General features: G+C 47.6%; 2 protein-coding genes and 1 pseudogene across 4 annotated transcripts; 2 read left to right on the top strand and 1 right to left on the bottom strand.

The window, feature by feature from the left end:
• The window catches only part of LOC142564827 (uncharacterized), a 2499-nt pseudogene extending 2483 nt beyond the window's left edge, over positions 1–16 (top strand).
• A 4045-nt stretch (positions 17–4061) lies between these two features.
• On the top strand, positions 4062–23351 carry LOC142563879 (uncharacterized). Of its 2 annotated transcripts, XM_075674557.1 has the most exons (4): positions 4066–4422; positions 8922–9089; positions 15697–15807; positions 23075–23351. In XM_075674557.1, exons 1-4 carry the CDS (start codon positions 4270–4272, stop codon positions 23201–23203), a joined length of 561 nt encoding a protein of 186 aa, XP_075530672.1. In that variant the 5' UTR covers positions 4066–4269; the 3' UTR covers positions 23204–23351. The 2 variants fall into 2 exon arrangements, with proteins under 2 accessions (XP_075530673.1, XP_075530672.1); XM_075674558.1 differs by lacking the exon at positions 15697–15807 and having other exon boundaries at positions 4062–4422.
• A 15897-nt stretch (positions 23352–39248) lies between these two features.
• Positions 39249–134718, bottom strand: LOC142563878 (uncharacterized). 2 transcript variants are annotated; one of them, XM_075674555.1, is made up of 8 exons: positions 134377–134718; positions 80064–80236; positions 75749–76999; positions 71933–73450; positions 68526–68660; positions 50480–50614; positions 46144–46326; positions 39249–41955 (listed from the first exon to the last, which is right to left on the bottom strand). In XM_075674555.1, the coding sequence occupies exons 2-8, from the start codon at positions 80218–80220 to the stop codon at positions 41927–41929; spliced, it is 3408 nt and encodes a 1135-aa protein (XP_075530670.1). In that variant the 5' UTR covers positions 80221–80236; positions 134377–134718; the 3' UTR covers positions 39249–41926. The 2 variants fall into 2 exon arrangements, with proteins under 2 accessions (XP_075530670.1, XP_075530671.1); XM_075674556.1 differs by lacking the exon at positions 75749–76999 and having other exon boundaries at positions 134377–134699.
• Positions 134719–144179: the final 9461 nt, after the last annotated feature.

Below are 144179 nucleotides of genomic sequence, written 5' to 3'. Positions count from 1 at the left end.
TACACTTCCTCTTGCGAGGTCTCGCAGTCTTCAGCAGTTTCTAGCAGATTTCCACTGCACCTGCCAGTCCAGTAATGGAAGCAAAGTTCAGGCAGAAGGATCAACTTGAAATATTCTTCACAGCGCTTCACCATCTTGGCACAAAACTGTGCATCCTTGTACACTCTGATTGCAATAAAATCTTTCAAAGTCCACAATACAAAGTCGCAGTACTTCACCTTACACACAAACATCTGCATTTGTATTTGGTAATAATAGGGATGGTGCTGCTTGAGCTTCACAGCCCCATCCACAACGGTTATACAGGAGCTCTCTTGTGTAGCAAGCACCCGTGCATGGTCGTCTCTGCCATTAAATGGACATTTTATTTCTAAGACTCCTCTTTTGCAGCAGGTGCAACTTATAATGCCATCAGGAGAGGCAGCCAGAAATGGCAGCTCGGTGGAGATTTGAAGACCAGAATCCTTGCAGACAAAATTCATATGTATGTCCTGTGACATAGCCTTGTAGGCATCTCTCGCCTTTCCTTCATGTTCTTTTCCCCAAGCAGTCTGTGGTGACCAAAACTATGTACTTTCAGGATAACAAATTTTTCTGAGGAGTGACATTGCAGGATCACTCAACGATGTTCGGCATACTGTCTTTGCAATAGATGCAGTGATGCGGCCTGTCCTGAATGCAAACCATTTTGTGCATTTTGCCTGCTCCCTTGTGCTTTCCTCGATGAGCTCTGCAACCTGCAACATACAACAAATTATTACAGGTTATGCACACTCTTCATTTGCTTTTTTTCTATTATTCTTTATTAACCAAGCATGAAATGCTAGATAGAAAATAGAAGTACTATGAACAGTCATAGTTTACCTGTGGCTCAACTGTGAGACTTTCAGCCAGCTGGGAGCATCGCTCCATTACGGAACTCCATGTGGTGGGTTGATCATCCTGCTGCATGTTGGTCAGGATGGCACTTGGAAATTTTGTCGCGGCAGGGATGAAGTGATGAGCATATTTTGGTTCCAGGGATAACAGTGCTGGTCTGCTCCCACTTTGGTGGCACGCTGATAAAAATTCTGACCACTTTTCATCTGTGGTAGGTTGAACATTCACCCGGCGCAGTTTCCCACGACATGGTGTTTCACCGTCGATTACTCTCTTCTTCATCTTTGAGGATGAAAAGCTCACACCTGACACAGGCTTTGCTTCAAGGGACCGTACAGGTGGCGGCAGCCATGCATTTTCTTTATCGGTGCAGGCTTGTCCATCCCGTCTCTGCACGACAGCCTGTATGTAAAACAGGATAGCGCCAATGTGGGAACAGGCTTCTGCTAAGCCTGCCTTGCATGTGCAGTGCGCAGCTTGCACCAGTCCATCTTCTTTCACAAGGAGCCAGGGGTGCAGTGGTTTCTCACTCAGTGACTGGGAGTGTAGAACCTGCATTAAAGTGAGAATAAGCTGGTGAGAAAACAACAGTTATGAAAGCTTTTCCTTAAGGATTGTTACCTCAGAGCTCGTTCAGAAAAAAAAACATGTTTGCGCGCAAACATCGCAGTTGTGCCGCAGCAGCCAGAACTAGGCTGTTTGCCAATGAGCATTAGCAAACCCACAGTACGCACGCATGCATCAGGAATGCTAAAACGAACATGTTGGCATAATGCATGAATATTAGTGTCTCGGCATTTAGATTTTATGATTAGAGATTGCTCGTTTTGCGATCGAACAATCGACACATTTACGCCGCTGCCTATGCTCAGTCAAAAGTCGCTTGTGTAACGAGAAAATTGGAAAAAAAAAACAAGATCAGTTCTCGACAATGCGCGATCGCTGCGGTAAAAGCGCTTAAATCAGCGAAGAAATGCGAAGAGATTGCACATTTTTGATCGAACAGTGCGCACATTTACGCTGCCGCCGATGACGCTACGCAGAGTAATGAAATCGTTCTGGTAACGCGACGATTTCGAAACAGATCAGCGCTCGACATCACGCCACCGCTTCAATACATAACACTTGACGGTGTTACAAGAAAACAAAGGAGCTTACCCTGCCAACGATGACCACTCGGCTGTCGGCGAGAGCTTTGAGACGCGGTTCCTGCACCCAACCGCTGGTCAGATAATTGTGAGCTTCCAAAGCCTTGTATGATTTCAGCTGCTCTCGAGTTATGAAGCTCGTTGCATGGACGAGGTAATCCTTGATGTCTGTGAAATCCACACGTGACAAAAGGTTAACGTCGCACTTCACTTCTGATTCGTTCAAGTCAAGAGGGTCAACACTGCCGCACAGGCGCACCTTTTCTTCATAGCGCGACTTTTCAGGCTCTTTCAGTCCACGCGCGTACGCGCTTAACCGCATACTGAGCGAACCACGATGGAAGCAAATCTTCCGAACACCTCAATGCGCCGTCCACTGGCAAAAAACGATCAAAACAGTACACACAGCCTAGCACACTGGTGGTAGTCGTACTGCGGCGCCCGCGCTCGCGACCACGAGTATGGCGACCGCCGCGCCGGGCGCTAGTGCCCCTTGCGGATGACGTCACGTGAATACCTCCTATATGTTTACGTTCGTACTCCTTGCGTAACAAGACTGACAGAACTTCCACAATAGGAAGTAATTTACAACACACAAATGCAAACAACACAGACATATGCCTTGTTTTCAACTCGGTCGTCATGCAAATGACATATAGCACAGAAAAACGTGAACATGCTGCGTGTTAGCATCGTAAACTTCCTACTAGGCAAGAAGCACACCACAATCCCGCGACAGCCGCTAATGAGAGCAAAACGGGAGCACATATCTGTGAACGTGCAAATGCCACTCTGCTCCTCCAACCCCCCCCCCCCCTCTGCACGGCTGCACCACTCGTTTCAAGCACAGCACACCTAACACACATTCAGCGCTGAACAGTGCATGGGCGGTCGACGCAGTCGCATTTACATGACTTGTAGCGAGCAGCACATCCCCCGATGTCCGTTAAGCAAAGTCGGACACGGCGACGCCACATCGCGGTTCGCAGAACTTCGCTGCTGAGGCGCTAGGCCAGTTCGACATTTCAATTGTCAAGGAAGCACGGGTCACACAACGCAGATTGTGTACTGCCAGAGCTCACCGAGGCGAAAGTCACACTGCCGCACCACCACTACTCGCGGCTTTCCGCCAAGTAACACAAAACCTACCACCAACACACAAGGAACGCAAGCACAATCACATAAGCAACGTTGAACAACGCGCGGTCCGCGCGAGCCGGAGAACGATCACGCCGAGAACGAACACGCCAAGGCGTCGCTCGGCGCCACCATCATGCCTTCTCAAAAAACCCTAAACGATCCTGTCCCTAGGCACCTAGGATCAGGTCACGGGAGGGATTTTTGTGCGACAATTAGACGCACGCTTGCAGGAGAGCACCGGGAACGAGAGTTATCGCTTGGCGCCGTTGCTAGGAGTGACATCACGGCATCGCGCAGGCTCGTAAGCCAATAGCGTGGTGCTGCGGTTGCCATGCGTTGTACTTTCTGGATATTCCAAATACACCACCGGCCGTCCAGCTCATGACGTCAGTCCAGAGTGCGCGCCCATTCGTGGATGCTCGTGTGCATCCGCCTCGGAGGAGCAAACACCCCGTTTTTTCTAAAGTTGTACCCGACTATAATTTGCTACCGCAACCGATGCTTCGCATTTCATCCGGAACTGCGACTTTTTACGTGTTCATGAATTACCAACGAGCCCGAATTTCCGCTCTAACGAAGTGCCTTGCGCCTCCCCTAAATTTGAAGCAGTCTGACTCAGACTGAGCTAAGACGTGTTTCTAAAGGTGTTGTGTAAACACTAGCGTACGTTGTCCGTCTTGTTCCTTATTTTACCGATTTCGTAAAAATAAAGCACGAAAAGAGATGATTTTTTAACAGGAAGGACTGACCATCGTTGGCAATCCCAAAAGTTAATTTATTTCTAACGTCTTTTAATATTTTCTCACGTTTTCACCTGATTGGCCACAGTGCGGGAACAAATGAATTGGTTTCCCATGGTAACTATGGGAGAAAATGACCCACAGAACGAACGTTTCACCGTACAAACTGGCCCACGGAACAAAATAAGCGCGTTCTGCGAGACAGCACTCCGAAAGTGAAGGCCAATAGCGGTCATCATCATCACCGCAACACTTTTCTTCTTCGTCCGGCCACCGCAGTCCCATCGCCATCAAGAAGGTGGCGCGCCATTTTGTTGGGAGCGAACTGCGTCTGAACATTCACCGCCTAAGTACCACCCGACATGCCCGAGTTCCCCGAAATCCCTCTGCCCGGAAACGAGAGCCTCAACGAAGTTGTTCGTGACCTCCTGAGCGGGAACAAGTCGTTGTCGCAGATCCAGGTCAACAGCGACTACGTCATCACCTGGAACGGCTTCTTCAACGTCATTGAAGTGGTATGTCACAGTCGCGCTGCTTTACAGTTGACGTGCTGTTTTCTTCAATGGAGCATTTTAACCAAGCGTTTGGTTGCCGCCATTTTGAACTGTTAACGCTACCGTCTTTTTTACAACGAAGCTGTTAGCTTCTAGTTGCTTGGGATATTTTTCTGACCGCGTGAGCGGCTCTGCTCACACGAAAGAAAGGACAGCTGGAAGGTTTGTGTTCGGGTTTCCGTGTAACAGAATTATGTTTTCCGTATGTTCGAGTTACAATCCGATGCTATCCTGTCTGCAGCTTGTGCGTAAGTCGCACTTTACGCATTTTCCTGACGCACATTGCTTTCAAATATTCATTTAGTTGAATAATCCACTTTCGCTCTGGCAAGTGCCTAGAAGAATGAGGACACATGCAACACTTGCGGAGACGTGCATGCGGGCGTGGTGTACGTCGCTTGTGGTGGTGGTGTGCGATGTCGGCAACAGCTTAGCTATAATAATAATATTTGAGGTTTTACGTGCCAAAACCACTTTCTGATTATGAGGCACGCCGTAGTGGAGGACTCCGGAAATTTTGACCACCTGGGGTTCTTTAACGTGCACCTAAATCTAAGCACACGGGTGTTTTCGCATTTCGCCCCCATCGAAATGCGGCCGCCGTGGCCGGGATTCGATCCCGCGACCTCGTGCTCAGCAGCCCAACACCATAGCCACTGAGCAACCACGGCGGGTAACAGCTTAGCTGTATAGTCACTTTTACAGAGTGGAGTGGAGGCGGATTTTTTATTGCGATAACAATTATATGGACACTCCAGCCGCATTTCTGCCGTCGCCGTCGTAGTCGCCGTGAGGTTCCTTATAAGTGAAAGCGTGTGATGGTGAGCTGGCGAACGCGGTTCAATCTCACGAGCGCGAGCGAGGAATGCGGCTCGGATGCATGTCCTCTACTGTGGCGCGTGAGGCAGGGGGGTGAGGCGAGGGAGGAGGGGCGTTCTTCTCCGGCGGCTGCTCAACACCACCTAGACAAGAGGGTGTTGGCTGCTAAGGTGCATCGTTGTCCTCGCTCAGCGCTCCCTACAGAGCGGAGACAACCACGGCGTCTACTACGGCGTTGGCCGCGCGAATCGCGGACGCCGAAGTAGATGCTTTGGCGTACGCCGTAGCGCCGGTTGCCGGCGCTCGTTTGTTTTGAAAGCGACCTGCGACGTGGCCAAATTGCGCGCCCGCGCGGGCCTCGTCTTTAAAACGATCTGGGATGTTTGAAGAGTGCGCGTATTGTCGGTAGCTTCGTATGCGCTGTGCTGTCGACGTTTACTTCACGCTGAAGTGAGCCATTCATGAAGGTCAATTGACTTTCTGGTGCCGCATTCCTCAATCCAGAATTTTCACAGGGAGTTTCCGCGCTCATCCAGCGAGATGTGTTCATGTTTACCTGTGCGCGCGTGACACCGTGCTGGTTAATTTAGTTAAAACACGTTGACGGGCTATTTGTTATGAATCCATGATAGAATGTGCAAGCGCGACTGCTCAAGGACGCAGAAACGAGCAGGCACACAAAGATAGCGCTGTCTCTTTGTGTCTGTTTCTTTCTACGTCCTCATTGAGTCACGCCTACGCATTCTATCATTGTTAGTAAGCGAAATTACTAACCTTACTTCGTACAGCTATCTACTAATTTGCTATCGCAATCGGCTCTTCGCTTTTCGGGTGGAACTGCGATATGTTTAATTTGTAGCAAATAAATGTACGCGGTACTACAATCAAATTGTACGCGTGATAATGTTTGTACGGATGCGTTCGGTCTTTCATGACGCCATTATGACTGATAGGTGGGCTAGCTGGTATGAGTGCACCACGTGAAAAACAGCGAAAGAAAAAAACCCATGGATTAGAACAAGGGTTACAACCTTGTAATTGGACTTGTTTTATAAAATAAATTTACACTAGTATTCGATATCTTCTTATTCTTGTCCGTGCTTTCTGCGCTGTTTTTCACATCACGGTTTTGGCGACTGTGGTGTCGGCAGTGAGCGATGCAGCGACAGGCGGGAAAGGAACGACGATTAAAGGCTTGCGAGGCGCAGGAGCACCGAGCGGCACGGAAGAGACAGGCGGACGATAACCGAGAGAAAAAAATGGCTGAAGGCTTAGCTTGGTTAAGCCTGGAAGATTGCGAAAGCAATACCCTTGGCTGCGCCTTGGTTCGGCTGATGGTGTGGACGTGGTTGCCCTTTGTTAAACTTATGGCTATACATCATCCGACATAGCGCAAGGCAGCGCGCCGACCACTGCGAGGAGCCGAGCTGTAGCCCCATTTATCCTCCTAGCGTGACGTCACACCAGCGAGCGCCCTCTCTCGGTAGCGCCGCAGCACCGGCGCGCAAGGCCTTGCCTTCACCATCGATGCTAGAGCTGAGGCCCCGTCTCTCGGTCTGGCGTGACGTCACACCAGCGAGCAACCTCTCTCGGTAGTGCCGCAGCAGCAGCGCGCAAGGCTTCGCCTCCACCATCAATTCCGCGAGCTGGGGCCCCGTCTCTCGGTCTGGCGTGACGTCACACGGTCACGTGACGCGCAGCTGTGTAAGGAGGCGCCACGACCACGGATGGGCCGAAAGTGCGAGCAGTATTGCTTTCGCAATAGAAAAAGAGTACATTTTGATCTTCACTTCATTATATACATGCTAGAAGAAAATAACAACAACGGTAATCTCAGGTAAGGCTCGGCGTCAGGCCGCTATAGCCTCGAGAAGCCAACCTCGATCCTATGAGGCCACGCCTCCTTTTCTACGGCGCCCATCTGCGTGATGACCTTCTGGGAGTAGGCCCTCCTTGGTTGCCGGACCTGTCAAGTATGAAGGAAGAAAAAAAAAACTAGGAGGGAGTGTCACGTGGCATTGCTGAAATATAATCATAAAAAGCATAGAGTAGAAGTAGGCCATCGTCAGGTGACAAGCAAGCGGTAGCATTTGCTAGACGCGGCTGAAGCAAACTTTCGTTATGTATGAACTCCGAGATCTGGGAGCGCATCTGGCTTGTCGCGGAACCGTAATATCTGGGTTAGCATGCCCAGCTAATACATCCACTCTTGTTAAGCCTAAATGGGCCAAGAAACCGAGAACGCGATCTCGAAGCAGCGCCAGGTTGACACTAACACTTTGCACTCGAAGCATCATGACTCAAGTTTAAAGCGAATAGATGTATCTGTTTGGAACAGTAGGACAAACCAGTGGAGGACAGCAACTTGTGACTAGCATAGCCTTACCACAATCGAAGCAGTACTTTTAATGCTCTGGCAACCTTGCGGGGACTATACCTACACGGAATCCACCGCGCACATTGAGGCCTAGACGTCGGGTGAGCTGGGCTTGCCGAGGCTGGCTGAGTGACGTCATGCTACCCTCCTAGTTTTTACATTCCTCCACGCTCTCAAGGCACTGTTTGGCCCGGGGTAGCCTCTATCAACGCTGTCTTCTCGTATCTGTCCTTGCCACCAGCTTTGCGGTGTACCCTTTCTAGCCGCGCTCGGCGGCTAGGCGCCTGTCCTGTCGTTTGTGTTCTTCTTCCTGAGTCCTGGTCTTCTGCGCCTTGCCTTTACTACTTCAGGCTAGATATTGCCGTTGCCTACACGGGCTGAGGGCCGATTTCCCGCGAACCTTTCCTTTATACCGTTTGTCTCAGCTTACGTTTGCCAAGATGTTCAACAAAAAACATGCTTCAAAAACGCGGTGCAAGGTACAATTTTAACACCTCTGGTGCTAAAATTGTAAAATTGTTGTCACAGATATGACGACCAAACAACGTAGGTCGTAAAATTGTATCTTTCGCAGCGGTTTCTAATCTTCTTCTTTGTCAAACAGCTTGGATGACGTTAGCTGGGACACACTGTACTTTGAATGTCCAGGCTTTACTTTATCCCGCTACACTTTTAGGCAAAGTTACACCCTTTGGCTTGCCCCTTCTGCCACACAACAATAATCGTTATCTGCCTTGATGCGTTTCCTTTCTTTAACGCTGCGAGCCCGGTACTTTCCAGTAACGAACGGCACACGCGTTATCAGCATAGAACACTTTACACCCTTTGGAGTGCCCCTTCTGATAACGCGCGTGCCGTTCGTTACTGGAAAGTTCCGGGCTCGCAGCGTTAAAGAAAGGAAGCGCATCAAGGCCGATAACGATTATTGTTGTGTGGCAGAAGGGGCAAGCCAAAGGGTGTAACTTTGCCTAAGAGTGTACGCTTCCTTCCTCTATTTCCTTGCTCCATGTATATATTACAGAAATGACATATCGATGACGATTAATTTTGAGCAGCGAGGAGGACCACAAACTATCTCCCGAAGCCGAAATCCGACAAAGCAGTGACCACGTTAATTCGACGTCGCTTCGCACAAGGCGGTAATAGGCATGCAAGAGCCCGATGTGGGGGGCGGTACCCATGAACGGGCAATGAAATCGTCCGCATACTAGGGACGTACGGACCAGAACGGCCGATCCTGTTCGCCCCCGCTCTGTCTCGGCAGGTGCTGGCCGCCTCGCTGTTCCTGGTGGTGCACGTGATGGCGGGTGGCGACTCAACGCTTCGCTGCCTGGCCACCGTCGCGTTCGCCATGGCCGTGCAGGGCGTCCACTTCCTGCTGTGCGGCCTCTTCTCGCCCGTCGTCACCATCAGCGTCGCAACCTCGTTCTACGTGAGACACACGCCAATTGCACCCGTATTTGTGAGCGGTCGCGATCCCATGATGATGATCACGTTTTATTGGCATTGCCTTTGAAATGGGGTGGTATAACAAATATTCACCTAGCCTGGTTGATTTAAGCAGGGATGCTATACATGCTTTTCATTCTAGCATGCCTGTATACGTCTCGTAAGTCTATGTTTCCCCCCAGGTCTTCTCTGTGTGCCTTTTATCGCTACCTATACCTGTAACAGATACGCTCGTATCAATCTCTTCCTTGCTTTTCTTCCACCAATGCTCTAAACGTCTCTTGCTCATGTCGACTGATGACTGGTTGATGCTGCCGCCCACTTGAAATCCAAGCGCTTTTGGAACGTGTACGTCACCTACGGGTCTCAGCTGGGGAATCGTTTCGCATTCCGTAAGGATGGGCTGAGTGATCTCCAGATTTTTGCTGCAGCATGCGCATGCTTCATCTTGTTGGAAATATTTGCTCCGGTATGTTTTTGTCCTTAGGCAAACAGCTCGAGCCTCAAATAACAAGGCACTTCCCTTTGTGTTACCGTACAGATTGTCCCTTCTAATTTCTTTCTTCTCATTCTCGTAAATCTTCATGGTCTTTTTTGTTTCCATTTTCGCATCCAATTTGCCCTCTGTGACTGGGAAAAAGAGAGAACGCAGATTTCTTTCTGATGACTCCTGGTTGTCTAGTTACACTTTCAATTACCTTGCACTTGGTTGCCAACTTTCTTGACCTCTCCCTCCATTATGTTTCCCGCCATCGAGTAAAGCCTTGCCGTCAACTCGGGCATAGCGCTACCTATCGAATGAACAAGATACTACACTTCAATATACATGGCCTCGGAGATGAGGTGGCGCGCGTATGAAAAACAGCGCGCACCGCCCGGTGTTTGAAGCTTTGTGATAACGCTTACTTATGATACCAAGGACGACTTGCTTGTGAAACACACCTCAAATAAGTGCAGCTCTATTGGAGTGCACGTCGAGAGCACCTGGTTACAAATATTTTCGCTTATCTAACCCTGAAGTGACATTGAAAGGCCGGCGACCAATTCAGTTTAACGGTGGCGATGCCATCCACAACATTTTATTCGGACAAAGCAGGTATCCGAAAGAATATGGCCGCCGAACCAGATGAAATCCCACAGCTAATCAAACACGCTTGCCTAAAGAGCAAGGTAAAACTGACTAGTGCCCTGGGCAAATTATTAAAACGAAGAAATTTTCGCTTGCCTGGCGTGAAAGCCAGATGAACCTTATCCTAGAGCCAAAGATGGTAAGGAGAACACGAGCTCGTACAGGTCAGTTACAGTATCATCGGTGATATATAGAAGTGCCAATGGAAGCCATAAAATTAGAACTGTCGAAATGGGCGGAAACAAATGATGTGCTAGGGCAACTACAGAATGGGTTCAAACCAGGCCGAAACATCAAAGATATGTTTGTAGTGACTAAGTGCATGGAGATTTCAGTAGTTCAGAATAGACCCATATCGGTAGCATTTTTAGATATTAAGGAAGCCTACGACAACCTAGACAGGGACTTGTTATGGATTAATATTAAGTACGAGGGCATAAATGACGATTTCGTGGAACAACTGCAATGAATGTAATGAAGTGGTGGCAATTCACAGAGGACTCAAACCAGGATGTCCTCTGTCTCCCGTGTCGTTCACGTTTAATGTTAAGGAATTAAATCCGGTATTATGATCTTTATTGAACAGGCGAGTAAATACGTGTTATCAATATACGCACCATACCCATAGTCAAGCAATATAAGTACATTGGAGAATTTATATACGAAGGAAATACATACTCAAGCTTCCACCAAAATAACGTGGAAATGAAAGGGAAGCGGAATGCAGCAGTAATTAAGCAGAGCACTTTGGCGCTACAATAAGCACGATGTTGTGCGAGGAATTTAGAAAAGTGTAGCTAACAATCGTAAAGGGAAATGTGTGCTTTAAATAAGAAATATTGTCCAAGTTGGAGATTAATCAGATGGTGGTGGGCAGACTGGCTTTGGGGCTCACAATAAAACCACAAATCTATCAGTGCAGGATGACATGGGTAGTGGCTCAGCTAAGTTAGTTTTGAAGGAACACTAAAGAACGTGGCTGAAAAGAAATAGCCGGCTAGAGTGCACAAATATATGTACCTCAATTCGACACGGAATGGAGGAAGAGTTGAAGAAAGTTGGCAGCCAAGTACACGGTAACTGAAAGTGTAAGTAGGCAACCAGGAGTCATCAAAATAAAAGGGGAACAGAGAGAGTAAATTGGATGCAAAGTATGAAAACAAAAGAGCCGACTGAGATTGACAAGAACGATCGACAGGAAAGGTCAGGAGGGTAAAACTGCATAATAACGAAAATTGCACTACCTTGCTAATTGAGGGCACAGCTGGCTCCCCAAGACACGACACATACCGGGGCAAATATGCGAAATAGGATGAGGCATGTATGTGCTACAAAAAAAAAGTGAGAAAGAAAAACAGCCCAGAAAATATTTGGCACGTGGTAATGGAAAGATATTCGTCCAGCGAGACCGGTAGGGTACCTCCACCTGTCAGAAGTGTTGGGATAGAAAGAGGGTGGAAGGATATACAGCACAGCAGTCTAGATGAGGGATGTTTAGGGTATTGTTGAAAAAAAGATAGCAAGGGAGAGATTTATAGAACCGGAGCCATTGCCAGCGTAGGTAACGGTACAGCATACAGTCGGCATCAACCGAAGAATTACAAGGTTATATGCACACTGTCAAACTAAAACAAAATTTTCCTTTATGTACCAACCAATGAGATTCACTCATGTGTTGGACATCGAGTCCTTTCTCGTATTTGAACCAAATGCTTAGTATGTAAAGATCGGCTTCTGTCTCACTGGTTTCTAGATGAAACCTGAACGTCTAGGCACATTTCATAGGTGATCCTGATGCACTCCTCAGCAATAGGTAATATTTCAGCTTGAAACAAGTTGCTTTTATTTCATAATTTCCCTAGGAGTTTTCTAATTTGTATATCATTTCCATTAGTCAATTAGAGTCATTAAGCTGTGATCAATCTACGATGGACTCAGCTCCCTTTCACAGGTGATGAGCAAGTGCACTGCGTTTTTATAAGTGTAGCTTCTTCGCAATTCTTAGGTTGTCACCGACTATAGTGATAAAAGTTTTAACAACGGAAGTTAACAATGAGGCGAGAAAGACAAAGGGCTAGATGGTGATCTATGTAGTGGAATCTGGATAAATCAGTCAGGCTATGATACTATTAGTCGCCGCCCCCTTCGAAAGGGGATGCGAATAAACATCACTAGCAACATTATAATCATCATCACTGAAGTCAGGAAAAGTAATTTTCTGGATAGTGTGAAATTCTGCCATATTCTAAAATGCTGCAGTGGCGGCATTTTCAGCCAACCAGAGACGCCATACAGCTGACAAGATGGTCAGTTCTGCAATATGGTGGAATTGGAGGATGTCCACATCTCCAGTTGAATGACGGATGGAGGGATCTTTTATAATGCGAGGTTAAGTGTAGGACTTTAGCACCTGCAGACAAGTTGTGGAGCTTGACGTCCGACAGATCTGTTACGACAAAAAACAATAATCACCAAACTATACTACCGCTAATTTTCTCAGAAATTAATGATTAGGACTGGGTGAATATTTGAAATATCGAATATTAATTAAAAAAGAACATGCTATTTGTATTCGTAGTCGAAAAGGAAAAATTCTGTATATTCGATTGTTTGAAGCTAACCAACTATTACGCAGAAACTGACTGTTTAAGTCTGGGCGCTGTTTCTGTCTGCTATAAACAAAGAATCGAAACATTTGAGAATTGAAACAAGGACAAAAAGTTTCGAAGCTATCTGGAAGCAAAATAGTAAAATCAAGTACTCCTTTCAATTTCACGGTGGAGGCCTACATGACAAACGGTAAATTTTGGTTGTAGTCAGTCATTTTGTGCTTTTGGCACTGTAGTCATGTAGCAGTTTATATTGTAGGCTGTAATAAGTCGTGTTCCTCTGCAAAGAGTCATTGAGAATTTTTTGCTGTATACGCGCGCGTAAGCATCTTTTTTTGTTCTTCAACCATTCTGAATTATTTGTGAAGAGCCATTTGTTTAGCGTTTATGGAAAGTTAGTCAAGCTGCTTCCATTCATTCTTGAAAAACGTTTTAGAAACCATGCTGTAAAAATGTTGAAAGTCCATTCGTGTAGTTTTTAAGGACAATTAGTGATCTTGGGTTTAAAACGGTTGCTTTGTCCTTCACAGCCTTCTTTTTTCCAATAATCAGTACAGGCGTGATACCTCATTTTGTTGCAATAAATATTCCTGCTGTAAATATCTGCGTCTGTCGTTAGGCTATTCGATATCCGATTCGATATTCGATATTTCCTATTCGTATTCGATTAGTATTCCATAAAGATCGTATTCGCTCATCTCTAGTGATGATGATAGGTGTGGCTCTGGTTTTCTGAGCTTATGCAAATTGCGGCGCTCAAATAGGTGACCTGAGTAGACATGCCAGCGTATTCGTTTAACTCTTTTACAATAGGTGTATCTGCGTCGCGACATTTCTGCGCGAGTCCATTTTAATAGCCGCGGAACTGTACGAAAGATGTCACTTCGATATAGCCTTAAAAGGGGCTAGTTGGTATTCTAACCAAGCAGCAAAGCGCGCAGAAGCGGGAGAACTAAAAAAAGGTGGGTCAATGACGCAGGCGCCGATTTTCAAGGCAGTTTTCCAACATTGTAAACTGAGAAAATATCTGGGTAGTATAGGACACAAACAAGATGAGGGTGGCAGATGGAACCCAGACGCTTGGTTCTAGGAGGCAGAGCACACTACCCCCACTGTCTGGTAACTGAATAAATAGCACCTTGTCTTCAAGCTTTTACATAATGCTGATTAATACAGACACAGGTTTTTAACGTCTGAAGACTTGACTTAGGCGTGCCACATGCTTCATGGAGGAGGCCGGCTATGAATTAAATTAGGCCACGAGTGGCATCTCCTGGAATTGTGCGAGGTTCGCATGTGCTCGCAGTGGGATCGAGGTTTGGCAACCAAACCTCGCGACGTCGCGCTCGCAAGCGGAACGCTATAGCGGCTAAGTCACTTATAGCCGCGAGTAGAGAGAGAGCTTTGTCTTGTCCGCAAGTGTATTGCAGTTTACTGATCACCCGCAGACGTAAGCGCAAAAAGTCATATTGGTGGCGCCATCTTGTGCCACAGAGGATAACCAGATAAAACGTAGCTTCGTGGCAGCGGCCAGACCTATTATGACAAACTGCTGCTGTAAAATGACCGTCAGCCCCGTAGCTGCAGTCACGCAGTCCCGTTGTGCAGCGATAGCCGTTATGGCTTCACTCGCCTGGCCATGTTCGTGACTTGAACACCAAATCCTTTGCAGAAAAATTACAAAGAAAGCAACGTCAACATTGTGCTGCGAGCATTCGAACTTAATTACGGCCAACAGATTGATCCTGCAGTGTCATTACCTGTCAGGCGCTATGCCAATTTTAGAGCAGTGGAGAACACTGATCCTGAAGAGCGCGAGCGCTCCAGCGGCTGCATGAGTGGCTAATACCCACTCAACACATGTGTACAGGATACAGCTAGCGTTCGCGGCTTCTTCGTGTTCTGGAGCGCCACCTTCACAGTTGCGGAGGTGGTCCTAAGTTAAGATTTCTCCTTCTACATGTAATCACTATAACTCACCACATCATCTTCATTAATCATCTAGCGATCAGGTTCTCATGTTTACTGAGTGGCGCTGACGTTGTCTTGTTTTCTTTTTTTAGGGAAAGCGGGAGGCCGATTAATGTGGTAGCCGAAAAGTAAATTTGAGTCAAGCCTAGCGAATTCAAGAATACTAAGCTAAAGAGATGCTTCTGTAGAGGCCAGTCGCCAAGTCCCGATTGGTTTCAGATGAGGAAAAAAAAGCCGAGTTTTTCCACTTCGCCGAGAGGCGCAACGTTCACAAAAGAACACGACTCACACTTCCTTTGCTTCGCAAAAGGAGACTGCTTATTCGCATCCGCGAATGTTCACTCTTACAAAAACCGCACGAAACAGTCTAAACTTCACTGCTCATTATGTTTTCATAGCTGTCTCCTCACGTCTTCACGTCACAGTTGAGATATTTTTTTTTTCGACGACAAAATCCACGTAACACAACGACGCTTCTAACGCGTTGCAGTTGAACAAATTGTCACAAGATGTCGCTACTAGCCTTGCTGCTGCTGTACAACGTTTCCGGTGAGCCGGTATTCCATACACCGTAATACCGGGGTCATGCTATAGTCTTCTTCTGGGCACGAAACTCCAGCGTACGCTATATGACAGCGCTCCATGTAGCGCCCACCATAGACTTACCGCGGCGCTGGCGCAAGATTGATGCCCTTCTGCCTACGTCAGCGCCTCTGGCGCCGCCTTCCGTCCCAATATGAAACTTTCGAGGGAGTTTCATGACCATGAAGAAAGTATCGAAGGATCCTGGTAATACGTACGGACGAGTTTAAACCCTGTACTGACAAAACGGCGCCGCCGATTCCACAAGAAGTGACGCGAGGCACTCTGCGTCTGCGCAGTACGTCTCCTTCCACTTCATGGCCATGGTGTTCTACTTCGGCCCTGGATTCTGCAGCATCCTCAGCCTGCGCCTGAGCATACTCGAGTGCGCAGGAGGAATCATCGCTGGGGTACGCACTGCATGCGGCCTTCTTAGTCGCTATACGGCATGTGAACAAACCTCAGCGTGGCTGTCTAGAGTGCAGGAAGGCTGGGCTTCGGTGTTCTGCAGCGCACTCTAGCTATCGGAAGGGCCACCAGACAGGGACGTGCAGCCTACCGATAATGAGCGTGCGTTATATCGTGCAGCTTGATACCCGTGCCGCGTCAATGCCTTGCAATGGTTCGAGTATAGATCGAGATTATCAACGATAAGTGAAGGCAGATATAGCGCGAGCTCGGCGGTCACATAGCAAGACGGTACGTTATCCTACATATGGTATATGGTGCCACTAATGTTGCTTTGCCAAAAAGAAGAAGACGTAACGAAGCAGTCGTGATTCTTTGCCAGGTTACATCGTTGGTAAGCGCACTTGCAAAAGCAAAAAAGAAGCACATTTGTGCGACTTTGCGCAATCGGACCTTAACTTCAAGCTAACCTCTTCCATTTGCGCAATTGCATTTAGTATTTCAATTGCAAGTAACTAAACCAAACACTTTAGAGAACTTGCTTAAGTTGTTTTTTTGTTAAGGACGTACTTGAACACACGTTTTCGTTGCATGTACATTAGCCATATTGTTGCCTTTATTTTCCCCAAATTTTATCTCGGCGGCTCTTTAACTATTCATAAACTTTAATTATTCATAGAATCGCGTCACTATCAAACGGCGTCGCCTCACGAATCTCATGCTGCTAGCACCTTTCGAATCCTTCGAGTATAAGTCGAGCTGTCGCACCGATACGCGGCGTTCTCTCTCTTAAAATCTCGCCTCCATTAATGCGCCGGAAGCTACAGAAGGGAGCAGCCAAGTGCGCGAAGCCTCGCCCAAAAGTTGAGTGTCTGGGTGGCGAAGACGGGCTTCACGGCAAAATGCTTGCCGCGGCACCACGTGGCATGCCGCTGCCATCTCGGAGGCCACGAGTAGCAGGCGTAGCTGCGCGTAATTCTCGTGCTCAAGCCGGTAGGGTAAAAATGAAGTGACTTTATGTGTCTTTTTAGATCGCAGACATATATTGCCACGTCCAATATGCGGACCGTAGGGAAAGACGAAGATCTCGCTCATTGCAGAAGAGAAGACGAGGTCCCTGCGCGATCGTTTTTCAGTTTGCCTATGATTAAAGTGTCCTGCCCTGTCTTATCAGTTCCTGCTGCTGGTGAATCGCGACACTGGTGGAGGCACTGGGTAAATGCTTGGGACGCCTGTCAACAGCCCCACATCAAGCCTAGGACGTCTTCCGCGTGTCGAAACACCCGTTCACCGCGCCAGCCGTCGCCTACTAGGCCTAAGCCCAGAATTTGGTCCCCTACCAGGAAGTCTGCCTGTTACCACGAGTGCCCAAGTCACGGCAGACCCAGGCCCTGCACCGGTGACTCTTTTTACTCCTCTAGCTCCCATGAGCTTCCACGACAACGCCTACGAGGATGCAGAAGACTGGATCGAGGAGTACGAGTGCATAGCGAAGTATAATGAGTGGCATCCTGGACCGAAGCTATCCGATGTGTATTTCTCCCTTGAAGATTGAGCGCGCGCGTCGTTGGTAAATCGCAAGGGAATCTGGCCAAGCTGGGATGAGTTCCGCCGCCAGTTCCTCCATACGTTCGGCAGCACCGAAAGCCAAGGCCACGCGCAGCGTCTTCTCGGATCACGGATTCAAAAGCCGAATGAAACTGTTGCCATGTTCGCTAACGACACGGCTATTTTTTGTCGTCGAGCGGACCCCGATATTACAGAGGCATAAAAACTCAGCCACCTCATGAGTGGCGTAAAGAAGCGGCTGTTTGCCGGTTTTGTGCGGAGCCCGCCGACGAGCGTCGATGAATTTATTAAAGAATCGACGGCCATAGAGCGCGCGTTACACCTACGCAGCCGCCAGTATGATCCCCTGACCAGCACTGGACCGGCAAGCGCCAAAGAAGGGACGGTCACAGACGAGGGTTCCTTGCGCCTGCTTGTACGCGAAATTGTTCAAGAAGAAATTAAGAAGCTCACTGCCATGCCAAATGAGTGCACAGCTGCGTCGGTGGCTCAAGTTGTGCGCCAAGAAATAAAGCAAGCTTTTGCGGCTCCCGAGCCAAATTGCCAGGCGTGGCAGCCCAGCTACGCAGATGTCGTCTGTTGACCTCCACCTCCGATGCTGACGCCGCAGTATCACCAGCAGTCAACACCGGCATCACCTTGGTACCATAGGGAACAATCGACGCGACCACCGCTTCGCAGAAACGACATTTGGCACACAGCCGACTACAGGCCCTTGTGCTTGCACTGTGGGGAAGCGGGCCACATCTGCCGTCATCGCCCTTATCGCGTCAAAGGGTACCAAGTATTTCCATCCACTGGTTCTCGTCGGGCTTTTGACGGCAGTCGAGCGAACATCGACGCGAATTCTACGAGCTGGCAAGCCGATTCTCCTTGAAACCCGTCGCGCTCCCTTTTTCCGGGACATAGTTTCCAGCTGCAAAACGCAGTTTCACCGATGAGGCCCGAGGGCGAACTCCCAGCCCAAGCCAGGGAAACTGAAGGCTGCGACCTCAAGGGGGAAGGTTGCCACACGTTGAAGTGCCGAAACTGCCCCATTGCCGTCGAACGAGAAGCCGATACAGCCGGATGATTTGACGACAGACGAGATTGTTAGCGCCGATGTTACTGCATCAATTGACTGCCACGACGTGACGGCGCTACTAGACACTGGCGCCGACTTTTCTATCTAACTGAAAAACTGGCGGACACACAGCATGTGTGGACAGACGGACGAAGTCTGTCCACACATTAGAGGTGCTGGAGGCCAGCTACTGACACCGACTGGCAAGTGCACTGCAAGGGTCAACATAGGGGATTCGTCATTCATCGCAAATTTTGTTGTTCTCCCAGACTGCTGCAAATATGTAATCTTAGTTATGGACTGCTTGCGAGTACGGCACCGTCATCAATATATCAGAAGGTATAACATTTTCTGGGGACAAAAGTTCAGAACTACGAAGCAAGTCTTTGCGCATCATAGACGACGTGACCATATCACCGTTATCTTGCTGTCTTGTTTCCGTCAGGTGCGACACAGAGTACGATGGGGAAGGTATTGCCGAGCAGATAATTGCGCTTTTGCTCGCTCAAGGTGTTGCCACACCCAGAAGTCTCGTCACAGTAATGCACGGGCAAAAAGAAATACTGCTGACAAACTTCAAGCAATGACGACACATTGCAAAAGGTGCAGCAGTTGCTTATCTCGACGAGATGGCGGAATTCGGCGAATGTTTTCTATTAGAACAAGGAGAGCAAGACGCTCCGAAACCCTTACCTGTTCTTGACGTGAGTGCGAGCTTGTCACCAGCGGAAAGGCAGCGCCTTGTGGACCTGCTTCACCGGTTTCGCGATTGCTTCTCGTCGACATCCATAGTTGGTCAGACGCCACTGACGAAACACCGGATTATCACGGAGGAGACAGCGAGACCAATCCAACGAAACCCTTACCTTGTAACCCCAAGAGAAAGCGAAGCGATCCGAGAGCAAGTGAAGAACACGCTCGACGACGACGTTATCCAACCATCAAAAAGCCCGTGGCATCGCTGGTAGTGATAGTCAGAAAGAAAGACGGCAGCTACGTTTTTGTGTCGACTACCGTAAGCTGAACCGGGTTACAAAGAAAGACGTATACCCATTACGGCGTATCGACGATTCTCTCGACAGCCTGAGGCATGCCCGCTACTTCTCCTCGATGGACCTCAAAAGTGGCTATTGGCAAATCGAGGTTGACGAGAGAGACAGGGAAAAGACTGCTTTCGTAACGCCTGATAGGCTTTTCGAATTCAAGGTCCTGCCTTTTAGTTTATGCTCAGCTCCAGCAACTTTTCAGTGACTCATGGATATGGTTCTGTCAGGCGTGAAGTGGCAGACATGCCTAGTATACGATGACGACGTCATAGGTTTTTGGGAAACATTCGAGTACCACCTGAGACGGCTGCTGGTGGTTCTACAAACGATACGGTTCGCCGGCTTAACACTGAAAGCAGAAAAGTGTCACTTTTGATTTCGAGAAACTCCAGTTCCTAGGTCATGTTGTAAGTCATCAAGGCGTCCGCCCTGACCTCGACAAGATCACGGCTGGCGCAAAGTTTCCAAATCCAACGGACAAGAAGGCAGGGAGGCGTTTCCTATCTCTGCTCGTATTACCAAAGATTTATTGCCAATTTTTCACATAGAGCTTCATCGTTAACGCACCTTACAAGAGAAGGCGTTAACGTCGTACGGGGTGAAGGAGAACAAGCAACGTTTAATGATCCCCGATCGCGCCTACAAGCACCTCCTGTACTGGCTCACTTTGACGAGGACGCCCCTACCATGATTCATACTGACGCTAGCAACGTAGGGCTAGGTGCTGTGCTCGTGCAGTGGCAAGACTCAGCCGAGGGAGTCATTGCATACGCAAGCAAAACGTGCTGAGTCTAATTACTCAAGTACAGAAAAGGAATACCTTGTGGTGGCAGGGGCAGTTATGAAGTTTCACCCATAACTCTATGGCCATTGCTTCAGTGTTGTGAGTGATCATCACTCAATTCGCTGGCTGACGAACTTGAAGGATCCGTCCGGTCGACTAGCGCGTTGGAGCATAAGGCTCTAAGGATTCGATATGACAGTGGTTTAGAAGGCCGGACGGAAGCACTACGACGCCGACTGCCTTTCAAGGTCACCTAACGAGCAGGAAGTCACCGAAGATGACGAAGACGCTGCTTTTATAGGTGTCCTAGACACTGCCACCACTGCTCGTCAGCAGCGTGAAGACAGCGAACTGATTCCGCTTATTGATATTTTTGAAGGCCAGGTTCCAAGCGCGTCCAAACAATTTGCAAGAAGCTTGCCATCATTCTGCTTCCGTAATGATGTTCTTTACAAGAAGAACTAGTATGGAAGCGGAAGCAGCCGCCTACTTGTCAGCCCAACGTGCCCCCGTCATTAGGTCTTGCAAGCCTGCCCCGATGAACCGACATCTGGCCACCTCGGCTACATGCGAACACTGGCCCGAGTCGAAGAGAAATATTACTGGCCAAGGATTGCCACCTTTGTGAAACATTACATGCGCACGTGCCTCGATTGTCAACGACGCAAACGACCACGTATGAAAACCGCTGGGCTACTTCAACCAGTCCAAGTGCCCACGACCCCGCTTGCCCAAATCGGGATGAACCTTCTCGGACTATTCCCGACTTCCAATACCGGCAATAAGTGGCTAATATTTGCCACCGCTTATTTGACACGCTATGTAGAAACCAAGGCCCGTCTAAGCGACACCGCAGTTTAAGCAGTGCGACTCTTTATTGAACACGTGGTTCTGAGGCTCGGTACGCCAATGGTTATAATAACGGACAGAGGGACTGCCTGTACGGCTACACACCTAAAGACAGTGCTTAGCTTCAGCGGCACGGCTCACCGAAAGACCACATCATATCACCCGCAAACGAACGGCCTAACAGAATGCTTGAACAAGACTATCGCCTACATGCTGAGTATGTATGTAGACGTGGAACACAAGAATTCGGATGACATTCTACCGTACATCACATTCGCTTACAACACTGCTCATCAGGACACAACGCGAAAGACCCCATTTAGCCTTCTTCATGGCCGTGAAGCGACGACGATGCTCGATGCGATGTTGCCACATGACTGCGGTCATACAGCCACGGACGCTGAAGCTTTCTCTCAACGGGCTCAAGAAGCGAGAAAACTCGCCTGCGTCAGAATCACCCGACAACAGTACTACGATGCTCGACGCTACAATCTGCGGCACCGATACATCACATATCAGCCAGGCGACAAAGTCTGGGTTTGAAGTCCCATCCCATCCGTCGGCAAGGGCTTTCAGCAAAGCTCCTCAGGCGGTACTTTGGTCCGTACAAGGTTGTACGGCGCCTCAGCGACCTGAACTATGAAGTTATCCCTGACAGTCCTGCTTCCTCCTGGGCGAGGCAGCGTCCACCAGAAGTCGTGCACATTGTGCGCATGAAACTCTATTATCCGGAATGAAGCGCCCACACCTCGGCTGACAAATCCTCCCAGGCTAGGTGAGCATGGAGGGAGGCAAATGCCACGTCCAATATGCTGCCCGTAGAGAAAGACGAAGATCACGCGCATTGCCGAAGACGAGTTCCCTGCGGGATCGTTTTTCCGTTTGCCTGTAATTAAAGTGTCCTGCCCTGTTTTATCAGTTCCTGCTGCTCGTGAATCGTGACAGTATGTTTCACTTATCTAACTCAAAATTAGCGATTATGGATTACTGCGAATGTTCTCGGGATAACGAAATAAGCCTATAGCTGTCTCTGGGTCCAGCTCCTTGTGATGACGCTGCAGGACGACATTGCGGGAAGCGAGAGCGAGTGATTTTTAGCTGTTTTCGACACCAGATTGTAAATTCCCCGCTGTATGCAGTGCGATAAAATATTGCTCACGTGTTTATCGGAGCGTATTGTGCAAATCGGCAATGTTTTCTTAGTATGTCCCAAAAGTGATTGAGGGCCCCTTTTATAGTTCTTCCAGTATGGCTAGCTAAGTTGTCGGCTGTTTCTTAAAACGCAGTAATAACCATGTGGAGCGCTTGTATAAGTAATTTATTACAAAAGCAGGAAATAAACACCACACACTTAGAACTTTGGCTACGCATAATCCATAACATACCGCTTATTTCCCTTTGCCCATAAACAGGCAAAGGGAAATAAGCGACTTGTCCTGATCACCGATTACCATCGTGACTTGATTAGTCCAGTTAGGACACCCTGGGCACCTCGTGTAACGCCGCGCGACTAGTGGCGTGAATCTTCGAATCTTGCTTGTCTTGGTGGTCTTGCTTGTGCAGGAGGCTTTCTTCCAGGTTTCGAAAAAAAAAACCTTTGATTTACCGCGTGTTGCGCAACAGAAACCTTAATTGCTAAATTCTCAAGAGTGTGCGATTATATTGTTTGGAAACTTGGTTAGTTAACAGTAACTACATATGTAAGTAGGCGAAACATAAAAAAGTACTTTTACTTTCTACAAACGACAGCAAACAACAGTACATCGATTGCGTCCAGCTGCGTGGCACTTGCGTATTCTTGAATTTCGGCACAAGTCATTGCGACACACTGCGTACAGAAGAAGGGGATTCTGATCGGCTGTCTAGCTTACATACTTTTCGGTCTCGAGAACAGTCTCTCGCACGGTGTTTATTATATACGAAAGCGTTTCGTGACGTCATAGGCTGTCTATTTGCAGATAACAGCCGTGGTGCTGGCCGGCGTCCACCTCGTGCACGCCATCTACTGCCTCACGGGTTCGGTGACCAGACACCACAACATCAAGATGTCCGACCTGGAAGATACCTTCGCGGACCTCGTCCATTGAGATATGTGCGAGCTGTCAGTGCCTTGCGCGGGGCGTCGTCATATACTGGCCGTTCCTTTTAATTTTTTTTTATTTATACATACCGCAACTCTAAGAGGGTTATCGCAGCGCTGATGGAACATAATAAACCTGCAGTGCCTATTTTGCCCCGCTACTTTACCTGTGCATGACTTCAGCTCTCGATGGGCAGCCCATGGGTCAAAATTGCTGTGTAAGCGGCTGCATCAAATATAAGCTCGCAACTATAGCGGCGTACGGGAACTGAAATTTGAGCGAATTCGTAAGCATTCATATTTGGCTTAAAACGAAAAAGGAAAACCAAGGGCGCAAGAAAGGAAGTCCAGTGTTTGAAAGAAGACACAAGAAGGAACACAAGACAGGAAGCGCTTGTCCTGTTTTGTCTTCCTTTCTTGATTGCTTTTTTTTCCACCTTAAGTCAAATATTAGGACGTGCGAGAATGACAATTCGAATACGAATAGAATAATCCTTCATGTTAGCTTAGCAGTAGACTCCAGAATCAATGTATTCAAAATTGTCGAATATTCGTTTCTGTTCATATATATAGGGTAACGACACTTTGAATATCGAGTAGATGAGGTCGACGCAAGCGAGAGCAGTTCCGAATGATTCTGCTGCACGAGATGCATTGTCGTCGCGTAGAGGCGCCAAGCAGTCCCTGAGCTTATGCGCTCGGCGGATAACTTCTGCTCAATAATTTACGGTCATCCATTAAGAACGTCTCGCTTTGAGGCAGCTCATACACGAATTTGTTGCATCCATTTGTGTTTGCGTCCCATTGAAACAACGTGCGTGCTGCAGTATGGCACGTACCTTACTCAACGAACAGAGCACGCTTTTTGCGTCTGATCACGTGCTGTTCGCCTGTTTCGTTGTGTTTGGGATCCGACTGCTGGCGCGATCGGATGGGAACTCGGCGCTGACGCCCGTGGTTGTACCTGGGTCGCAAGCCCCAAGGGTAGCGTTGGCCTGGCGGCCTGGGGTACAACTGGAAGCATCCGAAGGTCCCGGCAAAGCATGAGTCGACTGGTAACAACGAAACAACTTGTTTATTTTAACATCGCAAAGAGTTGGCGGTCAGGTTTGACCGTAGTAGAGAGACGGGAGAGCACTTCACTCAACAGAAGAAATCGGAGCCCTCCTTTTGGCGTCCGGGGGCAGCTGTTTTTATACTCTCGCAGTTGAGGGCAAGAAGGAACCCCTCAAAAGACGAGCACGTGAATGTACAATGGGCTAATGGTGACGCACACTGTCGTGGCGCTGCGCACGATCTCGTAGCACCCTGTCGTGGCGCTGCGCACGATCTCGTAGCACCCCGTCGTGGCGCTGCGCACGATCTCGTAGCACCCTGTCGTGGCGCTGCCGGTCGGACACAATGACTGTAACGAGAAGATGGTCCCTGCTTTGGCATCGCCTGTTTCGGGCACAATGACTGGAACGAGATCCCTGCTTTGGCATCGCCTGTTTCGGGCCCAATAACTGGAATGAGATCCCTGCTTTGGCATCGCCTGTTTCGGGCACAATGACTGGAATGCGAGGATGATCCCTAGGCGGTCGCATCGCCGCAGACGCGCCTGGAAACACCTGGCGATGAGTGTTGCGGCGACGACGATCGGGCCAAAATGTCTGCCGCCCCGCCGCAGTTGGCGCCGGCAAAACCACGTGTCGCAGGCGAAACGCAACAGACCGCCCCGCCGGGGGAAGGAGATCCCGATGGACAGGGGACTGCATCCGCTGTCCGGAGGGATGTCGCTCGATGATGCTCATAACCGAAGTCGGGCGTCCCTCGACGTTTCTTGAGCGCAGCGCACAGAGAAAGCCTCGTTCTCTTGTTCAGGTTCGCACGGGACACTGCAAAGTGACTTCGGGAGAGTTCACATTTTTGTTCTCGTTCCCGGTAAGCGTTAGAACTACGCTGAAAACTCAACCGCTCAGTCAGCAAGCACGGCACAACCCTCACTAAGCCCTGCCAGGCTCTTTCCCCTTTTTATACCACTGCCTAGTTCCTTACAGTAGTCTAGCATCACTCAGAACGCGTCCACAAATTGAAAAATTGCACTAGAAAGCATATCATCACTTTGAAACACTAAACAAAAGCAATATGTTAAAAAAAATCCTGCCTCAGGAAGAAAAACATCAGTAACAAACAATTTTGAGGCTGATTCCTACGTTAGGGGCTTCGACTTAAGCCATCGGCGTTACCGTTGAGACTCCCCTTTTTGTAACGTACCTCAAAGGAATATTGTTGTAAAGCGAGGCTCCAGCGCAGGAGGCGGCCATTTTTGGGAGAGATGGTCTGCAGCCATTGGAGAGGGCAGTGATCCGTTTCAATGATAAACCTCGAGCCGGCTAGATAGCATGACAATTTCTGAACGGCCCACACGAGACACGCACACTCTTTCTCGGTGGCGCTATACGCCTGCTCACGACTGGTCAGCTTACGACTAGCATACAGGACGGGGTGTTCTACTTCTCCATTTTCCCGTTGGCACAGTACAACGCCCATGCCTCGCTCACTAGCATCGCACTGAACAATGAACCCTTTTGTATAGTCTGGCGATCGTAGCACAGGCTGGCTTGTTAGGGCACTCTTTAGGGCGCTAAAAGCTCTTTCCTTTGTCTCGTCCCAGACGACTGTTTGAGGCTCTGTCTTTCTTAGAGCATCCGTCAGGGGAGCCGCGATATCAGAGTACCTAGGGATGTACCTCTGATAGTAGCCGGCGACACCCAAGAACGACCGAATATCGGTCTTTGTGCGCGGTTGCGGAAAGTCTCGCACAGCGGCCACTTTTATTTCAGAGGGGCGGCGACGACCCTGACCAATCACGTGACCGAGGTAGACAACCTCGGCCTGTGCTAACTGGCACTTAGGAGCCTTGACTGTCAAGCCCGCTTCGCGCAGGCGGGTTAGCGCTGCCCGCAAGTGTGTCATATGCTCAGACCAGGATGCGGAGAATATCGCTACGTCGTCTAGATACGGTAAAGCGAATTCTTGCTGTCCCCGCAACACTTTATCCATGAGACTTGAAAAACAGTATGGCGCGTTCTTCAAACCAAAACTCAACACTTTAGGACGGAATGTTCCCATTGGTGAAATGAACGCCGCATACCTACTAGCCTCTTCTGTAAGTGGAACCTGCCAATAACCCCTGACAAGATCTAGGGTGGAAATAAACTGAGCGCTACTAACTTTCTCAAGGCGCTCCTCGATGTTAGGGATCGGATAAATTTGATCCTTAGTGATGGAATTAAGCCTGCGGTAGTCGACGCAAGGACGAGGTTCCTTGCCCGGTACCTCAACTAAAATCAAAGGGGAGGTATAATCACTCTCACCTGCCTCAATAACACCGAGCTGTAGCATTTTCTTTACCTCAGCCTCCATAATATCGCTCTGGCGGGGTGACACCCGATACGCCTTGGATCGTACTGGCTCTGTGGAGGTAAGTTCTATATCATGAGTAAGTACAGAAGTCCTACCAGGCCTCTCAGAGAACAGACCTTGAAACTCTTGTAATAGCTGGTGTAGTTCGGTTTTCTGCTCGGGCGACAGCGGTGCTTTACTGATAAGGTCACTAATGACTTGACCGGTGTCTTCCCTGTTCGTCACTGAGCCTAGTCCCGGAAGCTCGATCGGAAGCTCTTCAGGAACGTTTACCATCATGCACACCACTGCTTCCCTTTGTCTATAAGGTTTGAGCAGATTACAGTGGTAAACTTGCTGTGCTTTCCGCTTTCCTGGCAGACTTACCACGTAGTTAACGTCCGACAGTTTCTGAACAATTCGTGCTGGGCCCTCCCACTGCACGTCTAGTTTGTTGTTTAGCGATGTGCGCAATATCATGACCTCATCGCCAACCTCAAAACGACGGGCCCTGGCTGTCCGATCATAATAAACCTTGGCCCTCTGCTGGGCCTTTGTCATTGCTTCACCTGACAACTCCTGTGCCCTTCTTAAGCGTTCGAGGAGCTTAAGTACGTACTCCACCACGACTGGGTCGTCGCCCCTACCTTCCCATGATTCTCGAAGCATGCGAAGCGGAGATCGAAGCGAGCGACCGTACACCAGTTCAGCTGGCGAAAACCCCGTAGCCGCATGCGGCGCGGTCCTTAAAGCAAACATCACCCCAGGCAGACACAGCTCCCAGTCAGTTCGATGTTCAAAACACAACGCTCTCAACACGCGCTTCATGACGGAGTGGAGCTTCTCAACGGAATTCGACTGTGGGTGGTACACTGAGCTGTGTAACAGCTTTACCCCACACCTTTCGAGAAAAGTTGTCGTCAAAGCGCTAGTAAACACTGTGCCCTGATCTGATTGAATTTCTGCAGGAAAACCAACTCGCGCAAATATGGACAGTAGTGCATTGACTATCTCAACTGAGCTGAGTTCTTTAAGCGGCACTGCTTCAGGGAACTTTGTCGCTGGGCAGATCACAGTCAAAATGTGTCTGTACCCCGTGGCTGTTACCGGCAGAGGTCCCACAGTATCAATAACGAGCCGTCTAAAAGGCTCCGTAATGATAGGTACCAATTTCAACGGCGCCCTCGATTTGTCCCCTGGTTTGCCCACCCGCTGACAAGTGTCACATGTCCTCACGAAATGGTCTGCGTCCCGAAAACACCCTGGCCAATAGTACTCTTGCAAGAGACGGTCCTTAGTTTTCTTAACTCCTAGGTGTCCGGACCACGAACCCCCATGTGACAAGCGCAACAGATCCTGACGATAGCATTGAGGCACGACCAGCTGATCGAACTCCACTCCTCTTCGGTCTAGATACTTCCGGTACAGGACTCCACCTCTTTCCACAAAACGCGCAGTTTTCCTGGCGATACCTTCTTTGACATTGCAGCGCACGTTTTCCAGGCTGCCATCCTTTTTTTGCTCGGCTATCAAAGCCGTCCGGCTGACTTTTAGCAACCTATCAAGTCCGTCTGACGTAGGCGCGATGAGCAAATCTGTAGATAGCTCTTCTAACTTTCCCGTGTCGGGCGGTTCCTCTCCAGTATCTGGCGCCTTCAACGCTACAGACTCAATTTTATTCAGTTCGGGCGTGCTCGGAATATCAGCTTGCTGCGCCTCTGACCCTTTTTCGTTGTTTGATAACGTCGGCCCCGCAACTACCGCCTTTGCAGCGAGCTCCCGAACCTTCGACCTGGTTAAGGCCTGAACACTAGCTTCACCAAACAAAAGCCCCTTCTCGCGCAGGAGGTGATCGGACCTGTTTGAAAATAGGTACGGGTACTGGGGTGGCAGCATAGATGACACTGCCGCCTCTGTCTCAAGCGCTCCGAAAGGTCCTTCAATAAGCACTTTTGCTACCGGCAGACACACGCTATGAGCTTCCACGGCTTGCTTGATCCACGCGCACTCGCCCGTGAACATATGGGGTTCTACGTAAGATGGGTGAACTACATCCATCGTAGCTGCGGAATCGCGAAGCACTCGGCACTCTTTCCCGTTCACGAGGAGGTCTCGCATGTAAGGCTCGAGAAGCTTCATGTTCTCGTCAGTGCTGCCTATTGAAAAAAACACAACTTTTGGTGTTGTTTCCGGACACTGCGCCGAAAAGTGACCCGGCTTCTGGCACGTATAACACAAGCGCGCTCGCCTCATCTCGAACCGCTTTCTGCGTTTGGCTGCCGCCGTCTCTTTACGTTTGGTCGGACTGCTTTCACTCGCATCCTCACTACGCGTGTCCCCCTTTAATCTCATGGGTGTGAACTTCGGCCTCTCAAACTTCGAGCCAAATTCACCCTTTTGACCGTCCTTAGCTCCGCGAGCTCGACGCGTCACAAACTCCTCGGCTAGCTCAGCGGCTCTAGCCACCGTACAAACGTCTGGCCTATCCAAGACCCAGTATCGCACGTTCTCCGGTAACCGACTATAAAACTGTTCTAGCCCGAAGCACTGCAGAACTTTATCGTGGTCACCAAACGCTTTCTCTTCTTTGAGCCACTCCTGCATGTTCGACATAAGCCTATACGCAAACTCTGTATATGACTCACTTCTGCCTTTCTCATTTTCCCGAAACTTCCGACGGAACGCCTCCGCAGACAGCCGGTACTTTTTTAGCAGACTCGATTTTACTTTGTCGAAATCCTCTGCCTCCTCTCTATCCAAGCGAGCGACTACGTCGGCCGCCTCGCCGGGTAACAAAGTGAGCAAGCGCTGTGGCCACGTTTCCCGAGAGAACCCCTGCTTCTCGCACGTTCGCTCAAAGTTAACCAGGAACAAACCAATGTCCTCTCCAAGCTTAAACGGCCGCATCAGGTCAGTCATTTTGAACAATACGCGTTCTCCTGCACCGTGTGCCTGACTTCCATTACGAGCGCGTTCCATCTCTACCTCAAGACGCTTCATTTCCAAAGCGTGTTGACGGTCACGCTCTTGTTGCTCACGCTCTTTCTGTTCTTTAAGTTCGCGCTCCTGTTTCTCTTTTTGCTCTTTAAGTTCGCGCTCCTGTTTCTCTTTTTGCTCTTTAAGTTCGCGCTCCTGTCTTTTTGACCTCTCCTCAATAGTCTCAAGGCATTCCGACAGCTCGTCATCCTCAGCCTCTAACTCAAGAATAGCCTTTAGCAGTTCTGGTTTTCTGAGTTTGTCCGAGACATCCAGACCCAACTCTCTTGCAAGCTCCAGCAATTTCGGTTTGCGCAACGACTTCAAATCCATGGCTGCTCTGAATGCTGCTTTCTCTACTGCCTAATATTGTCTTGCCGCAACTAACCCGGCAGCAACGACAACCACAATTACCAGCTCTGTTTCTAACACTAACAAAAGCCTGGCAAAGCTCAGAAGAAGAAAGTCCCGCACTCACCTAACCTCGCAGGCAGGAATTCCGCGCAGTCGTTCCGCTGCAGGCAACCAGTCGTCACACAGGGCTCGTTGCACTGCTCCCGGATCGTCGTTGAGCTGCTCAGCATACTGTCAACTGCATCTCTTTGCTGCTGGCCTCCGTTGTCGCGATCTCGCCGCTGGCAGACCGTTGTTTGAAGTCGTAGGCGATCTCACCGCTGGCAACCAGATGTTTGAAGTCGTAGGCGATCCCACCGCTGCCACCAGATGTTTGGGATCCGACTGCTGGCGCGATCGGATGGGAACTCGGCGCTGACGCCCGTGGTTGTACCTGGGTCGCAAGCCCCAAGGGTAGCGTTGGCCTGGCGGCCTGGGGTACAACTGGAAGCATCCGAAGGTCCCGGCAAAGCATGAGTCGACTGGTAACAACGAAACAACTTGTTTATTTTAACATCGCAAAGAGTTGGCGGTCAGGTTTGACCGTAGTAGAGAGACGGGAGAGCACTTCACTCAACAGAAGAAATCGGAGCCCTCCTTTTGGCGTCCGGGGGCAGCTGTTTTTATACTCTCGCAGTTGAGGGCAAGAAGGAACCCCTCAAAAGACGAGCACGTGAATGTACAATGGGCTAATGGTGACGCACACTGTCGTGGCGCTGCGCACGATCTCGTAGCACCCTGTCGTGGCGCTGCGCACGATCTCGTAGCACCCCGTCGTGGCGCTGCGCACGATCTCGTAGCACCCTGTCGTGGCGCTGCCGGTCGGACACAATGACTGTAACGAGAAGATGGTCCCTGCTTTGGCATCGCCTGTTTCGGGCACAATGACTGGAACGAGATCCCTGCTTTGGCATCGCCTGTTTCGGGCCCAATAACTGGAATGAGATCCCTGCTTTGGCATCGCCTGTTTCGGGCACAATGACTGGAATGCGAGGATGATCCCTAGGCGGTCGCATCGCCGCAGACGCGCCTGGAAACACCTGGCGATGAGTGTTGCGGCGACGACGATCGGGCCAAAATGTCTGCCGCCCCGCCGCAGTTGGCGCCGGCAAAACCACGTGTCGCAGGCGAAACGCAACAGTTGTTATCCTTGACATGGGGCACGGGATAACTGAATTGAGAGAGTCGTTTCTCATTCAAAAGCTGCCGAGTTCGCCCGACGTGCAGTGGCGAACAACATTACCCGCATGCGGCAAATGCCTTAAGTTACTCTCTTGCCGAGCGGGATCCATGCAAACTTAATGTATTACTTCCTTTATAATTTAGAAAATATTCGAGTCGATCCACGAAATTCATGTTTATTGAAATAGTCACGTTCCGTTCGATGCGAAAATTTTCCTACATTCGAGCGCTCTAGCTTCCATTAGTGTATGATATTGCCAGCGCCCGACGTGGCTGCGTAGTGGCTTCGGCGGGGGCTTTGCTTAGCCCGAGGGCGCGGGATAAAATGCCAGCCACAGCGGCCGCATTTCGACGGGGGCGAAATGCAGAGACGCCCGTGTATCTTATATTAGGTGCTCGTGAAAGAACGTCAAGGGATCGAAATTAATCTGGAATCTCCCACTACTGTGTGCCTCGTAATCATATCGTGCTTTTAGCACGTAAAACGCCGCAACTTCAATATCGCCAATAAGCTCTCGCTTGTGGCTTCAGTGTATACTTCGACATCCTCTTCCCGAAATGGCCTTTCTCTTCCGACCTGCTGCGTCAGAGTAAATACATGCGCCTTGTCCACCAGCACGAATTGAAAAGCAATTAGGCCTGTGCGACGTGTTGCGCCCATAGGCAAATTTTTGTCGGTCTATTGCGTATGACCGTGGCTTTCGTGGCTTCCACAAGAACGATGATGTTCGAAATGTGGTAGTTGGGGAGGCCTGAGTGACCTCCCGAGCAGAGGCCCCCGGGCGCCCTGTCCACCCGTGCTCTCTCCCACTGAGCGCTTCATCTGCGCGGCAGATATAGGCAGAATGCGGATGCTCACAGGCCTGCAACGAATTAGTTACGTAGGTACTTTGCTGCGACGAATCCTCGTTCTCAAGCTTGGCGCAGCGGGTCGCGCGCACTCGATCGGGCTTGCGCTGAGCCTTTGCACGTAAGCGCAGTGCGACAGCCACGGCGCTGTATCTTTGGTTTATAAACCCGTGTTTGTTGTCTATCAGACTCCGGAGCCTTCTCTGCGCCGCGTCGGACAGTCGACGAAATCTGCTGTAGCCCCTTTGTGCGTTAGGAAGGGGAGAAGCGTCGTGCATTTTGTGGACCGTCGCTCGCAGGGTGGGCGTTGTGTAAATCGATCTCCACTGTTTTGAGTACAAATGCGAGTACTTTAAAACTGTCGTGAATTTGCTTTCGCGATGTGTGTGTCGCTTTCATTACCACTCATTTTTTTCGTCAGGACCAGCACGTACAGGATGTGGTTGTATAGGATTGGGAATTATCTTGTTGCTACTACTACGAAAAGTACCTGGGAACCGCGTAAAAATACGGCGAAAACTAATTCAACACGAATGCACACGAACAACTACTGTTCATTGAAGGTGCGCAAGCAGCAAGATTTGGTAATTTGCGATACCAAAAGGCAATACAACAGCCGGTGCAGTCTTGTTACCTGGGCAGACGACGAAAGATCTAATACTACAACTGCTTGACAAGCAGATTAAACGATGACGGGCTAACACACGTTGGGCCACTCCTGTGAATTGCATGCGGTTCAGAGTTTTCACGCTTTCCTTTTTTTGTGGTCTTTGTGGGGCCTAATGATTGAGAACCTCCACTGCTTGAATATTGGTTCAATTCCATACGAAGCTCCTGCTGGCGAAGTTGATTTATTGGCATCCGCTTTGAAACGTGGAAGTGGCGAGTAGTCACCTGGACTGCTTGGTTTATTCAGGTATGTTATACATCTTCCATTCTAGCATTCTGTATCACCATCATCATCGTCATCCTGGTTACGCCCGCTGCAGGGCAAAGGCCTCTCCCGTACTTCTCCAACAACCCCGGTCATGTACTAATTGTGGCCATGTCGTCCCTGCAAACTTCTTAATCTCATCCGCCCACCTAACTTTCTGCCGCCCCCTGTTACGCTTCCCTTCCCTTGGAATCCAGTCCGTAACCCTTAATGACCAACGGTTATCTTCCCTCCTCATTACATGTCCTGCCCATGCCCATGTCTTTTTCTTGATTTCAACTAAGATGGCATTAACTCGCGTTTGTTCCCTCACCCAATCAGTTCTTTTATTATCCCTTAACGTTACACCCATCATTCTTCTTTCCATATCTCCTTGCGTCGTCCTCAATTTAAGTAGAACCCTTTTCGTAAGCCTCCTCGTTCTGCCCCGTAGGTGAGTATTGGTAAGGCACAGTTATTATACACTTTTCTCTTGAGGGATAATGGCAACCTCCTGTTCATGATCTGAGAATGCCTGCCAAACGCACCCCAGCCCACTTTTATACTTCTGATTATTTCCGTCTCATGATCCGGATCCCGCCGTCACTACCTGCCCTAAGTAGATGTATTCCCTTACCACTTCCAGTGCCTCGATACCTATTGTAAATTGCTGTTCCCATCCGAGACTGTTTTCTGCAGATTAATTTTTAGACCCCCTCTTCTGCTTTGCCTCTCCAGGTCAGTGATCATGCATTGAAATTGGTCCCCTGAGTTACTAAACAAGGCAATATCATCAGCGAATCGCAAGTTACTAAGGTATTCTCCATTAACTTTTATCCCCAATTCTTCCCAATCCAAGTCTCTGAATACCTCCTGGAAACACGCTGTGAATAGCATTGGAGAGATCGTATCTCCCTGCCTGACGCCTTTCTTTATTGGGATTTTGTTGCTTTCTTTATGGAGGACTACGGTGGCTGTGGAGCCGCTATACATATCTTTCAGTATTTTTACATACGGCTCGTCTACACCCCGATTCCGTAATGCCTCCATGACTACTGAGGTTTCGACAGAATGAAACGCTTTCTCGTAATCAATGAAAGCTATATATAAGGGTTGGTTATATTCCAGGCATTTCTCTATCATCTGATTAATAGTGTGAATATGGTCTATTGTTGAGCAGCCTTTACGGAATCCAGCCTGGTCCTTTGCTTGACAGAAGTCTAAGGTGTTCCTGATTCTATTTGCGATTACCTTAGTAAATAGTTTATCGGCAACTGACGGTAAGCTGATCGGGCTATTATTTTTCAAGTCTTTGGCGTCCCCTTTCTTATGAATTATGAATATGCTAGCGTTCTTCCAAGATTCCAGTACGCTCGAGGTCATGAGGCATTGCGTATACAGGGTGGCCAGTTTCTCTAGAACAATCTGCCCACCATCTTTCAACAAATCTGCTGTTACCTGATCCTCCCCAGCTGCCTTCCCCCTTTGCATAGCTCCCAAGGCTTTCTTTACTTCTTCCGGCGTTACCTGTGGGATTTCGAATTCCTGTAGACAATTCTCTCTTCCATTATCGTCGTGGTTGCCATTGGTAGTGTATAAATCTCTATAGAACTACTCAGCCACTTGAACTATCTCATCCATATCAGTAATGATATTGCCGGCTTTGTCTCTTAACGCATATATCTTATTCTTGCCAATTCCTAGTTTCTTCGTCACTGCTTTTAGGCTTCCTCTGTTCGTTAGAGCATGTTCAATTCTACCCATATTATACTTCCTTATGTCAGCTCTCTTACGCTTGTTGATCAACTTCGAAAGTTCTACCAGTTCTATTCTAGCTGTAGGGTTATTTGTATACAACTCCTTAATTTTTTTTTTGTCTTCCTCAAAACTTTTCTATCTACTTTGTACCGCTATCTGCGCCCGTAACGGATCCTGTCGTATCAACTCTTCCCTACATTTTTTTCCCACCAACACTCTAAACGTTTCTTGCTTATTTTATCGCATCCACTTTAAATCCTAGCGTTTCCAGAACGTGTACGTTACCTACGGGTCGCACTGGCTGAATACATTCACAATGCGTTAGGATGCGCTGAGTGGTCTCCGGAACTTTGCTGCAGAACACACATGCCTCATCTTGCGCCGAATATTTGTTACGGGAAGTTTTTGCTTTAGGCAACCAGTTGAAGCTCCAAATAGCAAGGCACTGGCCTTTCTGTTGCAGCATCAATTTTCCCTTCTCATTTATTTCATGCCATTCTTGCGAATCTCCCTGCTATTTCTGTGTTCATTCTTTGCATCCAATTCACTCTCTCTCTTTCTCTTTCTTTCTGATGACTTCTGGTTGTCGACCTACACTTTCAGTGACCCTGTACACGGATTCCAACTTCTTGACCGTCTCCTACATCTGCGTCCACGCTTTTGAGGTACAATTAATTGTGAAATTTAGCCACTCATTTATCATGATCCATGTTCCCGAGTCTTTTCCTAAAACTAATTTTTCCCTAGGCTACTCTTAGTCTAGAGGGGGCCCGACCCATGCCACCATAGATTTCTTCATTTGAGTTTTTAACGTGGGCCCCCAAAGCCAACCGGCCTACCTATCTTTGGTTAACTTCCAACTTCGACAATATATACGATTTGAAGCTTATAATGGCATCGGGGTGGCATTAGCTCTGGCATCATTACTCCCTTTCCGGATTCCGCTCACCACCTCAGATTTACGGTGGCTTCAAAGTGCGCTATGTTTCATTATTGCTACACTGCGTTTTTCCTTTATTTTCGGGTTCTCTTGGTGGGTGCTTGAGTAAGTATTTCTTTCGTTGATGTATACACACAGGTATTCGTAATGCTTAGCCAGAAGTATGACTTCCTGTTGAACCGATACGGCGTAACTACTCATGTCTGTATTAAAGGTCATAATTCTCGATTCGTGTGCGCTAAAGTGAAGACCGAGATTCGTCGCTGCATTGCTATTCCTATTCCCAAGCCTCAGTAGACCACTTGATTTGTCCGTTAGCAGCCCTGTGTCGTCCGCATACATCAGCCACGGGATCTTCAGTTGCGATGTTTGTCCATTACGAACATAAGATAAACCCTATTACACTGTTCTTCAGTCGTCTTTCTATGCCCTTAACGTAAGGCGTGAACAACAATTGAAACAGAGGGAATTCTCGCTTCAATCTTCGGTGAATTTCTACCACTCCATTGCATTTTCGACATTGCAGCATATACTCGGTTGTCTCTGTACATCTCCTTCAGCTGCTCCATGAAATTGTCGTTCACTTGTACATTTAATTTTCGCTTGCCCGAGCTCAATGACTACCCCTTTGTTTTCTCATTATTGTTACATCTAAGGAATGTAATTTCAACTTTTTGGCTTCTCGATGATCCCTATTTAGACGTTGGCTTACGCTCTTCTGTAGCTTGCTTTCTTTCCTTGCTCTACCACTTACGTTGAACCACCTCCATCTCTTCCCACTCCAACAAGATATTTACACGAATGGCTAGCCTGCTCCCTCATCCTACGTCGAGAGTTCATGCGCATTCCTTAAGGCGGTCCCTTTTACGTCTTTTTTGCGCTGTTCCCAAGTGTTCGCCTGCCTTGACTTACCTTTCCAGGTTCCACGGAAGCTCTCTCTCTCTCTCTCGATCTTAGGATTGCTTGAAAGGTGTTGTATGCTATTTTATTTGAATTAAGGGTTTTGCCATAAGTCATAATGCATGCATGGAAGAAGAAAATATACTATGCGGGAGCACTTTATCACTCAGCCAGTCTTCGCAAGGAAGCTTTCCCTGATTTCATACCGTTCGCTATTCTCTCTGGTTGTGTTCCACTTCTGGCCAGCATCGGAGACAGTCTACGTAGACAGCTGAAAAGACAGCGGTGGCAGTTTCGAAGTCAAGTAATTGAATGCGCCTCGAATGATCTAGAAGACGCATGGAAGACGGATGGATGGATGGATGTTTTGAGCGTCCCCTTTGGAATGGGGCGGTGGGTTGCTCCACCAAGCTGTCACTATTACACTGCCTAATGTCCTACCTAGGTTAAACAATAAAAAAACACTATGAACTACCACGCCCAAATTTGCTGATCCCCTAGAGCGAACTGTGTTTTTGTACGTCTCCGTCTTTTGTCATTTCCCTACTTCCACCAATCCTCCAATCGCCTCTTACTAATACCTACTGCGGACATGTTTACTTTACCACTGCTCCCGCTGAACCCAAGGGCTTCGAGGAGGCCAGTGGTGCCTAAATCGACCGCTGGGTAGACGTCTTCACATTATAATAAAACATGCTCCATAGTTTCCCTAGCTTTACCGCAGCAAGCATATGCTTCTTCTTCCTTCTTATATCTCGCATTATAGGTGCGTGTTCTAAGGCATCCCGATCTCGCTTCAAAAAGTAATGAGCTTCCCTTTGAGTTATCATAAATTGTTTCTTTCCTGATTTCTTTTTTTCCTCTTAAGTATTTACTCATCTCAGCTTTCTTGTCCACTGCCGCCACCCATGAGATTATTTCAGCCTTTCTGACTTTCCGCTTGACTTTATTTGTTGCTTTGTTGCCCACCCTACAGGCCGCATACTTGCTGGTAAGGTTCCTAGTTCTTTTCCTCCACTGCGAATCAATGTTTTTCCTGTACAGATACCTTAACACCCTCCCAGCCCATTTACTTTCTTCCATGTTCCTCAGCCGTTCTTCATACTCAATTTTACTGCGAGCTTCCCTCACTTCAAAAATAGTCCAGCCCATATCACCCTGCACAGCTTCAGTTGTAGTCTTCCCGTGAGCGCCCAATGCGAGGCGACCCACTGACCTTTGGTTCCCGTCGAGCCCTTATTGTGCCCCTAATTTAAAGCAAACAAGCGCATTTCCAAAAGTAAGTCCTGGAACCATTACACCTTTCCACATACCTCGGAGGACCTCGTACCTATTGTATCCCCATAGCACTCTGTGCTTCATTATGGCTGAATTTCTCTTCCCCTTCACTGTTATTGCTTTTTTCTGTGTTTCCATATATCTGTTGCCTTCGTTTATCCATATACCAAGGTATTTATGTTCTGTTACCCGAAGTATTGCCTGGCCCTGTATCTCCGCTGTCTGTTCACTGTTTTCGTTGAATACCATAACACCTGGTTTTCTAACACTATATTTAAAACCTAAATTTCAAACCTAATGACGTCTCTGCTACAAGGCGCCATCTCGCGGTGACAATAAATAGTTGTGAAAGGCAAACATTATGTCTGTATTTTAACGGTTTGCGTCTGCGAACCTATGAACAACATGACGCGACTTGCGCTTAAACGCATATGAAAGCGTCACTACGTTTTATTCTGCGCAGAAGGGTTTCCCGTTGATTTTCCAAGCGTCCTGCACAGCCTCCATCTCGTTTGAACAAGAAAGTAGCTGCATCGTTTTTTTACTTTGATGCTGTCTTCGCGAAGGTGCCTCCATTGACGTTTTTGCCAGAATTGGAACCACACTTAAGATGGCCGCGGTGCGCTTAGCCTTCTACGATGCCGTCTACGGCGGTTATTGGAACACAAAGCCTTTCAAAAGGTTTGGCCCAACACGTGACACTGCGCTTGGCGGATTCGGTCTAGTGTGCTTGGTTCCCGGTAGCTTTTACTTGATGCGCACTTGTTCAGGTGTGCTTTTCCAACCGCTCTGTGAATGTTCTCTCCCGATATGATCGTGCAATTTCGCTGGTTTATTTGCAACGTGTACATTTATCGTCTTGGTTTCAACGTGCGTTTGCACGTTGAAACCACGAGCAAACAGGGCTCAGGGAACGTATGGCGAAGCCATCGAAGCGCTAACCGGATACCGGGCGTCATAGGCGCTACACTGAACCATACATTTAGTGCGCCGCCCTAACTGATCAGAAAGAAGACACAGAATAATTCTCTTGCGTACAGGTTCAACGCGGCCGCTCATTTTGTTGGTTTGCACTACAGTGACTTCACCGAACCACTAACCAACTTGCACGTGAACAAGTTAGCTTGAACAAGGTCTCATCTGCCTCATACGCGATACTGATAGATTTAGTCAAAGAAGGGCGATGTGAATGCTGATTTAGGTTAAAGAATGCAAGTCGGTGTTCACTCGATTTGCTCTAAGTGTGCACATTATTAAACCATTCTCCAGCTCTGGTTGAAAGGTGTCTATTATTGCAGCCATAGAGAGTACGATGCATCCTGTTGTGTCGCTGCAGGTGTCTGGAACATAAGTGCTCTGTGAAAAAAAAAGAAAAGAGAACCTGCTACCGAGCTTGCTACGAAGCTCTTCGCAGTCTGTGAAACGTTTCACGAAATATTGATTCTGCCTGTTTTAGGCACGACAAAGGATGCACGATTATTTTGAAGGCATTTCTTTTATTCGTAGTATAAGACACTGTGAAGCAAATAAAATCATGAAAAATAAAAAAAGAACACCATTTCGCGCACGTCTTCGTTGTCCAATGAAGGGAACACCGTCTTAAAGTGGCAAGGAGCACGTGATCTACAAGGGGACAGAGAGGAAGTGTTTACTGCAACTACAGAAGCACGCTGGGAACGATAATAGGTCGAACAACGATAGCTTAATTAGTGAAACCCACCTCCTTCCCGCACCACCTCCCCGAATGCATTAAGTATAAGAGCTGGAGTATGAAAAGACGTTACACAAGCCACAAAACGTGGCCGGGTCACACATTCATCGACCCATTACACCTCTTCTCCCACCTGGAATGCCCTTGAAATGTTCATTGGCACAATGAGTAAATGTGATAAGAGCAGAAGCAAGACAGCCGCGAGATTTACGCGGTTGAAAAGTACGCCGCGCTTGCGTTCTAAAGCTAACGTAGAACAACGGCAATGAGAGAACAGTGAGATATTGGCTAGATAAAGACGAGTGGTCGCGCTCCCTTGGAAGATGAGAAATTTTAAAACCCTTTGCGATCAAGGTGATTTACCTGGTTCGGGAGTGGCGACCTAAAGCTTAACTATGCCAGAATAATCGCAGACTACCTGTTCGGTGAGTAAACTGACTTCAGCCGATGGACCTGCTGAATGGTTACATTGTGCAGTCCATTATTTCCGTTGTATTATACATTAAATAGTTTGTAAGAATTCTATAACTTCTAGGCATTACGTAGCAACACAAGACAATTTCGCGTTGCAGTGTCGTCTGAATATACAATCCAAATAAGTAGCATATTCGTATGCAATGACGGACAGCTTACAGAATTATCGGACAGCACAACAAAACATTTGAGAGGCACTCTTAGGCCGACATTCAAATTTAGCAAAAGCAGATCGCTCTTGATGAATAGAGATAGTGCCAAGGTTTAAAGTCCTGCGGTTTGTGCCTGTCGTCAAAGTTACGAATGCCGGTTGCAGGGCCAGTATATGGTTACGATTCTTTTCGCTCGATTCTATGCCTTTCTTATCATCCGCTTCACAAGACCGACCGATGCCAGAGATAACGCAGGCGTGTCTCGCCACTGTGACCAATGATGAAGCGTGTCAACGAAAATAATCGGAATAGAATCGTTACATAATCGCAGCCCAGTCCTTTAGTACTTGTGAAAAGCGACCGACTACCGAATGCTGATGACAAATAAATGCTTCAGAACTATTGAAACTTTGGGTAGCATCGCCTGCTTGGTGGACTTGGTTCGGTATTTTGCGACATTTTGTCGTTTGTAGCAGACTGTTGTCAACTACGACCAATACTCGGTGGCTGTGGTGTTTTAAGAGTTAGGCTGGTGTAATCATTATTGAGAAAAGGCTGACCAGGTCGCTCTCATAGGTATTCGTCCTTGCAGGCTTTCTTCATTAGAATGCAAAACAGACTAGCTGTTGGTCATCTGTAAGATATCATGCGAAGAGCAGGACGATGGCGTTTCGTAAATTGGGCATTGCCACGACTTTATCATTCCTGAAAAAGGTGGCCCCATCGTCGATTAACCCTAAATGCTTCAGTGGACGCGATTTCACTCGTCTTTACGACGCAGCTTCAATATCTTTCGGCACGTCACACTCTAGCCTAATGACGCATTCACATCGATATGCAGCAAGTGATTATGACCTTTAAGTCACCATGTGTTATGGGTTATAGTGAGAACGCAGAGTGCGATGCATGAAAGCGAGATTAAGTAATTTAAGCCGGTAAGAATTGTTTAAAGCATCGATTCTCCGTGTTTGGATGTGATATCATCGATGAAACTGGGCCACTGACATTGCCGCTGGCTCCCAGGCTTGCTAATATCATTGTAATTTGCTCTGCTTGAGTCGCTGACCTCCATATTACGACCACTTGTGCTACAACACGATCGTACCACAAACAGGAGGGCGACGGTCCGAAGCTTGAGTATTTCTTGGCATGAGTATCCGTCGGTTTCACAGAAAGATGTACCATTCATTTTTTTCGCTTAATGAGCGATCTGAACGAAGCGAGTACAGAGACAAGTAGAAGTCATTACAGGTTGTTGACCTTTCTTCGCGTAAAAAAGGCCTCGAAAGGCCCCCCATAAGGCAGCTCGAGCAGTCATACAGTGATATTAATGCTGCGAAATGAGTCACAGTTTGAAGTGCCTGAATTCAGAACCGCGCAACAAGGAAGAGGGGCAGAAGACGACGCACACAGCGCTGACTTCCACCGCTTCTCTTTTTTTTTTTTTGTATTGCGCTGCCCTAAATTCGCGATGTCCAACCAGCAAGCCTAAATTCTGACGTGATCAGGTTTGAACAAGGTTGCCCGTGCGCTGATTTTTAGAGTGACACGACGAAACAAGAATGCACGCATGTTTTTCGACCTTTTGGGGGGGGGGGGGGGGGGGGGCTCAGGCAACGCATGTACCCCATTATACATCTGGTGGTGCCGTTCATCTCGCGGCGTAAGGTCACCGTGCTGTCTCGAACTTGAAGACGTTGTCTGCGCGTCGTGCGGAGTAAACAGCCCCCTTGTGCCCACACTGTTTTGAAAGATCTTGGCTGCCTTCTCTCAGGAGCCAGGACAGCTTGAAACGCCCGTCCGCGTGTCTTTGGTGTTCATTCGTCCTCCTCCTCTTCCTCTTCATCTGAAAACAATGATCACATGTTGCTTAACTAAGATGCACATAAGTAGATGAAAAATAGCCGACTAAAGTAATTTGATGTCATAAGAAACACACACACACATCAAGATCTAACGTCAGACATGAACGAATAGTCTGACGGCATATGCAATGTGCTCCATTCTCATCAAGGTACTCGAAGGAACAAAAACGCCGGGCGTTGAAATGCCATTATACTCTTAATTCCATCAAAAGACATCTTTACTTGATGCCTACAAATGCGTACATCCGTAAAGAAGCAAGCCTTCTTTCCTTTTTCATACAGAATACCATAGAAACACTATCACTCAAGACAGCAGATACCACGTCTCGCGAGCTGAACGATTCGAAATCAATATCTTCTTCTTTTCTTTTCTGGGTTAAGCAATGGAGCGCTGACGTGCCCTCTATTTGCTGCACTCTTTATGTGATGTGGACGATTACCAAGCAGTTTCCTTTGAGATTTCGAACGACCTCACTGCGCAATTAGAATTCCATTAGACAGATGTACGCACCGGCGCTCGCTGGGATGACGCGATAAATGTGGTGCTGTCTGACGAGTTTCAGAACGGTGCGACCTCGATGTCCCGTATGGGCGCACGCACCTCTTTCTATTATTGCGGTAGCAATCACATGGACGCTCCAAGCACATTTTCGCCATTTCGTATAAAATCCAAGGGCGGTAACACCGTACGCTATGCAGCCCTACGCCCTACGCCCGATGTGCCCTACGCACATACAGCGTAGGGCATACACCCTACCCTGCATGTACGGGGGAAGGCTTGTGAGGGGAGCCGACGATCGCGGCTCACTCTTGCCCATGTGAAAGAGAAGAAAGCGGGGAGGAAGCGCGCCGTCTTCCGTCGTGCGCCAAGCACCCAACGCTGCGAGGCGCCGGGGGTAGGTACGAGTGGGGAGGGGCGGAGTTTTACTCCGGCTGAAACTGCGCATGTGGCGGCTGCACGCGGTTTAGGGACGTATCTTGAGAGCGATCTGCGCTGTGGGCAGAGTCTAGGTCTGTCGACGGGCTCGTAGCTTTGTGCGTTCTGTGTGTTCTCGACGCTTACTTTGCGTTGAAGCGATAGACAGCACGAATGCCGCTTCGCTCGCTGCTGCAGCGGCGTTTCCACACGTCAGCGTTTTGACAGCGAGTTCCCGCGATCATCGAGCCAGATGTGTTCATGTTTGCTTGTGCGCGCGTGACACCATGCTCGTTAATTTAGTTAGTGCGCCTATGTGTACAAGTTTTAACGCCCGATAAAACTACTACCGTTACTTTGGATAGCTGTCCACAAATGTGCTATCGCAATCGATGCTTCACCTTTCGGGCGAAACTGTGACTTTTCTTTTTTTTTTGTTGTTGTTGTAATATCACTTTGGGGGGGGGGGATACCGTGACGATGTCGTTTCAGAACGGAACTAGTAAGCATGTGCACTGTTTCGAGGCCTCTAGCATGAGAAAGAACAAAAGCACAAGGTCCAACAGTACAGTACCACATATCCTGAAGAATAAGTTACGTAACTATGGCATTTCTTTAACAATAACCTGAAATAGTATTTAAATATACGAAGATCCCACACACTGGGCAAATGAATGCAAGTGAACCTTTGATGAGCTAGCAGGGCAAAACGGCGCATCACGATAAGGAACACGTAGCGGTTTTCGGCGAGGAATGGGTCCCGTGGAGCTCATCAGCCTATACCTGGAGCGATCGTTTTCGGCGACACTACCAGGTTCGCGAAATTTCGCCTGGCTTGCCCCGTATTGGAAAGCGTCCCTCCACTCAACACTCCACTTCGACTCAGGAAAGTTGACGGCAGCTCTGCCCTTCCACTGAAGAAGTCTGTGCGCTTAATTGACACTCCGCGCCCATTCTTGAGAAACGTAGCGCCTTCTTCAGTCGAAAAGTGGCGCTGTGTTCACCCATTGGAGTGGAGTAAGAACTTCCGAGTCGAGGATGGCTTTCGAATACGGGGCTCGATTGGCACCGGGCGCATCGAAGGAGACGGCCGAAAGCGCGCGTACGCGTGCGCGAAGATAACGACGTTGGCGCAACGCCAGAAACGCTGTCAGCTGGGACCACATGGCGCGTTTATTGTCACCGAAAACACGATGATTTCCACTTCGTGCTGCCTCTCGCTTCAAGGCGATCTACCCGGGCGAGAACACAGCGCAGGTCGGCTAGCCTTCGAACCCATTGCCACCAAGATGGGATGCGCCCGGCCACGCTCAGCCTTCGCACCTAAAACAGAAGAGCGCTACGCCCCCCTTCCCCCCCCCCCCCCACCTATTTGTGCGCGTGGGAAGACGGCGTGCGTCTTCCCCGCCTTCCTCCCTTGCGAGCGCCAGAAGACATCGCCCACCAAGCAAACATCCACCCTCGCAAGCTTTCACTCGTACTTACAGCGTATAGCGTGCGGCCCCGACGTTATCGCACTTAGACTTTATACAGAGCATCACAGCGAGAACAACGATAAAGACGAAAATTAGCCTGCAGTGTGCATATAATTGCTATCGCAATAAAAAGACTCGAACAAAGTGAATGGCGCGGCGCTGTGGCACAGCGGGACCACGCTGTGGCAAGACGCCCATGATATAGCTGACGCAGCCGGCGGTTTCGTGGACGAGACCTTCTTTCTCGAGTTTGCCCGACCGTTGCGCGCATGCATGAACTCGGCGGGAGACGTATCGGGACTTTCGCTTCTCGGAGTCTGCCTTTCCCTAGGTATTACAACACCGTGGAAGGGTAAGCGCTTTGTGCGGTTTGAACTTAGCCGAGCGTATGAATAAGCGTAATTAAGCGTATTAATAACCCGGAATAAGCATGCTGGTCGTTCGTCTTTTGCGGCGCCGCGCCAAGGCGATATGCTCGTGATTGGGAGGTGGCGTATTCGATAAAGCTTTCTGTGTTTTGTTTTCTTTATTGTTTCTGCATTATTACATCAGTTTTCACTTTGGCTTGAGCACTGATGTTCTTACCCTACGTTTCACCACCAGGTCTGACACGCTGGGTTCCTGCCAAGAGGAGTGAAGTAACTCTACGCGAACCGCGCCGAGGCGAGGGGGGGAGGGGGGAAGCGTAGACGCTGCTTTAGCGGCCGCAGACCAATTAATAATGAAACGCTATTGCTGAGAATTCCTTTAGTTTAAAATATTCTATTGCGGGTTATACTGAAGTTCTCGTTCATGGCTGGGCGGTGCGCAAGGAAAGCGTGCCCATGTGACACGCACTTGTCCCGTCACCGACGAGCACGCCAATGGCGAAGCACCGAAGACGAACCGGCAAGCGGCAAACTTCATGTTAAGTGTGCATCAGTCACACGGACCAACCAATGACGATAAAAACTGGCACTTCGCCATTACACAGTCTGTATCGGCCGCTATGATCCCGTTCGGACAGAGTTTAGGTGGTCGACGAAGCAAAGCGCGTCGTCCTCCGTAGTACCTAGGCAAACGCACATTTTGCAGGCGCAAGAGAGGGACCATTCTCCAACAAAAAGTCCCGAGATTTCTCCCTGGGGTCTATTTTGGTCGGGCAAACGTGAGAAAGAAGCTCTCGTGGCTCGTGGTGGGTTCCGATGTCCCGGCGGGCGAAGGCGAAGACCATCTGGTGGTGTTCGAGGGAACCGAGCTTCGCGTCAGTGACTAGACTCTCCGCTCTCATCGGTGGCGCACACGGCAACGTAACCCTGAGAATAGTAGGGCGTAGGAGAACGAACAAGGAGCGTCGAGTACGGGGATATGGACCAAAAACTGGCCGTGCCAACTGACGCAATCAGTCCAAATAGTGGGTGGCCGCCCAGAAGACGTATTGGAAAGAAGCAGAATTTGCGCTTGGACTCATGGAAGAAAGTTCAGGAGCAAGAGGAAAATTAAACTGAAAAGATGGACCAGTCACACTCGCAACTATGGATAACATAGAAGTTTCATTACGGAGAACAATTTAGGAAATTAGAAATGAATCCGCTTGGGGCAGCTCAGTTGCACGATCACCCGACACAATGCTTTCGACGAAAATTTTGTGTCGATTTAGGGAACCGGAACATGCTGAAAGGGCAGCGCAAGACAACGAAGACAAAAGGCAGGAAACACACAGGACTTCGCACAAATGTCCACTGTAGAAGTACAAAGTAAGTAAGTGTAGAAGCAAAGTAAATGAACGAGATCCTCACCCTGCTTAGGCTTGCGCTTCATCTGGCGCTGGTCCCCGTTGCTGCGGCACGGCTTCGTGACCACCTTGTGGCTCTCGCACGACGCGCTGTTGCCGCTCACCAGCGGCATGGTCTTGGTCCGGGTCTGCGTCTGCGCATCGCACTCGCTCCACTTGACGCTGCGGTTGTAGCGGCAGCCCAGACCTGCAGCGGTTTTAGGCAGCGTTTCAGAAGGTCACTGCTCACGTGTCGTACGCTCCAGCGGGCACGCAAAAAAGAAAACTGCACGTCACGAAATGTACAATTGCCTACTCCTATAAGCGCGCATTTTGACAGCCGCCTGGGAGCGTCCGCAGTGCTGTAATTTTGGTAATCTTGCAACTTTGTATACCAAGTTGTTTGGATAAAAGTCTGTTCAATCGGAGACTTATTCCCTTCATACTGAACCAGACGAACGAAAGTCGCGAGCAACAGCCGGTCTATAAGCATCAAGTCATCAGCGTAGAAGACAGGCTTTGCCTCGGCGTCAGTCAGCAAATGCCCCGTCTTCAGCGCCATGGCCCACGGACTAAAATCAAGTTTGGGATAAATTAGGCAGGTTAACAACTGATAGAGGTTCACACCAAAGAAGGGGGAAGTAGCGTTGTTTACTGAATATGCGGCACCCTCTATCGCATTGCATCTCATGCGAAGCGTTTCTAAGGCGGAATGTTCTCCCGTTTGTCTTCAGCAAGACGAAAACCGTTTGCTCAGGAGCGAGTCACAAACCGCTTTTACCACTGACAGTTAGCCAACTTCGCATGCGCGGCGACGTAGAGACGTAGGCCTGTAGTGTGACGCGACTGGGGCGAAGAGCTGTGGGCGGGAGAATACCGACAAGGAGCGCTGCTGAGCACCACGTGATGTCATCACACGACTCTTAGTGGGACAGTCGACTGAAAGAAGGTCCTACGGAGCATCACGTGACGACGAAACCAAGTTCTTGCGACGGAGTCGACCGAAAGGAGGCGGTATGTAGATTTTTCCTCAAGGAATCTGCATTGTGTCACAGATGCGTGCAGCTGCTACTGTAAACAGGGTGCCGCACTGAAATCACCAGACTAATCTGGCGCTCCAGTCGATTAGCTATCGCGAAAATAATAATACGCACGATTTCGCAAGGTTCTGTGTTTAGAGTACACTGAATCTTCTTTTATTCGTTCATGTATATTGTGCGGCTGCCTTGGTGGGCAACATTTCTTTTAAGGCCAGCCAAATATGTGCACAAACTTTTGCTTCATGAGCGAGTAGTTTTCTTTCGATCCTTTTGTGATCAAGCCGGTTTGGACACACTGTCAAACTACGGTATCCCGTTGTAAAGGGCAAGGTTACCGTCCTCACCTGTCTTACGTTCATATAATTTCGTATAATTTCTAGCGAATCAGTAAACCACGACACCATGACATGACGATAATCAAGAAAGGGTATTGATACATTTACAAATCCTGCTTTCATTGTAACGTTACGAAGAAAGCCAACTGAAACAAATTACAGGTTGAATTACACTGTCAGCGCAAAATGAACTTGCAACTGAAATAAGCTGCAGGAATTTTACTTTTGAGATTCGAGAAGGGCCAAGTCTAGACAAACAAATTTACTGGAGCCGAGAGTGGTAAGCTTGCTCTAAAGCAGGATGTGCCCCACCATGCTGCTCAATTTAAACACGAACAATTCCGAAACTAATTGAATGCGTGGTTGCGTTTCCCGGTTCACCTGCATTTGTGACAGCGGCTTAATTCAGCCTCCAAAACGTACACACGGGACTAACACATGATTAGAAACTGGCTGCAGAGCGATTACACGTCGTATTCCCCATGTAATTACACCCATCAGGCGCTCCGATCAGGTATTTCCTGTTCGCGTTTGCATTCATGCTGATAGTGCATGTTGTGGAAAAAGAAACTTTCGATTATTATCATGCTGGTCTAACTATCACAGTGGCGTCTCAGGTATACACTAGCGACAGTGTGAACCTTTCGACCTCAGAGCATGGTCCCCGAAATCGTGCTGTGCGCAGCGCCCAATCTCTGAGGTCCTTCTTAGTGAGTTTAGAAACAAAGTTCTCCGAGTGTGCTGGTGTAGATATGTGCGTCCGCGCGGTGTGTACTGTTCTGCAAATGGACATAGTCACGTTCAGCCATTTCTAGCAAAGATTAGAAAGTAGCAAGGCCACAGTTTCTCACACATGCTGATTTTTGCGCCTATATGGCGGGTGCATCACTTTTCGCCACACGTTCTGCAGACGCCAAGCGGCACTGTAGGCGCATGCGACGTAGCTTGAAAGTTTAACGTTCGAAACGTCGCAGTAAATGTGTCTAGCCTGTTAAGTGAAAGAAACTAAGCGCGTCGAAGGCTCGCTCCAAGTCATTCGTACGCTCGACACATAGCCGTGCTCTTGAGACTAGAAAAGAAACAATAATAAAAATGCAGATCCAACGATCCTGAATCTATATACAGCGAAAGTTTGTGTGAGTGTATAAAGAGTCGGAACACGATTACACGCCCAAACAAACAAGCGTTGGCGCACACAAATTGCACCAACCTTTTTGTTCAGCGGAGTTGCAGACTACTAGCAAGTACGACGGGCGCCTTGAGCGCATCACGGTTTCAGGGGCAGCATGCACACATGCACGTAGCGCAACTTGAAACCATACTGTCCGCAAGAAGCGTTCACTTCCTCATTACCATGTAGCCGCCCATGCGCGAGGGTGAGCTTTCTGGTTATCTTTAAGTGCATAAGCAATTGTATGCTGACCCAACGAGGAAACGTTCGTCCCGTAAAATGAATTGTTGTCGATGTATAAAACAAATTTCAAGGTAAAACCGTTGGCGAGTTGCGAACCTACGGCCCTACGTATATAATCCGAGTGTCTCACCCACTGAGCTAAATAGGCGCCCACGCTTGCAGAAGGTAAATATACTTCGAAGCACAAATGGATGTTTTTGCGGAGCACAGACATAAAGATGTGCGAGAGATTATTGAGGCTCAGGCTATCTGTCGGAATAGTAATACGTGTGTTAGCGCCCCTTCGGTCGACATGTTGGATAAGGAGACGGCTTTTTTTGAATGGGTTGAATAGGTGGTTGCTTCCTGAAAATAAAGTTGTTGAAGTTGGCCAATTGTGGTGTCGTCTCCCTTCTGTCCTTGTTCGCTAGCGCTAAATATGCTTTCAATGTGAATATACTATCGCACCCACATGAATGTGTTGTACTAGCGGTACTAAACAAATGTCAAAGGAGAAAAATTTCTATGAAGGCTTTGTTAAAAAATTTAGTGATGGTGGAATAAAATACATCTCTGGGACCACGTGGAGAGCCGACTGGGAGCATTGTAGACATCAGGAAAATTCAGACTTCGTAAAAATTTATTGACAAACACGCCACAACCCCGATGCATTTCCATGGTCGCGGGATGCGCCTTCCGTTGCGGCGTTCCTTCACAGACCGATACGTCACCGATCTTTGAAGGCTCATGCGCTTCGCGTTGAGCAACACTGACAGAGAAGCAGCCAATGCATTGATAAGGATGTTAGGTAATGATGAGGGGTTATATAGGTCTCATCACGGTTCATAATGGTTTGACGCGGAGGGATAAGGTGCTAAAGAGCGACAAGAGCGCACAATTATCAGAGGAAATCGACAAGGTTGATAGGGACCGATAAGGTTGATAAGGGTCGGATCATACCCTATAATGTTCAAAAGACCGATAATAGTTGTAAGGGCCGGATCATATCCGATATGGACAGGCAAGGGTTGGTAACGGTTGGTTCGAGTTCGATAAGGTTGATAACTGCTGATAAGGGTTGATAAAGGTCGGATCGCCCAATAAGTGTTGATACGTGTTTATACTGGTCGGTTCAAGTTTGATAAGGTTGACAATGACATCTGGCTGCGTTGAGATGAACAAGTGGCACAATGCTTTTGCATCCTCAGACAACGCCAGCGGAGTTTCTCCGCGAATGTTTTTTTTACTGTGCCCCGCACTACCGCGGATGCCCGGAGGCGAGCGCCATCTGGTGGTGGTTCAAAGAACCCAGCGGCACCCGTACTCCACTGTGGTTGGTTGGCCTATTCGGCAAGAGAACAGCCAGACCGCAGCTGCGGTCACAAAACCCGGCGAGGTATGCAAAGAAAAGCTTCGCTTATAAATGTGGGAAACGGGGCAAGGCATCATTTATACACACTCTGCCAACCACAGGAGACGCTTGTGGCAGGAAGACCACTCAAGTTCTCTTCGCTCACGCGCCCGATTATTGGTCTGTCCTCGCGTGTGGGCATGCAGCAAAGTCTCTGATCATCACCATTATCCTCAACTCACCGGACTTGCACTTCTTGGTGACGGTGCGGTTAGGCTCGCATGTGGGGTCGCTTCTTGGTTTGAGTTTGTCCACCCGGGTACGCGTGTTGGCCGTGACGTTGCAGGCATTCCACGCACCCTTCTCATAACGGCACGCTGCCGAGGAAGAGAACAACATAACGTTACACACGTTAAAGGTGTGGGAGAGAGACAGAGATGAAACAGAGGAGGAAGGTGGGGGAGTCAAGCAGAACAAGATCATTCTATTTTCTACCTATACCGCGTACGACAGGAACACACATAAAGTTCGGCGGAGAGACACCGCACACATACACTCGCACAGCAATTGGTGCTACGTAAAAGGGTACTATAAAAAAAATATTCGAGCTGCATTAGTGAATTACTTTTCAACAATACCAAGAACAACCATTCTTACTGCCAGCAGACGCTTGGCAAGCAAGACGCTAGACCAAAAGACAGCTGGTGACGTCACCGTGGAATTCCTGCACCAGCGCAGCGTGACGTCATGAATTTCGACGCCGTCTGCTCGATCCCAGTTAAGCTTTTATCGGTAAAAACGAGCTACATTTTATTCTAAAAGAGCCAAAGACCGAACTTGGAAATTTTCCAAAGGTTTTCCAGAGCCACAATGGTCAACACGCGGAAAAATGATAATCGGAATTCATGACGTCACACTTACGTACTGGCCCCGGCGTTTCGGCAGGGAACTTATTTCATATTTTATTTCTATGGGGGGGGGGGGGGGGGCTCTGTACTCCACTTTATTTTTTTATGTAACTTCTAATCCAAGGGTCCCGGTGCAGTCTCTGACTTTGGGACCCTTGTCGGTATACCCTTTCTTTTAACCAATTGTTATGAACGAATAATAAACTGAACTGAAGCTGAAAAAGGAAGCTTTGGCCGTCATTTTCTCAGTTAACAATCGATCTATTAGTGCGAAGTCAGTGAAAGCAGTATTTCTCAAAGATACTTCATAAGTCAAAACTGATTCACCGATTCAACAGCGTCCCTTTAATATAGTCAGCACTAAAGCCGCTTGTAAATAAAGCCGTTTGCTGCTCTTGCGCAGTGCGTCTTCGTCACCCACTGCTCACAAAGGGGGGGGGGGGAGGTGACTTCAAAATGCTCATCAAGTTCTTGATTAGCAGCTCAAGACGAGCTAGCGCAGTCGCGTGTGAGCCTCTCTGCACACACATTAAAAACAGTCGCAGGAATGCCCTCAGGGATGTCCTAGCGATCAAAGCCGTCCGCCACACGAAGCGTTGTCATCCACACAACTACGCCAAAACTTCGTACAGGCTACTCCTCTACAGCCATTGGCTAAAAAGCGGGATGCCATTCACGCAACTGTCAAACACCACCGCATTGTGGTATTCCGCTATTTTGCCGTTTTGAGCCAATCGGAGAGGTCGTAGCAGTCCTTCGAGCCAATCAGACTTGACGAGATGGCGAATTCGAGAATACGTTGGAGTTCGCCAGTGTTCCAGCCTCCGTTTGACGCCTCTTTCGCCGTCCTTTGTCAAAGTTCGCACTGTCAAAATTATATACGAACACCAGCTAGCCCGGTCGCATACCTTATTATCGCAGCGCAAGTCAGCTTCGAATCAGATGCCAGATTGAATTCGAAAGCGGACCGAATAGCCTAGACGGTGCAGTAAAATTCCATTGGAACCCGCCGCTATTGGTGAGTGGCTTAGGCCTTGCGAGGTCGCGGGTTCGATCCCGGCCACGGCGAAAGATGAGGGTGAAATGAAAAAAAAAAATGCTCGCGTATTTAGATGTAGGTGCACGTTAAAGGACGCCAGGCGGTGAAAATTAATTCGTAGTCACCCCAATGAAAAATTCACTGCTACGGCGTGCCTTTTAATGAGATCACAGTTTTTCCGCATAAAAGATTAAATATTCACGTCCCATTTGAAAGTTTGGCGCGCTTTACGAGGACAGCGTGGTGTCCTGTAAGCTCGCTAAGTTTTTCAGCTGCATGCTTCCATGACAACGGGATAAGTGAGCGCCGGTGTATGCCGATGTGATTTTCCTGGAAAAATTCACTCGGAAGCTGCTCTGGGAATTGCCTAAGTATGCGTAAGCATTGCGCCACATTCTCACTTCCACGCAGTCCAGTGTCGTTATCAATGAAATGAACCTTGATCCGACCAGTAGAAACGACAGCGCTGCAGCTACACGTACTGCTGCAGACGGCGGCACAACGTGAATTAACGAGGCAAGCAAACTACTGCAGATGGCGGCGCGCTGATGGCATTCCGATCATTATAAGCCGTTATCGCCCTCTAGCGCTTTACTCATCCGCGCGGAGCCATTATAAACCACGAATAAGCGTACTCCGGCGGCGTCGACATAGGGCGCGGCCGCGCGGGCCCTTAACTTGAAAGCGATCTGCGATGGGAGCGCATTGTGGCGAGTGATGATAGCTTGGTGCGCGCTGTGTTCTCGCCGGTTATTTCGCGTTGATGCGAGATGGAGCCCGAAGATGAATTCGCTCGTTGATGCGTGCCCTGTCTTGAAAACGATCGTCTTACGTGACGGACGGACGTTCTTCCTCGTTGAGTAAGCACAGAAATACTCACACATTTAAAGCTCTAGGCATAGGAAAGCCAGTACATATTGTTATCTGTTGCTGCTGTCCCTAGCGTTTCATGAAATGCCGCTGTTAACAACAAGCCATACGTGTAGCGGCAGCAGCGCAATAGAACGCCACATCTTATCGTCGCGGCATCGCCAGCCTGTGCCGCTTGTTTTTTCTTGTAGCTCTCCATATTGAAGCACCGTATATATGTGGCGGAACTTTCAGTGGTCCTCCTGATAGCTGTGGTGCGTTCCACGGTGAGCGGGGCGGATACGGCTTGTGAAAAACATGAATTCATGGAAGTGGCGGCCCCTACCCAAGATCTAGCAGCAAAATGGCACAATACCCATAGCGCCTCCATCCACGGAAGAAGTCACAGCACCCTACTTCATAACTGAACGAGCCGTAAATCCAACACCAACGTGCACGAACAACAGCATTTCATGCCTGGCTCCTTGCCCGAGCTGCGACAGACTAGAATTGCCTTCCTCGTGACATTGTTGCCATAGGTCTTTACTTTTACGAGTGCCAAGCCAGTTTTTGCAAAGTTTGTCTTTAAATGTGTTTTGTTATGCGCCGGTTTTGCCCCTGCAGGCGACATCATTGCGGTCTAACGTGGTCGCGTGTGCTAACAATCAAAAGAGAGTATCTCTTATTTGGATCGTAAAATTTTGCTTTGAGTTGTACAAAATGTGCGTCCCCAATCCGACGGCCTGGTGGTCAACCCAATTGTAGTGATTGTCAGGTTTTTTTCGGACCGTTGACGCAAGCACTTTTGACTTCGATTCTTTCTTGGGCCGGTCCTAGTTCGTTTCATTTCTAACAAGACGTCAGAAGCAATGATCGCCTAACGCAGCACTGATATTTCTCCCAGAATAAAGATAAAAATACAGACGGTCACCGACAGGGTAACCGAATGGAGAATTACGATAAGTGCTGTGGTCTAAAAAGATCGAAGCCAGTGAAACGTCCAGCAGTGGAAGGCGAGGCCAATTCCCCTTTCGGTGCGAAAACAGAAAGCTCGCATTATCGGCGAGCAAACTCTGTAAATCAATATCTGAAATTTACCGCGGCCCTGGAGGGTGTTCGATATAAGAGTGCAATAAGGCTCCCGCGTAGCGAAGGAACCAGGATAGTGCTCTAGAAGCTCAAAATGAAAGCTGATCCGGAACTTATCACGATTTCCTCTGAACACATAAGTGTACACTCAAGCGCATCCCATGAGCAGCCGGGTGCAGGCTGTTCACTATATATAGATGGCGCGTATTAAAGGGGCCGGAAACTGCGATCGACTGTGGGTCACGTGACGACGATGGTGAAGCATCAAGTAGCAATCGAAGTGCGATGTCCGTTAGATATACCGAACCTTCGCCCATTGTAAAAAAATAAAAAAAAGGCGATGCTGAGAACGGAAATTGAAAGAGGGTGGACTCTTTGGCGTGTCGCTATTGTGTGTATTTTATTTAGGTGTAAGTGATACAGATGATGGCAGCAATGAAAATGAATAGGGCACTAAGAAACGGAAGCCTTATCTTCTACGCGGGACAAAGAGCGAGAATGACACTAGGCCATTACTGGAGACGCGGTCGAGAGGCGTGATTCTATCCTTGCTACGGCGGGAGGAGCGGCTTTGCGGAATCTCTGGCCTCCGAAATGTTTTCCCGTGATTGCAAGTGTATAACGTGACCACCTGTCAATTTTGTTCAAGTTGTAGCGACAGCAGCATCGGTGTAGCATCGTCACATCAGCGGCCACTCGAGTTGTCGAGTCCACCAGTTATCCGCGTGACAAGCGTTGGCACCGAGCTCATTGCAGCGCTAGAAAAAAAAAAGAACAATGTAGACCTGTCATATAAGCTGACCTGTCGCGTACTACTCTTTTGGACTGCTGGCCAGGCCCGTGGGTCCGCTTAGTCGCAAATCCATAACGTATTGGCTGCAGACTGTATTGGAAGCAATGTATTTGGAGGCCACGTTTAGACTAGGGCACCTCTATTTATAAAAGCTCCAGCATCAAGACGCGTACCGCGTACTTTTTTTATTTATACATAGCGCAGCCCATGGTTTGACTGGGGTATGTGAATGCAAAAAAATAAATAAAGGGTGGGAGTCCGAGACTATAACGCACGAAAATACAGAGGGCACTGAAACAAACCGTTACACTTCATTGTAACATTTTTAAGTTTCCCGTAATTTTGAAAAATAAATTGCCTGCGGCATATGGCATAATTCTTGCCTTTGACCTGCATTATTCGAAGAGGCGGACATTATGAGCGCAAGAAATCCAAACACATATTCAAGTAATTAAGAAAAATTCACCAAATAACTTTGTAATTACTTTAGGGCACGTATGGAAACTTAAGAATTGCAGCCGGTGAGCTTGGAAGGCATATCTGCTTCTTGATATCTACTTCGCAGACGTTTTTCGTGGTCGGTGGGCCATGAACGAAAGGTCTCCTACATGTCGTAGCAATTTTCCTGGGAACAGTCAATGCGGTGAGGCGTACTAGTTTAGATAAGCGCAACAAATTCAGTGAAATCGCTATTCGTAATATTGAGGTTTGGCTGCATATTGAGAGCCGAAAAAAAAAACACAAATTCCACTCTCAACACTGCCTCATGGAACAATGTTTATTTTGATCCAGTAAATTGAGGTTAAATCGCTTCTGCGATGGCTATCTGAGGCAGCTTCCGCGTTAGAGAAATGTTAAAAGAAAGCCTTATCTCTGGGTCAATTCTCATTTCTCTATTGAAATTCACTCACAACGCCGAAACACATATTTTTGTACGACCTCTCAAGTAATTTGTAGGAAATTTGTTGCATTTGAAAGAAACAGCGAAATTCTGCCGACTGTCTTTAGCCGAAATTTTGTTTATAGCCTCAGATGTTAATATAGAAGGAGCGGGAAATCGGTGTGCTATAAAAATAACAAATAGCAAGCACAAAGTTTAGACGTCTGCAACTACGCACCAAAAGCAGATATCGCAGTTCTGTCAATTGTACCTGTTAGAACATCTAAAGCGGACAAACGCGATATAAAATATTGTCAGCTCACAAAAATGTTTTTTAATGCTTACGAGGGTTTTACGAAAATTCTGCAATATAATCGTACATTTCAATTGTTACACCAATTTTGTCCGCTTTAGATGTCTGAATAGGCGCACTTTACGTAATTATTACGTCATTTTTGATTGCCTAGTTACAGGGTTGTAACAGAGCGATGCATTGGGCCAATAGGCGAGCGTATTGTTCTTGTACTAGAGCAAGGAGAACACAAACTGACACACGCTTCTTCATGTCAGTCCGTGTCTTCGTTTCTAGTCAGTGTTCCTCTTGACCCCGTCAGCGTAAAACTCATCGTGCAAGAACAATGAACAGAGTTGCAAACATGACTCTGAAGTTTTCTTCAATATTACAATTTTAAAGAATTTCTATTAAAAGAAAAATGATGCCATAAATGTGGGCGAGTGGGCTGTGTTTTCCCCTAACAAGGGCTGCTATGTGTACGCCAACGTAAACACTCCAACGCTTGTGAAACTGCCCAGAAACAGCAGTTTTTGTTGCGCGTATCAACTTTTGAAGTGTTGTCAATATTGCCATTTCTCTATTCCTCGTTTGACGTGTTTTTACCTGATCTAAGAATTAAGAGAAGAGCATTATCCGACGCCGTCTTGCAGGCACCGACAACTCCTTGCATACAGTTGATAATAGTATATGAATCTGCTTCCTACAGCCGGTAGGTAGGTTTGTACATTTTCCTTCAAATGCAGACTACCTCATCAAATCCGCAGCAGTGGTTACTGAGAAAAACGGTGACTTTGTTTCCATGAATTCAGATAGAAACTCATGAGGGAAACCTTCCCGTCAAAATTACATGTGTTGTAATTTGTGATGTTGTGCTGCATGGTCTGCTCTTGGAAGGCGACAAGCGTGGAGGCTAGGCTGCTTCCCATAGAACTCGAAACTGCTGCGCGCACTAGCAGCTAATTTTTACGGTTAAAGCTCTCACCTTAATATCCTACGCAGATTAGGAAAATACACGTAATTACATTACTGTCATGGAGCTGGGGCAACAGCGCACCGAATTTGGCTCCTAGCACCGCGATAACACAGCGTAACGCCGTCAGTAACACGGAGAACCTTGCCAAGGCATGACCAGTACAGGCCTTGGTACACAGTGCTATTGCATACGATATATGCATGAGAGGACAGGCAAGAACTGTTCAACACGACATTTCAAAAGCACAACAGAATTCGGAAAATGGAATGTGAGAAACAGTACGCTGAGAAAGACACAGAAAGAACTCACGATCTAGAGATTACAATTTCGATCGCCGCCCGAACACGAGGGAAGATTAACTTTCTTCAATATTATCAGTTAACGTGGAATTATTACTCAGTATGTCAGGGAACCGGAAATTTAATTTTGTGACATGGTTTGTTCTCCTTACCTAAAAAAAGAAATCCCGTTTGTAGTAGTACTTTTGTTGTACGAAGAAGTAAAACTGACTTCAACTCTTTTAAGTTCCGGGAATCTAGTATCTGATAACCTTTGCTCAGAGCTCTAGCGGATACCGAGGGAAGGCCCTGGGAGTCCGCCTCGCCCCGTAGACGAAGGTTAAGTTGTTGAAATTTGCTCAGCAACATACGGTGACATCTGCGGAAAGTTAGCCATTCTAACGGCGATGCGATGCGCGCCATTAACACACCCGATGCGTAACTTGAGCAATAGGAACCCACTGCGGCGAGTAGAGATTATTGTAGGGTACGAACCCTAGGCTACACGTTGATCCGGGTGCGAGCGCTGTAGTTGTTGGCGTGCAGGCGGTCTACTGTCGTCGAATTTTCCCAAATTATCATCTGTAATAACTTAAATGCGCAATATACGACCCTTCAAGTAAAATAAAGTGTGTTCATAGATTCGCAAAAAAAAAAAAAACTAAGCCGAAGTTTTGCGAAAGCTCTGTGCTCGCGGTCAAGTACCGTAACGATAAGGGACCTGTATTTCGCGCACGTTAAAGCATGTGCACGAATTTTAGTACGTACCTAAGTCTAACGGGCCTTTTACACGACATGGATTTCCTCATTCGGATTAACGAGTTCTGTGCAAGCTATTTGTCGCTCACAAAACAACTCGAATGTGACAGGTCGAAGACGCCGCTGGAATTGACTCGGAGATAAACCTAGGCGCGTTCGCCACACGAGATGAGCGCATGAACGAAACGGGTTTTATAGAGCCCTTAACCAAATAGTGATGCAATTCGAGCATATTTTGCACCGACCGAGTGGCTTCAAAAAACAGCGCTGGCGAGCTTTTTGTGTATTTTTTTCGTTCTTCGTCCGCAAATAGGCACAAAGGAATCTGTGTGCTTCGATGAAGATCCATTTTCTGACTTGGAAAAAAAAAGCAGTGTGTTTTTTTACGTTAGTTTTCCGTTCGGCATGGAAATACTTATGCTTTTCTTACTTAATGTATATTTGTAAAGATGAAACCACTTTGGAAACACGGCAAAAGATACTTACATGATGATGGCACTGCGAGCAGCGTTAGGAAGGAAAAAATAGAAAAAATGCTAAGATTATAATCAAAAGATCACTAATTTCACTAAAGTGATACAGTCTGCCGAAGTCACTCGGTCGAAATGTTCAAACGGTGTGATTTATTTTGCGATTGTTTCAATGCTCCGTTTAGGAGCTATCACAGAAGGCAACGTCTATAGTAACAGCGAGAAAAAGTATAATAATAATAATAATAATATTTGGGGTTTTACGTGCCAAAACCACTTTCTGATTATGAGGCACGCCGTAGTGGAGGACTCCGGAAATTTTGACCACCTGGGGTTCTTTAACGTGCGCCTAAACATAAGCACACGGGTGTTTTCGCATTTCGCCCCCATCGAAATGCGGCCGCCGTGGCCGGGATTCGATCCCGCGACCTCGTGCTCAGCAGCCCAACACCATAGCCACTGAGCAACCACGGCGGGTGAGAGAAAAAGTATGGCGCCGATTTCGTGAAACAAAGTATACATGAACGCCACGCAGCTGATGGACATTTCACTGTAACTCGATATCATTTCGCTGCAGACGGTAAACAGAGTGGAGATTAAAACGCGCGTCATCTCGGTCTGAAGTGCTCGATTACGAGATTCGTTGCGATAACAGGATTCTACATTGATAGTCTACATTTCTAATACAAAGACTAAGTTGGCTCATTATAGCGATTCACATACAAAATAGACGTCTACAATTAACGCAACGAATGGAGCTCCTTGATATACCATCAATAAAGCGAAACTAATGGAGCTTAGGTAATTTTTAATATTTATCAGCAGACGTTCAAGAGTGCATGGATTTTAGCGTTAAGAAGCGATGCGTAAGAATACACGCCTCAATTCCTAACCACACGCTATGACTTGAATTTCACGAAACGTGAGATACCGGAGTATTTAAGGACGCCATTAGAAACTAAATAAAATGGTAGCAAACAACACGAAACACGACGACACTTTGGCTTCCTGAAGTATCAATCAACTTGCCCACCAACAAGTCCCTTTGAGTCATTCGTTTAGTGGTGACAACATCACTTTGAAACCAGCGAACTGAATACCTTTAATATATTTTGAAGTGTGGGCACATCCACTTTCTTTTTTTTTTCTCTCTTCTTAGTTTACCGTAACAGCGCAACCATCTCGCTCAATACGTCACCGATTGCATGCGCAACTCATCCCCACATTCTATTTGAAATGAAAAACACTCCGGAAACATCGCAGTGTTGGCCTTGAGCGAATCAACGCTTCATTATATATGGATGGCAGTTCGGGCTAATTGGTTAAAGGGAAAGCGGGAAGGAGGTTGTGGTGTTGATAAGTATATTGTACGGGAGTAGAGAGTAATTTCATAATTTGAGCAATTTCAGCCCCCCCCTCCCCCCCCCCTCCTACTCATCCTTCTATGCCTAATAGCGCACGCCAATTCCGCGTGTGCCTTGTTAGAGTGAACATACAGAAAGTGGGATGGCCGGCAGGGGGGGAGGAGTTTCTGCACGCCAACTCCACGAGATGTAGTTAGATATCAGAAAGGCAGTAACCCGCACAAAACAAAACAAGAAGATCTGATTGACTCCGCGTACTGAGAGCGAAAGGAGCCCTATCGGCAGCGAGTTGAAATCAAATCCTGCTCTTGCGAGTACTAGCTTGTCCTTGAGGACGCACTTGAGCACAAAGTCAGCGACGTTATCTGCTACACAAACATATATTCTTTCGGGAAGTACATGCGAGCTGGCTATATGGTCGGATTACAGACTGCGCGCGGCGGCATTATGCAAACCGCGTAGATAATTGCGCAGGCAAGGACGGCGTTATCGACGGAAAACCGGCCACGTGAACGCCGCAAACTTGGAACTCCCAATTTCGCTCCGCCGTTCCCCCGCATTAATTCAACGGTCCTGCTCGCTGCGTGGCTGGCGGTCACGTGACAGCTTCGCTCAGCAGAGCGAAGGCGCCACCCGTTCGTTCCGCGCCGAGCGAGAGGGAATCGTGATTGCGATGTAATTGGAAAATCGACCCCCTTTGGCGCATCCGGCGTAGCCGCCCACGTGACGTATTCTTCCGCCGCCCCTCCCCGCGTTTCGGAAGTGTCGAGTCCTCGCCATCGTATAATTGATTGCGAGCGATGACCCTGAGCTTGATGAAACTGAACGCGAAAAACAATGAATCGATACTTTACTAATACGCGAGTAATGACATAACAGAGCTGTCGGTGTTAGCAAGATGTGCAGTCACCCGCTGCGGTAGCTGGGTGGATATAGTGTTGCCCTTCTGAGCATGAGGTCGAAGCTTCGATGCCGGCCTGTGCAGCTGGATTTCGATGGAAGTTGAATCCAAAAACGCTCGTGTACAGTTCGTTGGGTGCGCGCTAAAAACTATGTAAGGCGGGCAAAATTACACAAAATAGGGCGTAACTTATAAACAGATCGTGGTTTTGAGACCTGTAATACCGCAGAATTATTTAGCAAGGCATGTCTATTGCAGTATGCTCGAACCGTTGAACTGTGTTTCTCTTTTTTTTTTTGTGCGTGTGTCTTGCACTGTTGTGTTGCTTCCTCGTTTCTATGCGGCATCGCACAGTGTGTCCCGAGCTTTTATAGAGTCGTCTAGTTTTCCAATTATGTTGTTAAGTCTTTATCTGGCTTTATTTCTTTCTAGTTTAGTTTTACATAACTGAACAAGAACCTATGGTATGTGACATAATTTCGGCGTTAACGCATAGAAACGTGCAGGAGTTGCCTTGTTTTCTTTAACGCGATAGCGTTAAGGGTCCCGTGTTACAGGAAATCCTATGTCGGCGTCCGGCGCCGTCGGCGTTGTCCATGAGAGAAAAATCATCCCGAACAACGAATCGCGAACCACGCAAGTCCTCCGAGCGGCACATAGGCGTTACTGAAGCGTAACTGAACTTATCAAAGTAAAATGCGTCGCAAATTTTGTAAAGTACGACTTACACACAAGCTCCCGACATGACAGCGTCGGATTGTAATTTGAACATACGAGAAAACGTATTTACGCTACGCGTAAACTCAAATACCGGCCCATTCTCGAGCTGCCGTTTGAGGTGTGTCTTAGGAGGAACGGCGCGTTCCGCTCGGTTTCTCGCAACACCATCAACATGGCGCTCGCCTCCCCGCGTCCAAAGCAGCGGCGGGCTCCGCCGTGCGGGGGAAAGAAAAAAAAGAACCCGAAAGCTCGCCTTCCTGGCTAGCTTTAGGCGCCAGCGTCTGAAGGTAAACATTGCGGTTACATAAGCTGCACTTGGGAAGTGGGAGAATCAGTCAGGGATCTTTGAAATGCTATCGCGTTCCACTCTTACAGGCGAAGCTTAAGCGTTCTCGAAATTGTTGTCTTTTTACCACACCGGTGTAAATATTATTTTCATGCACCGCATTATCTAGATATGTGTACCCTGCTCGTAATCTAAGAGGGGCCGCAGACTTCGTCAGGTCGTTGTTGCGTTTTGTCTTTGTCGGCATCCGTGTTACCGATACTAAAAAACAAAAAAAAACAGATTTGACACTTGAAACGTGGTGGCCCAGCATAGGAGACGAAGGAAAGCAGAAGACAGCACACGGACACTGACTGGCAGCTGCATTTTACTAGAAAAGGCTCTAGTATATGTGGGGTAACCATTTAAATTTTTTACGGAATTGAAGAAAAATATCGCCTGTTGTAGTAACCATAGTTCTATTCTTTGACAAGGACTGTGTTCAATGGGGCTGGTTGGTTCACCTTTGGAATAAAAACAGGAATAGCGCTCTGTCCTGTGGTCTTTAATCGCTCGTCCTGTGTAGCGCTGCTCCTGTTTTTATTCTTTCACAAGGCTTATCCAGAGAGGCGAAAATGAGTTGCATGAGAAAGCGAAACACGTGTTGACCTAATATTTAAAAAATGAGCAATCAACAACCTAATAAACTGCGGCGCATATTGTGGTTTACATATTGCAGCCGGCGAGGTTACAAGGCGTGTCCACTTGGAATGAATTTCCAGAATGAGACCAGTTTGCATACATGCGCTGTTGTACAAATGCGCTGTTTTTCCAGTTACTTTTTCAACAAAAGTCTCTTTCATGCATTGAATCGCCAAAGTAACACGAACGGCCACGTATTTTGCCCCAGACTTTGCAAAATAATATCTCTAAACTGGTGTCAATGCGTCTTGCAAACTCAGGCGCTATAATAATAATAATAACAATAAAACTTGTGCATGTCCATCATCGATGGAGGAGACTGCGGTTAAAAGTCGCTTGCGGAACAAGCAACTTGATTAAAGAGCGCAGCCATCTCCACAAGGCAAGCCGGGATAATTTAATAATATTTGGGGTTTTACGTGCCAAAACCACTTTCTGATTATGAGGCACGCCGTAGTGGAGGACTCCGGAAATTTTGACCACCTGGGGTTTTTTAACGTGCACCTAAATCTAAGCACACGGGTGTTTTCGCATTTCGCCCCCATCGAAATGCGGCCGCCGTGGCCGGGATTCGATCCCGCGACCTCGTGCTCAGCAGCCCAACACCATAGCCACTGAGCAACAGGCAGGCCGGGATAGTACACATATACAGAATACAAAAGGTTCAAGACTAATACACTTTCGCATGACACAGCCACAGAAGTTAAAAATGCAAAAGAGAAGGTACGATAATACTCTTTATTTATCACGTGAGCAAAGATTGGTGAAATGTTCGCGTAGTGTTCACGCAGAATGGTTTATTAAATAAGTTTTAAGGGCTTGGAAGTGCGTGTGATATTTTTTTTTGCACAGAATAATTCGCCCGCGCAGTGAGCACCTTCCACTGTTCTTTGTAACGATTGGCGTATGAATGCATGTTTTTTGTCGAGATTAGATAACTGATGAAAAAACTTTAAATTTTCTTTTACCTACCGTTCGAACGCAAGACTTGACTAATAATTATAAAGATAAAACACGCGGATTATATTTCCCTATATTAGCTTCTGTAACCGCAACGTTTACATGGAAACGCCGGCGGCGAACGCTTAGCACGAAGGCCATCTTTCTGGTTGAAACGCGGACTCTTGCGTCGTAGAACTCCTGTCATTGTTTCGCACATTTAATAGTTCAGTCTGAGGAGAGCTAACATAAAAGATATGTGCTGTTGGTATTTTTTGCCATTAGATTTGCTTGTGGGTGGCCATTATCAAAATTCCAAGGAATAACTTTGTAAAAAATGAATGCAAGGTATGAGCAACTCTTGTTGTAGAGAAGTGGTTGGGTTTGCGTGATTCAGAATTTGGTGCGAAAATTTTTCTCGATGCGACCTCCGACGCCGGAGTTTCCGCGACACAGGGCCCTTAACGCTCTCGCGTTAATAAATAATGACGCACTGCTTACAGTTCGCACTTGCATAAGTTGTCACTTCCATTGCCCGCTTTACACAACCAGGGTTTGGGTGCGAGCTAGTTGGTATACCATTGCAAGCATCCCTTACAGCGCATACATAGAGGGACCGAAACAACGACCAAGACAAGCGTTGACTTCCAAGTGAATTTTATTTTGAGTAACAAGCGTATGTACCAAGACACCAAGACAAAAGCGCCCCCTCTAAATCATGAAGCCACTACGAGTACGCATTCAAAATTCAAAGAAACCATGACCGCCTCCTCAAGATGAACGAGCTGTCTTTGAAAAAGCCAGTCTCTTAGCGAGGCATCCTAATGAAAACACTATGCTTATCATTGAAGCAGCAGCAATCGATGAAGGTGACTCGGTTAGTAACCCTTCAATTGCATTACCACATAAAGAACTTCCTTTTCTGAGGTCAAACATGCGCGCTCGTTCATCTTAAAGAGGCCGTCATGGTTCCTTTGAATTTTTAATGCGTACTTGTGGTGGCTTCATGCTTTAAAGCAGGCGCTTTTGTCTTGGTATCTTGGTATACAGGGTGTTTCAGCGAACACTTTGAAAAAATCTTTTGAAGTTGCCTGTGGCACATATCAAAATTCTAGTTCGTGAGCTGGTCTACCCGAAGCGGCGAACAATACTTGCATAAAAAAAAGATGCAAAATTGACTAATTAATAAAAATATTCAACTAATTACATTATGGCTCATATTGCAATTTACAAGTTATAGTCGCGGAGCTCACAAGGCGAATCCATTTGGAACGAGTTTTCAAGATGGCACGAGTTTCGATATACAAATTCCCCAACTTTGCGGAGAAATGCATTGGCGTTCCAGTTAATTTGTTAACAAAACGTCGGGTGGGCGGATGAGATTAAGAAGTTTGCAGGGACGGCATGGCCACAATTAGTACATGACCGGGGTTGTTGGAGAAGTATGGGAGAGGCCTTTGCCCTGCAGTGGGCGCAACCAGGCTGATGATGATGATGATGATGATGATGATGATGATATATAAAACGTACAACATAGGTTGTACGCCATAGTTTTCCATCAATCCTGTCCGCATAGTCGTCTTCACAAACTAGAGCGTTTTTTTCCTTTTCGGTCAGATTTATGTCACATTAAGGAAATAGCCGGAATTAATTTGTCAGCTTAATAACTACTAATATTATGGCGCAACTCCGAAAGCCTAATTGTTCTTCCCACAGAAAACGTCACAGTCAGTAGTTGCCAAGCCTTGCGTTTTCGCTACTTACTGATTTTTTGCATTTCGAAGTTGCTGCGCTAAATATTAAAAAAGAAATGAAAAAGAAAGGCTCGAGCGCATCGCGCGTACTCGACAGCCAGGCTCCTCAAAGGGGGTGTCAAAAAACTCACTTCCTTAAGTGGCTGACGTCGCCACCGCGTGAAAGTGACACCCTGTCCGCTTAACTGGCTTAACTGTTGGCCGTTGCTAAGAGCAATGACACGTCTTACTGCTAGAGCGACTCGGCTCCTTAGCTTACACCGCGTTACGCGGCTGCTTGCCTATAGCACCGGCTAAAAAGTCCACCGACGGCTTGCCACCTTTACGCAGTCGTCAAGTCAGCCTTTCGGAATAATCAATTTACAGCGCGCTTCAAAGCGCTGCCGCCTCGCGCGCATGGAGAGCGGACGCCCGCTTGCTTTGCATACATTTCGTATTTCGCGTCTGAAGTTGGAAATGCGATAGAAGGAAAAAAAAAAATGTAGCGGGCTCGAAGATATCGAGTATAATTTTTTTTTTTTCAAATGCGCAGAACCGTTTGGCCTTGTAACCAATGTGATTAGGAAATTGGCGAAATAATGTCGAATATTCGGATAATGACACATTACAGAAGAAATTGTTCAGTTCGCGGAAGGCTCCTGCTGATAGAAAGAGCGCTGTGGGTCTCGTGCGCGGCTTTCGTGCCCTGTTTTTTTTTTTTGTCAATAGCTCGACCCATGTTGGCTGTGACGCCCTATACACAGATATGTGCAGTGCAAACAGCCAGTTCTGCGATATAGGTGACCCGAAAAAAAACGAGGTTGATTACGCAGTAATTCACCAGTTTATTTTCGGAGCGTGATACATTGCACTACTTGAGTGTACGACAGTGCGCTTGCGCGCTTTTTGGCTGCGCTCCCGGCGTTCTTTTCAAAAGGGACGCTTTCTAGGCGAATCCTCCCGGATTTCGCTGACACTGGCTGCTGTTCTGCTTCTGCTGCTGCTCTCTTACCAAACAGATCGTAGACACGACAGCTTTCGCAAGGCAATCGGATTATATATAGCTAAATTTGTGTCGCCTCAACCGGCACTTCCGGTTGCCGGGTCTTCTCTCTACGGAGCTGTTCTTCGGAGCAACAAACACTAGCTAAATGTCCTGGGCATAAACAAGTACACGCGTTCGAGCCATATGATCTCTTTATTAAAGCGAAACTTCCTAAGCCTCCTTTCCCGGTGTTTGGTGCATCGACTAGCTCGGCCGAGTTTATTGCCGAGTAAGCTGGGTCCATCCTGGAGATACTGAAATAGTAAAATTGAGCTAATCCCGGAGATGACGCGTACGAAAGCGGGTCGATGCCGCAGATTGCGCGATCAGCAGTCGCGTGGATCACGTGGGCGGTGACGTGCGGGGGTTTCCGCGTCGTGCTAATTTGCTGGGCAGGAGCTTTATCGTCTCGCTGCAGAAAGCTCTGCAAAAGATGAGCAGTTTTATTGCATTTAGTTGACCGCTTTGCGTGGATTCCAGACTGCGAGTTGGATCTGCGTAATCGTTCTACTTAAGGTTTATCGGGCTTCATAAGTGCTATCGTAGGATAGAAAGAAGCGCAAAAAAAAAGGGAAAGAAAAGTTCGAGGTCTATTGACTTTGCCGGTGAGCGTAAATGTAGAATCAGCACTAATTCAAACGCGAGGAGGTATATACATACTGAACCGAACCTTTAATCTTTCTGTATTTCTGTATTTGCATGTACGTAAGCGCTGCGTATGTGTGGTATCTTCCCTTGTGTCCGGCCTTGAAGCGTTGTTTTTGACGAAATAGCCCGTCAGTCAATCCTTGAACGTAAGACATGTTCTATCTTTCCCTTTTAAATTTTCAATTTTCATCGGCGGTACGTGCTGTCGTATGCGTCTTAAAATTCACAGTTTTCTTCGTTAACTACAACGAACCAGTGCGTTCCTGGAAATGGCGGTGCGAAGAAAGAATGGTGGAACTGGGTTGGTAGTGGGAAGCTAGAAAACGAAATCACGCCATATCTGTTTGCCGAGTAATCTGAAAACAGAGTAACGCGTACTTTAAGGCAACTGCAACATGCAGACACACGTGGGAAGCGTTAGGTTAGGGTCACGTGGACACTCAAGAAGACAAAATCACATGGAACCTGCGCAGGGGTCCCTTTGATGTCCAATCTCGTCAGTACACGTAGAGCAAGCAGCATGCGCGTGGATATGCGGGCGCTGAGGGACGCCCTAAAAGCGTCTACAAGTGGAAAACGACAGTTTCTCTTTGACATGTGCGACTACAGGGCCTCTGAGTCATTGTGTTGAGTTCTCTGCAGCATGCACAAGTATATCGGAATTCTTGCTGTGAATAGCCCCAGACCTAAACCGCCTTCCACGTACTACGGGTCGTATCAGTACTTGCCGCAATATGCCAGTTTTTTGCCGAGTAAAGCGGGTCAATCCTGGAGACAGTGCAATAGCAAATTGAACTGATCCCGGAGATGACGTCACACACTTAGCCATGGGACCTTTCCAAATGACGTAATAGCGGGGCTGCTTTTTCAGGCGCACCTGCATGGCACACTCGGTGTTGACGTTGCCTGGGTTAATTGAGTGTTGCAATTCTATAATTAATAGCCTCGAATTAGACGCGAATATAAATATTGTTTCAAAAATTGTACAGGGTATCTGGGAGAGCCATCAAAATATGACTACTTTCAAATTTGCCAAACGAGAAATCGCCCCCGAGGTTCTAATCAAGAATTAACTAGCGGATTTTTTGATGATGAGCTTCTTCAAGCTTACGTTACAAGCTGCAGTGCATGTCCGCCTCTCATAGCAACTCATCTTCAAAAATACCTCGTTCTCACACGCCAGTAGCCTGTTAATAAAATCATCTATATAGCCTAAAGGCACACTGTATAAGAGGCGCAAGAGAATGCTTCAATTTGCGGTGGGTTGCCCATGAGAGCAGTTCTACGCGCTCGAGTCGCTGTATGTTGCAACGCCGTTGAGCCTCGAGTACGAGCTTCCGTCATTACGTCGGTTAGGAAAGGACACAGACGAACAACAACAACAACAACAACAACAACAACAACAACAACAACAACAACAACAACAACAACAACAACAACAACAACAACAACAACAACAACAACAACAACAACAACAACAACAACAACAACAACAACAACAACAACACAGAAACAGGTGCCTTTACCATTTGAGAAAGCGCGGTATGCACGCGCAAGAGATACGGTTCCATTTTATGAACAAAGAAACAGACAAAGAACGTCTCTCCCATTTGCGGAAGGCGACGTCGGCGAGCTCACCTTTCTTGCAGTTCCTGGTGAGCTCCTTGGTGGGCTCGCACTTGCCGCTGCCGCGCTTGAGGATGAGCTTGCGCTTCTGGGTGTTGGTGGAGCGGTCGCACTCTTCCCACGGCTCCTTCTTGTAGCGACACTCCTCTGCGGGCCGGCGAAGGGGGCAAGAAAGCAGGGTGTCGGACACAGACACTCGCGTCACGCACTTTGGCACACAAAGGACGGTGCAAGTCTCTCTCTCGGTCTCTCTAAATTACCTGACCTTGTTTTTGAGGGTTATGGCGCGGCGTCGACACTTGTAGGGCTCACTCTGTAAAATTCAGTCTCAATTTACGGCACGTCAACATTGATGCTGAATTGGCAGAGACTATATCGAGCGAAAACATTCAACCTACATATTTTGGGGGGTACTGATTTGTTTTGTGTTTCACGAAAAAGAAGCGGTTGACATATGCAGTTGCTTTGGTAGAGCTTACTGATGACGGACGCTAGCGGAACGCCCTTCGTGTGTGTGCCTGTGTGTGCGTATTTTACCCCTTTCTTCACTGTCCTCTTCCCTAACCCCTATCTCCCAAACCCAGTGCAGTGTATCAAACCGGAGTCTGATATCTAGTTAACCTCCCCGCCTTCTCCCTCCCTCCCTCCCTCTCTCTCTCTCTCTCTCTCTCTCTCTCTCTCTCGGTAGAGCTTGTTGGTGCGCTAGTGAAACATAGTTCGGCTTATTTAAAAAAAAATATTGCGCGGAAGAAGTAAGCAGGAGCACAGCAGAGAAGACGGGATGTTGCCTAGAACGCGCCTCGTCCTGATTATTACTGTGTTCGTGTTTGCTAGGTCTACGATAATGATTTGTTTAGTAATACGTAGATGCGTTGAGCTCAAGCAGCAATTACATTTCCGAAGACGTGAGGCTAGAAGGTTGCCGCCGGCACTCGAACCTCTATGGCCTTGATGTATATATATACATAATATTTCGCTCTTTGTTTAAGTAGTGCGAGCGCCTGGAAATGCCCTGACCGTTATGTGCACGTAATCTCCTTTGTTAGTGGTTTTTTTTTTCTTTCATGTTTCTTTACGATAGTTCATGTCATTTTAATCGAATCACTCCCATCCGGAAAAGCACGCCGTGTAAACATCAAAGCTGATTTTTGTTTCCGTTTTCGGTAATGTTTTCTTTAGTAGTTCACCTTACGAAGACTAGCGTTTCGTCGTTTGTGTCACGATTTGTGATGTGTCGTCTGAGGCTTTCGCCACATAAAATTTGCTCGACAAGAAAAGACTAAACCTATAGGTACAATTCTTCTGCTCATCGCATTTCTCAAACTGTCACAAACTGCTGACTTGAGGTCGAAGCAGAAAATCATAGAAATGCACACACACACACACACACACACACACACACACACACACACACACACACACACACACACACACACACACACACACACACACACACACACACACACGCACACACACACACACACACACACACACACACACGCACGCACACACACACACACACGTTGAGTCTCATAATATTGCTTTGAGTGCAATTTTTTCCGCTGTGCTGCAAAGTGCTCATTAAAAATTAAATTCTGCGGTTCCTTGGATGATGCGCTATGCATTCTTGCATGCAAACGGCCACAAAAGCCCTTCTGCGCTTCTTGAAGGACACTGGATTGTACGAACGCTTGTGACAGTGGAGATTCCTCTGCGACTGACTGGGAATGACTGATCGCTATCTTTATCTCCTTATCCGCTGTTCCCTTTTCCTCATCCCCAAGTGTAGGGTAGCCAAGTGGGGGCGTCCTTGGTTAACCTCCCTACCTTTCCCTCTTTGTCTCTATCTCTCTCTCTATCTCTCTTGCAATTTGACCTGCCAACACCACAATATTATCGAGAGGCACGCCATAGTGCGGTACCCCGGTATTTGAAACCCAGGTATTTTGACCACCTGGGTTTCTTTCACGTACGCCCAATGCAGCAAACACGGGCGTTTTTTGCGCTTCGCCCCTGCCGAAATGCGACCGCCGCGGTCGAGACTTGATCCCGCGCCTCGAGGCCTAGCAGCGAGACGCGAAAGCCACAACGCCACCGCGGTGGGCCTTGAAAAGTGCTCGATTCACTGTAAACTGTTCATCGCGCATACACGCGAGCGTTTCCAATACCGCACAGACGTCTCGCGTTTAGGCTAGTTTCAGGTCAGGTTGCAGCATAGGTTTACAATGTGGTCGTATAGAGCACACATTCTGGTGAAACCTCCTAACAGGAGCACGCGGTGCAGTCCTTCCTTGTATTACAAACGCCTGCGACCCTCCGCTATCAGTTTAGTTTCGTCTCCACGGTGAAGTTAACATAGTGGCTATCATACTCGCCTCGACGCTTCTTTTTTTTTTCAGGGAAAGCGCGGAGAGCTCTCCAAAATTCGCAGCAGTTACAACTAGCGACGTTCACTTTCCCGACAGCACCAGGTTTGACAACTGCAGATAGTGCCCCATCATTCTGCGAACATTAAGCAGCTTATTTATTGAAGTAAAAAATAAAATCAGGCTGGAAGTTAATTTGACTCTCACTAGGACCCGTGACGTTTGTGGCAGTCGTCAGCAGCACCAGAAATTAGAGAGTCAAACAACGAGCAAAATAGAGAATAAAAAGTACACGAGAAGCATGCGAACTGAAAGAGCAACAGTTTTCTTTTTAACAAAGTTTGGAGTCTCGTGAGATGAAGCTGCTTTCTTTTTCTTTTAAGTTTCAGAACGATGGTTCTGTATTCTTCTTTCTTTTTCTTTTTTTGCGGTTACTTTTATGACAGCAAGGAGTGATATGCACGCTCTCATGGGTCCACGAATGTCAATGTTTACATTTTCTTTTTGTCGTCGTTAGCCGATGTTTTGAGAACGCGATCCCGGTGTTTCGATTACATTGTTCGCTACACTTAAGCTATGCAGAGCGCGCATATAGCCAAGCCAAATGAATATATGCAACTGTATATGCGTGTTGGAAGCCTGCTATAAGAAGACAGGAATCTCGGAATAACGCTACTGATTCTTCTGAAAAGTTACGCCTTTCAAATAGTACACACTTCTACTTATATGTATATTACTAGGTCGCGTATAATCGTCGTAAATTTTGCGGAGTCCTTGCTTTCTTCTTTTCCTTTTTGTACTTCGAAATACACCGTCGAAGTTCTAATGCGAAGTTAACGCGCGCTACAGTCTTTCTCCAGTCCAGGTAACAAAATTAATGCTCATCCTACGTGCATAACTCTGCGTTAGAAAGAATGTACAGTATTGTTCCAGGCGGTAGCCGTGTAATCACTCGTTCGCCATGCCGTGCAAAAAGCGCAGCGGCAAAATATGGTGCACCTATTCAGACTACATAAATCAAAAAGACGGGTCCCGTAATTTTAGCCATGTTACCTATGTAGGTGGCGTTCTCGGGGACGGTGTCGATCCCACCAGCGGTTGCGTTGCCGAGAGTGGTCCGGTTGCGATAGCGGTCGTAAGAGGAGCCATAATAGCGTCGTCCGCCGTAGTAGTAGCTAGAGCCGTAGTAGCTAGAGCCGTAGTAACCGCCGTAGAACTTGGGCTTCCACCTCTTCCTGCGGTGACGCAGCGTCTTGTACAGAAGTACAGCCCCGAGCACCTTGGCGACATCCTTTTGTTTGATGCCTTTGTGCTTAAGACCCTTTTGCACACCATACATTGTGGCTACCGGCATGCCACCATAGAGAGGGTGCGTAGGTGCAAACACGTGACCAGGGCGTTTCTTACTGCCACCGAGGCCACTGCTACCACCCAGAAGCTGTCCTAGAAGTCCTCCGGGCTTCTTGGGCGCGGAAGGGTAACCGCCTGGGTAGACACCTGGATAATGACCACCAGGGTAGCCTCCCCCACCAGGGTAGTGACCTCCCGGGTAATAACCTCCCGGGTAACCCTGACCCGGGTATTGTCCGGACGGATAGCCGTGTCCCGGTGCAGGATATCGTCCACCGGGATACCCTGGCTGAGCTTGTCCTTGCCCCGGATACTGACCACCGGGGTAGCCCGGTTGACCTTGACCGGCACCAGGATAATGACCTGGTGGGTAACTGGGCTGGCTTTGTCCAGGATATTGGCCTGGAGGGCGGCCTGGCTGACCCTGGCCCGGATATTGACCACTGGGGTACGCTGGTTGACCTTGACCGGCACCGGGATAGTGACCTGGTGGGTAACTGGGCTGGCTTTGTCCAGGATATTGGCTCGGAGGGCGGCCTGGCTGTCCCTGGCCCGGATATTGACCACCGGGGTACCCAGGTTGACCTTGACCGGTGCCAGGATAACCGGGTTGAGTCTGGCCGGGATACTGACTCGGAGGGCGGCCTGGCTGACCCTGGCCCGGATACTGACCGCCAGGGTAACCGGGATTGCTCCCGGTCGGACGTCCAGGTGCTGAAGGACTTCCGCCCGGGTATCCAGGCTCCGCGGGAGGAGCGCTAGGAGTCATCGGCTTGAATCCCGGAGGATGTTGACCACCGCCCGGTTGCTGTATGGGATTGACTTGTCCAGGAACTATTTTTCCAGGCTCCATTGGTGGCGCGCTCGGAGTTTGCGGCCGATGGCCCGGTACGTTTGGATAAGAACCACTATGTCCTGGGTAGGATGGGGCACTTGGGGGAGGTGGCCTGGGAGATGGCTGCGTAGGGTACGGTGCGGGTCTCCTCGTGGGATATGGGGCAGGCTTCGGAGTAGGGGCCGGAGCAGGCCTTCTGGTGACATATATCGGTCCTGAGGGCTTCGGCTTTGACGGCTTTCTGCTGCCTCCTGGTCGTTTGAACAACGAGGAGATAGAACTAGACAAGGAGCTGGAAGACGAAGATGAACCGGAGGAACCTCTGGAAGAGCTGGACGAGCTTCCAGAAGATCTAGAAGAGCTTCCGGAAGACCTTGATGAGGAACCTTGAGACAAAAATAAGACAAACACGCTTGAATCTTGGTAAGCAAGGCACTGCACGTTGAAAGCGGCGTCGCAACACGGAAGCCGAGAAAAAATCTTGTAGGCTGAAGCGAGCGGTTTGTCGCAAGCGACGAAGTAGATAAAGCAGAATGCTGCAGTCCTGGACGCAGATGGTGCTTGGCACGTTGAAAGCGGCGCCGAAGTATGCAAGAATCGGTGAAGTAAAGCCGAAAGGTTTATCTCAAGAGCAGAAGTTGAGAAAAGACAGTGGCTGGCCCTTGGCACAGATGGTACACTGCGTGTACGCGCGCTGAGAAAGACGTGCCAATAGCGAAGCATTCGCTTTGTCACAGGAGGCTTCATACAATGCGAGCACTGGGTGCGTCTCACGCAGGTGGCAAAAGCAAAAGTCGCTTACATTTCGGAATGTCGTGGCCTCAAGTCCTTGACGTCGGCGAAAGCAAGTGTTCTATAGTCCTGGGAAGCTTCAGGAAGTGTGACCGAGAGCCAGAAAATGCGAAGCTCATAAAAAAAGAAGCTTTTGTGTTATAGGTAGCTTGCATGTGACGTCCTGGACACAGCTCCTCACTGTGATTGTTCACCAACATGCTGCTAGGATGACTTCAGTGCAAGCCATCTTATACGTGGTGTTCGGTCGTTTAATAGCAGTGTCTCGAAATTTCCAGTGCAGTCACATCACGTCAGCTGTGCAAAATGGCAAGCGAAGAAGCCAGAAGAGTGTTTCGCAAGCAAATGCTTTGCTGACAATGTGCTTCTTTCAAAGGGTATGCAAAGATAACGCGGCGTATGCAAGCAATCAAGCTTGCTTGTAGCACGCAGGAAGGATGGCATAAGTTGAAGTGCTCATGTATTGTACCGTAGAAAAAGCGGACATTTTCTCAGTGCTCTTATTGATAAAATTCCCACCATGCTGATGTTTCCACTTGCATTTTCTGTGGCACTTGTGGTCATTATTCAAATTTCGGTAACGGTCACACAGACATTATGCGTGGCTCAGCAAGCCAGGGGACGTCAGCGGGGAGAAAGCAGCTACTTTCCCTCTCAATTTAAGGTTTAGGAAAACGTATAGCTATATGTAGTCACTAGATGGCTTGAAATGTGCAAGTGAATGAAGGGAAAAAGGTCATGTTGGTGAGGTATTATAACATTTGACTCAAATATGCAAATGACTGTGCAAGATACTTCAAATCGACTTCCTTGTCACACTGTCAGGCAATCGTGCTACAATGTATATCTTCAAAGGATGTTGCCGCGCAATGTAAGAAAAGTGACTGCACATTGCACCGTTCGCGAGTAGTCTTTAAGTTCAGCCTTAGTTGCAAAAGCACTAGCGGTGTTTGCTTCATCTTGAATTGATGCCTCGCCAAGACGGGAGAGGTAGATGGATCGTTTTGTCCAAGGTGTCGGAACGAAAATTTTCGTTCTAGTATAGGTTCGTTCCACTGAAAGAAATTCCGTTTCGAGTCTTCCCCGGAGCAAAAAAAAAAAGAAATGTTTCGTAACATTCATAACGTCTTGGTTCGCATGCAAAAAATTTTGAAGCAAAGTAACAATAAAAACATAGCATTTATTTTTCTAAATGAGTCCATCATAAATACTGAGATCATGGTCAGTGCCTGGAGTCACGGCACTGAGCATGATCTCACAAGCAGCACGTCATTGAGTGTACTCGGCGAAATGCGAGACCGCTGTTCCGATAAAACGAACTTAAACGAACGAACGAAATGAACCGAAAAGCGATCCAAAATATTTCGGTTTCACTCCGAAGCCAAATAATAAATAACACTTTGGTTACGTTTTCGTGCCGTGAAAAATAACGTTTTCCTTTGTTTTTCGTTTCTGTTTTCATTCCGTTCCGACACACTGGTTTTCTGAACAAAGAATACGGTGCTTGAGCATATAACAAAACGAAGAAATAGGAACTTATTCGTGTATCCAGCGTATCCAGCCGCCTTTTGAAGCTACTCATAGGGTAATCCACACTTCCGAAAGAAAGACGGCACCAAGGCGACTTGTGTGCATCTAAGGATGCGACTGCAAACAAATCTCAAGCACTCTTGCACAACATTGCCAAGCATATGGGGCAAAATGAATAGACGCATGCACATGCTGCGAGAAGTTTCAAGAAAAAAATACAGGTAATCCCTGTGGTGTTTGGAGGAGGCTCTTAACAGGATTCCTTTCTAAGAATCGGAGTCATTGAATAGTGATTTGCATACTTTAACCTAGTAGTCAGTGGGGATAGCCGGGTTGAGCGTGTCTGGCGTCATCGTACTGACCCGTGGCTCCTGGTTGCCCATGTCTTGCACCGACATGCTGGTTTGCAGGATAGCCGTTTTGTCCACGTCCCAGATAGTGATCCCTGGAGTGGCCCGGCTGGCTACTTCCCTGGTACTCACTACTAGTGTAACCCTGATGTCTGCCGTGTGGGTAAGCGGGCTCCGCAGGAGGAGCACTGGGAAGCACTGGTTTGAATTGAGGAAGTTTCGGAATTCCACCTGATGGCGTTCCAGGATTCAGCCTTCCCGGAGGTTCCTTTGCTGGTTGCATTGGTGGTGCGCTTGGCATTTGCGGCCGGTGGCCCGGTGTCTGGGGGTAGGAAACCATGCGTCCTGGATAAGATGGAAATCCCGGATAAGAAGAGCTCGGATGTACCGGGCTGCTTCCTTGTCCAGTATATGGAGAGCTTGAAGGCACAGGCCTGCTTCCATATCCAGGATAAGGAGCACCTGGAGGCACGAATCTCGTTGGTGGCATAGTGGGATATGGAGCCGGCCTTGGAGTCGGGTCCTGGGACGGCCTTCGTGTGTACATACGTTCAGGAGGAATGGGATTCGAACCTTGCCTATTGGTTCCAGGACCTGGCGGCAGGTAACGTGCTCCAGGATACCCTAACTGACCATGTCCTGCAGCTGGATACTGGGTCGGTGGGTAGCCACGTTGGCCTTGACCAGGAAACTGGCTTGGAGGGCGACCAGGCTGAACGAGTCCTGCGTGCTGACCACTAGGGTAACCTGGATAGCTTGCAGATATGTGGCCTGACACCGAAGGCCTTCCGGCTGGATTGCTAGGTTCCGCCGGAGGTGCGCTAGGAAGTGCCTGTCTGAAGCCCGGAGGATGTGGAACTCTCCCAGGTATTTGCGCGGAACCAAACTGTCGTAGAGCTATGTTCCCCGCTGCCATTGGTGGCGCACTAGGTATCTGTGGTCGATAACCGGGAGCTTGAGGATGCGAGATACCACGTCCCGGATAAAAGGGAGCGCTCGGAGGTGCGGGTCTGCTCCCATGCCCTGCATAAGGTGCGTTCTGTGGTACTGCTCTTGGAGGCGGCATGGTAGGATACGGAGCCGGTTTTCTGGTGTTGTACGCATGTCCAGAGGGTTTCGGATTCGACGGTTGCTTGCTACTTCCCGGTTTCTTGAGTAGTGACGAAAACCAACCAGAAGAGGTGCTCGAAGAACTTTTGGAGGAGCTTGATGGGCTCCCAGAAGGCCTCGACGAGTGTCCGGAAGACGTTGAGGAGCTAGAACCTTCAGGTGAGGTTGGGAAGAAAGAAATATTTGAATCTTGACATCCGTGGCGCATTTAGCACACCGAAAGCGCTGTTGAAGCACAGCAGCGGAGGAGCATCTTACGGCAATGGTTTCTTGCTATAGCAGGCGAAGTCAGGAAGGAGACGACGTCACCGGTACAAGTAGTCTCCCCAACTAGGCGCAAGCATGATGAGCTTTGCATGGCGCAGCAATACAGATTCCTTTTCGAAAAATAAATCTTACAACTACATCTCTTGCGTGTTTTAAAGGCTATTTCAGATCAACTTTCGGCGTCGGCTATGACACTGCCGTCAAAATGAGTTTCGAAATAGTTTTAATTACGCCTGAAGCGACGCCGCCTGAAATCAGTCGAGGCATCGATGTGAAGTGGGATTTGCCGATAATCGTTTCTTGCGATTGTATGAAAGAAGGACCTGAATGAGGTCACGGTGAGGCGCTCTGAGCGTCGAATGTAGCCTGGAAGCACATGTAGATATTGAAAAGGGTCCGGTGCCTTTTAGGCGACAGCTTTTCGCAGGGAGCTTCGTAGTACTTTAAGGGACGTTTGAGCACTGTGCTTCATTACGGTGGTGAAATCTGAGTGCAAGGAGGGTTCGAGAATTTGTCGTATACTGTGTTTGAAGCCGACAAGCAAGCGAGGCTGCTGTCAAGCTCCAGAGAGTATCACACTGCAAGAATGGCAGAGAGAAATAGCAAAGTACATGAAGCGGTCAAGCTCGTATACACTTCTTGGTTTCGAGCATCCAAACTTTGACATCGGCGTGTTTGATGCAGTGATTTCATTTCAAGCGCAGGTGGAAGCCGGGTTCCTTGCCTCAAAAGTATGCGAACAGATGAAGCACGAAGAGCGCATCGGAAGGCGTAGCAACATAGTGGCCGCGATGGACCTACAAGCAAATTTTAGAGTGAATCTGCATTTATACAAGGACTTATGTTTCTCTCAATAAATCAGCTAAATACGTTTGCAGCGCAGGAAATTTTCAGTCTATCAACTCAACCTTAAGTGAAAGAATACAGTTTATTTTCTGGCAATAGTAAACGTTTGTTGTGCAATTCTGCAAGGCTGAACAGATTGCAAGCAGCTGGCTGCGTTGGAGCACTGCACACCAGTAGGAAGCGACCACACAGTCTTGAGCTGCCGGTGGCCGCATGACGCACACGCAAAAGAAACTTCGCAGCGCACAAGCGAGCGAAAATTGCATAGACATCAGGCAAGAGAACACAGATACATCAACTTGAATATCTTGTTCACACTAGTAAACATGTCACAACACTTGAAGCTTTTATTATATTTGAAAGAATTTTCCTCTAGGAAGAACACTGGACAGTAACACCTGTTACTCTCGTTAGGCACCAGATTTTGCGGTATCCTTAAAAGCGAATAATCTCTCGTAAAAGAAGTTGAAAGCCGCATACTTTCGTGATGAAAATAAATTTCTGTTGAGGGGCAGCCTGAATATATTTATAAAGAACATCTTGGGCTAGTTCGAGTAACTGCAACTGAGTAACAGTGGAGAGACAGTGGAAGGACAGACTGTCCTTTTTTTTCACGTTCTAGGTGACGCGCCAAAATCAGAACGTACAGCAAACAAGAATATAAATTTTGCTGGAACCGGAAAGTGCTGAGGTACGTAGTTGGTATATGCAGTGTTATACTAAAAGCAAGCAGAGTTTACGCGACCTTCTTTGCAAGGACAGGGCGGCGCAAACAATGTAGCAGCCGTTTATTGTGTTTTGTCTCTCCTATTTTAGCTATGAGGACAGTCAAGTGTTTCCGTGAAACGGATTTTGAGCCGTGAAACTGCGTGAGGAAACGTCTCCGCCACATCCTCGCAGTGATTTTGGACTTCGCAGCGTCTGCAGGGCAAGATTTTCGTTCCACGAAAACATCCATATTTAGCGTTGTCGTCAAAGAAAGCTCCACACGGCCCGGCAGCACACGCGAACATGCTCAGTCTTCTTTCAGAACACTTTTTTCCATCACGTGATTGACTCAGACGCAAAGAGGCAGAAACATTTATTTACAACGTCGTTAAGATGATGACGGAGACGTAGACAAAGAGCCTCTCACGGGCTTGACGAAGGTCTACGCCCCCTACAAACTCGTTTTCTTAACAAGCTGCCTTAGTAATGCGCAGCAGTAGTGGCTTCTAAGAACGGCAGCCAAATGCGTTCGAATCAAATGTGCGCATTGCGCAACAAGTTGTGAGTTTCTACTCAGGTAGTCGGCAGTAAAATGCCGTCCTTTTGAAGCAAGAAAACTAAATAGGGAAAACTGAGTATCAAGAGGGCAGCCATTCCGCACCATGCTGGTTCAAGCGTTGGATTGGATTCTGGGATTTCGCGTGCCAAAGCCACGATTTCATTATGAGGCACGCCGTAGTGAGGGACTCCGGTATAATTCTGACCACGGGGGAATCCTTAACGTGGCCCAAAGCACGGGACACGGGCGTTTCTGCATTTCGCCCTCCATCGAAATGCGGCCGCTGCGACCGGGATTTGATCTCGCGACCTCGTGCTTCGCAGCGCTACACCTTAGCCGCTAAGCCACCGCGGCGGGCGCAAGTGTTCTGACGCTTACTCCCTTGTTCATCTGGTCTAAAGAATAACTACCAAAAAAGCCAGTCCAGATTTTAAATTCCCGAAGATGGTGAAAATAAGGATAATTGGCACGTGCCAGTAGAAAAGCCGCCTACTATGTTCGCACGCAGGACCGAGGCCCTTACGGCCGCGTTTTACATTTCTCCACTAAGTTCTGACACATTGGTGAGCGATGACTTGCGGGGCAAGCGCGAGCACTTTGTTCACGCGTTTACTGTATACGCATGTAGGCAAATATGTGAGCTCGTATAGCGCGCCGGAATCAACACGTACTTCTCGCTTAATGAGATCTAGGCCGTTTTGTGTACTGTATGATATGGCCTCGATTTAGCACTCTGCCTCTAGCTTTCTTTCTTTCTTTCTTTTTTTTTTTTTTTTTTTTGCTCGTGAAGCTGTCGTTCCGGCAGTGGTAAGCTCGCTCTAGGAGTGCACTGCTCACCTCCTCTGCTCCTCGACCCTCCGCTCCTGGCTCCTCGGGTAAAGCGGTAGACGATTTCGTGGTCCGACTCGGCGAAGATGTCCGCGTCCCTGTTAGCGCTGACCACGGCGAGCACGGCCAAGGCGGCCAGTGCGGCCAGCAGCACGGCTCGGCACATCGCGTCGCCTCGGATTCTGCGTTCAGGAGGAGAGGGAAGAGAGAGAGAGAGAAAAGCACATGTTGCAATCTCTTGCAAAAGGAGCTGGCCATTTACCGAATGCCAGAGTGTCAGTTTCGTACGTAACCACCATGTTAGCACCACCGACCGACACTTGGCCGGATCTATGTAATCCGTCTACGCTCTCAGAGGGAACGAACGCATCGCTACGGACCGCGTGATCGAGCAGAGTGGCCTCCTGGCGGATACTGGCGGAACAACGATAGTGTGGCGGGGGCGTCGCAGCTGCTAGCCGCTACTTGTTTACAGGTGCGCGTACTGCGCACATGTCTTTTAAGCTCTGTTTGTTCTCTGGTTGTCTCGCAGTCGTAATTGGTAGTATTCACTCGTTTTTCTACGATGTAGAGACTTATTTGGCTTTGACCCTGTCGCGTTCGCGCTGCAATGAAATTTGTGACTAAACGCGTCGAGCGAGCGATGTGTGATGGTCGCGCCCTCCGTTCGTCAGAATGATATTAACATTCTGATTTAAGCAAGTAACAAAAAAATCATTTGGTGCAGTTCTGAATTAATGAAGCGGTCGCTGCGATACCTGAAGGCAGTGCTTTAGCGATTCTTTGTAGCGACGTGTTGATCACTAAGCAAACTTTGTGATACCACGAAACACGAACGACGTGCGGTGAGATTGCTCAGGAGTAGGAAAGAAAACGTGAAAGGAGTGTCGACGCCAAATTCTCGGGTGACGAATTCTTTTTCGCTATTTGTGTACTACAAAGCACCTAGGGGACGACCGTGATAACGAACGGCATATACGCGATCGTGTTCTCATTAAAGAAATGTCACGCAATTTCTACCGCCCATTTTCTCGTTTTCCGCCAGCAGGGGTCGAATAACTTTTGAACCACGTGAATGTTGAGTACCCGACGTTGAGTACCACCAAAGCGTTGGCCACAGATAAACACACGCGAATAGTTAGACGTTAATACTTATTTAAATCTACTTGCTTGGTTAAGTATGTGTAAACTCCAGCTTCGCACCAATAAAACGAAATATGTGGTTTTCGGACCGTTAAAGGAAATGTGGAATTTCAGCATTACGACGCTGTTTCAGGTAATTAAACAAGAGCGAGTAAAAAAAAGAACAATCATCCCTGGATGTGTGGTTCCAGGAAACCTGATCACGGAGCTCTCATGTTTACAAATCGACACGATATTTAAGCAGAGCGGTTAGGTGCTCACACATGCTCGCCAAACTGCTACCTCCGTGGTTAAAAACATCGGTTTACTACACTGCTTTATCCCAGGTTACCTTACTGCATCTTATCGTGGGGCACAATTTCGGGTAACAACTATCGAAGACTAATATACACTGCAAAACAAAATCATTCATGTATTTGAGGATGCACAGGATTCCCTCAACGTTTACTTCCTAGCTCCTTGCACAAGAAACACTCACTGCTCAAAGCGAATCACATTTTGTTGCGAAAACATCAAACGGCCCATAGCGCAAAAAAGCATTGACAGCGTCGAATTTTATGGCAGTCGGACAAGGTAGCATGACGTCACGGATCGAAGTGCAACCAACTTCTATCTAGGAGGCGTTGGCCAAACGCCCCAACGCGCTCACTTGCACGTCAGGAGTTCATAACTCAAATTACCGCTCAGCGGCGTTCAACTGAACATTAAGGCTTTTGCATTCACAATTATTAAGTGCTTGGGTGTGCTCGGCTTTATTATCGTAAGGCCTTAGAAATCAAACAAGAGACTATGTTACGTTAAATTATGCCAAACGCTGCGCGTACACTTTTCGAAGGTGTCGACAACCCTCGACAAGAACACGTCATGGTGGAGAACGTTTAGACTACCGGGTGCGCTCCCTTTATTTCACCGTGGATCAGTTTCCCGACTCTAACAGGAGAACATCTAAGAAAGCGTTTAGTAATCTAATAATTCGAAATGACACCTGTTATAGTTGATTTCATCTTTATTGTATAGCTGCTTTGTGCGGTGGACCTTGACTTTGTTAGCGCGTAGACTTGTGTTATCGTTTGACATTATGCATGCATCATGATAGTCTAATGTAATCCAAGCCATGCAGGTTTCATATACCGTATTTCGATCTCCAATCAAATATGGAAGAGTGCATAGCATAGAGAATATCACTTTAATTTCTTTTTCTTTACTTCCCTTTATTTTAACCTTTTTCGTGCTTTTTCCAACCACTTGCGCGATGCTTTAATTCTCTTCGTACTTTTACTCTTATTTCTACACCTGTTGCTTTATCAATGTCATGTTCTCCGACTGCCGAATCGGGTACGGAGAAGGAGCCCCTGTGAAGGCTAACTCAGCCTTCGGGTTCTCCTTCCGTTTTCTGTCCAGACCTTTGCCTGCTGACAGAACAGATAAATAAAGTTACTGTCGTCTTAGACATCGTAGCAAGCACAGTGTCATGCGCACATTTCGCACATTTCATTGCATAAAGTTTATGACTAGACTCGTTCGTATTCTGCACTGTCATGGCTAAAGGGGAAATGCATAAAGGACAGAGTGGCAGAAACACAGCGCACTGTGGTATCCCGGTGCATCACATCGTCAGTTGTGTGCTTGAGCTTATTTAATTTATCGTGAAAACCCCGAATGCCTAATACGAAAGATCGTTAACGACATCCACTATTTAGTCCTGCCGGTTCTAACTCACCTCACGTCAACCCTTTATGAGAAACGGCTAAACCAAATCGATCGTCTAAACGGCGTTCAGGGCCTTTCCTGCTAAGAAAAAGCGCGGAACGAAAACACTTGCTAAACTCCCCCATCCACAATAATGACCCTTCCACTTTTAAGTGAGCGTTCCTCATTCACACATGTGTAATCAGCGCACTTTACTTAGCCTCCCTTCTCTGCACCTTCAGAGAAAAGCGCCGAAAGTCGCATCGGCAACTCTAGACCAGCTGGAGTCCACGCTATTTTCTCTCTCGAAAAATCCGCGATCGTGACCCACACATATTTCGCTGGCGCAAGAAGCTACTCCTGCGGTAGTGCAATTTTCGAACTGCACCGGCCTGCGTGGCCGTTCTTAGTCATCCCGCGCATCCTCCCACTTACAAGCAATGCTCACTCTTTTTCCCATTTCTATGCCCCTTCTCCCTCCGCGACGACAGGCAAGTCAAGCGAAATGAAATGCCGGGAAGTGCGACATAGCTAGGTTGTCATATGATAAGAAGCCAACATGACTAATAAAAATCGGGCCCCTCGGTTAACCCCCTTTCTTCTCGTTTACAGCTAGGTTGTGGTTGTTTATTGCTTATTCCCTAATGTTACCGCGATACTGTCGTGGTAAAACAGCAGAATCTCTGTTAAGAAATTTATACTGCATCGCGTCGTGCCGCTGCTATCAAAACGCCCAGACTCACAGGCAGGCCTATCTTGACATGTAAAACGCCTGGGAGGAGAAACGAGAGATTCCGCGTAGGCTTCCGCACGCTGCTTCTGGACACTTTCACACATCGCAATTGTGAAAAAAACATATATAGTAGAGAAAGTACGATAGTAGAAAACAGCTTTTCTTGTCTGCGGGCTGATAAAGGGGCAAAGAAAAACAACTCTAATGACGGTGTCGCCTTTGACGCAGCCGAGTTCAAGGTCTCGTCAAAGATGTCCCGCACGAGACTGCGCGCGCTCTGGCGTTCTCGCCAAACGAAGAGAGCACTGGAATCTCCGGGAACGACACTACGGCGCATGTGCGTACACGAAACGCTACATTGATACGGAGAGGCCTTGACAAAACCAAGAAAGAGAGAGAGAGAAAGAGACAGAGAGGGAGAGTGGCCACTGCCACGGGGTCGACGCCAAAAAGGAACGAACGCTCAAGATGGCGGGCTACGCCTCGGCGCACGATAGCGCTGCAGCAACAGCAGACTCTCAGGGCAAGAAACAGCGCGCGCGTCGCCTTCAACAGCGCGCGGCTAATTGCTTCCTGTCGCGGCGAGGGAAACACGATGCGGCTACACGCGCGCACGTTCTCTCGGCTAGACTGTCGTTATTAAACGGAACGCGGGCAGCGCTATCGCCAGGAAAGAGAAACAGAAGTACGAAAGTAGAGAGCGATAGAGAAGATCGAGCAAGGAAAGTAAAGCTTTGCCAAGAAGCGAGTAAGCGAGAGAGAGAGAACCCCGGTATCGCGACGTGGCCGACTCCCAGCGACACGACATCGTTGCGTATCTAATAGCGTGACAGCCACATCTGCGACCGCAGCTCCTGCCCCAACAGCGCTGTTTATATTCGAGCGGAAACGTCAAATTGGCTCCCATTACGCAAAATGGTCCATCTCCCTCCATCTCTCTCTCTCTCTCTCCCCCGAGGGCAACCCGAATTTAGAGGGACGCACGCGCGGTTTGGCTCCCAGCCTGCAAAATTGGCCCGCGAATAGTGGCTTATTTCGAACGCTACGCACGCGCAGACACACTTGCCGTGCGCGAGGCGTCACGCGTGGTGGTTTGGAGGCGCGCTGCCTTCTCTCTCGAGAAGGGTCGCGGAAGGAGTCGCGCGGAGATTGTTCTAATGAAGTCTCCGCAGGGTTTAACTCGTTAAAAAAGAAGGGGGAGGGGGGGGGGCGAGTGGCGGCGACGTTTGTAGAAAAGGTCGTCGCACGACGTGACAAGTGTGCGGGATGAGAGCTCATGACGTACTCAGAGTAACTTTATACGTGATGGTAATAGTTAAGAGGCTGGGTGAGAGACTGCGCTGTTGTGTTCATTGTCTGAGGAGTTCACGTCCTGTGCCTGGGCTGCTTGTTAGCTTTATGGTCTTGCAAATCTGCGATATTTACACTAAACGTTGATGAAAAAATTCACGGAAGGTTGCGATACTGTCTAATGTGAAATTTGAGTGCAGCTCTATAAGTGTTTTTACTTGGCGATATATTGGCTGGCGCGGACCGTGTGTCTTGTGTGGCAAGTTGCAAACGGAGCGAAGGGTGGAGCGAATGCCTCACTAATCGGAAGATAGCGTGAGGCAGCGCGTGGATAACGCATGGGCGCTATTTACAGCAACAGCAGCAGACATATCTCCGCTCATGCAGCGCTTTGTTTCCCTATATCGGTGGCGTCATAGGTTAGCAGACGACGCGCGCTACTCCCGCGCTATGTCGTCGCCATCGCCGCAGCAGTGCCCGTCTTGCGCAGCACTACGCTTTTCTTCTCACGCTTTCGCCATACCGTAGTCCTCCGCTTTCCGCCTCATGATGTCGCTGCACTCTCCTCCACTTTCTTCCTCGCGCTCTTTTCGCTATCGCCTTCTTTCATCCCCCACTGCGCTCCGCGTTCGCTCTTTCATCCTTTGCTCTTCTAGTTCGCTTGGTTACGAGGGACGCCGACGCCGACGTTCGCCACAGGAACGGCTGCCTAAGAGCCGCGCTCTCAAAAAATAACAATACGAAATCATTGCGTGCACTGTAGAAACTAGGATCCTTGTACATACCCTAATCTCTTGAGCATCTAAGAATTGTATTATAACTTACTGATCCAACCAAAACTTTAATAGATGTCCGTAGTTTGAACATTCCCAAACTCTAGGAGTAGTGAAGAAATTAGCCACTTGATTATTATTATTATTTCGTAGTATATCGGTAATCATCTTTAGAGGCGTAAAACGGTTTATCAAGCTTGCTTTAACAACCGTGGCATTGCCACGCTTTAATCGTTCAATATGTTTTTCTTTGCAGAAATCTGGTCCACGCGCCTTAGCCGGCGACGCGCCTATCTCATGGCCATGGACTTCAAGTGTCACGCCAACGTTCTCGTACCGCTTTCGTCTCCTCCCAGAGCCGCCGCGCAAACCCAGTCTATGGCGTTGCGCTGGCGAGCTCGAGGTCACGGGTTTGATCGCAGCCAAGGCTGCCGTTTTTCGATGGGGACGAAATGCAAAAAAAAAAGGCCCGTGTAGTTAAATTCAGCTGCAAGTTGAAGAAACCACGGTGCTGCTCAAAGTTAATTTGGACTTCCAGACTGCGGGGTTCCTCGTAACCAAATGGAGGTGTTTGCTCTTAAAACCGCAGAATTAAATTTTGCAAGTACTCTTCTACGTTTTTGCCGCACTCAGCGTCAGAGAATGAGTCCTAATTACTCACCAAATTACTGTAATCATCTGTCCCTCAGCTTTCTCGGATAACGTAACTATTTGTGCCAGTATTCATATCGCGTTAATGAAAAGCTCATTACTTATGTAATTACGGCTTAGAGGGGTCTCTAAGTAAATAAAGTGATGTATTCTGATCCCTGCGGGACAAAGCAAGCCTTTCGTCGCTCTCTTCCTGACTGGCGGAAGGGCCCGCAAAAGGACAGCCCTCGTGCTCGCGCTCCAGACTTTTCTAGCGCCGAAAGCACAAGAAGACCCAGCGGAAAATCACGGCCGTTTATGTTCCTACACTGACCTCGCTTCTTTTTGATATTAAGGTTGTATGTCTTATATGTGCGCTATGAGCCGAGAAGCAAATTTTATAGTGCGGGACTTTGCGAATACTGGTCGCCTCCTCCGCAGTCTATATGTCAGGCAAGTTATAAACAAAAGAGAACTACATATTATTAGGAAGCGGTAATGGGGCACGTAAACAAATAAACAAGTTGCTTAGCAAACCGAATGGACACATTGTACGAAGAAACACAAGGTGCAAGACCTAAAGATTTCATTCGGCTTCTCACCTAACGTAAATTGAAGAGATACAATAGCACGTTTCTAGCATGCTGGTTCCGGTTGCTTTGCTCTTTTTATTTAACTGGCTAAAGAACAAGCAATTTCGCCTGAATGGCGAAGCATCAATTGCGATAGCAAATTAGTGGACACATACACGAATTAAGGATAGTAGTATGCCTATGTTTACTAGCTTAGATGGCCGAAAAAACTAAATAGCATTTTGTCACGCATGCATAAGCAAACCGGTGACCGATGACCGAAAACTCGATGATCGCGGAAAGTCGCTGGCAAAACGCTGGACTGAGGAAGCGCGGCAGCAGCAGCGAGCGAATTCACCGTCGTGCTGCCCTCTGCACGAACGCGAACTAAGCCGCAAAGACAGTGCACTGCGGCCTCTGACCCCGTCGCAGATGGCTTTCAATATACTGCGGTCCGGAGTAGAACGAGGCCCCGTCCCTACCCTCTGCCTGGAACTTCTCACACACACAGCATACGGCGCGCATCGCCGGTTTTGTGACCCTTGGAGTTTATACGGAATCTCACGGCGACGCCGACAGGAGAAATGGGCCTGATGTGTCCATATAATTCCTATCGTAATAAAAATAGACTTCAGTATCACGTAAGGCTACGATTAGGCAGGATACGACATGAACGATGCACAAAAAGAAGTAATGGAACATGAAAAATAACAGAAAGCGGCACGTCTGTTATAACTCAGACACAGATTATGGGGAGGGTAACGAACCTGGTCGCACTCATAGCCAACGCACACAGAATTGTACGTCAAAATTTTGGCGCACCGAGCCTGTTGCTATGAAGACATACTAATGCAAACAGTGCGTGGACAGATACTAAGATTCGAGTGTTTCCTTAGTCTTAGTTCTGTTCTCGCGTTGTTTGCAATAATATGACCTTGAATTAGCACTGCGACAAATGCTGCCCTGATCCGCGACATTGTGGCTAGTGGTGGAAGGAGAAGAGGACGACAGACGCTCGTGTCGTGGCAGGGCGCTGCTGGCCAGAACTTGGGCATGCTGGCTAGAGTCTTCGTAGCTAGGCCGTACCCCAAAGTACTTACCAGGGAGCGTTATAGGCTTAATAGAAAAGCTATCCAAAACAAACGCTTTCTACAGAATTAGTAAACAGAAACTAATCTCGTTTCTGGAAACGCAAATGTCGAATGTAGTGAAGGATACCTTTTCTGGCATCGGGCGAACTTCAACAATACGTCGGTAATCGCATACCTCGATACAAAAGCTTCAAAGCTGCCATGATACAGAAACTGACACAGGGATAGGAAACAAAGTGTGCCGACTATATTGTCACGTGGTAGTGACGGTCACAAACACAGTCGCGAAACTGTGAATGACGAAACTAACTTTTTATTGGGCCAATCTGTGCCCACAAACGCAAGTTACACTCAAAGCACAACGACAGCTGCGAACACAGTCAGCGATCGTCGAAAATCTTATGTGCGGGGAAAAGTGCGTCGGCTCTTACACATGGGCCATCGAAGGTTCTAGAATAATTGCTGGTGCCCACGTACCTTGCAGAAAGTACTACATAATTCGCGTCGCTCATACATGCAATCAGATTACACGAGATTGGGTGACAAGGTACAGCAAGCAGAATCATCGATAACATTCGACAAACTTCCGATACATGCAGGCGCGTCCTGCGCTGAGCGGTAACATTTATTAGACGGGGAAACACGGTCATCTGATAAAGAAAAACAAGTACACCTGTCAATAACTCCCTCTTTACTGAAGTGAAATAGAGGATCGTCCTTATGTGGTAATATTTTTAATCACTTTGAATAACTGCAAAGTTATGACGGAGAGAATACAGTCCTGCAAAAAAATTTCCGTGCGGGCGTCTTCGCGCCTCCTCTCTGCTTAGCCACTTGAACAAAAAAATACTATGCCGCTTTTATGGCGACGACACGATAAACAGCTTTCATAATAGCCCCGGCGGCCTAAGCGTTTTTATCAGAAGTAATTAAAAACAGGTTATTAAACGTTTACGTAAACAAAAATGTCGCAGTTTCACCCGAAAGGCGAAGTATATTGATTGCGATAGCAAATTAGTGAACGCTATACGAAATAAGGATAGCAGTTTTACACGCCGTCTAAATTTGCCGGCATAGACATACTAACTAAATTACCAAGCATGGTGTGAAGCGTGCACTAGCATACATGAACACATCTCGCTCGATGACCATGGAAAGTCTGTCAAATCGCTGGAGTGAAGAAGCGCGGCAGCAGCGTCGAGCGAATTCGCCTTTGTGCTGACTCTCGCATCAACGCCAACTAAGCTGCGAAAACACAGCGCACGGCGGCCTCTGTCCCCGTCGCAGATGGCTTTCAAGATACAGTGGCCCGGGCATGCGCGAGCGCGCGGCGTCGCCCGCAGTAGAACGCCTCCCCACATTGCCTACTCTCTGTCGGAGACTTGTGCGCGACGGAAGACGGCGCGTTTCCTCCCCGCTTTCCTTCCTTGCGTAGGCGAACTGACCCGCGATCGCCGGCTCACTCTCGCACGCTTTCACTCGCACTTACAGCTTACGGGGCGCGGCGACGATTTTATCGCCCTTGGACTTTATCGGAGCCTCACGGCGACGCCGACACCGACGGGAAAAATGCGCTTGGAATGTTCATAGAATTACCATGGCAATTATTTATTTATTTATTTACATATACTGCAGCCCAATACACGGCTATAGCAGGCGTGGCAACATTATACGTTACTATACATTACACATCGAAAACACAGATATACACAAAAAGTCGAATGATCAAAAAGAAGCGCTTTACATGTTAGCGAAGTGCTTACCAGTGGTAGCTATAAAATCTTTTACTGATAGTAAAACCGCGTAGAGAATTCCGAAGGTCTATTGTACGTGAAAAGAAGAACTGTGCTTGAATGTTTTAGTACGGGCATAAATAAATAGGTTTTGTGTTCAATCCGTGGGAGCTACTTTACATCCTGCGTTAGTTAATGTGATATAGTTACAATACAATTGAGTTTACGCTTTTACAGTGGCCATTCGTAAACATTTGAAAGAGAAAAAGGGAAACATTGTTTAGCACATACTCAAGGGAAGAGATTGCGTCAATAGAGAACTGATATTGCGCTATTTCTTTGTTTTTTTGCTTGCTTGATTTTTTGGGTCGTTGCTTGCAATGTTAACATGTCACTGCAGCGTGTAAAATAATCTTTGGAGATACTTCCTTTTCTTTTCTTTTTCTCTTGATGACATTCTACTCACTTACTCTCTGTAACACCCACTCCTGCCAAAGGCCTTGTAATCAGCCCGGCAAAAATAAATAAATAAATAAATAAATAAATATTTATTTATTTATTTATTTCTATGGTATACTATAAAAGCATGCCTGCTGATAAAAACAGAAACGTATTGTTTAGTACTTCAATAATGTTATTGATCATCCAAACAATGTGCACTATAGACGCTTAATTTCTGTTGAGCGTACATGGGAGGGGAATGCGCAGTACGAAAGCACTTGTCGCGGTTTGTTTCTGCGTCAGCAGCTTTTTGCATGATTTCAAAAGCTTCTTTGCTGGCCCTTCATAATATAATTTACTTCTCAACGCATTTCTGAAAAGCTAGTTCATAGCTCGTAGCAGATTGGACTAATAAAATTAGTGGCACATCTCATGATGTGCAGGAATATATATTCTTTTAATAGTCTATAGCTGTCGTTAAAAGAGCGAAATAAAAGCATTCGTCAAGGAGGTCACAACGAAAACAATCAGGGGAATGCGAAGTTTTGCAATGTTAATCTTCAATAACCCCGGGTCAACTCCGAGAAACATCGCAAGAAATGCGGAATTTGTATACTGCAAAACATGGTGCCCGTCAAAGACGCCTCTGGTGTTAGTAGAGATGTCCACGCACAAGACAGCACAAAAGAATCCTTCCGGCATGTCCTGTACTCCTATTTTCGTTTCCCCTTCTTTTTTTTTTTCCGGCTTTCGTGCTCCAACAGTTCGAAATTTTCGGGAGGAGCAGTTTGCCCACGTTGTAGCCGCTGCTTCAAAAGTATGTCCCAGCATGCGCGTGTCTAAGAATGTGCGTCGCAGTCGCTATTTTCGCAGATTCGTGACTGACCAGAGCCGAACGAGCCTTAACTCTTTTGCTCTTTCGGGGGAGTGCTTGACGTGATTCGACAAGCTAGTAGTCTCAGCATGCCAACTCCTCTCGGGGAAACGCCTTGGTCTGATTACGACGGTGACGACTACGGTGCGCGATCTCGTGGTGTTTGTAAAATGCCTTTCAATCATTCGCAAACGACGCCTAATTGTAAGGCGCGTTCCACCGTTAGGTATTACAAGGCAGCGTGTGTTGGGGCTGGCCCATACTGCCGTCTCGTACACACGTCTAACAGCACCCGACACAGAGTCTCCCACGCGCACAGTGAAGCGAGGAAGCAGCTCGTGCTAATCTTGCTCTCGTCTAACTCAAGGCAGTGGACGCGCCCTGAATGGCAAAACATCCCGTTTTGGCCGTTCGGGCCAGCTTTACTGGTTTTACTCCCTATAAATAGTCCTCCCTGTTGAGCTAAACCTTTTAGTCGTCGGCCTCACCCGGAGCCCGTAAAGGGTCAAATATCTATTCTTATTTTTTTTTGTCCACTTTTAGTTGTTGGCGATGCCAGTAATTCCCCAGCGTCTGCAGAAAGAGGGAGAGAGAGAGAGCAAGATTTATTAACGGCTACTGGAGAGGTGAGCCTATGGGCACATGCCTTGCGTTACTGCAACTGTAGATTCACCGCTAATGACGCGGCAGACTGCAGACTATACCTTTCAAGGGCGCTTAAACTTGGACAGATATTGGCGACGCGCTAACTTACAAGTCATCCAAATGAGAAAAAAAAAAAGGAAATGCGTATTGACGTCAGCGAGATCGAGGCCATTAAAACAGAAATGGCTACTTTGACGTCATCAATATGGTGCATAACAGTTCTCTCCGGGGAAACACCCACGCTGGAGACAGCGAGCGCGTGTCGCGGTTTACCAAGGACGGACGAGGAATGGAAACAGGATCTGCGTTATCTCATCAGTTCGGAATATCGCCACGGTTCTTCGCGGAGGCAAAAGCAGCTAGAGATTTCTTAATGCGGCGTCTATCTTCGTTTTGCTTAAAAGGTGGCGTTGCAGGTTTTCTTTTTTTTTGTCTCTGTAGTTTCAATGCCTAAGGTTTTCTTTTCCTATTTTTATGTTACTTTGTTTATTGATATGCCTACATTTTCCCTGAGGCATTGTTGAAGGAAGGTGTTATACGTGAGTAAACGCGAAAAGTTACAAGCACGACATAAGAAAAATGTTTGGCGTGAGTACAGCAGTGGACACAGATTACAGTGGAACCAGCAGGTGACAGCGGCACACTCAATGAAAACAATTGACGTCATGCGTAAACGCATGACGTCAATTACATTTACGTTAATTTATTACATTTATTACATTACTTACATTACATTACTTATTTAATTTATTACAATTACATTTACAATTAATTTACGTTACGCACTCATGCGTAAATGCTGCTAGAGTGCAGCAGAAAACATCTCAGTAGGGGCGGTGACAACAGTATCAGGAAGGGCGTTCCACTCTTTAATAGTTTGGGGAAAATATTACGCTTGGAACGCAGATGTACACGCTATGAATAACCGCCAATTTTTTTGTTTTTGCTGTTGTCCATTCGTCTGGGTATGTACGTGGGGGGCTGAAGGTACACATGTCGATTTAATGCCACCTCTTCACACACAAATCTGTTTCGAAAATAAACACCTAGAAAAGGTGCGCCGGAGTTTTAGAGTGTCCGAGGAGACAGTGTGCTTTAGACCTGTATCGCTAACATCATGACTATACTTGTTGATAAGAAACCACACAGCACGATTCTGTATTGCCTCCAACTTGTTCGAAATAATTTTAGTGTTCGGGTCCAAGACCACTGCAGCGTACTCTAGAATTGACCGAACATTAGAAACGTACAGAAGTTGTTTGACATCTTGAGGGGCTTTTTAAAAATTTGTTTTAAACCTCACCCGCGTGGTGAGGTTGTGAAGACGCAAACAGAACAAATCACGAGACGGTATTGAGAAGGTGTACAAGAAATCGAAAAGTACTATTCCGTTTAAGCGTTAGAGAATGATAATGCATTGGCTATTCTGTAAAAAAAAAAGCAGAAACGAGAACAAAAAAGGGAATGGATTCAGCGCTTTCTCGGCTTACCGTTACCTGAAACTCTTGCAAAATTAACATAGACAAAGAGAGAGAGAAACAGAATTGGTTCGCAGGTGAACGAGCGTACCCGGACAAGTGTAAATATTTGTCTTCCATCTCGTCGCTCGAGGGCGCGATCAGAAGCAGTTTAACGAGCGGACACACGGATAGAAATACCGCGGCTATTTTTAGGAGCTGGAAAGCCCCCGTACCTGGAAATGCGCGACACGGCAGATTTCAAAGAATCAAGAAAATGTTGTTCTGAGATTGAAGGACCGGGCTAATGCCATACGGGTGTTTACTCTTTCAGAACGTACGCACGAAATGAATCCTCTTTTTAGTATCTCGTCTGCTGCGATGATAACGCCCCCGCTTAATGCAGCGAGACAGTTACCTCGGAGGATTCTGCCGACACTTATTTTTTGAAATTACACCTCTTGTTTTTTGTACGGTTACTATGTATCATTTCCCTCTCTCTGCTATTTTTTTTTTTGAGGCAGTAGCCTTTTATGGCCACATGGCTATGGGAGCAACCTTGTTAAGGTGAACATTATCAAGTTCAATCAATCAATCAATAAATAAATAAATAAATAAATAAATCAATCAATCAATCAATCAATCAATCAATCAATCAATCAATCAATCAATCAATCAATTCGTTTCTACTTGAAGAAGAAGCGGAGAGCATAAGAGGAAAAAGCTCAACTGAGCCTTTTGTTTAAAGCGGTATTGTTCTTACTATAGCTACAATGGTAGCAGATTAGTTGGGTTTTGATGACGGGGGCAATTTCGTCAAATATATACAGACGACACCGACCAGCTGCAGGAATAGTTTTCAAGTATGTGTTACGGCGCAAAACAGGCCATAACTTGTGTACCACGACGCCCGTAGTTGTAGTTGGTCAAAAGCTTTGGTCATTAAATTCATGAAATACCGTACTCCTGCAACAATTTTGCCGTGCAATGCAAGATCACGAAAGGGGCTGACAGAAGGAATAGCACACTGTCGTATAAAGGTTATAAACAGGGATAAAAGTACCAGCCTTTCTGAGGCACCTTAGCCCTGTTTACAACCTTTATAGCACACTTTGCCACGCAATGACGCTTAATAGCGGAATCACTCAGCGATCCCGACGAGATGACTATTTGTCGGCTAGCACAAAAGAGAAGCTTGTCAGGAACGCGATTGATTACTACAGCGATCCTCAACGCACGCACGGGGTGCGAGGTAGGATAGAAGGGATCAGAGGAGGTGCGGTCATTGAGTAAAAATAATGCGGTACGTCAGTTACTGTCCAGATAGAATATGACTCTGGTTCGGAAAAAAGAATCAGAAAACGTAGTTATCGTTTAAGGAGGACGACTAGCGGACGGCTGAGATTATAACACGCTGGATTAAATTCATCTCAGTTTTCCGGTCGGGAGGCGAAGTTTAATATGTTTTGAAACTTCCAACGGCGTGTGAGCCGCGCTTGATATGTGTAAACATGGCCTGGAGATCTTCTAAGACACTGTCTTACTTTCATTACATCCGTGGAGAATAACGGAACAGGGACATGGCTGCCACTTCATAGATACAAACCCATTCGTCGTACCCGTGACGGCAGAATAATATCGTGAATATGCGGCGACTTCAATGCCGTCATGTACGAATAGGAATTCCTTCGCTTCGCTCAAAGACGCACTAAGGTATTATGCTTCTTACATCTAGTTCCTGACAATCAGACGACCTCAATAGTGAAGTAGCAACATACAATAAGCGGCTCTGTGCAAGTACAACTAGCTTCATGAAACACCAATTTTAATAGGTTTGCTGTTTGTTTAGCGGCGTTGAATTACGAGATAGCAAGTTGTGGACAAATTATGTGGCCTACAATGGCACGCCCACTTTTATTTTTACTTCATTAAGAACGCTAGCAATCGCATTTTTACAATCTTTTGCTGCGTATTGAAGGCTTTCGAAGTTTCTGCTATGAATTATATTTCAAGTTTGTTCAAGCATCGGACATGCGTACATTTCTTCTAACTCAGCGCAACGTAATTTAGTTTATGTTTCGTTTCATAAAAATGGTTGAATGTTTCACTTACGTTTCCATATATGTTTTATGATTCTTTGCATACAGATAGGCACACAATGGTAATTCCCTTCACCACCCGCAAACTGTCGCATTAACGTGCAAGTCATCGCTGCGTCCACGTAGTATACTATGACGTCATGTGAATTAGGCGGTCGCGTTTAGAGAAAATGCCAACAATTACATAAGTCTTAAATAAAGAGCAATGAAGGGCACTCGTCTCGTGTCAATTCATATGGTGCAAGAAAACTCCGCTTAACGTACATTACAGGTGGTTTGAATTCTCCGTAATTCCTTTATTATTCCACTTTGGTTAAAATTTGCACCGCAGCTAACGCCGTAAAATCGCCGGACGACTCTTCTTCGAAAAGTTTCAAATGCCGGAACTGCGAAAAAGCTTGACTGCAGAGAACAATGGACGAACTGCCGGAACTAAATTTGAAGCGTGCGTGATGTAGAAGACGTACACGCAAGCAAATGCAAGCGGAATTGCCAAACTGCACAGAAATTGCTCTTCGTTGCAGAACTAGCGCCATTAGACGGGTCTAGTTGGTTGTTCGTTTCGTGATACAGGTTTTACTAGCGCGAAATCAAGCGCCGTGTCTGATTGTTCTCTCTGTAGCACGTTTAAGTTTAGTGCTAGTAACGCAAGTCGCGAGTCGAGGAACAAGAAGAACAACAACTTTACTGACTCATAAACCTGAGTGGTGTATGCGGGTGGAGCCCTTATTCCAGGGGCGAAACAACGCCCGGAAAACTTTGAAGCTCGACCAGGGTGGACAGCAAGTTAGTGTCGGTTCCTGGCATCCCACATTCGTGTAAACCTACGAGGCAGTTCTTCCTTTCCGTTTCTCCGTTAGTTTGACTTTTTCGTTATCTATAGTTTCGAATTCCAGGCTCGTTCCGGTCGCCGTTCATCTTTGCCGTCTGGGCACCGCCGCCGGCGTCGCAAGTTAACTGCGGCTAGTCATACTCTCAACCCCGGTCTCGCCCCGAGCTGTGCGAGCCTTCGCTTCCCGTTGGAACACGCAAAGAGCTTCCAGGACCGAACATCCGAGCTAACTCCGTTATCGTTTCGCTTGGAACATTTCAATTAGGTTAAAGTAAACACGATCTGCCCGGGACGTGCTCGACGTCCTACGTTGCCTCCAGTAAGAGAGAGAGAGAGAAAGCGAGGCCTGTAAAGCGTTTCCTGGTTTCAGTTTTAATCAATGAAATAGAAAACAGTAACTTCACTGGCAACCGCTACAGCCCAACGTGAAAGCGAACTGCGCTAGACAGCGAGCGAATAAACGACGCAAACATGACACTAATGCGGCGTCACCGCACGAACGAAGGATCAATATTTGTTTTCCTTCGATTTTCCTTTGATGACTGAGCGGAAAGTGGGTATAGCACGTTTTATGTGGGCCTTTACTTCTGTCGTTCTTCTTTTTCTTTTTCCGGCAGCTCGATCTTCACAAACGCAGAGGTCAAGTGAAGTGCGCTTCGGTGTACAAGAACAGCGGCGGATTCCTCCGTTTAATGAGTGTTTTTACGGCTGCACTGATTTCTTCCTCTTTTGTGCGAGCGCTTCATCGAGAGCCTAATGGGTCCTTACGCGTCTGCTAAGTGCAAGATTGGAGACAGAACGAACCCAACTGCCGTCTCTTCAGCGCCACATATTAGGCTCGTGCATTAAGCTTGCGTACTAAGCTTAGCTGTACTTATATATAAGGCCAGCTTTAGCAGAAACACTAAGATAGGTCCCATGGCTAAGCACGAACAAAGCTTCGTGCAGTGTGATACCAACGCTGTTTGTGCGCTTTCGCTGACTAGCGACAGAGAATACGTCGTCGATATGAGACGATACCTGAATTATCCGGCACGCTATACATGAACGGCGGAAGGCGGGTTCAAGCGACCAACGAGGGCATGTCATCTTGGCATTCGCTGAAAGAACTCTGGATAGGTGTGTGTTCCACTATGCGAAGTGTAGTGTAATATAATAATTATACGCGGACAGAATGAAAAAAAAAACGTTCTTCACCCCATTCCGTAGATACCGGTAATAACGACAGCAAACTGCGGTGCCAAATCATGAACTTAGGGACAGAGCTCAGAACCTTATTGAGGATATTTCCGCGTTTTTGTGTCTTTTGAAGTGTTGTTACCAGGCAGCATTCAGAAGGGGAACGTCATCGGGCTACACAGAGTGATGCTTCGCGTGACCTTTACCCAAAGGTGCCGCCATCGTGATAGCCGCACGGCCAGCGGAATTGACAGACCACGCCGGGATCTATATATATACATATATATCACGTGCTTCTGGTTGCTTTGTGCGTGCCGAAAAGGGAATGTACCTTTCCTTACACTCCGTGGGTCTTTTAAAAAATTCCCGTTAGTTAAGGCATGGTGTCCTCTGACTTGATCAAGCTGTTAATCTGAGCACCTTTTTTCGGCTATTATTCACCATTGTGCCTATGCTGATTATAGTAATAATTTATTATTATTATTATTATTATTATTGTTATCGCGAAATCTGTAATCCCGATTTGTGTTTATGTGTGTATGTGCGCGTGGGCGTGCACTTTTTTTTCCTGTGCATTGTTTTGTCGAGTGTGTCAGCCCCAAGACCCTCGAGGTTGTTCCTGGGCACATTAATAAACGCCTTTGATTGATTATTATTATTATTATTATTATTATTATTATTATTATTATTATTATTATTATTATTATTATTATTATTATTATTAAAATATACTGACTGTGAATATAACAACGGAGAGAGGAACATGCTGCCTTTCTGTTGCACCCATGAGCCTCGAACTGTTTATAGTTTAGCGCGTGACCTGCACGCTCTTACTTTTGAAGCTCCTTTCTGCTGCCGCGTGTTGCGACCGCACGTGCCAGTGACAAACGTCAGCCACGCCAGGTCTGGGGTACATTTACGTCGAGTGCGAGACGTGCAAGAATATTTAGGCTTCAGTGATCGGAGAAACACGTGCAGCACTTCCGCCTGAAAAAATTAGACGCGGGCGTTTTCCGGAAGTGGGTCAAGTTTCATGCCGATAGCCGGCGAGGGCAGCGTCCGCCGCAGGCGACAACGGAACCCACAAGTAGTAAAGGCAAGGCGCAGAAGACCAGGACTCGAGAAGAAGAACACAAGCGACAGGACCGGCGCCACTCGAGACTGGCAAGCTGAGACGGCGATCAGGTTGACGCACAAAATGGCGGGATCGGTGCGAAAGCATTGTTGAAAGAAAGGGCCCAATGTAGAAGAAATGTGCTCAAGTAAGACTCTTGCTTGGGCTAGTTGGTTCACGCTTGAAGTATTAAAGGCAAGGCGCAGAAGACTGCAGGACTCGAGAAGAAGAACACAAACGACATTTCCGTTCTTCTTCTCGAGTCCTGGTCTTCTGCGCCTTGCCTTTACTACTTCAAGCGTGACCCAACCAGCCCAAGCAAGAGTTTTACTGGAACCCACAAGTTCGTCAGCGGACGTACGCAGTGCAGTGGAGAAAAACGAGATGTGCATAAATTTTATTTCGTTCTGTCTAACTTTCGAGTTCGCTAGTTAACTGCACGATCCGTCCTCTTAAATTGGCCATTTCTTGCATGCTTTAAGCACGCAGTACATAAAAAAATTATTGACAGAGTAGTTTCCAAGAGCAGGTCTCTAGAGGAATCTCCGCTGCTGCGAGTGGTGAGCTGCATCGGGAACGGTGGGCACACCTCGTGGATTTGTCTAATCTCGTGGCTGTGGCTTCAAACGCTGTAACGGCGTCGTTTATCGTGCTTGACTCTTTATGAATTTCCCAGAAAGCACAGTTTTCTAAACGCACGAAGCGCAAGATTTCTCAAGGGTAGTGAGGTAGTGATTGCGAGCCGTCGCACTTGCAACGCATTACCTGGGAGGGATTTGATCAAATTTGCAAAGTCGAAAAGCAGTTAGAAGCCAGGAGGACGAAGTCGAGGCAAATCCATCTGCTACCCGTCATTGCCATGCTGGATATGAAGCAGCGTACTTTCAGCTCCCATAGACACTGTATCACCAGCGCTCCCTTCAGTAACATTCGTGTAAAAAAAAAAAAATCGTCAGTTCGTTCTTCCAGCCACATGGGACGTCATATTTGCCTAGCTGCGCACTAGATCGAAATAAGCAGGTAAAACCCGAGATGAAACATTTTTTTTCGCTCCCTTGAGCCTGCCCGCTCCACCAAATCAAGCGGCTAATGATATGACAGGCGCTGGCCACACTGTGTCGGTTCGGCGACCCGTTCGCAGCAAGGCTCCACTTTCATCGCGGGGGCTCCGATGTCACTTACGCGAGCGTTTGATATCGAAAGAGCGCAGCTGGTACTCGCGTTACCAGCCCGGCGGCTCGCTAATGGGCGGCCAGACGCAATTTGAGCGGCACCCCACTTGCCGAACCCCGCGGCCGCGACAGACCTCCAGGCAATGCGCACCTGGGTGGCTGAGGCTGTGCGCAGGCATTACGGCGGAAGGTCGCCCGTAGCGATCGTGAGGCCGCGAGAACGCTACTGGGAAAGACGACTCGAACCTAACTTGCACCGGAATCCCAAGCCACACCATCTCTTACCAACGCAGAGAGGCCGCATTCACGAATACACTTGTCCGTACTGGGCTCATTGCGATTCACCTCGCACGAGAAGACTCGGCGTAACAGCATTTCTGTGAGCACGGGCTAAGATGATAATATAGGGAAGAAAATCACCGGAACTTGGCAATATACCGTGAACGTACTTTAATTGCTGCCATTGGCTAAATGAAGCTGAGTAAAAAAAAAAAGCGAAAGGAGTTCTAAGAGAACATTCGAGAACACCTCGGTTCGCATTTTGTAACGATCCACTTCACTTTCTTGTCGGCCTTTTGAGCTCGACACCGCTGAGCGTGGTGCAGTGTAGCCGCGGTTGTTGCCTCGACAGTGGCCGCTGCACTGTAAGATAATTTAAACCCTAAAAAGTTAAAAAGGGTGTAAATGTCTCTATAACTCACACCCTTAGGGTGTCAATTATATAGATAACACCCAAAGGGTGTAAGTTATCGACACATTTACACCTTTTTTCACTTTTTAGGGCGTAAATTGTTTTACAGTGTGCGCATCGTGGACATCGAACACCACGAAGAGCGAAGCCCACGAGTATGTTCGTCGGACTAAAATACACTCGGCTTTTCTGTGTTGCCTGTGCGCGAGAAGAAGGCCCGGTCCGCAAGAATGGCATAGCCTGCAGCGCGCCCTAACGAAGCCATTGAACGAAATAGACGGCGAATACCTCCGTCACACGGCGCATGCGTGCCCGAAGCGTCGTCGAAGGGAGGCTTTCTTTTCCGAAATCGGACCGTTGTCCCGTTGTTCTCTGTGTCGAAATAAATGCTTGGTAAAGTTTCACGTCCACGTCTGGTTTGCCGCGCTTTCAACTATGAAAAATACCAGGCGCAGGGACTTTTTCAGCCATCCGTACTTTCTGCTACCTGGAGTTTTTTTAACGTGCCCCTGTAGAACATTGCGGTAAGCAGCGCAATGCCGTAGCTGCCGGCTGATCGCAGCGGGCGTGAGCAGACTGTAAGGAAAACTAGAAAGCCAACTTTGCAGCGCTTGGTAGCTAGCAGCCACGTTACTTTGGCGACTGCGCGAAGAGGCCGAACAGACCGCCGAGATCATTCCTCGCGCATGCTTGCCCACAGTGTTGACTCGTAGCGGTTTTGTCGTCAACTGCCTCGTTATCAAGAGAGAGAGAGAGAGAGAAATATTTCATTCGCACAAAAAAAGCGGAGGGGTCAGCCCGGCTCCGTCCTCACAGTCGCAGTACCTGTGCAGGCCACGCCGCCAGATAATGAGCCGAAATTAAAGGAACAGCGACACAAAAGTACTGCCACGTTTCTATTTTCTTATGCGATAGAATCGTATCCCGTATATACGCTATAGCTTTTCAATTACTCCAGCGTGGCACACCTAATTACGTTACCCTTAGTGCGATCAGTTGAAGAAAGCACGCCGAGTGAACCACGGCATCTTACATGAAAAAAATGGAAGGCTCCTCACGTCACCGAAACCTGATGTGGAGATGTCGTGTGCAACACACAACTGACGCATACGCGAACTTTATGACCGCAATGCGGAGTAAATTCAGCCCTCGACGTGCCATGAGCGGACAGCGGTTTCCCGTACGTGTCCAAGAGAAACAGCCAAATTAGAAGGGCTGACTGGCACGCGCTTGTGTTGTTTGTGATACCACGTGACCGCCAGCCTCCTTGATCACGCCGTAAGCCCCACTGCACATGGCGCGCGCGCTGAACGGATCGCATAAAATATGCGGTAATTAAATGCATTTGTGGTGATCTCGAGGAATTGAGGCTTCGTACCGTAATTATGGAGCCGACAAACATTAAAAAAATGAAAGCAGTACTAAAATTTTTAGTGTCATCATTCCTTAAAGCACACTTGCCCTCAATGTTGGTGTGATAGCAAAAAAAAATATAGACATCTGGTGCATTCAATAAACGATTCCTCTAGGATCATCAACTGCGTCTTTTGTCGCAATTATGTTCTAGTTTCTTCCTTATGTCGACAGAGCCATTTCAATTGGCCTAAATAAAAAAAATGCATATATTCGGGTAATATACGAACTGTGAGATAATGAGCAGCCCTGGTTAGTTCTGGTTGCCCGTGACTCATAGAACATAAAAAGTAAATTGATGCGCGGCTCTGCTATCGCAAACACCAGACACCACTGGAACTGGGGTAAGGCCAGTAACGTAGTGCCAAACCGCACACTTAGTTTCACTTCTGCTGGGCTTCCCCAGCCCCGCTGGTGTCTGGTGTTTGCGATAGCAAAGGCACGCATCAATATTTTTTCCCACTGGGAGAAAGAGGACCGCCGAAGCGAGTGCGCGAATTTTTGTCGGAGAGCAACGACGCACGCAACCTGTATCCCCGCCGTGTCGCTCCTGCTCCCCCGCTAGGCTCCACCCACCTTCGCCGCGTCGCTATGCTGACGCGATGCTATTTTTATACTTTGTTTTCACTCTCCCTCAGCTCTCTCTCCACCAGCTCGGCGAAGCTGCGAACGTCAAGCGAAACCCGTCGAGGTTCTAACAAACTACTTGAGTTTGTCCAGGTAAGGCTATATACGAAGACCGTGCCGTCGTTCGGGTGATTCTCAAGGACACCGTGATTAAGAACGGGAAGTTGTTATTCTCCAGTGAACGAGGGCTGTCGCAAAGCTTTTATATCCTGCCAGACCTTACGCTACCAATTGTTTAAAGGGCTCCTACCCAGGCCCTATCGCAAATATTTGTTATACACTGGAAGTTGTTACGTGTTCTCTAGGGAGCGTTCTGCAAGAAAAATTTTTCAAATCGGCTCATTAATAGCCGAGATAGAAATATTTTATTGACAGGAACCTATGATTTCAGAAGGCGAGCTCCACTGCATAGCGAGACACCAAAGAGCTTTAGATTAGGGGACGCTAGCGGCTTGCGTACGCAAGAACTAGGGACCACGGTACTGCGCATGCGCAGACGCCTACGCCATCGCCTGCGCATGCGCCGTGCCGTTGCCCCTAGTTCTTACGTACGCAAGCCGCTTGCGTCCCTTAACCTAAAACTCTCCACTTTCTTGACTTGCCCCGGCTAGCCTCCGCATGCGAAATTCCTTCCCTGCGTTCTCCCATACCGGACATCGAGGATCGCGTGACGCATACGTCACGCGTGCCGCCTTCATGCTTTTCTCCTCGCTTTTTTTTTTCGGCGCTGCGCACTTTCGCCGACAGCGTTGCGCGCGAGATGTGATTGTTTTGTTTCGCGCAGCGCACGATTTTGCAAGCTGTGCACAAGGACACATGACTAGCGGTATAATTCAATGCTACACGAATACTGCGGCAGAACAAGCGGTCGCATACCATGATTACGCTCTGGAACACGGTAGAAAATGGCACGGTTTCGGTACCTGCGCACGTGACTGCAAGACCGTAAGAACAAACACACGAAGCGGAAGTACATCTCTTGCTTCAGTGCGAAGTAAAACAAAATATACGCAGACATGGCGTTTGTGTGCTTTATTACTTCTCTAAACTGCAGTTCGTTAGTTCAAGCAATAGATGCCACAAATACCAGATGTTGCCTTAAGTAATTCTGGAAGTCAAGTGTAACCACGAGTGACGTCACACTGTGGACACCAGTACGTAGGCACAGGAACACGAGTACGTCACCGTCCGGATTTAAGCGCGGTCGCCGCGAGAGAAAGGGAAAACGGAGTTCGGGTTGAAATTTCAGACCTTTCCACGGCGCGTAGCGATGTAATACTTTGCGAACACGAACGTTAGCGCGCATTGTATTGTAGCAAAGTGACGCAGCCGTGAGATATCAGACGCATCAACTCACCAGGGAGACGGAAGATGAATGGGGATGAGCTCTGGCAGGGGCAAGTCCAAATCCGCAGGTACGACGACGAGAGTAGCATTTGAACAACTAGATTTATTCTCTTGGTATTTACCTTAAGTTTAAACTGTACAAAATATCTACAAGCAAAACGATGTCATACCCGTCGTCGTCGGCCTGCCTGACCGGCCTGGTCTCCCCTGGTGAAGATGCGCCGTCTGCTGCTGTCTACTTGCTCACTCTAAACTACCCCAAACTATTCCTTAAATAAATTTCCCCAGCATCCAAGAGACACTTTTCTCCACCAATGGGCTACTTCGTTACTCCGACCAATCAGGCAAGCCGACATCATCCAATAAGCGGCAGAGTTCAAGGGGTCAAGAAATGGTCGCGTCAATACTCCGTACACAAAAGCACTCTGACCATAACTAATCGGCTTTTGACAGCCGAGCGTGGGAAGACGACGCGACATGTGCAGGTGTGACGTCAGGCGCGGCGGCCGCGCGGCAGCACTGTCCGCGGCGCCGTCGAGGTCATTTGTGTACAAAGGTTTGCCCCGCGTCAAGGACCCCACAAAATTCCCCGAAAAACAGCGAAGAGGGCCGTGGTACACTCTCTTCGCGACAGTATGTTCTGTGCTTGTCAGCCCAAGATGGCCAGAACTGGTGTGGGGCCCTTTAAAGGGTCATTCACTAGATTACATAGCAAATTTAGGTGATGAGCTTGAAGTTTTTACATATCTTCCAAGGAGTGTTCAACCGCAAGAACTTTAACTGCGTGCATAAATAAGCATTTGTATGCCTACCCAACGAGAATTCTGTCCGTCCGCCACGTAAGACGAGTGCCATGGCTCATACCCCGGTAAGCAAGCAAAAATGCGATGGCTTCTACCCACGTAAGGCAGACGCTACAAGCACTCAGCAAAGTGAATCGAACATGTCATTCATTCATTGAAAGCACCTATGCAACACACAGAACAGCATACGTTTCAATAAAAAGAAAGCTCCAAACAAGCATCCGAGTTATAAGTAAAGCATTGCATACCATTGCATGCGGTTACGTTTGTCTCGATTAGCGCAGCAGACTACTTCGCGCGCTCTGCACGAGAGCAGCTGATTAGCGGTATAAGTCAATGCCACAGTCATGAGCAATGACGCAGGCGCGAGAGGACTAAAGAGCGTGATCGCGGCGCCGGAATACGGTAGAAAATGACATAGTTTCGTTCTCTGCGCGCGCGACCGCACGACGTTGGAACAGACGAAACTCTTGCTACCGTACGAAGTAAAACAAAGACTGGCAGACACTCGGGTCTATATGTTTTGTTATTCCGCTAAACTTTAATACCTGCGCTGGAGCAACAGATTAAAGAGATAACTGATGCGGCCTTTAATAATTCTCGAAGTCACGTGCCACTATGAGTGACGTCACAGCACAGCCATGAACATAGACGCACTCGCGCGATTGACGTCGACTCTCCGGGTGGAAGCGCGGTGCCCGGAAGCAGAATGGCAAACGGCATTTGGTTTGAAATTTAAGCTCTTTCCGCGGCGCGTAGGGAAGCAATAGCAGACACGATTGTTAGCGCGAATCATATGCACTGCGCTTGTCAGCTCAAAATGGTCAGACATGGTGAGGGACCCTTTCAGGGACGCGCGACCGCACCTCGCGGTGTCATCCACCGTCCGCCATTAACACGCCCCGTCGATCTGACGAGAGCGATTTTTCGTAAGCAGGAACGTGCGCCCGCTTCGAAGACGCGGAGCGCACGAATGGAGAGGGCGAATAAGCTGGAGGACGCCATTTGCATTCGCGTTCAACGTGTGGAAGCTCGCCGTTTCTGCTTTAGCGTGGTCAACAGAAGCAGAGCCATCATTAGAGGCCCACCAGCTCACTCATACGTCCCATATAAAAGTTTATTCTTTCTCCCTCTCCCCTTTCCCCTCCCCCTTTTCCAAGATTTCCTCTCAACGAAAACGGCTCCAAAAGGCAGCAAAATGGACGCACTGGCCACCCTCCTCTCCCCTTTACTCACGGCGCCTCTCCGGTTCGGCGACGGTCGGCTCGCTGGGAGTCCGTAATTAGGCGGGCAGCCGTGCACGCTTATTAAGGAAGCGAAATGGAGGAGGGAGGTAAGGAAGAGAGAGGAGAAGATTGCCGAGCGACGGGGAAGGGATTATATTATTCCGCGCGTGCGCGTGGCGTCGTTGTCGGCAGGCGACTCATGAGTCGTGGGAAAGTTGCACGCGTACTCCCCCCTAGTCCTCCCCCTCTCTCACAATTCGCTTTGCAGGCAATGATGAGGGCGGGACACGGGACCAGAGCAAACGTCAGGGCCAAGGAGGCGCGGAGGGGCACAGTTCAAGGGGCAACGACAGCAGGCTGTGACGGCACGTGGCAGCGATGCCGTGGCTGAGACGGTCATTGCGGCGTGAAGCTCGTACCTTTATATTTTATTTGATGTCTTTCTTTCACGAGTCTATAAAGCAGTTAGTTCGATAGCGAATTCTGAAAATATTATGAAACCGAGACGGTCGAGAGGGCGATGATGACGGATGGCGCGGAAAACTGTGCACGACCAACGTAGGTAGGTGTCGTTTGGGTCATCGAACGTTTTCTTTAAAAAAAAAGAAACGCGAAAGAAAGAAAGAAGGTTTTTCATTTGCGAGTTGTCGCGCCTTCCAAATTACAAAGAAAATTCTGGGAGTTCACGCGCAAACACAACGATCTGATTGTGAGGCACGCCATAGAGGTGGGCTCCCAAATTATTTTGACCGCCTAGGGTTCTTTAACGCGCACCCTATCCAAGGTACCACGAGCGTTTTTACATTTCACCCCCGCCGATTCGATATGAAACACAAATGCATCATGCAAGACGACATAGCATCGATCCCGTTCACAAGCGCCGCTAGCGCTTACCGCAAACTGTTACGGTAAAGCAGGGGCTGTCACTTGGAGAATTTTCCTATTAGACATGAGGAACGAAGCGCTCTTATATGACGCCGGAGTAGATGAGCCTCCACCTGCACGTTGCGATTTCGGCACGGCCACTCTTATCTCACTTTGATGCTGTCTGAGCACGGCATCCTCAAATTATAAATACCTTCACCGTCACCGTCAATGTGTCAGGACATCTCCTGACACAATACTGACGGAGACGATGATGGCAGTGACAACTTGATGCTGCCTTCCTGACGCAATATTGACAAAGCCAATGATGGCAGTGAAAATTTGATGCTGCCTTGCTCAGCTAGGCTTAGACTTCCTGAGACAATACTGACAGAGACGATGATTGCACTGAAAATGTGATGCTGTCTCGTTGAGGCTTACGCTTCCTAACACAGTGCTGATAAAACGATGATGGCAGTGAAAATTTGATGCTGCTTGCTCAGGCTTAGACTTCCTGACAGAATACTGACAGAGGCGATGACGACTGTGGCAATTTTATGCTGCCTCGCTCAGGCTTAGATGAGCTGACACAATACTGGCAGAGGCGATGATGGCAGTCACAGTTTGATGCTGCCTGGCTCAAGCTTAGATGTCCTGACACAATACTGACAGAGACGATGATGACAGCGACAATTTGATGCTGCCTTGCTCATTCGGTATGAAGGATATGTACGAACATTTTCTTGCGTGGACATATCGGCACGACTGCAGACTTTTACGTTGAAGCTTTAATATAACCATTTTTCATAAGTTTTCAAACATAGGTCTTTTTCTCCCGTTCAAAAACGTAAGCTGATCAACAAACTGCCTCGCCGGCTTCTCACCCTGAAGTGCGTCACGTGGATTTGCTGCCGCAATTCTGGTAGACCTGACTTATGTTTCACACGATGAGCGCAATCCTACTCCAAAAAATCTTAACCTGATACTCACCACGGTTGCTTAGTGGTTATAGGGTTGCACTTCTAAACACGAGGTCACGGGATCGAAATTGTGCCACATTTCATAAGGGGCGAAATGCATGAATACTCGTCTTTTTACATTTAGGTGCAAGCTACAGAACTTCAGGCGGTCGAAATTAGTACGGAGTCCCCTTATATGGCTTGTTTCCTAATTATTTAATGTTTCCGGTACATATAATTCAAGAAGTTATTTATTTTTTAAAACATCATAATTGGAAGTGTGCATATCAGATACGTTTCCAAGTAATGAGCAGATAATTACCGTTATCATTGTAAAAAGCTCGCTGTTTCGCCTGAAACGCGAAGCAGTGATTGCGATAGCAAACTAGCAGACATCAATGCGAAGTAAGAATAGTACGTTTATTAGCCCTGTCAACTTGTAAATATGTGCTTGCAAACTAAATTACCAACCACAGTGCGGGCGCGCACAGCAAACATGAACAAATCACACTAGATGACCGCGGACACCCGCTGTCAAAATGTGGCGCGAGGAAACGCGGACACAGCAGTGAGCGAAGTCATCATCGTGCTGTTTATCGCTTAAAAGCAAAGTGAGCGCCGAGAACACACAGCACGCGCAAAGCTACGAGCCGCCGACGCGCCTAGACTCTGTCCCCAACGTGGATCGCTCTCAAGATGCGACAGCGCACTGCGGCCACATGCGCACTTGCAGTCAAAACCCCTTAAACTTCGTAAAGTAGTGCCACGCTTTGAAGAATGCACCCTCCTCCTCGTGCGCTCTGGCCGGGGCCGCCGCCGCATCGCTATTGGCCTGATAGCATCACGTGGGCCATCGCGCCTTCAGCGCCATTTTTGCTCGAGAAGAGTCTACGGAGTGGCGAGGAGCGCATGTTGGCGCCGTTGCTACGCTCGAGCAGTGTAGGCGCGCCACGGTCGAGGAAAGAGCGTGAAAGAAAGGAGAAACGAGGAGGAGTCAAGGCGGAGGAGGAGAGTGCCGCTATTTTACGAAGTATAAGGGGCTTTAGTTGCAGTAGGAGTGGAACGCCACCTCTCTCTCTCTCTCCCCTCCACCCGGTGCATTGCGCGCGAAAGACGGCGCAATTCCTCTCCGCTTTCGTCCCTTTTGCGAGGGCAAGATTGAGCCGCGGATCGTCGGCTCCACTCGCTCGCTTTCACTGGCACATACACCGCAAGTCGCGCGGCGACGGTGTTATTGTCCTCGTGCTTTATACAGAACCTCACGGCAATGCCTACGGCAACGGCAGAAATGCACTTGTAGTGTCCATGTAAAGGCTTTCGCCAAAGAAGTACAATCGTTGCATTCTTTCGGCACTGACAGGTGGGGCAGAAACTTAGGGATTAACAAAGAAGCTTCATAAGGAGCTAAGGATCGCGCTACGCGCTATGGAACGAAAAATTATAGGCGTAACGTTGAGAGAGAAGACAGAGGGCCAGATTACACGGGGTAGCCGATATCCTGGCTGATATTAATAACAAGAAATGCAGTTTGGCAGCCAATGTGATGCGTAGGACAAATAACCGGTGGTCTATGAAGCGTATACAGAAAGGGTTCCAATGGAAGGAAAGCGCAATCGAGGACATCAAAGCATTAGATGGTTGGGTGAACTTGGGAAATTTTTGGACATAGGATAACCTTAGCCGGCGCGTGGTCAGGCACAGGTAATTGGAGATCGGTGGGAGAGGCCTTCGTCCTAGAGTGGGCGCAACAATAGGCTTATTGCAAGCCTCCTTACATGTTAGAAATGACAGTCTCGCTACTGAACAAGCTCAGTTTACTAATTGAACTGAATATAACATTTCTCTCTAATATTATTTTACATCACTTCCATTGCTGAAGCCGGGCGTCTACTGTGTTGACATTTTCAAATTCAATTTGTTTTTTAAGGTTTTATCTGACTGTTTCTATGAAAATTCCTGACAGTCTCTGGCAACGAGTCCAGATTCCATAAAAAGAAATATAGTGGCCTATATGACTTTCTAAAAAAACATGTCCGCCCATGATTTTTAACATAACTACCCGTAAACTGCAGGTCAGTTGGAATGCACCATCAAATTCGCCTGAATCCTGTTCCAATCACGTTACTGATGTTTAAACAAAGTGGCCAGGCTCACATTCGCAACGCCATCTATTGACTCAACTATTTGCGAATTACGCAGGCTCAGTTGAGAACTTTGAACCTTTTTGTGATAATACTGACATTAATAATCCTGGGGAGGAATTTGTGATCAGAGATCATCTAGTTGCCACACACCCTCCCAAATCTATATTCTAGGTCGACGCAACTGTGTCGTTGTCGCACGCACGCACCAGTGGCATAGCCAGAAATTTCAGTCGGGGAGGACGGGGTGGGGGGGGGGGTCGGCTCACGTTGCAACTCGGTCTCCTCCTTATGGAACTTGTCGAGGATCAAATACAGGAATACTAACTACATTGTCATTGCCAAAGATACTGCAAACGAATTTGAACGCTCCGCACTGTAAAAACAAAATATGTATTTTTTTCATGAAATAATACACTCGTACCTCCCAAAAATTGTACCCGAAATAACTGATATCAATGCTTCCGTGTTTTTGTCCATTGAATAGGTAAACAAAATATCACACGAACTTTATAACTTTATCAGTTCGAAATCAGCAAAGCAGAGCATGCCGCTGGTATGAAAAATGTAAAGGACATGAAATGAACAAGTTGAAGAGAAATATTTTAATGAAACTTTGTCATTCAAGAACCTTCTTTATATTTTTGTACAAATACAACGGCCAGGGAAAAATCTCGATGATGGTGTTTTTTGTTCGAATGTATTGCGCAAGAGCAGCTGTCACCGATCGTGTATTGTAATTCCACCGAAATTATAGTAGCAAAAGAGCACATAAAAAAGCCGGAGTTCTGCAAAATATGTGAGGGCGATTCAAAAGAAAGTGAGCCAATGCGAATATATGACAAACGGCGTACTTTATTTCAACGTAGTCGCCATGACCATTTAGACATTTGTTCCACTGACTAACCAGTCGCGTGATTCGTGTCTCATAGAACCCCTTGGGCTGCTGCTTCAAAAAGTATAACTGACTCTTTCATATCATCATACGACACGAATCTGGTTCCCTTGAGCTGTTTCTTCAATTGCCCCAAAATGCGGAAGTCGCAAGGCGGCAGGTCTGGGCTGTATGGCGAATGTCGCACCGTTTTCCATTGAAGTTTGCCACTTTTGTGTTAACTAGATCAGCGACGTGGGGACTGGCATTGTCGTGGGGCAAGATGACCCCATTCGTCAAATTTCCACGTTGTTTCTCCTTGATTGCGACACGTAGCCGACCCGGCATTTCACAATATTGGAAACGATCGATAGTCTCTCCAGGCTTAGCAAATTCGATCAGTATTGGCGCCTGGCGATCGAAAAAAAGTCAACATCACCTTTCCGGCAGAAATGACTACCTTTGCTTTTTTTTGGAGTAGTAAATTTCAATGTTTCCAATGTAAGCTTTGCCGTCGTGTTTCAGGCTTGTAGTGGTGGCACCATGATTTGTCCCCCAGTCCCAATCGCAGACAAGAACTCGTCACCCTCATTGCGATACCGGATCAGATGAGTCAAGACAGCGCCAAAACTCTCCATCTTCTGGCAGTGGTTCAATATCTTGGGCATCACAGATGTAATGAATTATGGTGTGAACAGAACCGTGGCTGATGTTCACATGCTCTGCCAATTCACCGATGCTTATCCTCCGTTCTCGTCTAATCAGCTCATCAACCTTTGGAATTGTGTTGGGCGTGATTGCACGGTGGCTTTGGCCCGGTCTTGGATCGTATTTGCAACTTTCACGTCCTTCTTTGAACCGTTGGCTCTAATGCTTCACAATGGGCAACGAAATACGATGTTCAACGTACACGGCAGCCTTACGCCGACTAATTTCTTTTTGGGAAAGGCTTTCAGCTGTCAAAAACCTCACGACACCAAGCTGTTAAACTTTTGGAGCATCCATTATGTCGCACAACCATGTTCAACGCAGTGTATGGGAGCATTAAAGAACATTTATCCTCATACCTGTGTGTCACTTTTGTAAATGAGAGATGCCTGTGTGCTACGCGCATGCCTCGCAGATAATGAACCGAACCATTATTGCGCGGGATGGGTGGCTCACTTTCATTTGACTCGCCCTCGTACATTAGAAATGCGAAAATACAATGAAATATACAAATGCGAAGATACAGCTTGATAAATGACAAAAAAAAAATGTCAATGAAAACAAAGTTCACTGCACGTGTACACAAAACCTCGCAACAAGATATTTGAACATACGTAAAAGTCTCCAATTAATCTACGAATCTAACAAAAATTCACTGTACCGTAATGCACGTAACTTTCCGCCGAAGTTGCTCTCAAGCAAGCGCGTTGCAATCCATCTAGTTTCCACAGCGATGGCGGCGAGCGACCGTTGTTTCTTTTTCCCGTATCCTAGCCAGAAAGCGTTCCAAGCGCTGCCAGTCGGAAATCCACTTGGACAGAGAAAAACGAACGCGCACGAAAGTGCGCCGCGTGGTGGTCTGGGCAACACGAGAAAAACGCATGCGCTCTGGCTGGCTCTGGCAGCCTGCGGGTAGAGGGAACAAGAAAAATGAAGAGGCTCAAGTGTCCTCGCGAATAAAAGTCAAAGTAAAAAAAAAAGAAAGAAGGAACGTAGTTACCTTTGCTGGCTTTAGTGTCTTGACATAAATGCTTTGGCACACGCGAAAAAAAAAATTTTGATATTCTTTTCTATGACAGAACGGCAAAAATAAACCACCACGACGCTTCGTCTCATCGGACCTCGCTGCGTGCCTTGTCAACTGGTCTGATAGTGGTAATTTGGCTTGCCTGATTGTGTGGTCCGATGTACGAGTTTAGAAAACTCAATGCACCTTTGGCGACAAATCTTTATAACAAGATTAAACCCGCAAAGTTCCAGAACTGAAAATCTAAAGCACGACTTTGGAAATGTCAATGCACCTTTTGGGATCAAAAGTTTATGAAAACGCTATACCCATTAAGTTTCAGAATTGAAATCCATGCGCTCCGCACATTCCGCGGCCTTCGTGAGATGCCGCGACGAACCCGCTCGCCATCAAAACGCCCCTGAAACGTAGTGCTTGGATGGGATTCTTCGTGTTATGTGATTCCAGGTGCATGGGCGCTTCCACGAAATCCAGCCTGAGTTCGCAATGTTCGCGCTGAAATGTCTGTCTTTTCGAGCGTGAAAAAAATATTCTAGACAAACTATAAAACGATTCCCGGCGCCGGGGGTTGTTTTTGTCGGCGGTGCATGTCAGCACGAAACGATTTCGGGGGGGAGGGGGAGGCACTGAAGCCCCATAAGCCCCCCCAGCCTCCTGACTACGCCCCTGGTACGCAGCGTCGCAAGATTACAGAATACTTCATTTGCGTAATCCTACCGCACAGCGTACGTGTAATCCTGGGGGTTCAAATCCGACTGGTTTCTTTCCAAATGACACAGCGAACGCTTTCGAAGCTGCTCCAAAAATCCAAGTTAAGCTTCTCAATTTTTACGTGGCTCCCCGCGGGAGCTTTTTAAAGTTGAGGAGGCCTTATAACAGTACCAAAAAAAAATGAAACAAATAAAAATGTAGGCGCGCTGTCATTGGTCGAAGCGTATGCAAATGCAGAGCGCGGCGACTGCTCGGAACCACGAGCACTGGCCCCGGTCTGCTGATTGCAGCCACCTGCGCGCGGAATACTCAGAGTGGGGGATTTGCGATGTACAGTGGCTCAATCGAGCCAGCCGCTGCCGCCATTAAAAGAGCACGGATGGCCGGAACGGCGCGTGTGAGTGTGGCCCTCAGTGCGTGCGCGTGTTACCAGCGCGTCGGTGTCGAGTGCACACACAGATGTCTCAACGAAATGCGCACGAGCGGTGATGGTAGGAGGTGGGCGGGGAGGGGCTGCGGATCCTTCAAAGAGCCGGACGGTTGTCTTCTAATTGCCGCCGTCGAGTACAGTTTGCGTCGGCCCGGCAACTACGTGCCTTGGCAGAAACGACGACGGACACCCATATCGGAAGCGGCATGTCCATAACGGAGTGCGCTTAGTCCGTTCAAAGGCGCCCGATTTTATGCGTGCTCGCCGCTCGAACGGCGGCTGCTGCGATTGCCTCGGACCATTACGCGAAGGCTCCGCTTGAGCACAGAGCGCAGCCTCACCTTCGCTTTGCAGACGTGGCAGCAGCAAATAGAAACGTGCAGAGGCTCTTTGCAAGCGGCCGGTGGCCCGGTCCTGCATGGAGACGTCCGGTAATCGAGAACTGCGCCGCATACGCCTGGTTTTGCGCCTTCCGACAAATTGTGCGCAGCCTTGAGCAAGAAGTCAAATGTCCCGTCCTTCAAGTGTCGGTCCCTTTTGACAGTCACAAAACTGCGCGTTGGGAGCGCATTCTTCATTGATTCTGGCACAGTCCTTCGGTTAGGGTTTAACGGTCTGTCGTTTAATACGAGACGGCGAAGTCGGCGTCATGACGCTTTTCACGAGTGGAAGATGATGAAACTAAAAGCGCGAAAGTAGAAGGCGGAAGTTAGAAACGAGAGAAGAGACGGGGCTCACTTTCAACAGACATGTATGTACTAGTAGAATGGATCTTGAGGTCTAAAAACCGAATCACGTTAGGCACCTCATGCATTTGGGTTTGTAGATGTAGAAAATGCCGGAACGCGCTGAGCACTCTATATATAGACGTTTGGTTGTGGAACGGACGCCTTTCGCCATTGTGAAGAACCAGAAAATTGTCCGTGTATTCTAATATGTGACTACTGTTCCGTCGCACTCTCCTGTCTCTGTGGCACAGTATACAGCACACCCCCTAATACCGTACTGTTCAAAACCACATGGCTAAGACGCAGTTTACTGCGGATCTGCTGAAACCTCTGGTTTTAGCGCACTGCGTGCAATTTCCTCAACCGAGTGCGGACGGGTGTGCCTTTGAACGAGCTAGAAGTGCCCGTCAAGTAGCCCCGATGATGTGGCGGACGTGGTAATCAAATTCGCAAGCCCTTGAATGGACCGAAACAGCAGATATGCGTCCATGCCATGGCGATCGAATCAGCGCGCGCTGCAGTGTCTTTTGCAATGGTCATGCGCATAAAGCGTATCACGAGAGCTAGCGCATAAAAAAAGAAAAAGCTGCAGCGATGCATAAAAGCTCTCACCTGCTACTCAGTGAGTAAGCAAAGGTCTGGACCCGTACATTGTAGAGGTTCATTTCATTTGCCATTATTCTTGCCTTATCACATGGTGCGCCGAGTCTCGCCGATCTCAGCGATAACGGCGGCTTGCGTGCCAGTCATGTCCGAGCCCGAAAGAATAATAATAATATTTGGGGTTTTACGTGCCAAAACCACTTTCTGATTATGAGGCACGCCGTAGTGGAGGACTCCGGAAATTTTGACCACCTGGGGTTCCTTAACGTGCACCTAAATCTAAGCACACGGGTGTTTTCGCATTTCGCCCCCATCGAAATGCGGCCGCCGTGGCCGGGATTCGATCCCGCGACCTCGTGCTCAGCAGCCCAACACCATAGCCACTGAGCAACCACGGCGGGTCGAGCCCGAAAGAACAGCAAGTGAAATAGGGCATTAGAAAACATAGCCGTCGGGTGTATTTTCGAACGAATCATATCGCTACCTATTCCTTTCGAGAGTCGTTATTGGCTCGGACATAACTCCCACGCCACCGCGCGGCTTTCTCACGATACGCCCCTCGGGGCGATGCACGATAGGAAAAGAATAAATAATAATAATAATAATAATAATAATAATAATAATAATAATAATAATAATAATAATAATAATAATAATAATAATAATAATAGTGCCACATCAAATGAAACGTGATAGAGTAGGGGCCCCACACACTAGCCTATATAGCACTACTTTTTTAACTTCGAGTTCAAACGCTAACTAAAAATTTGGAGACAACGCGATAGGTTTTGAAACATCCCTGACTGCTTGTCACGCTTCCCGGCAGCCGCAGCTTTCTGGCGGATGCGCGGAGGCGAGCGCGACGGTGTTGCTGCAAGGAACCGATCGGGTCGCGCCGCTCGGAAAAGGGGTTTGTGTTTGAGTTTTCGCGCGACAGAATTATGTTTTCCGGTATATTCGAATTAAACTCCGACGCTATCATGCCTGTAGGTTCTGTTTAGGTCGTACTTAACGATTTTCCTGGCGTATATTACTTTGAGCAATTCAATTTATGCAAGGCGTTACTTCAGTAACGCCTCTGCGCCACGCGGAGGGGCTGCGTGTTTGTGGTACGGAATGACTTTTTCTCGAGGCGCCGTCCGACGCCGACATAGGATTTTTTTTTTTTTCTCGCGACACGCTGCCCTTAACGCTGTCGAGTTAAAATTGCTACCGTAATGGTCGATCGGCAACTTACACTACTACAATACCAGAAAAGGCCTGTCATACGGTCTCCTAGTGGAAAACTCTATTTGGCTGTACCGGCACCGGTGTCGCATATTTATTGATGGAATGACGATATATAACTTTGGACCGGGGGAATCTCCCGTGGGTCGCATATCTTCGTCGTGGATGGCAATTACCCTAAGTGTTAAACTCATTGTAGCACTCCTTTTCATCTGAAACGTTTCCCGCACCTCTATATGGAAGCCATACTCTTCACGACGTGGTATTGTACGGACCACTGGCCGCGACAAGAAGCTGACTGTTTCCGCAGCTGGTTATTCTGATTTCTAGCCCTTTGGTAGTTGCTGCGAACAACATAAGTTTCTGTGCAGTTTCACTGGCTACGTTCGCACACAAAGTGTTCGGAAATTCGTCGTCCACTAAAATTCCCCGGCCCGTAAACTTGTGGCACCGACGGCGCATTCTTATTCGCAACAAAGTAATACGCGCCCAGTTAAGCTGCTGTCTTCAAGCAACTCAGTTTAACCTCTCTTCTCGCCTCGAGGCCAATCAGATGTGCCTGTTAAAAATGCACATTGAACATATTGCACCTTACGCGTTATTAAATATATGCAGCAGCAGAACTGGATAGAATGGCAGCAAAAGAGAACACGAAGACTTTTCTTTTCATCCACAATTGTTAACTGAGCAGAATAACTCTCAGAATCACGTCTGGCATGGAATAACAATCGACTGCTTAGCGTGCTTTCTGCTTGTCAAAGTCCTATCCACTTAAGGACTCCACCTAATGTAAGGTATTAATGCCAACGAAATGAACAATAAATAGAGACAAAAGCTGCTGAAAACCAACTATACGCGGCCATGCACTGGTGCCGTGTGCAAACGGCCAGACGTCAATGCTCGAAGTGATATAATGTAGCGCACTTTTCCCATAACAATCAATTTTGCTGCGTAGCTCCACTTACACGGTTCTACGATGTATGCAACAAGTTTTAAGCGTCATTAGTTTTACCGGCAGTTCTAACTTTGAGGCGTCATCTTGGCGTGCAATACCCGCAGTTCCCGAAGGGCTCATAACAGTTTCAAAGCCAGCGCCTTCGCCTTGAAGCCTTGGCTCAGATATACTGCATTCAACTAAGGCAGCGTTGAGAGCGGATGTGGAATAGCGTTTGTTGCCCCGTTAGCGGTCATGAGATAAAGAAAATGAAAAGAAAAAAACTGATGGGGCGGGCTTCCGGTAAGGGGCACGGTAATTGATTGCCCACTTTCTGGGTTCCAGCGATAAGAAAGTGCGCTCAGAAAGCACCCCGGAAATATTACAACCACCGAGTTCTTGTAGCTGAGCGGTGTTGTAAATTTTCCGTTCATTTCGCCTGTTAAAAAGAAAGAAGGAAAGAAAAGCGACACAGCGGAAGGCCAGCTACTGATAGCGCCAGACTATTGTACCGAAGGCCACGCTTCAAACAGACGCACCATTTCGTCACGACGAAGATATGGCCACTTTATACTTCGTTTCAGTTTAGTTTTATATTCCTGGCTGCAGCTCTGAACTGCGAGAACAAATGCTTAAGGTTAAGGAAACAAAATGAAAAAGAATACAAGATTTCGTGATCCCGATCACTCAATGAACAGAGGCCGAAATAACAAAGCGATTATTTCGTAAATGCTCTCTTCCATTGGCCGGCCGCGTTCGCTAATGTTATGCCCAGCATCTAGTCTGGCTAGAGTTTTCTCTTACGAACAGTTCTAGCTTTACAGCCTTTTGTGTGAACACGGGCCTACATTTATTCCTGAGAACCCGTGCAGTATGGGACACATTGCAATGAAGCGACCCGGAGAGGTTTGAACCCCCTGCGTTAATTTTTGACAAATTGTCACTCGTAACGCGCGCACAAATCTTAGTTGTTTATGAACTGAGATGTATAGTGCGGGAAGTTTGGCTAATGATGAGAACGCTATTTCAAACTTATAGCTAACACACACACACACACACACACACACACACACACACACACACACACACACACACACACACACACACACACACACACACACACACACACACACACACACACACACACACACACACACACACACACACACACACACACACACACACACACACACACACACACACACACACACACACTGAACTACACGAGGGGACAGTATAAATGGAAATCTAAAAAAAAAGTATTCTGGGCGTTTTCGTATTTCCTCCCTGCAGAAAGATGGCCGCCGCACCAGGAATCGAAACCACGATCTTGCGCTCACTAGCAGAAGGTCACAGCCTCTAGCCATCGCACAGGTTAGAAAACACACGCGTTCCAATCTCAAACTTAGAGGAAAGTGAAACAATCAAATGCTTTGTGTCTGAGCGCCCCCCCCCCCTTTTTTTTTTCGTTTTGAAAGTTGCAAGTGGCTGTCCCGCCTTTGGTAGCGAACCAGTAACTACCTGAAAGGTTCAACGTCAAGTTACCCATCGCTATCATCATCATCCCTCATTAAAGAAGAAAGGTAACGTTGTGAAGGAGCCGGAGACATACCATACTTATTGCGAACGTTTTTGATCCTCAACTAATCAACGAGTGAATCAATAAATCTATCAATCGGAACAATCAATGCGATTCGCGGAACAATACAGGAAAACTCGGACTGCGTATAGCTTCTCGCCTATAACAACACAAGGGAAATATTAATGCAGTAACGACCTAGCTCTGATCCAGAACAGAAGCCCAAGAAGCAGTATCGGGAAGTGTCTGCTACGCGTGCCAATGACTGGTGGCCCTCTGCATCTCTCTCTTTCTCTAAAGGACAGACATGGAGCGAAACGCCGAGGGCCGCGCATAAATTTACGACAAAAACACGAAACAAAGAAAGACGTGTACATAAGGAAAGAAAAAAAAAGGGGGGGGGAGGGGAAGTGGTGGAGGAAAGTGATGAAACGAAGAACCCTGCGCAACCCGAAACGTCGTCTCCTGTCAACATGAGAAGGCAGAAGGCAGCAACGAAGTACGCGTGGTTCCCCTCCGTTTTAATCTTTTTTTGAAATTTCTCCTCGCTCGCTCACAATTGCTAGCACCTTTATCTGTGTTTCCGCGGTCCGCCGAGCTAACGGCGCCGTTCACAGCGAAAAAGAGAATTGAGAAAAGAAAAATAAAGGAAAGAAGAAAGAGAACCGAGCAGTCGCGAGGAAACAAAAAAATTAACGGCCGCACTGCCAGAATATAGGAAGCACGCGAGGGTGGGCGCAGTAGAGAGGGACGGTCAAGAAAAAGCAGGCCCCGCAGAGAGAGTACAGCCGCCTTTCAGTAGCAAAGCACAGAAGAAACACTATCCTGTTTCGTCGCGAAAATTTACGGGCGGGCGCGTTTTACGGCGATGACAAGCCATCAATTATGGCTGCCAACGCTCGGGTCGCCATTAAACAAGCTGTCTGGCCTGTTATTTTTTTTTTCAAACATGTAACTTTTCTTCCGCCTCCTACGTAGAAGTACCGTGCAGTTGTGTGTTCCTATCATGGGGATCTCTGTATAGGTGGATCGTTTTTAGGTTTTACGAAATTCTTGAAAGCCCCCGATGATTTATAGCATATAACTCTTGTCCTTGAGCTGGAAGAAAGGGAAACGAGGGGTCCACCTGTGGCCAGTTGCTTCTTCATCCACTTTCATTTTCAATAATTTGTAATTTCTTTAACTGAATTAGTAAGTAGAAGTAATTTGCCCTTGGTGTCTTTGTGTGTTGGCTTCTTATGATTTGCCCTCGAGCTGTATTATACGAAGAGGTGGACATTACGATCATGAGAAATCGAAACAGATATTTGACAAGTGAGCAGAAGTTCGCCATTCCACTGCTTAATTAATTACATTGCGGCACACATTGTAATGGACGGATTGTCACCTGTGAGGTTGCAAGACGTATCCACTTGAAACGAATTTCCAGAATGACACCAGTTTCGAGATATCATTCCCCAAAGTATGGGGGGAAATACATAAATGTTCGCGTTACTTTTGTGCTTCAATGAAGAAAAGAGCGTTTCGGTAAAAAAAAAGTAAGTGTAGCACAACAGTGCATCTTTATGGCGTGGTTCATGGATATCTTCAAACTGGTGTCATTCTGGAAATTCACTCCTAGTGGATACGCCCTGGAAACTCATCTGCTGGCTACAATCCGTAAATTTCAATCTGTACCGTGGAGTAATTAATGAATAAGTCAGCTAGTGAACTTTCGTTAATTAGTTCAAAATACGTTTCGACTTCTCCGCTTCTATCATTAACCCAGGTCAACCACTCGAAGTATGTTATCTGCAAGATGTGATGTTGAAAAATCTCTTAGAACTTAAACGTGAACACATAGTACTAGGTGCACACGTTCACTCTTTAGAATTACCGCCACGCTTGGAGCAATGGTGGCCGAACTAGTCTTGACGCTTTGTTTTACTTAACAAAAAGGAAAAAAAAACATTGTTTGCTTTAAACGCAAAATTTACTGAAATGAAATTTGCGCGAGTAATTCGCGGCTTATTGCCGTCCCGGAAGTCGTGTTCTCACGTGTTATAGCAACACGTGTTTCAGTTTCAGTTTATTTTCCTTAAGGACCCCAGATTTCAGGGGTATTACAGAAGGGGTGGGTACAGGCTTCGAATTTACACTCGTTCAAGTAACGTGTGGTGCCGATCCACGTTGATATACCCAGCTCTTGGTAAATTTCAATTCCTAAACATTTTTTCGGATGAACGGAACTTTAAGCGCTCCAGTATAACCACCAAAACGTCATAAAACAGCCCCGGTGGTACCACTAAGTTTCATTGAGTGTGTAACACGAGGCATGGCGACGGTGTGAAAATTTATCCAGTCTATTTCTCTTCGATCACCGTTTCCTTCAGATCCTCAGTTAACCTGATAAAATATCACCGCTATATGGACATCGTTGAAAGGCAGCAAGCAGCCCAGGCTTAAACGCACACGCTCAAGACGCTTACTGCGTTCAGTCAACCACAAAATATTAAGAGACAAGGTATCTCATAAAAAGTTTTAATATCTCCGCAGCCGCGCAACGTTGATTAGTATTCGCATTTCCTAGCCTCCACTTGCAGATGCGAACAAACCTGCTATGTACGGTTTAGCTGGCTTCTGTTACATTGCGCTAGAAAATTGAGCGTTTCCCGATATCTCGTGGTCCGTAAACTTTTGTTGCCGACTGTGCTAAGACGGTAGCAAAACTCACGGTTGTGGCAGATCATGCGTAACCGTTGTAGGCAATCGTACTGCATTTAACTGAATGGACCATCGTAGGCGTTCAGGTGTGTACGTCATGCGGGTCAGGCGTGTTATTAGACTTTTTGAAATAGTATGGCATCGAGCTGGTTCGCATTAGAAACACGCGCGAGTGAGCGGGGAGCCAATCCGTACGTGATCAGCACTTACACTCTACGTGAAAAACTCGGGATTCCCAGTGGTGTGGGAAGGCCGGCGCAATTTGGTCACGCGTGTGCGCCTTCCCCAACACTGCACGCAACAAGCTCTGCAAGGGGGGCTGCTGTTCCCTCGGCCTTTGCGCTCATCCTGCTTCCTGTCACGTGCGAACCAAGGTGCAGCGACACGATGCCTTTGTTAATTTCCTTCCTCTTTTTATTTTTGCTTTTTACGGGCGCGGACCTGCCTCGTCACCGCGATATAATTAAAGGGAATTTTCGTACCGACGCGCTCTGATTAAAAATTCAAATTCATCTCCCATCAACGCCCTCGGCACTACACTTTCCTCGGAGTTGTGTTTTTGGCATTTCCTTTTCTTCACCGCTGGCGTGGCGCTAAAAGGCACCTAGTACCTATATAGGCGGCGCGAAGGGATGTACAGGCTGGCGTGCCCGATCTATCGGACGGCACTTGTCGAATCCCGGACGCGCCCAACGCAATTAGCGCGCGTTCGTGAATAATTCGCCACGGATTATAACCAAAAGAACGGGGTAGAGAGCGCGCGCGGGGGGGGGAGGGGGGGGGAGGGAGGGAATGCCTGGAGCGCTGCCAGCGATGCCTTCTATTTTATCTTCGCACTGCCTCCCCCACCCCTTCCTTTTTTTTCTGTTGTGGCGTCGTCTGGTTCACAGTGTTGCCTGTCGACAGAGGAGAGGCCATCTGTGATTCGTCTTTCAGCTGATTACTCGGGTGACGCACCGTCTGCGGCGGCGGGGTAGTCTGGCGCTTTGGAGGTCGTGGGTACGGTTCCCGAAGGTTGCCAGGATGTTCTCGGTACGTGGGAGCTTATATAAAGAAAAGGAATTACATAAACCCTTTTTTGCACTTGTATCCACGATGATCGCTGCGCCTGGATGTCGCGAGCAACCGTTCTCGAAGCACAAAATTTACCAATCCCCCCCTCCGCCCCCCCCCCCACAGTGGTTCGCAACTTTGGCCCGAAGTTTGAAATCGAATTAAGAGCCTTCATTGGGGATAAAGTGCGTCTGCCCAATCGCTCCCTTGAAGGTGGCCTAGACGCAAGGCGTCACGTTAAAGAACCCCAGGTGGTCCCTGTTTCCGCAGTCCCCCACTACGGCATGCCTCATGATCACATCGTAGTTTTTCCACGTAAAATCCCATAATTTCTTTTTTTAGCCATTTATTAATTCAAACATTCCTGAAGGTGCCCATAAATAGCTGGAGGCCTTAATGATGGATCAGTTTTAACGTTGATGACGATGTGCCTTCTTCCAACACTTGTTACACAGCTTTCATTTTCGTTCGCGTTTTCTTTATGTGTTCGTTTTTCTCTGCTGAACGTTTTGTATGTACATGTTCGCACTATTACTGCTTGCTGGAGCAACTGCTTTTCTTAAGCATGCGGTAATTGTGGGACGTGTCTCTGACAGTTTAAACTTTGAGATCTCCCGATGCTTCCCAAAAACGTGGCTGATCACGTAAATGGCATGAAGAATAATGACAAGGCTCAACTTGCGTAACCTCAAAACGGACACGAAAACTAATGGTAGCCTTTGGCTGCTCTTTCGTAATTGCGTGGGACGCAATGCTTCGACAGCTATGGAACTGAAAGTCGCGATGCGAATTGAAATTCAGAATCGATCACCGTATCGAAAGGTCGCAGCGAGACATTGAAGGCGCCAAGTTTCGCAACCTTAATGGGAATGCGTCACATATTGAATCACGGCGGCAGGACGTTCGACTAAATCGTTGCTAAAGGCCCTCTCGCGATCCTTCTATTAAGGAACGGGCGCACTTATGATTGCTTCTTTTATGGCGGCGAATGACCTCTGCATTGCCTAGAACTCCCAACAAAGACAGGCGAGTGAATTGCACAGTCTTACTGTGTGCAATTCACTCATTCCTATGGCGCGCTAACGAGAAGCATATGACAAGGCGAATAAAGACGCAATCGTTCCTATGGCCCTAGGATGCTTGTGTAACCCTTTTATATAAGTCGTTCCGACGGTCAATGGAGAACGATTCTTTCGGGAGCTTGCTTCTCGTAAACGCAATATCGTGGAATAAGGAATGAGTTTTTTTCTCTGCAGTATGGTTACGAAAGAGTCAGCGGTTTAGCTCTGACAATGCGCGTTCTTTTTTCTTTCTCTCCCGAGAACAGCTGCGACGGGCAGTTTCGAATCGAATATAACGTAATCGTCTTTTTTTTTTCTTAATGTTGAAGCTTTCGAGAGTTATGCACTGCAAGCATAGTGAGACAGGGTTTTGTGGAGAGGACAGTGGGGATGATTTTGAGCGTGACCCCGAATTATACGGCGGAGTGCGCTGGACGACGGCCGAACAAGTGGCGGTAGAATTAAATTATTGGGTTTTGCGCGCCAAAACCACTTTCGGATCATGAGGCACGCCGTAGTGGAGGACTCCGGAGATTTCGACCACCTGGGGTTCCTTAACGTGCACCTAAATCTAAGCACGCGGGTGTTTTCGCATTTCGCCCCCATCGAAATGCAGCCGCCGTGATCGGAATTCGATCCCGCGACCTCGTGCTCTGCAGCCTAACACCATAGCCACTGAGCAACCACGGCGGGTTGGCGGTATACGAGAAATGTTGCGGCTGAAGCGTTTCAGCTCAACTAAGACGCGCTGGCGCAGACCCATAGAGCAACGCAGCAAGACGCAGCTGTAAAAAATCAGCATTCTCCCGATAGCTCGTGGCACTGCATATAACTACAATGCGACAGAGATGTCTGTCTTGCACGAGAAGAACGGCAAAAAAAAAAAAAAAAAATGCGCTCAGCATGGATATGTCGCGGACGACATGTTTCTAATTCTGCGGTAAGTGCGAAAACCACAATATTATTTTGGAAACACCGCAGCGGAGGAGTCCGCCTCCTCTTGGTTCACCTCCTGGGGTTCTTTAACCGCGCGCCCGACGAACGATTCACGGGCGTTCCTCCATTTCGCCCTGATGGACACGAGGCTGCCGCGGCCGAGATTTCATCTCGCGGCCTCGGCCTTAACGGCTCAATGCCAAAGCCACTCTACGCCCCACAACAGGTGCGGAGGACATTTTCATGCCGACAGACAAGTGGACCGCAACTACTTGTTTATATTATAATTACCAGGAGAACGGTGCTGCGATGCTTTGGTCGAACGCACCGTGTCAAGGTGTCCTCTGCATGACTGCTTAACGTCGTCGCTTTTGCGTGTATATATATATATATATATATATATATATATATATATATATATATATATATATATATATATATATATATATATATATATATATGGGTCTATAGTATGTGAACACACACTGCCGCTTACTATATACTGACATAAGAAGTGCAGTGGCGTCAGCGCCGAGTGACTTACCGGCTGAAGAAATTGCGGGTCAGGCGAAACATCAGTGAAGAATCGTAACAGTACTAACAGAAAATACTAGTCTGCCATGCACGAAAAATGCCCTGTAAAGGCACGGCGGCATTAGTACAAACCGAGTCCCACACGTTATTACTTTTAGAGGCAAATATACAGCGTACGATATGCAGAAATAGACCCAGAAGCCATTTACCGGCACTGAGAACCTCCTAAACCGCACAGTTTCCAAATAGACTAAACAAATGGCGGGGACCTAGCGTCGGCAACAGTTGGGTGCGGTTCTGCGAGTAAAGGGCGATTCTGGAGGAAATAGTGTCTAAGAGCCGCACCAAAAGCAAAGACAAGGTACTTTCTTTTTTGAACTCACGAAGGTTAGAGGAAGCGAACTTCACTGTAAATGTGGACCATGCCCAACGCGTGCCCTATTTCACAGGTTATTGAAATAACATTCAAAGTGCGTGCGAATTTTGTAGAAAGCAGCGATATAAACGTTTAGCCAATGTTAATGACCATAGCCAGAAACACTAAGAGATTTACACTAACACGGTCGTATTTTACATTTTACAAGTGAGGTGGTGCAAGGGGACGGGCAAGCACCATTTGCACTGCTGCTGGTAGGATAAAATGTACGGACCACCACTAAGTGGTGGTCCGTACTATATATATATGTATATATATATATATGCCAACGCATGTCTCGCACATTTACCGATGAATCACCATTGCACTTCTTTAAAACCTCCCTCCTTCTAGTTGTCAAACTTCCGTCGATTTAACGGTTACTAACGCATGCTTGCAGCCCCACCGATCGCATCCACATGTTTCCACGGCAACGGCGCTCCCCTGTTCCCTTCCCGAGCAGCCTAACCACTGAGCATCTTGTTTTTTTTTGTTTTTTTTGTTAATGCGTGCGCCACTATACGCGCTTGACAGGCGAGACAGCTCGACGCTTAGCCGCGAATACAGAGACAACAGCGTCGATCACGAACTTCCTCTACACGTGAAGATGTCCACCACGCAGCGTCACTGCTGCGTCCTCCCCGAAGACGGGGAAGTGATCCGCTCCGTCGGCTTGAGTTGCGCCCATTATCGTGATAGCATGCCGACAGCGTGACGCCTGGGAGGGAGCTGTGGAGCCCGATCAAAAAAGCTCGCCTGTCCTACATGTGTCAGTGCACGAAAGCTCGGAAGGCCGGGGCCTCTCAATGCGGGGCGTTTGCTCTCGAGACACGGCGCAACGGAAGAGGATGTCCGACGACGACACCTTCCTCGTCCGCGCACGTCGCCTAGTGACCCAGGCGGCCTCATTCGGCACGGCCGGATACGCTGCCATAAACGTAACTCTATCATGTTTTACATCTATCAGTATGGACCGTAGTCCTCCATAAAGCAAGCAACAAAATCCCAATAAAGAAAGGCGTCAGGCAGGGAGATACGATATCTCCAATGCTATTCACAGCGTGTTTACAGGAGGTATTCAGAGACCTGGATTGGGAAGAATTGGGGATAAAAGTTAATGGAGAATACCTTAGTAACTTGCGAGTCGCTGATGATATTGCCTTGCTTAGTAACTCAGGGGACCAATTGCAATGCATGCTCACTGACCTGGAGAGGCAAAGCAGAAGAGTGGGTCTAAAAATTAATATGCAGAAAACTAAAGTAATGCTTAACAGTCTCGGGAGAGAACAGCAATTTACAATAGGCAGCGAGGCACTGGAAGTCGTAAGGGAATACATCTACTTTGGGCAGATAGTGACGGCGGATCCGGATCATGAGACGGAAATAATCAGAAGAATAAGAATGGGCTGGGGTGCGTTTGGCAGGCATTACGAAATCATGACCAGCAGGTTGCCATTATCCCTCAAGAGAAAAGTATATAATAGCTGTGTCTTACCAGTACTCACCTACGGGGCAGAAACCTGGAGGCTTACTAAAAGGGTTCTACTCAAATTGAGGACGACACAACGAGCTATGGAAAGAAGAATGATAGGTGTAACGTTAAGGGATAAGAAAAGAGCAGATTGGGTGAGGGAACAAACGCGAGTTAATGACATCTTAGTTGAAATCAAGAAAAAGAAATGGGCATGGGCAGGACATGTAATGAGGAGGGAAGATAACCGATGGTCATTAAGGGTTACGGACTGGATCCCAAGGGAAGGGAAGCGTAGCAGGGGGCGGCAGAAAGTTAGGTGGGCGGATGAGATTAAGAAGTTTGCAGGGACGGCATGGCCACAATTAGTACATGACCGGGGTTGTTGGAGAAGTATGGGAGAGGCCTTTGCCCTGCAGTGGGTGTAACCAGGCTGATGATGATGATGATGATGGTATGGGCTGGATTTCTTGTTGAACTAGAGAGAGACATCCTTTTCACAACAGCGTAAAGGGCCAGGACGAGACGGGTGCACATACACAGCGCTGATACAAGCTTCAACAGTGTCTAGAGAGAGACGAACTTCAGCGCAAGAGCCAGTATTTCAGTGAAGGCGTTCGTGCGAATCTAATTCCCTTAGCGCCCCACTCACTCCAGAAATTATTCACTCACTTATCGCTCACTCGTTCTCGCACTCTAACACTCATCGCACTCCCTCCTTAACTCCCTTCCTCCGTCATTCAGTCACTCTCTCTGTCTCCCTCACTAATGCACTTATTCTCTTGCGCAATCGCTCACACCTGGGTCACTCGTTAATCCACATGCTCCCTCACACATCCCCGGCTCCCTCAATCATCATTCATCATTCCCTCACTTATTTGCTCGCACTCACTCACTCATCGCACTCCCTTCTTAACTCCCTTCCTCCGTCATTCAGTCACTCTCTCTTTCTCCCTCACTAATACACTTTCATATTCTCTTGCGCAATCGCTCACACCTGAGTCACTCGTTAAACACATGCTCCCTCACACATTCCCGGCTCCCTCACTCATTCATCATTGCCTCACTTGTTTGCTCGCCTTCTCACACGTTCGCTCGCCGCTCGCTCACTCAACGCGCATTATCTCACTGATCGTCTCCCCAAAGGTGCCGCGCTCACTGATTCAGCACGAACTTGTTTATCTTCTCACAGCAGTCGCTCGCTCACTCGAGGATCACTCACTCCAGTGCGCAAGCGCACGCACAAGCACGCCGCAAGTCGGGACAGCGAATGCAGCGCATGCGTTGCCTCAGCGGTGAGTCATCAATCGTTTTCCGTTCCCACCGTATTCCTCTGGTTTTCGGCGTGGGAAAACGAACGGCTGCATTCATTGCGTGGACGCGCAATCTCGCGCGCCGGCGAGCTGGTAAGTTTCACTGCGGCATTCAGTTCTCGTCGAAGCAAAGCGTGTGTACACGCAAGGCTCACACGCGCATGGCAGGCGCTGACGTTATATATTGTAGTCAAGCTTATTTCAGCAGGACGGGCGCGTCGCGGTATTAGGCTTGGCTGCTTGAGCTGGCAAGCGTACGTGAATTGATGGACACGATGACGTCAGCCTTTCGGGTTCTTACCCTAAATAACTGCATCGCAAGAGGGAATAAAGTGCTATGTACTGATCTCCCGCAATGTGATCACGACTTTTCGTTGCGGTACGTCGCGGTTTAAGGATCCAGAATGAATGCAGGGAGCATTTCTTTCTCGAACAAATATGCTGTGAAAATGAAAATCCGTTTAAGCCAGTTGCAGACGTTCAGTTCTCAGAAAGAAATGCAAATGGGCGTTCATAAAAACAACGATGTCTGCAAACTGCTTCAAACAATCAAAGTAGGTCAGTAAAAGGTTAGTAAACGTAAAATAGAATACATATGACGGCGACAAATTTCATTCCATCCGACCTCGTTAATCAGACTGTACTTGTTACATCCTCTGCGGCTGAGTTCTCGTCCTACTAAAAAAAGGCGAACAACTTTGTTCTCAGTAAGCACCACGTTAAAACCAAGCAGAACCTTCTTGCTATTCTTGGGCCTAAAAGCCATTGACGTACCCATGGGCTGTGGGAACGCTATAGCCGGAGTCTGCAGAGCGAAGAGAAGGGTGTTACGTTTCGCCTACGACGCGCGGTTTAGCCGGCGCGACTGCAACAAAGCGGCAGACATTTTGGCCCGTTCGGCGTCGCCGCTACGCTCCCCGCCAAGCGCGTCCAGGCATGTTCCGATGCCACGTGTCTTCATGTGCGTGTGTGAGTGTATGTGCCATTGTGCCCGACTGGAGGCGCTACGAGAATAGAAGTCACCTTCTCCTCCCAGCCATTGTGCCCGACCAGAGGCGCTACGAGAGTAGAAGTTACCTTCTCCTCCCAGTCATTGTGCCCGACCAGAGGCGCTACGAGAGTAGAGGTTACCTTCTCCTCCCAGTCATTGTGCCCGACCAGAGGCGCTACGAGAGTAGAGGTTACCTTCTCCTCCCAGTCTTTGTGCCCGACCAACGGCGCTACGACAGTATGCGTCACCTTATCCCATTGTACAATCACGTGCTCGTCTATTGAGGGGTTCCTTCTTGCCCTCAACTGCGAGAGTATAAAAACAGCTGCCCCCGGACGCCAAAGGAGGGCTCCGATTTCTTCTGTTGAGTAAAGTGCTCTCCCGTCTCTCTACTTCGGTCAACCTGACCGCCAACTCTTTGCGATGTTAAAATAAACAAGTTGTTTTGTTGTTACCAGTCGACTCATGCTTTGCCGGGACCTTCGGATGCTTCCAGTTGTACCCCAGGCCGCCAGGCCAACGCTACCCTTGGGGCTTGCGACCCAGGTGCAACAACGGGCGTCAGCGCCGAGTTCACAACAGGTCGTACCATCGGTGCGACCACAACAACCGTTGCCATCGGTGGGATTCAAACAAGGGGTATGAGAGGGCGCCCTATATTGCCACTGTAAAGAGCACTTTTAACCCCCCTTCCCTCTCCCCCCCCTCGGTCCAAGCCTACTGGTGCACGAGTGACGCAGCCGGGGTGGAAATCGCGATCTGCACCTTTCAGTGCACGCTATGGCGTCATTACAGGTACATCGGCACTTTGTGATACACGTACGAACTATGGTCATGAAAAAAAATTAGGTTTTCTAATTTCAGACACCTTAATTCAAGACCCCGTAATATCAGCACTTTTGAACGAGCGAATATCACTTAATAAAGGGACACTAAAGGCAAATAGCTAGTCGACGTGGACTGTTAAAATACCATTCCAGAAACCTCGCAGCGCTGGTTTCGTGTCAAGAAAATAGTTTACGGGAAATTTGCGCCTGAAACGTCCGCATACCTTTAGCGCAATTCAAATCGCCCGCCCCCGAGCGGGAAGTGGTGACGTTGCATAAGCTATCACCGCCCTTTACTGCCAACTACGAGTAAAACGGCGCCGGACAGACGGCGCTACGGTATTCTGCAAAAATGCAAACGCGCCGCCATGGGGAAATCGAGGCAACACAGACAGTTGGATTTGCCGCTGCAGCTGCTCTTGGCCAAGCGGCCAGGACTGTTCGGGAAACACACGACATCACATGGAGGGGGAATTCTCTGCAGTTTGTGTGAGTTTTGCGAGCCAGCACAACCAGCGCAGCACTATGCTGTAACGAAACTACTGAAACGTGAAAGCGCGGACAGCGAATAGTGGAGCAAACGGAACCTTTCGACCGTCCGCGTCCTTGTCAAGGATAACGACAGCGAGTTTTTTTTTTTTTTTTTAGATCGAATAGAACTGGACAGGTAGCATTTTACTTTGGTCTTATACTGAGTGGTTGACTATTAGTGAGAGAATAAGAATGAGGAGCGCCCTCGTCATCGGGCTGGTTCTTGAATGTCCCGGGGCAGTCTAATCGCGTGCTGCATTTACCTCAATTTCTCGATCACTAAAGCTCTGTTCGCGATAATATTGACGCCTCAGACGTTCTCGAGCACTAAACTATGACATTAGCTTGACTTAATATTTGCCTTAAGTGTCCGTTTAAATAAAAATAAAAGTTATGAAACTGCTTCTTCTCAATGATGTTTCTTAATTTTCTGTTGTTGCGCTGAGAGGATTTTCATTATATTGAGGTATGTAATGTGTCACATAATTTTTGTTTATTGTTATTTATTCACAGTGCCCTTAAAATTAGCTATGGTGTGTGAGGTAATATTTATTTATTTTTATTTATTTATAGCACCCTTGAAGACCCCAATTGAAGGCCTTTAAGGGTACTTTAAGAAACAATCGTGTTCTGTGTCTTGTTAGAGCATGTCAATCGTAAGAGGACTGCTTTCGTTTCCTATGCTATTTCATTGTTATAGCGTTGTTCTATCGAACCGTGCTGCTCTTGTTGCTGCTTATTGTGGCTGGGCCTCTGAGGCACCTATGCCTTTAACCTCAAAGGCAACGTATGCAAGTTAATTGTCCTAAATGAACTCCACAACAAAAACAAATTAAGCAGAGCAGAAATACATGGTGGTTTGTTTCGGTGCAGCGAATTCACATGCCACAACAGCAGCTCTCTGCAGGCTAATGCCGGCTCACGAACGCTAATTTAAGTTGCCTAATTAAATCACGATGTTTTCATTTAGGCAATTGTCATTGAAAAATTGCCGGCAATCGAACGGAACTAAAATATATATTTGACATAGTGGTGATATCTATCTTATGGCATTGATCTACGCTGTTTGGAACATTAAGCTTCAGATTTGCCTCACCCAATATTAGGTATTTGACACCTACTAAATCCATTTGCTGCTCCCAACAGCCGCTAAGATTAGGTTTTCGCGCCTATATACTTGTCGTATAACGCGCATGTCATATATCTTAACGATATCTTGAATCTCTACAAAATAAAGCAACCCGATTTATTACTTCTTATTCATGTTGTTATAGCGTGTAAGACCTGAAAGATATCTCAGTGAGTCGCCATAGCTACGTGCAGGAAACCTTGCTGCCTAACATTTTTTCTCTCGTTTTATCACATTAACACCTCGTTTCCCTTTGATCATAACTTTTCAGCACGCCATATCTCATCTCGCACCGATCATGCGCATTAAGGTAAACCTGTATATGCCAGAACAAAAAAAAAATAATTCACAGTAGCCCGCTTGATCTATCGAATACCGAGTGGAACGCATTTCCGTCAAACACAGCCACGATAATGAGTCAATCTCCTCTTCGATCGGCGCTACTAAGTTTTTAGAAAAGTATGTTTGCGAACTTGTTTTGCTGATTTGCTTTTACTTTCTATGTAATATGCAGCATTTCATTCTCGAGTTCTGCTGAATTTCATGCTTGAACATCTGGCTTGTCTTGCTCCTGTCCTGTTTGTACATGCTTACTCACCTTGAGCTTTACTGACTTTCTTTTTTTTAGTTTCTTTGACTACCTGGCTTGTTCCAAACAGTTGTACTTGGGTTGCTACCTTTTGTTTCATTGCATTTTAGATTATGTTTCCCCCTCCTCCTTCGGGCACTTAGGGTGAATAAATGAAAGGAAATGGAAAAAAGAGGATTTCATTGAAATCAGTTTAGCGGCTGTCTCATGCAAGCCTTCCTGTGTTATCACATGTACTTCAATAAGAGAAGCTGAGCTGGCCCTGAACGAAATAAACAATTATAATAAAATAAATAATAAGAAATAACAATAATAAAACATGCGCCACGAAACCTCAACGTCACTGAAGCTGAAGGCTGCAAGAATCTTGATTCTGCAGTCACCCCAAGCCACCGCCCGTTATAAGTACAAAGCTAATGATCAGGTCAAGCCGCTGAACTCTAATGCACTCGAAAGAAAAACAATAAATCAAATTAGTGCGACGAACTATTCCTTCAAAACTCAAGTGTGGCCGGAGTACACGCTTCCTAACACTTGTCACTCACAGCTTCAGCTTGACCTCGCCACTCTGGTGTGCTTCTTAAAAGTTTATTTCGAGACATATTGAGACGTCTGAGCGGAGATACGTTTCAGTATACACTGTTATAAGCACGGCTGCTCTTGCGAAATGTTTCCGCGAACGCGCCGTAATCTTGCTCGTTATTTCACGCCATATTTTTCTTTTCTGCCCACTCGCTATCACCGCCAGATGAAGGAGGCATTGCGTTGCTCACCGAAAACCCTTTATACGCTGTATTGCCAGTACAATCCTGGGGTAGCTAGCTTCAGCATTACCAGCGCAGAACTCCTGCGTCCTACATGACTCGAGGATTGACGAGGTTTACCTCTCACTGTGTCACAACACGAACGGTTGTCTGTACCTCATCTCTGGACTACCATAAACCCTAGTGAAGGCGTGTTACTAGTTTACATCACTGCACCAGTGCGCAAGTGCGGTGATCATTCGGTCCGTATGGAGTACGGAACGGCGTCCGTAATATTGTGCTCACTATGTATGATCTGACCGATATAAAAATCGTCGTCATAAGGCTTCAGTAATTTAGGAGCCACCGATGAACATCGTGTAAAGTAGCTCCGTAGTCTTGAACCCGAAGAGCGCCACCGTGAGGTTTGAATAGAATATTCGCAATAGCTGACTTCCTGTATTCCCGTGAGCATGAGAAGGAGTATGCGTATGAAAAAGTTCCTATTGAAAATCGCGAAAAATGTTGGTCGTACTGTAGAATGCATAATATAGTTCAGATTGCTAGACATGATAATGAATTCTGGTTACTAGAATGATGGAGGTGATACAGTTCAATTTACAATATTGGGCTAGTTGCAAAGGTCCTCCAGGTGTTCTGCGGGAAGGCAGTAATTCGAAAGCATTGTGTTCGAAAAAAAAAACATGATGAAAGACTAAGATAAGCGCGAGTGATTGGCTACGCTACTCGTGAGAATCACGAGAACAAAGGAAGCTTTCATGCGCATACGTTAACGCGTCATAATGCTCGGAGTGTCGTCTTCGCGAAGGAAAAAAGTGGAACTGAGATATCGCGCCAATAATATTCCGCTCGCTTTCCAGGACACAACAGCATACTAATGGCATAATGATAACATGATAACGGGTTTCTCTGCCTTCTTTTCTATAAGTGCGGATAATAAATGAAAGACAAGCTAATCTCCCTGCGCTGGCATATTTATCAAGTAATCTATAAATGCACGCCCCCAACGACGTGAGACCCCAATCTCTGACCAACAATAGCACTTGCTATCAGGTTACAAAGCTTGGATCTATCGCTTTTTCATGAAGCTTCGATTTGAGTACGTTTGATGTAGTACCGCTGAATAACTTAAGGCAGCGCAGTGAACCCTCTTTTTCTTTTTTTTTTTCATGATGTATATTAACAGTAATGCCGTTCCTGTCTCATTGCAGGCGTTGTGTCATGCCACCGACCTGAGAGCAGTTCGCAGTGGCAAAAAATACAATAAAAATTGCAATTAAAAATTTTAAAATTGCGGTTAAGGCACACTATAGCTTAAAATCATAATTAGCAGTAGTTGCACATCGGCAGGAAAATGGGTGACTGAGCAGACGAAATTTGCGCGTGTACGTTGCGCGTGCCGAAGTCTACAACGGCCGGCACGATCCCTTCGCGAGGCGCGGCGCAGACGACGGACCGCGTTCTGCTCCGCATCTTCAGTCCACTCCCCAGGACGGGGAAACTATACGGCAGAAGGAAGCTTAACGCAGGAGCAGCCGCCTGCTTGACGTGCGCGAACCGACCTATTGTTGCTGTTTCTTTCCCGTTCGTGGATGGTCTGTTCTCCCGTTCTCAAGTGAAATGCAGCAAGGCAGCTCTTCACTCACCACTGGCTCGGGCGCGGCGTACGATCCCAAGAGTTTCGCGTCGGCGTTCTTCAGTGGTGGAAGCGCTGGCTCGCCTGAGGGATCACCCGGCCTGCCGCCAGCAATCCGAGGGCGTGAATCGGATGGAGTGAGAGAAGCAGGGAAAAGAGGGGGGAAAGATGGTTGAAAGCGAGATGGACAGCGAGGGAGAGAAAGAAAGCGCGGGGGCGACCTCTGGCGCCGCCTAGCGGAGCGCCCTCTCACCGCGCGTCGCAACCATGGCGTCGTCTGCTGCTGCCACTCTGTGCGTAGTTTTGTTTTCGTTCGCACCTTTTCTTGTTTGCGTCTCTCTCGGTCGCAGCGCAGCGTCGCGGCGGAGACCACGCGCGTCGGGCAAACCGGTCCAATCTGGTTGGACGCCCCGTGGGCCGCGTTATGTACTCTCGACGCAGGGAAAGCGTTTTTTTTTTCTCCTTCATCTCTCGCAGGGCTTCCTTCCTCCACTTCATCCATCCTCCTTTCCCGTAATCTCGCCCCCGGGGGACCCGGAGCCGGCGACGCGTAGTGGGAACTCCAGAGTAGTTGAAGCGCTCGGTTTCACCGTGTGCAGCGGCTCGAATCTCCCGAGCGGCGACGTGGTTCTCTTCCATCCGCTCCCGTGCGATGGGAGCGCAGCGGGAGGGCAGAGAGGAGGTTTGGATCTTGGATGCAGGAGACGGTTTTCTCTTTGCGCTTTTTTCCTTGGCCAGCTGCCGCGCGCTTTGAACGCTACTCTCGCGTGCTCCTCTTACTCCTTGTTCTTCTTTTTTCTGTGTACGCGATGAGTGCTTCGTAGTAGCTGCAGTAGTAATAGTAGTAGGTGGACTGATAGTAAAAGAAATGCTGTTCGCAAGGGTATATATGGGCAGGTTGAGAAAAAATTTAAGCAAGGGGCAGGCGTCCCGCATTTCTAACTGCATCTTTCATGTTATGCGCACACTCAGAAAAATAGTACTATGCATAGACTGAGTCATATAAATCGAAAGCCAGGAAAAAAAAGAGAACGAGGAGCGAATGACGAGTGAGGAGAAAGGGAAACGTGTTGTATATGGGCGGTGTTTTGCGCATTCTTGGCTCTCTTACCTGAGCCAGGAGTAAAACGCGTTGTAGTAATAGTTGGAGTAATAGTAAGCGAAGGATGAGGTCCGTAAAGGAGTAGGTGGAAGAGGGAAACGAGAGCATAGGGAGAGGAAGGGCAGGAGGAATCAGGCACTCCACTGCGTGTCCCGCCCCTTTTTCCACCGCGAGAGAGCTCTTCACATGTGGTTGTTGTGTGTGTGCGTAACGCGGAGGGGGTCCTCCGTCGTCGGCTTACCGCCGCACTCCCCCCTCCCCCCCATTTGTCGTCGTTTGTTAGAGGCGGGCTCGTGCTGGGCCTGCGTACGAGTGGCGCAGCAAAGCGTCGCTCGCCGGCTGATTCGGGGATGCTTTTGTGGTCTGTCTTGCACCCCTCGCGTCCACGTCTTACTCTCTCCATCGGGGTTCTCTTCCTCTTCGGTCTCCTTTGCACTCTCGACGGTTCTCGCGATCGCTTTGTCGCTCGGTGTGTGTTTAGGTGCATGCTGCCTTTCCCGTGCTACGCCGATCCACCTTCCAACTACTTCGATTGTTCGGTCGCTTTTAAGGGGTGCTTTTAACGCGCATCCTTTCTAGCACCAGTAGAAGCTCGGGTACTCTGCTGCTTGGACGAGTTGAGTTGGGGCTGCCGGGTCGGGGTTTCCTTCCCACGTGCACTCGAATTCTATTTCGATTATCCAACCATTTTTTTTTCTTTTTCATTTCTGTACCTTCTATTACTGTCGTGGGACGCAATTGTGCGAACGCATAAACATTCTGTATTTCTCCTTCTGCATTTATATGTCATATGTAATGTATAACACGTACTTGGATAAGAAAATCTTGAATAGAAGCTGCATTAGAATAACGTTGGGGCCTTTACGGTGAATAAGCACAAGCATTTCATAGAGATTACACATTGTATAAGGCTAAAGTTTGCGAGATTCTATGAGCCGACGTAAAATGTAAAGGACTCATTTAGTCACTTTACTAACTCTTCGTTTCACACAGATTGAAACATGTGCGTTGGGTGGGCATATCTTTTTTTGTTTTTACATTTCTGTATTATCGATTACAACTATGCAATGCTCCATTCGGATGCATCTTGTCGCTAAAAAAAAGAAAAAAAAAGAGAAAGAACGTTCGATGAGAGGAATTTATTGGCAGGCAGAATTCGTTTAAGGGTAACATTAGCGACGTACTGTTGCCACGCGCCGACGTTCACAAGCGCTGTTTCATAAACCCGATGACCACTCGTGCGCGACGCCAAAGAGAGATAGCTCTTTTGGAGAAACAGCAGCTTGTAATCGCACAGCATTAAGCTGCGTAACGGCGACACTACCTCTGTATTCGATTGGCCGTCTCACAATGCTCCGGTGGCGCTCTTAAGGTCGAGCAAGGCAGCGTGCAAGCTTTGATGCGAGTACTCATGTGGCCGAACGGCGTTAATAAAAGCCGATTAACGTCATTTAACCAGCTTACCTTGGCAACTCAACTTACTAATCTTCTTTTTTTTTTTTTTACGAGCTTAGCCTTTTCAGAGCGCTCTCAAAGGATCGGTAGAATGTCTGTTTAGTAGTTTTCCAAAACTAGAGTGTATAATCTATTTGGACGGCTTATATGGCGTCAAAATATCTTGTCGGAAGCTGATAAAAAATAAAGAAAGCCAAAATCTTCCTTCTTTGCTTTCGCGTCCGAACCAGGCCGCCGGCATGTTAGTACGGCGTCATATATTTGTCGGTATTTGTGGCACACCCGGGCCGTTTTTCAGCTGAATAGAAAAAGTTCGCAAAGCGAAGTGAGTTACGTTTAACCTTTAGTTCACTTCTAACGCAATGTAATCCTCAGCTATCTATGAAATATGAAAAACTAATGAGGTGGCCCCGAGCTGTTGCTGTCCAAATCTCATGACGTTAGAGGATATAACACGGGAAGTACAATCCTGTCTTTCGCTTTTGCTTCGTTTACTAATTAATTAGACACTTCGCAAGTTAAAGCAGACGTTTCTGATGTTACCAGATGTAATTGACCGTTCTGTAGTATTATTCTTATTTATTGTTTGTTTGAATTTTCTTACTTTCGAAATCAGTAGTCTTCACATACAACTATTATCTACAACGCATTCGCACGTAGCCCTCTGGCTCGTTAAATTGACAATAAATTGTAGCCATTCATTAAGGAATTCCAATAGCTAATCAAGCTGGTTGAACAGAAACGCATTTCAAGCTTATAAAAGTGCTCTTGCTTGGTCAATAGATATTGTAATAAGCGTGCTACGAAAGCACTATCAGCACTAATCCAAGCACTATTCGAGCACTAGTCCAAGCACTATTCATGGTGTCTACTTTCTGGGGCAAGAAAACAAAATTCTTTTATATTAACTTATTGGACATTTCACCGTTGTCGTTCCTCAATTTTCGTTACAAGCTCCCATAATCCACCAATACTTTTTTCTGTTAGCATTTGCTGACATACCCTGCATGGGTTTTTCATTTTGTTGATTCAGTTTTTCGTATATAATAATTTTCAGTATACTGCCATGCTGTCCGCTTATTCTCGTGGTGTTTGTTCATGTATAATTTCCGCATTTTAGAGCTATGCGAAATACTTTTTACTTACGCAGGTGGTATTTCTACCAATTTCCTCAATACTATTCCTTCTCAATACGATTCAATACGATGCGTGTGATATATATATTTTTTCATTTTACTTCTTTTAGTGACCAAGCATGTTTTCTTTTAACTTTCGGCTATTTTCGAATGCTTAAATTTTCTTCATGCAGCGTGACCCTTGTCTGCACTACTTCATTCGCTGCTTTCATTCATTGCACTAATTATGTTAGGACTTCAAATGTAACTATAATATGGACTGTGACATTGTATAAGGACCCTTGGTGCCACAGCAAGAACATGTCAGCAATAAAATAAAAAAAAATAATAGGCACTTCTAGCTTAAAGAAAACTCGGCAAAAAACAGGGCTCACTTTATCTCACAAGTTCAATATTTCTGTAGCCGTTATTACGAAACTTTCTCTTTGCGGCCTGCCATCGTGGTATCTTCGGCACTCTTACAATTTTCTTTTTCTCGATGTGGCAAAGGGCTGCGCAAAAGGCGTATGACACCACTCAGTGCTTGGGCAAGCGCAATGAATGTCAGATGCGCAGGGGTTGATTGAAAACGGAAGCCTCTTATCAAGTAACCGTAAGTATTTGCCGCTCAGAGCGCCAGAACAAAGCATTATAAGATAGAGAATGGCGTGAGAATTGACGAGAGGAAACATGCCATAGAGAGGATGTGTCAGGTCCCATCCGGTCCTATTTTCTGTTTCATAATGAGAAATCGTAAGAAGCACACACAAAAGGGCTGAGGCAGGACGGGGGATTACAGCGCTTCAAAAATTGTCATGCTGAGTTTGTTAGGGGCAGCCGCTGAATATAAGCATAAAGTTACAGAAAATATTTCGAGTACATGTGGCACAGCAGAAGTAAGTAACGGGAGCGAAGTTACAAAAGAAAGAAAGAAAGGTTTTATCACTTTTGCGCAGAAAGAAAAAAAACAAATAGAAGGAAAGAAATTCGGCTCCATTCCACCCTGCGAAAGTTCACGTACAGCGAAACTAGCGCGGACGTTACACAAGTACCACCCCTCCAACTGACATTGCACAACGAAACACAAGCCCCACCACAAGCGACGTACGTCACACACGCGCGCACGTGTGACGAAGTGCAGCATACATGCTCATTCCTCTATAGGCCGTCCGCCTAACACTAGTGCCTTATTGAATTGAATAATGTTTTAAAGGTAATTGCGTAGAAAATGCGTAGCGTACGACATACACAAAATCTGCAGACATGGTAGAAAACGTAAATCTATTAGGCGGAAAGTGAAAGACAAAGCTCTTCTCCAGTTGCCGTTTGAGGTCTGTCTGAGGGACGCACCCGCTAGGCGGCGGTACCGTTAGCACGGCATATATCTTCATCCTTGTTGGCCCTCAGCCTAGCGCAAGTGCATTATTGAAGTAATTGGATTTCTCAAAGCAAAATGCGCCAGAAAATTTATAAAGTATGACTCACACAATCTGCAAACACGACAGCATCGGATTGCAATTCGAATATAAGAGAAAACGTAATTCTGTTACGTGGAAACTGAAAGACAAATCCCTTTTCCAGCTGCCACTTTTTTGGGTGAGCACGTTAAGAAAGATCCCGACGAATTGGAGGCTAACGGCTTCGCTGTAAAATAAAGACTACAAACGCTACTGATACCGGGACCATATCGCCCAAGCGACGTTGACATAGACTGACAAGGACGGTCCTTGTTTGTCTATGTCCGCGTTGATGAACACATTACCGATAAGACTACCCGAACGAATTATTTATGTCTTATTGAAATGTTCGAAATACACCGAGAAAAGGGATCTACGTGGAAAGGAAAAAAAAGTTGCTTTGTGAGAACTTTTTGAGCAATAGGCGGACACCGCCAAAAAGTACTGAAAGCGAGCTTTACCCCGAGCCACGTATGATTTTTTGTGGAACTCGTGAGCACAGTTCTCACCGGATGCGACATGGATGCGTGCGTTGCATTTGCTTTGCATTAGCTATGTGAGACAGTGCTGCAGCCGGGGAGTATCTTGCATCGGTCTCTTTCCCCAGACCGTGCCTGAAAAAAAAGAAGAAAGAATGAAACGCGAGTCTCACGCCAAGTTTCCATGTTTCGTCACCCTCTCTGCCTGCTCTAATGCCGCAAATAGTGCTTGCAGCCTGTCGTGCATTGTTGGCCGAATAAATTTAGCCAGAAACTCCGTACTCAAAGCCGAAACTCTGTAGAGAAAAAAAAATAAAACAGCAGGATTTCGGGCGCGTTGCCTGTAAGCACCATTCGCCATAAAGGGTTAAACGCTATGGCCCCGGTGTAATATCACACCATGTAGCCAAAATGTGTGTCCCTTTTAACCATATACGTTGCGTCCAAGCTAACGTTAGCCAAGCTATTTAACAACACAATATATTTAAGAAAGACGGTGCAATATATAATTATGAAAGCCTACGATGTTCAGTCGTCAAAGATGTGACAACCAAACACTACAGGGCTTAAAAGCGTATCTTGCACCGTGTTAAAAAAAAATGTTTTTTTCGTTGAACAGCTTGCTTAACACAAGCTGGGGCACCTTATATATAAAAAAACAACTCCTTGTCGTACAGTAAAAGTGTGGCTGTAGACTAACACAAACACCAGCCCTCTTTCTCATACGGTAAATGTCGACTAGCCCGTGAGTTATTCTTGTTTTTGAAAACGATGTTTCGTCAAAGACAGAGAGAGAGAGAGAGAGAGAGAGAGAGAGAGAGAGGAAAGGGGAAAGGCAGGGAGGTTAACCAGAGAAAAAGATCCGGTTGGCTACCCTACACTGGGGAGAGAGGGGAGGGGGAGGTAAAGTGGTAACAAAGTAGAGATAAGGAAAGGAAAAAACTACATTAAACTCCGCGACCTACGTTCGTGCGCAGTTTGAATGTGTGTCATTATTGTGTGACACACATACCGGCACGCTACAACCGACTGTCTGGAAAGCGCATTTAAAATCGTCGTGCTCAATTTAGCTTACGCAGCAAGGGATACGGAAAACCCACGAGTGCGGTTCTCTGCGTATCTAATCCAACGCACCAGTCATGGCGGACCTCGGAAGGGATAATAAGACTGGTTGAAAAGGTACTGTTTAACAAGTTTAAGAAGATAATGGTTAAACAAGTTGGACAGAGCAAATTTCTCCTTTTGGAACCACTTTGAGAAGTAAAATTATCTCGCTGCAAAATATTACTTTGAAGGCCGTTTTGCAGCGTGGCTCCTTGTTAGCTTTACCCACCGTGGTGGCTCAGTGGCTACGGTGTTAGGCTGCTCAGCACAAGGTCGCGGGATCGAATCCTGGCCACGGCGGCCGCATTTCGGTGGGGGCGAAATGCGAAACCACCCGTGTACTTAGATTTAGGTGCACGTTAAAGAACCCCAGGTGGTCGAAATTTCCGGAGTCCTCCACTACGGCGTGCCTCATAATCAGAAAGTGGTGTTGGCATGTAAAACCCCATAATCTAATTTTTTTTGTGAGCTTTGTTGCTGTTTCTCTGGCCATGTAGCCCGTGATCTTGTGCCACACGCCGATGTATGGCGCCTTGCTGTGGTGATATAAATGCTGATATGCGAAGACGTTATTTTCTTCGCGGAAGCTCCTTGTAAGATTGTCTTTTTTCATGGCTTTACTTTCTCTTTCTACAACACGAGCCTAATGTATGGTTGTATACAGCGATAACGCTGCGCGCAGTATTTTTCGTTTCTCTGTGTTAAGAGTACCTGTACTGCTGTTGACACGTTGTAGGGCTTCATAACCTTTGCGACACTGATTCCTCAGGATTTAGCTTGACTAATTTCCACAAAGGCGATGAATTTCATTGAAACGAAGTGTCAGGGCCATTCTCACTGCCGCTCTCCGTCCCTCACTCTATCATGTAGCCTCCGAAACGCGTGATTTTTCAGATTCGGCTGTGTTCCAAGCGCGCAACCAGATGATATTGGTTGGGAAAATTTGTGCGTGCGGGAGAGCTTGCGGAATACCCAACAGCACACCGAACAGTAAGGTGTCATACAAATGCAAACAGCAACAAGACTCCGCCCATATCAACGCATAGGAAACGATTGCATGCACGACTATTCCGCAAGATACACTACGAGGACGCAGCGGTTCAGTCAATATTGTGTACTCCAGACCAATTTACTTACCGTCAAGATCATCTACTCAAATTCCCGCACCCAATTAGCATGTTGTTGTGGTCGCGCCGCTGGCACGACCTGTTGGGAACTCGGCGCTGACGCCCGTTGTTGCACCTGGGTCGCAAGCCCCAAGGGTAGCGTTGGCCTGGCGGCCTGGGGTACAACTGGAAGCATCCGAAGGTCCCGGCAAAGCATGAGTCGACTGGTAACAACAAAACAACTTGTTTATTCTAACATCGCAAAGAGTTGGCGGTCAGGTTGACCGAAGTAGAGAGACGGGAGTGCACTTTACTCAACAGAAGAAATCGGAGCCCTCCTTTTTGCGTCCGGGGGCAGCTGTTTTTATACTCTCGCAGTTGAGGGCAAGAAGGAACCCCTCAATAGACGAGCACGTGACTGTACAATGGGATAAGGTGACGCATACTGTCGTGTCGCCGGAGAAGGTGACTCACACTGTCGTATCGCCTCCGGTCGGGCACAATGGGGAGGAGAAGGTGACTCCTACTGTCGTATCGCCGCCGGTCGGGCACAATGGGGAGGAGAAGGTGACTCCTACTGTCGTATCGCCGCCGGTCGGGCACAAGGAGGAGAAGGTGACCCCTACTGTCGTGTCGCCGCCGGTCGGGCACAATGGCACATACACTCACACACGCATATGAAGACACGTGGCATCGGAACATGCCTGGACGCGCTTGGCGGGGAGGCGTAGCGGCGACGCCGAACGGGCCAAAATGTCTGCCGCTTTGTTGCAGTCGCGCCGGCTAAACCACGCGTCGTAGGTGAAACGTAACAGACCGCCCCGCCGGGGGAAGGAGATCCCGATGGACAGGGGACTGCATCCGCTGTCCGGAGGGATGTCGCTCGATGATGCTCATAACCGAAGTCGGGCGTCCCTCGACGTTTCTTGAGCGCAGCGCACAGAGAAGGCCTCGTTCTCTCGTTCAGGTTCGCACGGGACACTGCAAAGTGACTTCGGGAGAGTTCACATTTTTGTTCTCGTTCCCGGCAAGCGTTAGAACTACGCTGAAACTCAACCGCTCAGTCAGCAAGCACGGCACAACCCTCACTAAGCCCTGCCAGGCTCTTTCCCCTTTAATACCACTGCCTAGTTCCTTACAGTAGTCTAGCATCACTCAGAACGCGTCCACAAATTGGAAAATTGCACTAGAAAGCATATCATCACTTTGAAATACTAAACAAAAGCAATATGTTAAAAAAATCCTGCCTCAGGAAGAAAAACATCAGTAACAAACAATTTTGAGGCTGATTCCTACGTTAGGGGCTTCGACTTAAGCCATCGGCGTTACCGTTGAGACTCCCCTTTTTGTAACGCACCTCAAAGGAATATTGTTGCAAAGCGAGGCTCCAGCGCAGGAGGCGGCCATTTTTGGGAGAGATGGTCTGCAGCCATTGGAGAGGGCAGTGATCCGTCTCAATGATAAACCTCGAGCCGGCTAGATAGCATGACAATTTCTGAACGGCCCACACGAGACATGCACACTCTTTCTCGGTGGCGCTATACGCCTGCTCACGACTGGTCAGCTTACGACTAGCATACAGGACGGGGTGTTCTACTTCTCCATTTTCCCGTTGGCACAGTACAACGCCCATGCCTCGCTCACTAGCATCGCACTGAACAACGAACCCTTTTGTATAGTCTGGCGATCGTAGCACAGGCTGGCTTGTTAGGGCACTCTTTAGGGCGCTAAAAGCTCTTTCCTTTGTCTCGTCCCAGACAACTGTTTGAGGCTCTGTCTTTCTTAGAGCATCCGTCAGGGGAGCCGCGATATCAGAGTACCTGGGGATGTACCTCTGATAGTAGCCGGCGACACCTAAGAACGACCGAATATCGGTCTTCGTGCGCGGTTGCGGGAAGTCTCGCACAGCGGCCACCTTTATTTCAGAGGGGCGGCGACGACCCTGACCAATCACGTGACCGAGGTAGACAACCTCGGCCTGTGCTAACTGGCACT

The sequence above is a fragment of the Dermacentor variabilis genome, chromosome 11, assembly GCF_050947875.1.
Source record: "Dermacentor variabilis isolate Ectoservices chromosome 11, ASM5094787v1, whole genome shotgun sequence".
NCBI classification, from domain to species: Eukaryota; Metazoa; Arthropoda; class Arachnida; order Ixodida; family Ixodidae; genus Dermacentor; species Dermacentor variabilis.
This window is presented reverse-complemented; position numbering and strand designations above follow the sequence as displayed.

Coding starts and splice junctions, on each gene's coding strand:
- LOC142563878 (XM_075674555.1), bottom strand. CDS start 80,220: ATGTGCCGAGCCGTGCTGCTGGCCGCACTGGCCGCCTTGGCCGTGCTC. Junction 50,615..68,525: donor CACCAGGAACTGCAAGAAAG/GTGAGCTCGCCG, acceptor CTTCCTCGGCAG/CGTGCCGTTATGAGAAGGGT. Junction 46,327..50,479: donor CACCAAGAAGTGCAAGTCCG/GTGAGTTGAGGA, acceptor AAACCGCTGCAG/GTCTGGGCTGCCGCTACAAC.
- LOC142563879 (XM_075674557.1), top strand. CDS start 4,270: ATGCCCGAGTTCCCCGAAATCCCTCTGCCCGGAAACGAGAGCCTCAAC. Junction 4,423..8,921: donor TCTTCAACGTCATTGAAGTG/GTATGTCACAGT, acceptor CTGTCTCGGCAG/GTGCTGGCCGCCTCGCTGTT. Junction 9,090..15,696: donor GCGTCGCAACCTCGTTCTAC/GTGAGACACACG, acceptor GCGTCTGCGCAG/TACGTCTCCTTCCACTTCAT.